The sequence below is a fragment of the Biomphalaria glabrata genome, chromosome 2 (genome assembly GCF_947242115.1).
Source record: "Biomphalaria glabrata chromosome 2, xgBioGlab47.1, whole genome shotgun sequence".
Taxonomy (NCBI): Eukaryota; Metazoa; Mollusca; class Gastropoda; family Planorbidae; genus Biomphalaria; species Biomphalaria glabrata.
The window spans coordinates 61,439,181-61,568,364 of NC_074712.1; the positions used below are offsets into that span (position 1 = coordinate 61,439,181).

General features: G+C 37.9%; 3 protein-coding genes across 6 annotated transcripts; 1 reads left to right on the top strand and 2 right to left on the bottom strand.

Moving 5' to 3' along the window:
* The first annotated feature begins 144 nt into the window (after positions 1 to 144).
* LOC106061771 (glycoprotein-N-acetylgalactosamine 3-beta-galactosyltransferase 1-like) lies at positions 145 to 21,650 on the top strand. The gene is made up of 8 exons (XM_056021794.1): positions 145 to 296; positions 1,589 to 1,706; positions 4,317 to 4,382; positions 4,488 to 4,602; positions 11,818 to 12,065; positions 16,541 to 16,637; positions 17,790 to 17,964; positions 19,616 to 21,650. Exons 2-8 carry the CDS (start codon positions 1,601 to 1,603, stop codon positions 19,712 to 19,714), a joined length of 906 nt encoding a protein of 301 aa, XP_055877769.1. The 5' UTR covers positions 145 to 296; positions 1,589 to 1,600; the 3' UTR covers positions 19,715 to 21,650.
* Positions 21,651 to 28,347: 6,697 nt separating this feature from the next.
* LOC106061862 (FMRFamide receptor-like) lies at positions 28,348 to 115,620 on the bottom strand. 4 transcript variants are annotated; one of them, XM_056021796.1, is made up of 4 exons: positions 115,367 to 115,620; positions 115,019 to 115,218; positions 47,758 to 49,066; positions 28,348 to 34,426 (listed from the first exon to the last, which is right to left on the bottom strand). In XM_056021796.1, the coding sequence occupies exons 3-4, from the start codon at positions 48,057 to 48,059 to the stop codon at positions 33,049 to 33,051; spliced, it is 1,680 nt and encodes a 559-aa protein (XP_055877771.1). In that variant the 5' UTR covers positions 48,060 to 49,066; positions 115,019 to 115,218; positions 115,367 to 115,620; the 3' UTR covers positions 28,348 to 33,048. The 4 variants fall into 4 exon arrangements, with proteins under 4 accessions (XP_055877771.1, XP_055877770.1, XP_055877772.1 ...); XM_056021795.1 differs by adding an exon at positions 73,210 to 73,415 and having other exon boundaries at positions 115,019 to 115,620; XM_056021797.1 differs by lacking the exons at positions 115,019 to 115,218; positions 115,367 to 115,620 and adding an exon at positions 73,210 to 73,471.
* On the bottom strand, positions 70,648 to 73,245 carry LOC129924741 (eukaryotic translation initiation factor 3 subunit A-like). The gene is made up of 2 exons (XM_056021251.1): positions 73,210 to 73,245; positions 70,648 to 72,282 (listed from the first exon to the last, which is right to left on the bottom strand). Exons 1-2 carry the CDS (start codon positions 73,243 to 73,245, stop codon positions 70,648 to 70,650), a joined length of 1,671 nt encoding a protein of 556 aa, XP_055877226.1.
* Positions 115,621 to 129,184: the final 13,564 nt, after the last annotated feature.

Consider the following 129,184-nt stretch of genomic DNA (forward strand, 5'->3'; position numbering starts at 1 on the left):
TCTCTCTCTCTCTTTTTTTGTGATACTGTTTTCTCCTGTACTTCGCATAACTTGCCTGTCACAAGTCGACGTCACCAGCCTTACAAAACTCTGCTCATTAAGACGCTAATCATTTATACCTGGTGTCTCAGGTAAAAGAAAAACAACAACCAACCAGCTCCCTATTTCTATGTAACAGTTCAGGTGTTGGTTACACCCCAAATAAAACGTATGTCTCGTGGACAGCTAATTACAACCATTCAGCATGAAGACTTAAGCGGACACCGCCTAAATCTGCACAGGCTTAAACTTTGCAGGCAAGTAGATATTATAATGGGATTAAATGTAATAATAATAATATATGTGAGCAGGGCCGGCGCGAGGGTTTTGACCGCCTGCGATCTAAAATTAAAAAAAAAGACGCCATTTACATTTTTTCTGGATATAGAATCATTAATTTATAATTCGGAGTCTTTTATTTTTGAATATAGATGCAGTGTGTAAACAATTGAACACTTAATGCTAATCATTTAGTTAGTCTAGTTATACGTTTTCACAGTATAAATGTCTTTAAAAAACACCCCCTTTTATTCTCATTTTAAGTTCTAACAATGAATAAATAAACTATAAAATAATTATATGTAAAACAAGAACATTTAAACACTTTAACACTTTTAACAGTTTGATTTTGAAAATGATTGTTTGTTGTTAGTCACCGACACTGGTGTACTTGGATAAATTTGCTGTGCAATTACTACATTTGACTAATTTGAGAATACATTATCTGTACAAGTCCTGCGCGGTTAGCTTGGTAAAACATAGGAAAATGGCGGGGGTTCCCGGTGTGCTCGGGGCTCGGCCTTCGGCCATTCATTCTAGTCCATGCATCCGGAGTGCTAAATATATCAGAAATAGCAATGTTTTACATAGACACTGACTTGGACCTCTTCCAGACAGAAATGTTTGTTCGTCTTTGCATTTTATTACTTTAATAAGTACAAAATGAAAATCAAATGAACATTACTTTACCAGCTTTGTGTATAACGAAGTCATAAAGTAAATAATTTAAAAAAAATCTGTTTCAATAGCAAGAATAGCCCAATTATTTAATCTATCTTCTTGAATTGTTGACCTCATGTTCACCGGACATTATACCCCAATTCGACATTTTTTTCCCTATTTTTTAAGGAGTTTTTATGCGTTTTTTTTTAGATTTTAATAATTTGCATTTCTATTAGTTCCTGGAAAATATGGGAAGCCGTAGGAATTCTATTATAAGTTATAAGTTATAATTAAGTTATGTGGGCTGTGGAGACCAATAGCTCGTTGCCACGTCGTACAGGCCCTGTACTGTGGCAACACGCTACAGGTTGTGACGTTGCAGGTCAGTGTCCAGGCCTTCTGTGACGACTGGTCTCGGTTGAACACGACCTAGTATATCAAACCAGTTTAATTGGATGCTCCAATATCTCAATGTAGGCCTATAAAGTAAAGAATCGATGGAATTCCTCTTTTCGAATTAGCACTACCGCTTTATTCACCACAATCATTTATATGTGAACCTGCATGTCGACAAGTGACATCGAATCCAATTCATCTTTATGTCTAGATATGAACCAAGATGAGGACATGGCATTGTCACACGATGGCCGCTTCCTGCCTGGCCACCATTGCTGTCGTCACCTGCATCGGCCTCTGGCTGACGTCGTATATTTACGTTAAAGCAGGTCAGCACTGAACTTCTGACACTTTAAGCAATAGATCTTATCTTATCTTATCTTATCTTATCTTATATATTGCTTCAGAAAAGAAGATAATTACGTCCTACGCCATTCATGTGTCAATCTAGTCATGCATGTTCATTAATGACTTAAACTTTTGCAAAGTCGTTAGTTTTCCTGGCTGATTCAGGCTACCCATTCCATTCTCTAATAGCACTAGGGCATTTTTGGCATAATATAACTTTAGTTTGGTGTCTGAATATACTTCATTTTTATTACGAAATGGAAATGTATAGACTGGAGGACATTTTCAAATAAATGCAAGATTTTTTTAAAGAGAAATAAACCAGCAGTACTAAATTAAATTCCAAAAAGTTACAACCCCATTTGAAACAAATAATAATATTAAATTAAAAACAAGAATGTTCAAGCAGCAAGGCCTTCGCCTGCTACAAACTAACTGAAAAGACAAACACATTTCTTATTCCATATGCTAGGACTAATTCGTATACAAACACTCATTCTTCTCTTGTGTTCGTAGAGCATAACATGAGTTTTCTAAGACAGCATGGAAAGCCAATGACTTAGCGGAGGTTAAGTGTCTAATTGGCAGGCATGACTTGGCTGATACATTGTTAGGCGTGGAAAATAAATATCTATATAATTACATTGGAAACATACACTGACACACAGAGACACAAACACACAGACACACATAGACAAACATACAGACGTATACAGAGACACGCACATAGACACATCCATAGGCACACACAGAGACACACACACAGAGAGACACACAGAGACACACATATACACATACTGGGAGACACACAGAGACACACACAGAGACACATACAGAGAGACACACAGAGACACACATATACACATACTGGGAGACACATAGACACACACATAAAGACACACACAGAGACACACAGAGAGACACACACATAAAGACACACAGAGACACACACAGAGACACACACATAAAGACACACAGAGACACACACATAAAGACACACACATAAAGACACACACAGAGACACACATAAAGACACACACATAAAGACACACACAGAGACACACACATAAAGACACACACAGAGACACACACAGAGACTCACACAGAGGCACACACATAAAGACACACACAGACACACATGAAGTAGGAGATGTTCAGATGTAAGAGAGAAAGAAAGTGGACATACGTCTGTGTCTGGTCCAGAGGTAGGATGGGGCGATCTATGTACATCTTGAAAACATATATCTTAAATGTACATTTGTTTAGCATAAATACAAAGGTGGCCCATAAGTAGGTTCACAGTTAAAACACTACACTTTACATGGTTGAAAAGATAGGAAGAATGTTAAAATGTAGATATAAATATCTATATAATCACATTGGAAACATACACTGACACACAGAGACACAAACACACAGACACACATAGACAAACATACAGACGTATACAGAGACACGCACATAGACACATCCATAGGCACACACAGAGACACACACACACAGAGACACACAGAGACACACATATACACATACTGGGAGACACACAGAGACACACACAGAGACACATACAGAGAGACACACAGAGACACACATATACACATACTGGGAGACACATAGACACACACATAAAGACACACACAGAGACACACACAGAGACACACACATAAAGACACACAGAGACACACACAGAGACACACACATAAAGACACACAGAGACACACACAGAGACACACACATAAAGACACACACACATAAAGACACACAGAGACACACATAAAGACACACACATAAAGACACACACAGAGACACACATAAAGACACACACAGAGACACACAGAGACACACACAGAGACTCACACAGAGGCACACACATAAAGACACACACAGACACACATGAAGTAGGAGATGTTCAGATGTAAGAGAGAAAGAAAGTGGACATACGTCTGTGTCTGGTCCAGAGGTAGGATGGGGCGATCTATGTACATCTTGAAAACATATATCTTAAATGTACATTTGTTTAGCATAAATACAAAGGTGGCCCATAAGTAGGTTCACAGTTAAAACACTACACTTTACATGGTTGAAAAGATAGGAAGAATGTTAAAATGTAGAAAGAGAATATTTTCAGCATCTGAGATTTAAATTGTTTATGTTTATGTTTATGTTCACAGGTACATTGAATTTCCCGCTGTTCTAGTGTTGAATTTTCAAATAAATACTCTACCTGATATTTGTTAACCTACTTTGGGGTCACTCTGTATATATGTAAATCTGTTAATCATACATCTAAATTTTTTTGTTAAGTATTAATCTCATGTTTATCTCGTAATCATAAATCTATATGTTTATCTGTTTAGTCATTAGTTAACACGCATGACTAGATTGACCTAGTAACAAGGTAGGACGTAATGATCTTATTTTTTTTGAAGTAACGTCTGTATTTTATAAGAAGAAGAGGAAGCTTTGTCTATACTCTCATCTGTTGAAACATATATCTATATGTACATCTTCTGAAGTCATGCTAAGCATAGATCAATAAACATCTTACTTTGTTTAAAAAATAATAATAACTTTGTCTCTTACTATTTCAGTACACCAGGAAATAGTTACAAATAGTTTCGTGAGGCGACTTTCAACATCTCACACTATTGTTGTAGGTAATGTTAGATAATTTTACTTCACTGCGCTTCATACGTTTCTGTTACATTTACATTTATAAATAAATTTAAAATGATGGATTGAAATCATTTATAATTTAACAGGGCGGTCACCGAAGATTCTGTGCTGGGTCCTAACGGAACAACATAACCTGGGAAATAAAGCTACTGCAGTTCGCGACACCTGGTCACGCAGGTGTGATAAATTCCTGTTTTTCAGGTATGCAGTAAGTGTTTTTATTAGTCGACTAAATTATAATACATATGTTAAGGTACTGTTGATAATAATATACTTTGTTTGCTATCTCAAACAAGAGAAAGAAATAGTACTTGATTGAACTGGTGGTATAGGCTGAATTACTCCCCTTTCGAAGGAAAAGAAATAGTTCTTGACTGAAGTGGAGGTGAAACTGCTCTTACTAACAGGTGAAAGGGTAAAGGCGGATACCTGGCGCCATACAAACCGGGAACTTCGGACAGATGGAGCTCGTCATCCTAGTAAGGCAATTCATCTAGGAGAGGGGTACTCTGACTTCAAACCCCCGCTGCCTTGCATTACTGATGCTTCAGGAAACAACCTCGAGGAGAAATCAGGAGTGAAGCTCCTAAGGCGTTGGGAGTATCAGCTATGAAATTCCCTCCGGCAGCTTCTGCAACTGAGTTGGTGCCAAATGTAATGCGATGCGTTCCTTTGGATCACATTAGCAAGGTCGAGAGAGGGACCATGACGCATGGGCCACCCATGACCCCTTTATCCAAGGCCCAGGAATGCGCCCCGGAGAGGAAACTCTGGTGCTGCTGCAAAGCGGCTAAAACAACACGGGAGCCCTTCTCAAGATTAAACCAAAACCAGTGACTCATCTGGGCGCATCAATTGCCTTTCGAGACAAAAGGAGCCATATTAGACTAGATCAAGATATAGAATTTCAATTTCTAGACTTAATATGTAGATTTTGATGTCTAAACGTCTAGATCAATATTGCAATGCTATAATCTACTATTTTTAAATTTAATGTAACTGTGCTGAGACATGGAAGTAGGCCTAGAAGCAAGATATCTATTATTTTATTCTTTTTTTTTTTTAAATTACAAACCAATGCTGAAAGATTATCTAAAATCGCTCGTCTGACATATTGTACATATCCGGTAGATGTCATGCCGTAATGTGTAATATATATCTTTATCAATAATAGGCTATTAGTTTGTAACCAATTTGTTATCAAGTTAACTGCAATGCCTGGTCGTGTGGTTAGCGTGCTGGACTGATTATCTCGACGGTCCCGGGTTCATACCTTGCTCGCTGCCATCCCCCGTCGTCCAGCGGGAGGTTTGGACAAGGAAGTTAATTATCTTTAATTTTGAAAGAACATCCGAAACATGTAAAGTAGACAAAAAACTAACATTTTTTTACAACGGCAAATAAATCTTTGAAACATTATTACTTTTGACAATCAAAATAAAATCACGTCTTGAATATTCCTTGCGAATAGGCGGATCCGACAGGAAGCCGACTGGGGCCGCCTCTGAGTTTGTGTGATAACACAAACTCTCTTTGTAATCCTGTTTAATATTTTTATGTTGTCAAGTAAAAATAATAATTGTGCAAATTTAAGCTTGATCCGGGATTGGGTGTTGGAGAAATAACGTGTACAAACTTTTGGTCAGACAGACACTCAGGCAGACAGAGGGAACTGATATAAAGTTTGCAAAAGCAAAACAAGTTTTAAACTTTGTTGTAGATATCAGCTTTGAGTAAAAATTGTTTTACAAACAGTTTGTCTGTTTTACAAACAGTTTGTCCTTGTGCGTGAAAATTATGCGAAAATCCTAGAGTTAGCCATATAAAGTGCACATGTTATTTTTTTCATTCTTCTAAACATAGCTAGATCTATATCCCAGGAATAACTTGCTATGACAAATGTATGTTTAGATTAGATACATTTAAAGTCCAGCTAAACTAGTTCTAACTGCTTTACATAGATATTTTTAGATTATTTTTGATAAAGGTATTATTCCTTTGGTCTTCCAAGATAAAAATATTTTTAACAAATCATACAAGAAGTTAGAACTCAGTAGGGCTGCACATTGTAAAATACATAAAGGCCATAACTAGAAAAGACACATACAAAGGACGGTAATGTTTATTTCAAATGAATACCTTTATATGATTCATAGTAAAGTAAACATTCCCCTTACAATCTGGTGACCGGTCATTTCATCCCCGGTCATTTCATCTGATACACACGACTCAGGCCAATCACACAGGTCAACGGGTCAACGGCTGTCGATAGACAAGGGACAGTACTGCTAGTTCACGCAAATATGACCCATGTTGTGGTCATGTGATCGAGAGCCTGCGCGGACTAGCGACAGTGTGTAACAATAGACAGTTGAGTCCAGAACAGCAAGGCTTAAGGACTGTGGTACCTTTGAGCCCTCGAAAATGCAGCTGTACGAGCTAGAGAGACTTGTAATGTTTAGTTAGGCAGTTCTGTTAAGTTCAAGAAAGCATTTGAATTGATGTAGCCAATTGTGTTGAATTGGCTGTCGATGTATTTGTAATTAAGCCGCCACTTTGTTACTTGAAGCTCTTGTTGTCAAGTTCTTGTGTTAGATGTGCAGTGTTTTGTAGTTAAGTAGTGTTTGCAGAAGGCATAGAAGAGAAGATCGTAACAATATATATATATATATATATATATATATATGTAAAAAAAATATGTGTCGGTACTCAGTGATGGATTGACTAACTTTTAACTACTAATGAATTAACAATAAACGTTAAAATACAAGAAAAGTCATAATTTTTTCCCTACAATGAAAAAGGTGCCGATACGCCGTACCGGTGCGTACGATCACAAAAAAGCACTGTATATATATAAATATAAACATAACAAACACACCCACCTACATTTAAACAAACAAACACTTATCATAATCAGAAATATGAACTCAAGATGTTGAAACATTTGTAGGAAGGACTAAACAGATTAAGACAGCAGGACACTTGCAACATGTCGTCGTGACACAGAGTTACTGTAATTCGTTCATTTATGTACGCATACTTGCACCTGTTGCAAAACGTAAGGTTTAGAATACATTAAGAATTCATACTGTACCAGATAATGGAGACACACAGCAGAGAAGCGAAAGATAAAGTATTTCTTATAATTAGGTCATCATGGTTATGTTTTTATTGACAATGGAGCAAAGATAATGTCGTTAATTAGAAACTTAGTTTTAGACGAATTAAAAAAAATAGTTTACATACTCACGATGCCTTTTTGATGGCGGGGTCTGAAAGGGAACTTTATTTTTTTTTTTTTACTCACAATGAAAAACCGAATTATTCAGAACAACCGCCACCAACATTTCAATAAAAAATATTTCCATATCAAAATTTATTGTCAAGTTCTTCATACTGTGGGGCCAATGTAGACAACGAAATTCTAGGTAGTTTAAACAAAATATAGTAACACGGATCTCTAGGATGTAATAGCTAGACAACTGATGTCATAATCAAAAAGATGAGGAATAAAAAAAAAGATTCTTTCATTAGGAGTTACTGTAGTTCTCGGAGCTTCTCCAATCTCCACACATCGTATACGTTTGTCATTTTAAGATCCTCTTTCGTGGTAGAAGATGCGCACAATCTCAGTTCCTTCAATCCGATCTTCGCCTGGAAAAACATTTTTTCTTCAACTCACTACTCGGTTTCGCCTATTGCATTATCACCTTCATCAGTGGACATCAAGTCTCGACATACATGTGTACTTATTACCATAGGACATACAACACAGACACATACAACATACAACACACATATACAACATACAACACACACATACAACATACAATACACTCATACAATATACAACGCACACACATACAACATACATATACAACACACACATATACAACATACCACTGTGACAAGTCAAAAACTCGCTGTCAGAGTCACTCTAAATTATCACAGCATTAATTACTATTTTTCATTATTTATTTATTTTATTTTAATTATTTCCCCATCCTACCCCTAAATTATTCACCCGCCACACCTTTTCCTCTCTACCAGGCTAGACTTAGTCCACCACCTTGGAGAAAATTAGGCCAGTCCTTTCATTTATCTTCCCTTGACCGGGGCAAAGATACGCTCAGACTCTTTGATCTCATCGGCAGGATGTCTGACGCCGCAATTGACTCCCCCCCCCCCTTCTTGGGTGGAAGGTAGGTCACTCTTCCCCCCACGTCTCTCTTTGATCTAAGAGATTACACGGGTCAACATACCGCGTGATACACCAAGGTGCGTCGCTTGTCGGACTTCACCCACGTGTAAGCTAATTCTTAGCCTAGGACATTTCCGGTGTCCGCCCACACTTTTCAGGCATATATATAAAGTAAACCAACTCAAATCACCCTCTCTTTCTCATTCAAGCTGAGCTATCGAGTCTGGACTATATCACTTATTCTTTCTCCTAGAGGAATACCTGGTGCCTCCCTCAGGTGTCTGCCTATTTATCGGATTACTTACCTGCCTATTGCCTATTTGTTTGATATCAAGAATCACCTACTATCTATGTGCTTAGTGCTATTCAGCACTGCATTTGCCTACTGGCCTATCTATGTGTTTAGTGCTAATCAGCGCTGCACTTGCCTAGTTGCTATCAAGAATCACCTATTGCCTAGTTACTGGATCAACGATCCATTTACCTGCAGTTGTGCTTAGTGCTATTCAGCGCTGCATTTGCCTACTGAGATCTACTCAACTCTACCACTTGGCGCTATCGGCATTGCCCGCCTATTCGACAGCCCACCTGTCAAGCTATTAGGCGCGACGTCCCTATAGAGTCAGATCTGTGCGAGACGTCATAGCTACGCCAACCCTCTGCAACTCACTGGACATATCCTGTTACTCACACTGCCCACGGCAGATCAGCTCTGCCCGCAGTAACCTTGTGCCCACGGTATCCGGCCACCCGCCATACTGTGCCCACTACAGATACTAGAACTTGGGACTGAGACTCCACAAGAACTATATCGCCGGCGTCCCTCTACCCGCTAGAGCGCCACCTCCAGCTGCAGAACCTCAAGCCAGGACACAGCCAGCTGCGACATCAACAGGAATACCAGCTAAGTCAGAGGACAAAGTGACATACTCTCTTATTATGTGCAAGAGTGATGATTAAACATAGAATATACTAGAGATAGATGCAAACCCTCCCCCTTTTTATTCTTATATGTATATTTATGTAAATAAATATTCTTCATTTTAACTTTTGTATCTATCTTTCATTGCTTTGTCTCGTTGCGTGTCTGCTCCCGATTCATATGTTGATAAGTGGGGTGTGATAGCATTAAAAATAATCATCCCCTAGACATAAAACGTGCCAAACACATGTCACATCTCCCCACCTGTCACAACCACACACACATACTACATACAACACACACACACACAACAAATACACACACACGTACAACATACAACACACACACACATACAACATACACACATACAACATACACACATACAACATACACACATACAACATACACACATACAACATACACACATACAACACACTCACATACAACACACTCACATACAACACACACACATACAACATGCAATACACACACATACAACATACACACATACAACACACACACATACAACACACTCACATACAACATACACACATACAACACACACACATACAACATACACACATACAACACACTCACATACAACACACTCACATACAACACACTCACATACAACACACACACATACAACATGCAATACATACAACATACACACATACAACACACACACATACAACACACTCACATACAACATACACACATACAACACACACACATACAACACACTCACATACAACATACACACATACAATACACTCACATACAACATACACACATACAACACACACACATACAACATACACACATACAACATACACACATACAACACACACACATACAACACACTCACATACAACACACACACATACAACACACACACATACAACACACTCACATACAACACACACACATACAACACACACACATACAACACACACACATAAAACACACACACATACAACACACACACATACAACACACTCACATACAACACACACACATACAACATACAACACAGACACATACAACATAAAACACACATTATTTCCATAAACTAAAGACATGTACATTTTACAACATATAATTTATAGAAAGATTTAATACAATCATGCTTTTCTATTCATTTCTACAGAAATAATCATACCTACTATAAGATAAGATAATTTTAATGGTCCAAAATTTGGAAATTCCATTGACCTAGACCTATTTTAACTGACAAGACAGTGGATTTTACCTGACCAGGTTTAATCTCTATTGTCAATGTCAGGTGTTCTGCAATAATCCTCTAAAATAGAAATAAAAAGAAAACAAATACAAAAAAATCTAAGGTTAGTTATTAAACGACTGTGGAAGTCATCTAAACTAACGATAAACAAAATTGTTCTATCAACCCCTGGAAACTCTTAAACACATTCGAGGGTTAAACATTCTTAAGAAGATTCTGGCTACTTGTCGAATGTCAGTACTGCTGCAGACCTGCCACATCTACAGAAAATTCCGCAGCAGACACTGTTGAGGGGACTACAATGACCTTTTTTTTTTTTTTCCATTTTACGAAACATGACCCTGGCAGTGCCTGAGAATGAAATTAATCTATTTTTACAAAGACAATAATTAAATACTCGTTCGTTTCTAACATTATAATGAAAATAATAAGTCGTTGTGTACTAGTGCGTTTATTAATTGATACACTTAGTCAGGCAGACCCCGAAATGATCTACATATTTTGATACATTTAGCGTAGACAAAGCTACTGTTACAACTATTTATAACATATTTGTATGTCCAATATTATTTAAGTTTCACGCTATCAGAAGACTGCTTCAGGCGTTAATAGAAAATTAAAATACACTCTCGGCGGACATCGGCTTTGTTTGCTTTAGGGTGGTAAACTATGTAGGTCGCAGATGGGTCTGCGTATTTACGTGAAATACTACAATCATCCTAAATCTTGGGATATCGCCATATAAAGTTAATCATTTAATCAGTTAACAGTTGCCAGCTCTAGATGAGGCAAAATATACAGGTCACAGCTGGGGCTGTCTAGCCACGGTGAATAATTCGTTCCTTATTACTCTCGGACTCGAAGACAAGCCTTATTATTATTATTTAATCAGTTAGTCATGTAATCATTTCACTAATTAATCAGTTAATCATGTAATCATTTAATCGATTAATCAGTTAATCCCTTAATCAATTTATTTAACCACAGTTTGCAAACGTTCACCGAATGCCTTTGAAAAAAAAAAAACGACATTTATTGTCCAAACAGCTCGAAGACAAACACAACTTTCCCGACGATTGGCCTGGACGTCCCTAAAGGTCGAGCTCACCTGACCACCAAAGTCCTCTTGGCTTTCTCTTATTGCTTCAAACTCTACGGGAAGGAATTTGATTGGTTTCTGAAGGCAGACGACGACACGTACGTCATCGTGGAGAACCTTCGTCTGCTGGTCCAGTCACGTGACCCGGAAGAGGCGGTCTACTTTGGTTACAGATTCAAACCGTACACCCCACAAGGTAAATGTGTCATCCATTAATAGTGATATTTGCAATTTAGTAGTTGAGCAATTTATTTATCTATGCTTTAATGGCCTACTTTGTCTCACAATGTGGTGAGTGACCTATATTGATGTTAAAATTTCCAAAGTCATGCTGAAAGAACGAAACTATTCAATTATGTGACATGAATTGGGTATATGAAGATTTTCAGTACAAACAGTCGAAGTACACTTCTACCTTTGCCTATTCATTAGTCTGTTGTACCGTTGGGGCATGGGCGTAGCCAGGGGGGGGTTCTTGGCGTTCAACCCCCCCCCCCCCCGAAATGAAATCCCCCCCCCCCGCAGGGGGGGGGGCGGAATTAAGTGACTGATTTTTGCTTTCATTTTGTTTATTTTAGCTGAGATTTTAATACTAAATCATCACTTACCACAGCACAGCCGAGGCAGTTTTGAGTTACACACTCTCTACCAGGGGGTTTTGAGTTTAAATCCCCCTACCAGGGGGTTTTGAGATTTTAAAAACCCCTATCAGGGGGTTTTGAGATACAAATCCCTCTACCAGGAGGCTTTGAGTTTAAAACCCCCTACAGGGGGTTTTGAATTTTAAACCCCCTACCAGAGGTTTTTGCAGTTAAATCCCCCTCTTCTATAAAACAAAACAAAAAAAAATGCAAACAACAATCCCCAAATTCCAACAGCACAGTTGATGAAGATTTTGATTATTAAAACCCCATCCAAAATTTACGATAACCCCATCTTCAATATAAAAATAGCAAATTACACACTATAAAATCTATGAGCGTAGCCTAAGGGGTTTTGAGTTTAAATCCCCCTCCTCCAGATGGCTTTTTCTTTAAAGTTTAAAACCCCTCCAGATGGTTTTGAGTTTAAAATTCCCCTACAGAGCGTTTAGAGTTGAAAACCTCTCTCTTCAATATTATTTTAAAGCAAACTACAGTCACCAAATTCTATGATCGTAGCTAAATGGGGTTTTGAATTAAAAACAAAACAAAACAAAAAAACCCAGAGATTTTTTAGTTTAAAACCCCTCAACAGATGATTTGACGAAAAAACTTTCTTTTTCGATATAAAATCTAAAGCGAAATACAGGCATGCAATTCCAAGAGCGTAGTTAAGAAAGGTTACACATTTCTACCAGTGGCTTGGGCTCCATTAATTAAGTGTGAATAGTCTTCTGCCGAAATTGAAAATCATTAAATGTGTCTCAACAAAGATGGCTAAGACAGATTTTAGGAGTCAGTCATAGAGATCGGGTCTAAATCAAAGAAATCATATGCCGAACTAGGAGTCGAATCCTTAGTAAGGTTATGACAGAGCGTCGCATGAGGTTTTGCGGGACATGTTTTCCGACAAAATGAATTACGCAAAATAAGAGTTGCGGAAACATCTTGCCGGACGGCGCGAGAGGGTTTAAAGTCAGTAAGAATAGCACATTAGGTTTTTGAAATAAAACTTTTTAATAGCAAGATAATGCACTGTAGATACCTCAGAATATGCATTTTGTTGGCTTTCAATACCAGAAATAGTGCTCGGCGGCGGGGCTTCGCCCCGCGCTGGGGGAGCGTTGTGAACTCCCCCAGACCCCCTTGCTAGCAAGAGCGGGGAGTCTACAATAAACAATAAACGTCTTCCGAAAGGGTCAGAATGTAATAAAGATTAATTAGGTACACACACACACACACACACATATATATATATATATTTTTTTTTTTTCGCGGGGGGGGGGAGGTCGGGGGGGGGGGCCCAAAACCCTCCCCGAAAAAAAATCCTGGCTACGCCCATGCGTTGGGGCATCATGCAAGATTTGTTGACCGTCTATCTCCACTCCTGTTTTTTTATTTTGCCTTAGTAAGAGCCTCTTTCAATGACAGGCCCGTCCATTCTTTTATTTAGTCTTCCCGTCGCTTTCTCCGTCTGCCTCTTCTTCTTTTTCCTGGTACTGTTCCCTGAAGCGAGCCCCGAAGACCATAGATTTTTAGCTTGCGTTTTTTAACGATAGTTAGTAGGTCATCATGGGGTCCAATATCCGCAGTAACCCTGTCTCTAATCTCTTGGTTTGTGATGCGGCCTTTAAATGTCTTTAATTATCGCGTTTAGTAAATGCTAAAAAGGGAACAAGATTTATCAATAAAGGAAAACTTATCTTATCAATGCTTTCCATAATGCTTGCTATTTGTAGTTTGTTAGCTACTTAATGGTACGAAATTTGCATTTGATTAACTTAGAACTACCAGTTCGCACGCTAAATCACAACAGCAAAGATACTGAATATCAATTTTATTTTATAATTATCCAACTTAAATTGTTTTATTATTACTCTCTTAAGCTCTTTCACATTTTATATTTAATTCTCATTGTGAGCAATTAAAAAAAAAAAGTCAATTTTAACAAATTAATAATATAATACATTTATAATAAACGTTAGACTATAAGAAAAGTCATATTTTTTCCCCACATTGAAAATGGTGCCGGTACTCCGTACGGGTGCGTACCGTAAAAAAAAAAAGCACTGTGATTACTTTATCAATCTGTTTATAGTGCTTGCCACTCTAACATCACCGTACAGGCCTCTTAACCGGCAAATTACGTTAGAAACAAAAAGAATAGTACCATTATCTCCCTTGTACTGCATTTCGAAAAAATAGATTGCCAAAATTCTACGTTGTCTGTACAATATCCTTAATGAATGTACTGCTGGTGTATGCCACACTGAAGCCCTGTAGATTGTAGAAAATGAAAAGAGGATACTAAGTGGAGGAGGAGAGGATATAAAGTTGGCTAAGAACGTGGGTCTCTTCACCTCCTCATATCTCTTAGTGACGTCTGTTGGACAGTTGGGACACCAAACTTGTTGATGTCTAAGAGCTGAGCCGAAGGCTCTTCGAGCTCTAAGTTTGAAAAAAAACCCTGTTTGGACGCCAAACAGTAAAAAAAAAAAAACCTGTGTGAACACACAGTTCTGTTTGGGAGAGACCCTAGACAATGCCTATGTAAGGCATTGCTGTTGACCGATGCGTTCGACCCCCGACACGTGGGCTAGAGACACGGCCGAAGGCCGAGAATGCACCGGGGACTTCCGCCATTTTCCTTCAATGTACCAAGCTAACTGTGCGGGATCCGCCATTTGTAACGGTCCCTTTGAGGAACAGCGCATGGATTGGTGACATGTTTGTGGGGACTTTATTACAACCCCGCCCGTGCAATGAGTGGACTCTCGTCTACCCGTGGGCATCCCCACGGGAGTCCTGTGTTGCTACCCATTTAGCCTAGCCACTTCCTCTAGTGGCCGTTTCCACGCGGGCGCCACGATGAGGCAGGGCAACGTGCCCGCGGGGACACCATACTAGAACTATCAACAGTCTTCCTCCATTCCTCTCTGCCCCTCTGCCTTGGATAGAATTACATTCACTGACAGGCCTGCCCATTTTTGTTTTTATGTTGTCTTCCCATCGCTTTGTCTGTCTACTTTTTCTTCTGATACTGTTCCCCGTAGGAAGGTCTTTGCGAGTCCTGGGGCCATAGAGTTTGAGTTTACGTTTTTTGACAGTGGTTAGCAGGTCATCGTGGGGGGTTCCAATAGCTGTATTCATCCTGTTTCTTATCTCTTCATTCGTGATGCGGTATTTACTACGTGATACCTAAGATCTTACTGTAGCATCTTAGTTCCATCGCTAGGATCCTCTTCTCGAGATCTGCAGTCAGCGTCCAAGTTTTGCATGCCTCTATGTGGCCTTGACCAGGGCATCAGTCTGACTTTATGTCGAGGGCTATACCTTTGTCGGTCCAGATTATTTTGAGTTTTGCAAGTGTAAAAAAAAGAAAAAGTTCCCCTTTCAGACCTTGTGGTCTATAGGGCAGATGATGTAAAGGTCATCTGTTTCTGTGGCCTACGGTTAACGAGGGTGTCATGTGGCCGGCACAACGACCAACCGCTTTTACTTTTCCCCAACTAATGTCAAGTACCCATTAGAGCTGGGTGGACTCAAAGGCGCCCGAAGATCCCGAAATTAAAAATCCCAGTCTTCACCAGGATTCGAACCCCGGTCCCCGGTTCGGAAGCCAAGCGCTTTACCCCTCAGCACCGTGTAGATTGTGTGCAATTCTGCCAAGTAATTCAGGTTTGGTTCCTTCCTTCTATTCTATATAATACAGGAATTCTTACTCTTTTAACCCTAATCCTAACTTTCTCTCTTAACTGACGATACCAACGTCTATTGACCAAATTAAATTAATTTTTGGTTTTATAAACTTTAAATTGTGTTGTATAAAAAGAGTATGCATTCTTTTATTATTACTTACCTAATATAACATTTTCTAATTACATACAAAAAGTTGAGGAAGTTTAATCAGGATTGTGAACCACAAATGAGCAAAATTAATAATTCCATCGGAACATGTAAAATAATTACGGAGAGAAAGTGTTAATGCATAAACTGTTACAGCGTGAGACTTGTATTTCTTCTATTTCAGGGTACATGTCAGGTGGCGCTGGGTACTTGTTAAGTCGAGAATCCCTGAAGAGGCTGGTACTAGACGGTTTACTGGGTCATGCATGCGAAACTTTTTGGTGAGTCAGACCCTAAGGCAGCGGTTCTCAACCTTTTAAGCCTTGCGACCCCTTTTACAATCCCTAACTCTGCCACGACCTCCCCCCCCCCCGTACACACACACAGAAACAGAAGATCAGACAAAATACTATCCATTTTTTTCGATGGTCTTTGGCCACCCCTGGCAAATCGTCAATCGACCCCCTAGGGGGTCGCGATCCACAGGTTGAGAACCCCTGCCCTAGGGTATCATCCAGGAATTCGTAAAAGGAGGAAGCATACCATTGCCCTGTGATGTCAAATATACAGCTAGTGGCTCTAACTGGCCGTCGAATTGTTGCCCCATAGAGACATGGAGCCGTCGTGAGCTGGCTTTGCGTTTTACGAACAGAGAAGTCTCAAGTTCGAATCCCAGTAAAGACTGTGGCTTTGATTTTTCTTGAATTTTAAGACCCTCCTGAGTCCCCCCAACTCTAATGGATACCTGACATTTCTTGGGGAAGTATATTCGGTTGGTGGTACTGCTGGTAGCATCCTCGTGAACTGTAGACAATAGAAACAAATAAATTTTACATCATCTGTCTCATTAAACGCAAACTGTTCTTAAAGTTGTTCTTTTTTTTTTACCTCTAGTAAAATATTAATAATATAATTTACATACCATGGAGGAGTTTCAAAAATATTTAGATCCAATAGTTTTTAAACTGTTCGTTAGCATATATACAGTAACCTAATAAAACACTACAAGAAGACATGTCTTGATCCTAGGCTATACTGCACAAGAGTGACAAAACAGTTCACGATAACACAGTACCCACACAAAAGCTGGCCTGGACTTCAAGACATTTTGACACACAAGAACAGACCAGTTCACAACACGAGCATAAATACACAGCACTAAGCAATTTGTTTGGTTCAATGCTATTGTTTGTATTATAAAAATTATGATATGCCGTTGTCTTGTGCTGGAAATATTTATCAAAGAAGAAACATATACATGTAAATAGATTCACTACTCTATTGGTAAACGCAATTTGAATATAAGATCTATGTAGTAGGGAAACAGAACTTATATAAAACAAATTCTCGCAACAAACGTAAACATATTTTTTGTAATAAATGAAATACCGAGACACAACAAAATCTAGTGTATTCCTCTATTTACCTTGTAGGAGCATAGAGGACCTTGACATTGGCAGATGTTTGAGCAGTGTCGGAGTGAAGGCAATGGATTCGTTAGACCTTGATGGCAAAGAAAGGTTTCACCCACTTAGCCTGGACTCTTACTTCGGTAGCCACGATCTTCCCAACTGGGTATACACGTACGCCTATCATCCAATACTGAGGGTAAGCGGTCATTTCGTTTTAGACGTCAACCAATATTTAGAGTGAATGGTCATTAGTTTTAGACTTATCATCCAGTACTGAGGATAAGTGTTCATTTAGCATTATGCTTATCATCCAATACTGAGGAAAAGTGGTCATTTTGCTTAAGGCTTATCACCCAATACTGAACAATAGTTGGTCATTAGTTTTAGGCTTATCATCAAATACTGATAAAAGGTGATAATTTAGTTTTAGGCTAATCATCTAAAGTAGGAAAAAAAAGTTATTAAGTTTAAGGTTTATCGTTTATTATAGTTTATACTGAGGAAAAGTGGTCATTTAGTTTTAGGCTAATCATCCAATACTGAACAACAGTTGGTCATTAGTTTTAGGCTTATCATCCAACACTTGGGAAAAGTGATCATATAGTTTTAGGCTTATCATCGAATATTGAGGAAAAGTGGTCATTTAATTTTAGGCTTATCATCCAATACTGAAAAAAGTGATAATTTAGTTTTAGGCTTATCATCCAAATTAGAAAAAGTGGTCATTAGTTTTAGCCTTATCATCGAATACTGTGGAAAAGTGGTCATTTAGTTTTAGGCTTATCATCGAATACTGAGGAAAAGTGGTCATTTAGTTTTAGGCTTATCATCGAATACTGAGGAAAAGTGGTCATTTAGTTTTAGTCTTATCATCGAATACTGAGAAAAAGTGGTCATTTAGTTTTATGCTTATTATCAAATACTGAGGGAAAGTGGTCATTAGTTTTAGCCTTATCATCGAATACTGAGAAAAAGTGGTCATTTAGTTTTAGGCTTATCATCTAATACTGAGGGGAAAGTGGTCATTTAGTTTTAGGCTTATCATCGAATACTGGGGAAAAGTGGTCATTTAGTTTTAGGCTTATCATCCAATACTGAGGAAAAGTGGTCATTTAGTTTTAGGCTTATCATCCAATACTGAGGAAAAGTGGTCATTTAGCTTTAGGCTTGTCATCCAATACTGAGGGGAAAGTGGTCATTTAGTTTTAGGCTTATCATCGAATACTGAGGGGAAAGTGGTCATTTAGTTTTATGCTTATCATCGAATACTGAGGGGAAAGTGGTCATTTAGTTTTAAACTTACAATTGAACACAGATGGTAGTACATCCTCATTCTACGTCATATATTTCTTTTCATATGCGCCTCTATAGAATTTTGTGTTTCTCGGAGAGAGAGAGGGGGGAAGAGAGTGAGAGAGATGAGGTGGGGAGGAGGAATGAAATAAAGATAGAGGGTTTTAGGAAAACAAAGGCTCAAACAAAATCTTCTGGATATATGTTTCCTTTGATTTCTTATTCAATTATAAGTAAGCTATTTAGAGTAATGTAATTGCTTTGAAAAAAACTTATCCGCTTCATAAAGAAGTAATATAGAACACAGGGAAATCTTTTTTACTTGATGTACTTATGTACTTATCTATAGATAAAAAAATTCGTGGACAATCTTTTAGGGCCTGAACTGTTTTCAATCTACACATTTTGGAGCTACATTTTGAAAACGATTTTCATAGTACGTCATTTTAATCAATCCATTAGATTTGACATTTTGCCAAATGTAATTAAAAATAAAATTAGTTTCAAATCATTTATAACTTGATTATATTTTAATTTTTGAATTTTACTTTCAGCACTATGACTGCTGCAGTAACCTGACCATCTCCTTCCATTATATCAGACCACATCTTATGTACATCCTGGACTACCTTATATACCGACTCAGGCATTGACCAAATAGTCTATAATAAATATAGACCACATTTTATGTACATTCTTGACTACCTTATATACCGATTAAGGCGATGACCACATAGGCCATGCCAAATACAGACCACATCATATGTACGTTCTTGACTACCCTATATACCGATCAAAGCACTGACCACATAGACTATTACAAATACAGACCACATCAAATATACATTCTTGACTACCTTATAAACCGACTAAGGCACTGACCACATAGGCCATACCAAATACAAACCACATCATATGTACATTCTTCACTACCTTATATACCAACTAAGGCACTGACCACATAGACAAAAGTATGTACCAATATATTAAACACATAGTACAGTTTCACATGTTTCCAATGTTCTGGCTATTTCATGGAATATCAAAAGTTTCGAATGTATTGACTTCTTCTTGTTCATCTTCTTCGTGCTCACTTCAGTCGATTCTCCATAGAGTTTTTTTTTTTGCTCTATAGAGGGGTGGGGGGGGGGCAGGTTGGGACCAGAGTCTTGTTCAATTCTCTCGTTAGAGTATACACCCTTAAAGGTCTTGGTTGGCATATTCTGGTGATACTCCCCACAAGGGCAATTGTCACTACTCCCAACTTTAAGCTTCCGAAAGTCTGATTCTGAAGTGTTCGGTTCTGAGGACAAAAATAATGCGTTGTTAATGTTGGAACATCTTGATTAGACGTCGTTTGTCTTGCTTTGTGAGCACTCTGACTCTCGCCTCACCGTGGAACATATCCTCATTGACTGATACCAGCATGTCAGGGAGAAATTGTTTTAGAGCACACACCTTTAAAACACTATTCGACAATGTCGACCTTGGGAAGGTACTGGACTTTGTCCTGGAGTTGGGGCTGTCTACGAAGATTTGATTTTTGAATTGTGAACATATAATATTTATATAAGATTTTTACCAAATTATTAAATTTTTACTACCCTTACTATTTTAACTGTGAATAGACCTTGATTTTAATGATTTAACTGTATAGACTTTAGCCCTCTTGTTATGTAAAGGGAGAATGATCCTTAAAGGATTACGGGCAAAAATTGTGCCGATGTGCCTAAACTCAAAGCCCAAACTCAAACTCGTTTGTCTTGGAATTTGTTTATTCTACTCTAATTTTCTTTATTTCTACTTGGTAGATACTGTTTTTTCAATGCCTTCTATTTCACTTTGTGATGGAATCCATTGAAGAACAGTTTCCTTGCTGTTGATGTCAAGGTTGACGAGCTGTCCTGGGTCGCTTTATCCGAGTTTTTCATGCTCCAAAAGTCTGTCTCGGCATCGGTCATTAAGACAAATTGGCTGTTTATTTGTGTAGTTTACTAGTTTTGTATCTGCTAGTTCAAGTGCTAACCTTTCTAGACTGTAGCTGTCTGATAGATCGCCAGCAATTGACTTTTCAAGTCTTTCTACTTTGGGGATTTCGATTATTATGCCAGCTTATCCGTTTGTATTTGATTCCTGAGAGAGTTCGTCTGTGTAAACTTTGACCTATTGTTGCTGACATCTGTTTGGTTGTAGTCATATTTATACTAACGGCATCATGGAATATCAAACCTATTGTTTTCACTGTAATGACAACATGGCGGAGTATCAAATGTATTGCTCTCAATATAAAGTTGGCAAATCAAAGGTATATTTGCCGACTATACATCAGAGTATTGTTATATAATCCATTATTGATTCCTGATTTTTCTAATGATAATTAGCTATACTCAAATTACATGATTGATCTTGAGATTATTATGAGTTGCAATTTTGTTATTGACTTAATTTATAGAAACATGTATTGTACATACAATGTCATTACTGATTCACTACACAAAATGTCAGCATGTGAACACAGTGGTATCGTCGAAAGAATGTAATTTCGAAATATTAATTTATTTTGAATAAAAATGAATACATTTTATAGAAGAAAAAAGATTTCCTATTTTTGTTATGTTAATTATGTTGAATAATTATCATAGAGACAAACTTGATTCATTGGATATGATATACATCAAACGAAGGCATAGTTGGATGTGTCATATCATATCTTCTGTAACATTGACTTAGGCTGGATGTGTCTAGTCAAGGTACTGAAGAAAGAGAGAGAGAAAGAGAATTACAATAACCATAATAGATTAAGCAATACAAAAGGGATTTTTTTCTATGTTTGTTAGTTAAAATAGTTTTAAAAAGATGAAAATTTCCGGAAAATCATAACTTTTTTTTTTTTGGCGCCCCTTGTGCGTGTCGCCTTTATGAGGGTGGCGCACGGGGCATAGTGCCCCCTTGCCCCTTCCCTCACTACGCTTCTTAGTAACTTTTCTTGTCCTGAAAGCTTGGATAAAATGAAAGTATTATTCACTTTATATGAAGGGACGACACTCGTTAAAATATTTGGCGATTTTCTTATTGATGGCTTAGCTCCCTTAGAATACATTAGTTGAAGAAAAGTCAAATCGGTTGATCGTTGTGCTGGCCACATGACACCCCCATTAACCGTAGGCCACAGAAACAGCTGACCTTTACATCATCTGCCCTATAAATCGCAAGGTCTGAAAGGGAACAATCCCTTTGAAAAAATCAAAATTAGTTCGTCGATCTTATAAAAATCGTGTTAAATATTATGCGGACCATGAATTATTGTTCTTCTGCTTTGTACATTTTGCCCAATCTTACTCTTCCTGCGGGCAATTTAAATTTCCGGCACTCGTGTCGCGGGCCACATGAGAGAAAAGATAAAGAAACGAAATGTGAATTAACCAGAAACTATGAGAACGTAGAAACCTGTGGATCTAGTAGCCATAGTTAAACAATCTTTTATTCGCGTCTTAAATCCAGAATGCCGTTTATATGATGTCCTTCTATTTTTTACAACAGCCATTCTTTCTTAATGGAACAAACTTGTTGGCTTTTGATAAAGTTCCAAGAACAAGAAAAGATCCATTCACTTTTCCTTGTAGATTCAACATTCAGAGTCCCATCTCATAAAAGTATAAATGTTAAATCTTCTTATCTTCTTATCTTATATAATACAGACGTTCCTTCAAAAAAGAAGATGATTACGTCCTACGCGTCATGCATTCAGTCATGCATATTAACCAATGACTTAAATTCTGCCAAGTCACTGGTTTTCCTGGCTGGCTCAGGCAACCCATTCCATGCTCTAATAGTATAGTATGTCATAGTACATATCCATTAGAGAAAAATGAGAGCCCCAACCATTTTATACACGGTTTGGCGTGCCGTCGCAGGACGGATCTGGTCCGCGAGTCGTATTTTGGGTATCACTACATTATATAATCAGTATCAAGACTTATGGAAGGTAAACACAATTTTTCATTATCTTCTTAAGAGTCCGCTGAGTTTTCAGATACATCCGCAGGTGTACAGCATTACACACCTCTGTGAGCTATCAAGAATCTTTTTAAGTAAATAACCTTTTTTTTAAATAAGCCAAAGTGGCATTACAGAATCATTCTTATGACCGTACTCAGAATTTTGAAGTGTAATTTAGAAAAATATAAAATGCCTACCTTTTTTTTTTCTGAAATCGAAAAATCTAATTTTTAAAATCAGTTATGCAAGCAGTTTTTTAAAGCTAATTAGTACGCATTATAAGTTAGACCTAATTTAAAACAAATAGTAATCTTGTAACATTTATTTTCCGGACCTTTATTGAACACATCACACTGCTATATATATTTTTTTTTTGAGGATTCAAATAAGAGGTTTCCTTTAAAAAAAAAAGAAAAAAAAAAGAGATTGAGCCTTTTCAAAACAATTATAAGACATCAGGCCAGGTGAGGCGCGGTGGCTGAGCTGTAAAGCGCTTGGCTTCCGAACCGGGGTCCCGGGTTCGAATCCTGGTGAAGACTGGGATTTTCAACTTTGGAATCTTTGGGCGCCTCCACTCAGCTCTAATGGGTACCTGACATTAGATGGGGAAAAGCAAAGGCGGTTGGTCGTTGTGCTGGCTACATGACACCCTCGTTAACCGTAGGCCACAAAAAACAGATGAACTTTACATCATCTGCCCTATAGACCACAAGGTATGAAAGGGTAACTAGTTAGGCCAGGTTCACATCTAACTTTACATTCACTTTCACCTATCCTTTGATCTGCGAGACCGTTGGGGCACTACACAAGATCTGTTAACCTTCTTTCTCCATTCTTATCTCTCATTTGTCTTTGATATAATTTCATTCGGATGTTCTTTCTGAACATATCAAAGCCTGCCTGGGTGGACCACTTCGGGGGCCGATTTTGAGTTTGTGTTTCCACACAAACTGTCTTTGTAACCTTGTTGTTTTTTTTTGTGTACGTTCATCAGCTTCGATTAACCAAGGCAACTCGATGCTGTTTAGTTTGAATCAAGTTTTGTCTTACTTGGTTCGAAAGATGAAATGGCGAAACACCAAGAAGTAAACACCGGATGTCTGGCCAGGAAGCTGGGATCTTTACGCTACCAATCTTAACTCTTGCTCTGTCTGACGTGGCTAATGTTAAAAGCCAGACTGTTGATGACAGAGTTACATGATACTATTTTATCCTAATATTCTTCTGTTAATTTTTTTTTTTTCATATTTCTTTGAAACACCCACCGTAAAAAAAAAATGACCCTGTTGTTTGTTTTCTGTTCGTTTTTTTGCTTATTTATGTGTTGTTATTAGCGGATAATGAATGCGCTATTGAATGAAAATAAAATAAAAGATAACATTTATATTTTAAATCTGTATTATCTTGGAGGCGGAAGATTATGTATATACACACCAGGCTTCAAGAAATAAGTGCTATGGCTAAGTTTTGTATTTCAGACAGCTGCCTTATGGGGTGGCAATTGGGGCAACCGCCCCAGGCAACAAGTCTTTAGGTGCCCTCGTTAAAAGCGAATCCTTTGAATATTTCGTCCTAGTCAGCCGATCTTAGAAATATTCAGGGCCCTGATATTAGTACGCGCGTAAAGCCCCTAGCGCTGATTAGGTCGCCTCTGGGTCTAATGAATGCGAGTTCTCTTCTGTTTAAAATGCACATACTCATTCTCTCGTAATAATGTAGACTCACTACATTCACAAATGTAATACGATATTACTCACACATATTTGGTAGATAGCGTGAAACACCGGATACGTCCCCGTTGATTTATTTCAAGGCTTAAAATTGTTTAATTTGACCTAAATCTTCACTCCTTTATTATTATGATACATTTATTTATTTATCTAGGCACTTCTATTGGGAAAGTAAAGAGATTTTGTCACGCGAACTGTCAAAAAAAAAAAAACCTACGACGAAAGTCAAGGAACTTTCAGGGTCCGAATAAAAATCGAAACCGTTTGACCAATCTTGATAAAACTTGGCATAAATTTTCCTCAGACCAAGGTAGAGAATATTCACTTGTTATGAATCTCGCTGCTCTATTTTGTGTCTGTTCCAGTTTCTTAATGGTTTCTTGAGTTGAGGGGTCCCAAACGGAGGATGCGTATTCTATTATTGGCCTAACCAAGGTTAAATAACATTTTAGTTTTATGTTCATATTTGATTTATAGAATTTTCTTTTAATAAACCCTTATGCTTTGTTTGACTTTTTTGATAGTTTCATAAATATGGGGATTCCATGACAGTTTTTCATTTATTATAACACCTAGGTATTTTGTGTTAATAGTCTGTGTTACTGGTTTACCATGAATAAGATAAGTGGAATTAATTTATAAAGTGTGATCTTTGAATATCCTTTATCATTTTTGTTCAAAATACTTTGTTACTATCATGTGGCTAGCACAACGACCAACCGCCTTTACTTTTCCCCCACTAATGTTAGCTACCCCTTAGAGATGGATGAACTCAGAGGCGCCCTAAAGATCCCAAAATTAGATAGACTAGTTTTTACCAGGACTCGAACTTGAACAATCCGGTTCTGAAGCCAACCGCTTTACAACTCAGCCACCTGCGCCTCCTAAAAATATAATTAACCTTTTACTACTGGGACAACGTTTTCTTGTGGACTGCATCCTGACAGTAGGTCGAAAATAAAGTTCTAGATCATGGCTTACATCCGGGCCACGATGGAATTCACAGCTCCATCTCAGCCAACACATCACAGTCTGGTCATGCAAACAGTAGTACATTTTTAAGCCACTACCATGTTTAACCCTCTTAGATTGACCAGCCATTGATATCATCTAGGTCATGACACCGGCCACTTCAACAAAATGTCACTCGGTGCAATCCTCTGATTTTTTTTTTTTTATAGAAACCCTTAGACCTCAGAGACGTTATTGGTACTTGGTCCGAACGGACAAAGGTCAGTACTAGACATAATATAGTTCAAGAGTGCTCCAAGTATATTACAGTATCTTTTCCTTTGAGGTATTCGATCAGTTGGGCTAAAGTCTGAAACCCTCTTTAAAAGTCTGGTAATAAAACTGTCAGAGTGCATTTTCTTTCCACTAAGTAAACTCACACGTCCTATTTCAAGGGTTCTCAAGATCTTGAATAAATCTAAAGATCTTGAGTAAATCTACAGATCTTTAATAAATCTAAAGATCTTGAGTAAATCTAAAGATATTGAGTAAATTAAGATCTTGAATAAACTAAAGATATTGAGTAAATAAAGATCTTGAATAAATCTAAAGATCTTGAGTAAATCTAAACATATCAAATAAATTAAAGAACTTGAATAAATGTTAACATCTGAAACACATTAAAACATCTTTAAATAAATTTAAGCATCTTGAATCTATTTAAAAAGATTTTTTTTCAGAGAGTCAATCCTGAGGGAAAATCAGGAGCCAGTGACCCTTGGCAGCTTGCAGTTAAGAAATAATAAAAAATTCATAAGATCAAGCAATTAGTTACAAAGAAGGAACATGAGCATGAATAAGAATAAAAATAGCATACGCCAATTTTTTTGTGGGTGGGGAGACGAGATAGATTGTGGTTGCTGCTAGTTTACAGCTCTGTGGTTGCTGCTAGTTTACAGCTCTGTGGTTGTTGCTAGTTTACAGCTCTGTGGCTGTTGCTAGTTTACAGCTCTGTGGCTGTTGCTAGTTTACAGCTCATAGCTTCTGGTCGTGGTGAGAAACATCGTGGCACGACAACACCGACACGCTCTCAAATCTTTTGGTTTTAAGGTCATTTTACACTTTTATTTATAACTTAAGCCTTCAGATTGATTTACTTCTCATGTAAAGATTATAACCTGCATCTCTCTGACTTTCTCGTCCGTCCCTTGAACTTCGTCGTAGGGGTGCTGTGACATTTCCCGGTCTGCAGTTGTTCTTAGCAGGATACCAAGAGAGAGGCCGGTCCATTCTTTTAGGTTGTCCAGCCAGCTGTTCTTTGGACTACCCTGACAAGCTCTTTATACCTAATGTCTCAAGATAAAAAAAATGCGCTACGTATGTAGAAGTATAATCAGAAATTTCGTAATCACCTTTTCCATAAATAATTTGAGCGTTTTCTACTGATTTGAATACACTCATGTGAATGTATACAAAGAGACAATTTATATTACAAAGCTTAAATCAACTCACTCTGTCTGTCTAGTAAAAGGTATATACACGTTATTTCCCCCAGACTCATTATCGGATCAAGTTGAAACCTTGAAACAATTATTCATTGGCATCAACAAGACATAGATCAATAATTTTAAAAAAGTAACCAAATAGTTTATTCATTGTTTTGTTTGTTACCAACAAGGGAAACTATTCCTTCAGTATTCGCAGACATCGCTAAATTTGTTGGGTTCAGTCCCTTTAAATAATTGTTTAACACTATTTCTCCCTCACGCATTCTCCGATCAAGTTGATACAATGAATACATTTGTCATGATAGAAAAATATTCTCAAGAAGTTAATGATTAATTACTAGAAGGAAGATTTAAAAAAAAGGTTACAAAGGCAGTTTGTGTGGAAATGCAAACTCAATTACGACCCCCGAAGTGGGGACCAAAGAATAGGTGACAGTGAATGTGAAGTTAAATCTAAACGGGACGGACGGACAGACGGACGGACAGCCATTCCACACAAAACTAATAGCGTCTTTTCCCCTTTCGGGGGCCGCTAATAACATCATTATTTCAATTGTCAAAATATAAGACAGTGTGGATGAATGTACTAAAAAAAAGGACAGTTTCACTTGACCAACTGACCAAAGTGAGAACTATTGTGCGAAACCATTTGATGCTATCGAAGGGAAGAGAAACATTTCTAAAGAACATCGTCTCACAAAGAGGCCGAAACGATGAAACAGGCCTCAATTATACTTACAGAGTAGAACATAGAGGAGATAATAGGATGAAGAGAAGGAAAGAGAAAGAGGAAAACAAAAATAGAGAATGAAAGAGAGGGAGAGAAAGAGAGGGAAAGAGATGGAAAAAAAAAGAACGAGAGACAACGAAAAAGAGAAAGAGAGAGAGAGAGAGAGATCAGGAGATGAGAACCTCTGATGTTGATAGGTTGTACATGATCCATACTTTAACTCTTTCTCTCCGTAATTATTCACCACATTCAAGTGGAATCAACATTGGTTTCGTCAGTTAGGAGAGAAAGAGTTAACAAACCTTCTTAAACTAGTTTGCAAGAAGCATAGCAACTAAACATCTTTAAATTACAGAAACAAGTGTTAAAACATTTTGAAAACATTTTATTTATGACATATACATAATTATTTTTTAAAAAATATAAGATAAATACAGCACAATATTTACAGTATAGTATTTTAACATTCAAAAATGTTATTTATTTTATTACATTATCCAACTGAGTAAAAATGACAAAAACATTGAATGAGTCCATAAGTATTAGTTCATTTGTCGTGACGTTAATAAGCAAGGAAATATCCTGGCAGACGTTTCACTTCTGCTCGATGGAGAAAATGAGATCAAAAATTAAGATCAAACAGAAAAAAAAAAATACAAATCACCGAGATTCGATCTCTGGTCTGATACACACAGTCTATTCAATCAATACTGTCTGATCAATCTCTGTAAATCAACAGGCATCATGACTATATGTCGAGTCATCAATACAAAATAGTTTGAGATAAAACCGTGTTTAAATCAAGCTTATACATGTATTTTTTTTGATACAAACTCTAAGAGACAGAGTGAAGAGAAATTATCACAACTAGTGATTGAACTTCTCCTAGGTTCACATTCCAGTGATTCGCTTTAACTCTTTCTCTCCTAATCGACGATACTATCGTTGATTTTGACCTCATTAAATTAAATTAATGATTAATTTTTTTTAATTTGACTTTGATATATATAAGAAGAGCATGCATTCCCCTTTAATTCTATACCAAATACAACATTTTCTGATAAAAAACAACAAAGCTATTGAAGCCCAATCATAACAAGGTAGTGAAATAGTCATGAGCCAAATGAAGAATTCCTTCAAAACGTGGAGAAATAATTACGGAGAGAAAGAGTTAAGAATTCTATAATATCCGAACACAGATTAAGGACCATGCACACATATCTGGACTAGGGTTAGGCACGTAGTCTTGAGTAATCCAATGCAGACAGATCTAATGTAAGACCAGAAACATGTCTATGGAACATGTTTTGAGAGTTTATAGTTTATAACATTCTGGAGCGGACTTCAAGCCAAAATCACACACTGCTTTATGTGGAAAGCGGTCCAAGACTTGATCATAGACTGCTTTATGTGGATTGTGATCCATTCAGACGACATATTCATATCAAATAGAAAATACAGTGAAAACGGGTTTACCCAATTTGTTCAACAGTTTCGTCCTTTCATAGAGATACCATTAGTTACATTTTGTCTATTCTTAGGGCCCAGTCCTGTTGTGGGAGGGACATTAAACATACACTACACTCTCGGCCATAACCTATGGAATTTTCATGTCAAGTTTAATCGAGATTGGTTAAACGGTTTTGATTTGTATTTGGGACATACATACATTCATACATACATGTGTGTGCCGTACTCTTTGCTTTAATATATAATAAAAATAAATATAGATAAAGGTTGTAAACTTATTGTAGTTTGAATTGTGATACCAGAACCAAGGCCCGCGAGTCTAATCCGGCTCGTGGTGCTTGTCAAAAATAAATTAGGTCCCTAGCACAAAAAAAGTTAAGACCAATCTTTTTTCGACCCGGAGGTCCATCATCATCTTTTTTAAATTGTGCCAACGACCACATAACAGCACACCAAAAGTCTAGTCACTTGAGACGTATCCTCTGCAGTATCAGTATGTATTGTGGGTACGATTCTCAATTAGTCAAACAGCACCTCGTCACGGACCGGATGTGACGCGAGGGTCGCAGTTAAGGCATCACTGTTCTGCATCACAAAGTCTTATCACAAGAATATTTTCTAATCTAGTCGACTATTCTTTACAAGGTCATAATCTAAACAATAACAATTAACAATAACAGTATTTAGATCGAGAATCCATAATATATATATATATATATATGTTTAGATCAAGTACCTTACTAAACAAAATAATTTGCTTTCAATAATTGCTTGGTGAGAGAAAAATGGACAAAAAAACTGGTTTTAAAAATTTACATAAATGTTAAGTAACATTGCTGGATGGCGTGTCAGGGGTGGGGAGTTGCACTTATCAACATTGTACATCAACAGTAAGAAATGTCCGTTACACAGAGACGCCTTCACATCATCCTGACTAAATGGGAAGTGATGATTCAACATCGTAAATTGTAGTATCACTACATTTTTCGTGATGACTAGTCCTAACATAGTTTGATTTCCGTTGATTATTTACGAGTTGTCTTCGTTTACATGTTTCTCTTATTATAACGTATTATTTCTTATTACCGTTTATGTTTTAGTTTCTGTTTCAGATAACGACAACGACACAAGCTGTCAGTGAAACAGTAAAAACATCACTCCTTCAAAACATGGGGGAAAAAAGTCTCACTGTGTTTCACTAAAAAAATGTCGCGGTATTTCCCAAAACAATGCCGCGGAGTTTCACTTTTTAAAAAAATGTCACGGTGTTTTACTAAAAAAAAAATTTCAAAATATTTTACTAAAAAAAAATGTCGCGGTATTTCACTAAACAATGTCTCGGCGTTTCACTAAAAAAAATGTTACCGTGTTTCATTTTTTTTTTTAAATGTCGCGGAGATTCACTAAAAAAATGTCGTGGAGATTCACTTTAAAAAATGTCGCAGTGTTTCACTAAAAATATCGCGGTGTTTCATTAAAAAAAAAGGTCGCGGTGTTTCACTTAAAAAAATGTCGCGGAGTTTCACTATGTGCCTGATTGTACATCAAACATGAAGTTATTAACACCAATGCATAAGTAGATCTAGGTCATAGATAATAAAGGGAAATAATTCAAATTATTTTCATTCTCTCCACAAGAGCCTACGTGTTTTTTCAACTAAGTTTTCAATTAACTCTTTGACCGACATGGTGGCTTAGAAAAAGAAAATAAACGACTCCCTTAAAGTGCATCTTATTGAAGTGTATAGTTGAGAGACAAACAGCTTTTCGGCACGCATTGTCGATCTGTGGTTTTCAAAGCGTTCAATAATTTCAAGCGAAATGATGAGTATTAATACAGGTCAATGATACCTGGAGGCGCGGTGGCCGAGCGGTAAAGCGCTTAACTTCCGAAACATGGGTCCCGGGTTCGAATCCTGGTGAAGACAGTGATTTTTAATTGCGCCTCTGAGTCCACTCAGCTCTAATGGGTACCTGACTTCGGTATCCTTAGGTGCCTCTGAGTCCACCCAGCTCTAATGGGTACCTGACTTCGGAATCCTTAGGTGCCTCTGAGTCCACCAGCTCTAATGGGCACCTGATATTAGTTGGGGAAAAGTAAAGGCGGTTGGTCGTTGTGCTGGCCACATTACACCCTCGTAAACCATAGGCCACAGAAACAAATGACCTTTACATCCTCTGCCCTATAGACCACAAGGTCTGAAAAGGGATATTTTACTTAAATGATACCTAGATCTGCTCCTAGAGATTTGCAGAATGATTAGTAAATCAAGATACAAGCAATCGTGATACAAACACTAAAGTTCAAGGTTTGTTTGTTAGACATGTTTCCGTTGTCCTTAACTGAAGATTGTAACGCCCAAGTTGGGTGGTGATGGGCAAGGTTCAAACCCGGGACCATCGAGAGGACAGTCCAGAGCGCATACCAGATGACCAAATGCCTCTGATAAACAATTAGGTGAAGCGACGCTTGTATTGTACATTAAAATTTAAAAAAAAAAATTTCATGTAATGTATTAAACTGTTTGTATAATCGAATTTTCTTGAATATCAATCGGTCAATGATCAATTCGCAATATAATTTCCTAGAGACTAGAGAAGTGCTTTGAGGTAGAATCGAACCAAACATACTCAAAGACAATCATATTGCGGTTTTGATTTGATACATTGTGGTTTTTGTAGAGTCTCTCGAAAAAAAAAAAGCCGCGTTTATAAAATACAAACTATAAATATGCGTTACAAATTTTAGAATCTAAGAGTACCTTGTCGTGAGTATTTGAATTTACCGTTTCAAATTGTAGCTCTTGATAGGACGGTCTGGACAAGTGGTTTGTGGTATTAAAAAAACAAAAACAACTTAGCGAACGCCCAAAAAGTTTGTCTTGGTGCCTTCTGTCCCTTTATAACAAGAGTTTGTATTTATCTTATCTTATGAAATACAGACGTTACTTCAAAAAAAGAAGATGAATGCGTCCTACGCGTGTTTCTAGGTCAATCTTGTCATGCATGTTAATCAATGGCTTAAATTCTGCCAAGTCATTGGTTTTCCTGGCTGACTCACGACAACCCATTCCATGCACTAATAGCACTAAGAAAGAAGGATGATTGGTACAAATTTGTCCTAGCATATGGAATGAGTAATGTGCCTTTTGTGTTTAAAATAAGAAACATTTCTTTCACTAGTTTTATGAATCAATTATGATTAATATTATGACAAAGTAAATCAGTTTATCATCTACCTTTATGTATCAATTTAAATTCGATTTAGGATTGTATTACTTAAAAATGAAATAACATTCTATGATTGCTAATGGTTTCTTTGCAATATTTCTTTCTTGGGTTATCTTATCATTTTTTTACATTCTTATCTTATTGCTTTTCACAGTAAATAGATGACAAATGAATTTACAAATCTAAATAAAAAAGAAATACATTTCCAATGATGAATGATTGAAAAACAAATCGGATAACGATTTTAAATCCTATGGCCAGGAGATTCCTTGTTGTATTTTGCAATGGTGAAATATATTGTCTCATGTGTCTTAAGAGCTTTGACATTAAGTCTCAGGTATATTTTACCATGTCTCAAGCATGTCTTATCAACTTTTACGCATCACTTCACACTCCTCGTCGTGGTTGACCTCCAGGGAGTGGTACAATAATCCTTCGTACGTGTCTGAATGACTCTCGATCTCAGGTTCAAAGTTCACAGTCTTGGTGAAAGTTCTGTTATTATTAATCCCACCGTTTGTCAAAGCAGAAAGGTCTTCTATTGAATTATACTCCTGTTCCACATGATTGGACTCACATTCATTGAAGGTTTGATCATTTTTTAGGCCAATGTCGGAGTTGTCGGTATTTATCGGAATTGACCCCATTAATTCCAAGACCTCGCTTTCAGACTCCGGCATGGGCGCTAACTCTTGTTTACGCTTCAAATAGTTTCCGTTGTGGGTAGTATGCCTTTTATCTCCCTTGATTTGGTTTAGTGGCACAGTTTCCTGCAGGCTGTCGGAGCTCTTGCTGTCTTTCTTGTAGCACTTCAATGAGCTCAGGGAGGAGCAACGCGTGTCTGTATCCATGTTGGACTCATGATCGTTGAGCGTGACCTGCGTAGTCCGAATGCTGGACTGCGTGGAGAAGCGACGCTTCTTGTTAAACACATGCCGGAAGACGCGCAGCAGCACGTGCCGGAACTTACGCCCGAACGCCGTGTAAATAAGGAAGTTCACCGCGGAGTTGAGCGTGAACAGGAGATTGCTGACGGCCAGCCAGCAGAAGAACACGTCCACGCTGATGATGTCGAACTGGGAGATGAGCCCGGGGGTTTGGCAGAAGATGAAGACGATGACGATCAGCACGAGAACGAGGCTGAGGTTGGCCTCGTTCTCCTCGTGAATGTTCGTGCCCACGCGCCTCTTCTGCATGACCATGAGCTCCTTGATGAGGAAGCTGTTGAGGATGACCAGGGCCAGAAACGGGATGACGTAGATCAAAATGGTGTACATGATGGTGCGGTAGATTTTGTAGAACTCCGTGTTGCCAAAGTCTGTGGTGCCCACAATGAGACAACGCCTTTTGGGTTCGTTCGTTGGAGGAGTCTGGATGACAGGGGGCTGAGAAGCGGGAAACTGGGAAGAGGACAACCCCCCAGCTTCCGCGAGAATCGTTGTAGTTTCGGGCAGCGTCGTTCCGGTACAGGGCGTCGCCTCGGAGGCCAGCAAATGGGGGATGTTGTAAATGAGGGAGACAAAGGCGATGACCACAATCACCATGATAGTCTTGCGCCTGCTGATGAGCCTGGAGGCGCGGAAAGGGTGACAGATGGAGATGTATCTCTCCATAGATACGGAGACTGTGACCCAAACGTTACACTGCTGCAGCGTCATCACTAGATAGTAGGCAGGGGTGTGGAGCACTGGATACACTGTATCTTTAAAGTACAAGAGGGCGTCACCTTGGAGATAGTTCGCGCAGCTGTGGACATAGACAGAAAACATTTTTAAAGATAACCTCATAAATTATTCCAAGAAAGTTAATGTAATAACTTGGTAATATTCTGGGCCCTTTACAAAAGATTATAAAAACATATACTTAAACTAATTTTCAGTCTATATATCACTGGCGGATCCAGGGGGGGGGCGGTAGGGGCGATCGCCCCCCCCCCCACTCGGCCGACCCCCCCCCCCCCGAAGGGGGGGGGGGGCGGACGAATTTTAGTATAGAAGTCACACAATTTGTATACGAATTTATTACTTATGTTAATAATATATACTAATTATTTCTATTTCAAACTTTTTTTAGATTATTTCGCCCCCCCCCCTCTAGTATGTTGGCCGATTAGGTGGGGTCGGGAGGGGGCGATAGCATCAATCCGCCCCCCCCCCCCCCAACCATAAACTTTTGAGTGGGGTGGGCGGTCCAATTTATTTGTAGAAATCACAGCTTGCCAAAAGAATCAATTAAATATCTATATGATTAAAACTTGTTATTGATATTTTAACCGATCTTTATATTATGTCGTTCCCCTGTTGTCCGATTGGTGTGTGTGTGGGGGGGGCAAAACCTCTACTGCCCTTCCCACCTAAACCCTTTGAGTGGGGGGGGGCGGTCCTACTTTTATGGAGAAATCATAGTTTGTGAGCAAGATTAGTTGCATTGATATATAAATTTGATATTATGTCGCTCTCCTTCGGGTATCTTGGCCGATACGGTGGGGTAAGGGGGGGGGGGGGGCGATTGCATGTACTGCCCTCCCCGATCTAGCCCTATGAGTGGGGGGGGCGGTCATATTTTTATGGAGGAATCATAGTTTGTGAACAAAAATAGTTGAATTTCTATATAATTGATATGTGAAACCATTCGTATTGTATGTCGCACCACACTCTAATCTCAAATTTTATGATTAGTAAATATGAAAGGAAAAAGGTGGAAGGGGCGATACATGCCATCTCCTTTCCCTCATCGGACGAAGCAATAATTTTTCTTTTTGTATTACAGTTAAGAAATTACAAAATGTAAAAAAAAATCAGCCACTAATATAATTTATATATGCTATAAATTAAATTCTCGTATCGAGTGGCCCCACCCTTATTCTTTAATGCCAAATGCAATCATTAGCAGAAATTATAAAAAGGAGCGAGGATAAATCGTTTTCATTCTACCGCCCCTCCCATTTCCAGACAGAGTTTATAATATGTAATTTCACATGAATTTATCATAATTATTTTAAGAAAGACTTTGCTTTGGAAAAATTAGAATTCTAACAAAAATTTTCAGTATAAGAGTCACGATTGAGATGAGTAGCCTTTTTTCCAACCTCTACTCAATCTAATATTTTTCTAGTTAAATTTGGGACTATAACTCACAATTTATGCTTGAATTTTATTGAATATTATTTATCGAATTTTTTTTTTCGGCGGCGATCCTCAAAGCCTTAATCTAAATATGTGGGGTGTCTGATCTTTTCAAGGAACAAATCGGTTTTATTTGCAATGTATTAAGGGCGTATACATTCAAATTAGAATATTTTTCAATTACAATATTATTCAAAAGCTCCTTTTTTAATAGGGTGAATAATGAGCTTTAGGTAAGGAGAATGCGTTTCTTCAGTGAAGAATGCAAGAAAATGCTTTTAGCTTCGGGGCTTCGCCCCGAAAATCACTGATGAATAGTGAGCTGTAGTTGTCAGGAGCAGGCGTTTCTGCAGTGAAAAATGCAAGAAAACGGATTTTGGCGTCGGGGCTTCGCCCCGAACTCCACTGATTAATAATGAGCTGTAGATGTCAGGAGAATGCGTTTCTTCAGTGAAGAATGCATGAAAACACTTTATGCGTCGGGGCTACGCCCCGAAACTCACTGATGAATAGTGAGCTGTAGTTGTCAGGAGCAGGCGTTTCTGCAGTGAAAAATGTGTGTGTGTGTGTGTGTGTGTGTGTGCAGTACACACGTTTATGTATAGGGTTAGGGTTTACTGGGCGTTAGGGTTAGGGTTTGGAAAAAAATCGCCCCCCCCACTCCAAAGTTCTGGATCCGCTAGTGCTATATATATATATAAAAAGCTTCGGTTGTATTGATGTGACAAATGAGTTTGCGCAATTTTCGTTTCCATGTGCGAAAGTGAGTAACTGTGTGTGGAAAGTACACATCATTGATGTTATAGAATTAAAAGCTATATTTTTGTTTAGTTACCGTATGCTTATTGATTTGTGTGAAACACATCTTTAAAGACGTGAACAATATTTAATCATTGACATATGACACTACGCTAAGCTAGACAAATGTCAACCGAAATTACATTGACATTTTTATTTCAATGCCAAGTTCTTACTGAGATAGTCACATGGCTTAGTATGGTCAGAAAGAAAACAACTGATTACTTCCCTTTTTTAAAAACTATAAACTGGGGGGGGGGGGCGCTTTTCGTTAGGTTTTTTTTTTTTTTATTTCAAGATATTAAATGTAAAAGTAATAGAGACTCAGCTTACACATCCCTTGATCAGCTTTATGAAGCTTTCTTCTTTTCCACTTGGTTAGTTAAATACTTCCGGAAATGATAATTAAGCATAAAACAGACATGAGTGTACAAACGGTTCTCTAAAGGAGCTATTCACTAATAGAAAAAAACAAAATCCCGTCTTATATTGAGTTTCTAAAGAAATACCCGGAAGTGAGAAAAAAGCAGCCTTTTATTGCTGTCTGGAAATCTCTATTCATGACTTCTGGCGTATCAATAGCAATCGATACAGTGAGGGATGAATTGAAATACCGATGCAATGTTTAGATTTCAAGGGACAATGCCGAAGAGAAAACAAAAACTTGTATAAAAGTGCTTACATAAAGAGAAATGATAGAAAGATGGGTGATTGAGATCGTGAGGTAAGGATGTGATGTGAGGATGTGATGTGAGAATGTGATGTGAGAATGTGATGTAAGAATGTGATGTGAGAATGTGATGTGAGGATGTAATGTGAGGATGTGATGTGAGAATGTAATGTGAGGATATGATGTGAGGATGTGATGTGAGAATGTAATGTGAGGATATGATGTGATGTGATGATGTGATGTGAGGATGTGATGTGAGGATGTGATGTGAGGATGTGATCTGAGAATGTGATGTGAGATCGTGAGATAAGGATGTGATGTGAGGATGTGATGTGAGAATGTGATGTGAGAATGCGATGTAAGAATGTGATGTGAGAATGTGATGTGAGAATGCGATGTAAGAATGTGATGTGAGGATGTGATGTGAGGATGTGATGTGAGAATGTGATGTGAGAATGTGATGTGAGAATGTGATGTGAGAATGTGATGTGAGAATGCGATGTAAGAATGTGATGTGATAATGTGATGTGAGAATGTTATGTGAGAATGTGATGTGAGAATGTGATGTGAGGATGTGATGTGAGAATGTAATGTGAGAATGCGATGTAAGAATGTGATGTGAGAATGTGATGTGAGGATGTGATGTGAGAATGTGATGTGAGGATGTGATGTGAGAATGTGATGTGAGAATGTGATGTGAGAATGTGATGTGAGAATGTGATGTAAGAATGTGATTTGAGGATGTGATGTGAGGATATGATGTGAGGATATGATGTGATGTGACGATGTGATGTGAGAATGTGATGTGAGGATATGATGTGAGGATATGATGTAAAGATGTGATGTGAGGATGTGATGTGAGGATATGATGTGATGTGACGATGTGATGTGAGGATGTGATGTGAGGATATGATGTGAGGATGTGATGTGAGAATGTGATGTGAGGATATGATGTGAGGATGTGATGTGAGAATGTGATGTGAGGATATGATGTGATGTGACGATGTGATGTGAGAATGTGATGTGAGGATATAATGTGAGAATGTGATGTGAGAATGTGATGTGAGGATATGATGTGAGGATGTGATGTGAGAATATTTGATGTGAGAATGTGATGTGAGAATGTGATGTGAGGATATGATGTGAGGATGTGATGTGAGGATATGATGTGATGTGACGATGTGATGTGAGGATGTGATGTGAGAAAAGAAATAAGATGTAAAAGAAAAGTAGAGCATTTCTACAAAGAGAAAAAAAAAGCTAATTAAGACCAGAAATAAGCTACACACATAAAAATGAATGAATGAAAGAGAGAGAGAGAGAGTGCGAGAGAGAGAGAGAGAGAGAGAGAGAGAGAGAGAGAGTTAGTGATAGTGAGAGAGAATTAGAAAAAAACAAACACCGAGTTTAGCAATAAACATCAAATTCCTAAGTTAAAAAAGTGAGGAGCGATCGAGCGAGAGAGAGAGAGAGAGAGAGAGAGAAAGAGTCACGGAAATATCGAAAGAGCGAGAGAGAGAGAAACACACGGGTGCTATTAGAACGCACATACGTATTAAAGATGTACTTGAAGAACTACGTCAGTCATTTTATAAACACTAATCTTATGCCTCAATAATTTGTATATCTCTAATGAAGACTGTACTCTATTATTTCAGTGTACTAGATCCATGTACTTTTAGTGAAATGGCTGAAACTTGCCTATATAACAGTAGCGTGGAAAGCGTGATCGAGAGGCTAAGCGCGCTTGAACTTGGCTTGTCTTGGCTACCTAGAAGGGGGCTCGAGGTTCGACACCCGACTCGGGCAGAGTTGTGTTTACTGAGCACCTAAAGGCAGCACGGAAAACTAACTCCTAGATACCCCCTCCCCCCCCCCCCCCCCACTGGTCCACAAAATGAGATTGGACCAAAGCGCTCTGAGCATGCTATAAGCAAGAAGCGCTATATAAAAGCTATAATAATAATAGCGTCATGAAGACTATTCACAACAATGATGCAGTGTGCTGCCTTTAAAAAAACCTATGTACAGCTCAATCAAACATATAATTTGATTTAGTTATTTCTGAGTATTTTCAAGAATACAGATTCTTGGTATCAGTCACTTTACATTTTCAGTAGTGGTCTGTGGAGCTGGTTATGTAGAACACCCATGCGAGATATGTTTCCGACCCAGCGCAGCTGTCAAATTGTTTTGCTGGAGGCCGGTCTGGACAGAAAAGATGGTTTGACTATAGGCATAATGTTAAGTAGGCATTTTGGCCTACCCATTCGAGTTTAGGTGCCTAAAAAAAATTCTCTTAAGTTCAAAATAAAATTTCTCACTGAGATTCAGACTTGAGTCCCCATGTGTTAACTCTTTATCTCCGTAATTATTTACCACATTCTGGTGGAATCAACGCTGGTATCGTCAGTTAGGAGAGAAAGAGTTAAAATGTTATAGTTTGATCACGGGAACAAACGTAGCACACCTTAAAACAGCGGTTCTCAACCTTTTAAGCTCGGCGACCCCTTTTTACAATCCCCCACTCTGCCGCGACCCAAACACACAAACATACGGCGATAGAAGAGTAAACAATAACAACCCATATTTTCGATGGTCTTAGGCGACCCCTGTCAAATGGTCAGTCGGCCCCCAAGGGGGTAGCAAACCACAGATTGATAACCCCTGCCGTAATAGAAGATTTCAGCGACAATTCTGACGATTCTTACAAAATCTAGTACCTAAAATACATTGCTTTAAGGTACTTTTACAAAGCCTACATCAGCGCACTCTGCCTGCCCCTATAGTGAAAAGTTTGTACACGTTATTTCTCCCACACCCAATCTCTAATTAAGCTGAAATTCTGCACAATTATTTCTTTTACATGACAACACACAAATCAAGAAAAAAAATAATTAGCTAATTAACTAAAAAGTAATTAATTATTATTTTTTTGGTATCGTAAACAAGGAAAAGAAATCATAATTGACAGATGTGGTGGTATAAGTTGAATTAGTTCCCTTCAGCCCTAAGTCACTTAATGAGGTTGTGACAGAGCGTCGCATGAGGTTTGCGGGACATGTTCAACGACAAAATGAATTACGCATACCAAGAGTTGCCATCACATGGAGGCCAATACGAGGAAAGCGTATAACTTGGGGCCACACCTTCATGGAGGACCTCAGAACAGTGGACACTAGGTGGGAAGAGGCTTCAGACATTGCCAGTGACAGATCTTTATGTAGACAGCTTGCTGCCCAATGCGCCGAACGGCGCGGGAGGACCTAAGTCTAAGTCTAAGTAAGCAACATTTTTTTTTTCTGCATTTAAAAAAAAAGCGATTATGTAAACATTCACAAAGATACTTCCTTCTTCCCTCCCCCTTTCCCAACTGGTCCAGACATGTAATAGGATCATGGCGCATTGAGAAAGCTAAAAGCTAAACAAAAAAAGAGTTAGTAAAAATAGTTCTAATCGCACAGATAGTTTATGTCTGGAACATATGTGACCGTAATCAAATGTTTAATCCAAACTAATGGATGCAATGACACTTAATATAAGCTTTTGTTCTTTAACGAAAGTAATTGTTTTTGTTTTGTTTTTCTTGTTACAAAGCTTTATTAACTCTGTCTGTCTGTCTGTCTGTCTGTCACAAATTTTAAGACGTTATTTCTTCCATCTTCATTGTCGAAGAAAACAAACCAATTATTTTTTTTTAAATTAACAAATTAGTCAAAAATTTGTTCAATTGATTAATGCTGTCAATAAAGAAAAGGGAAGATAAATCTTGCAATATTGAGAGATTTGGCAGTAATTATGCGGCTACTTGCACTATATACGTTTTTTTTGTTTTATTATTTTTTATATTTCGATTTTTTTAAAATCTGTACAGCCCACGTGACAAATTAAAAGTTTATGTACTTTGACTGAGCGTACAGAGGTAATGTATATCTTTTCTTTCCACTTTTCTATATCACCAGATGACCTAGTGATAATGTACCCCCCCCCCCAAAAAAAAAAGATTATACCTAAACGCACCCTCTCCTTCAGTCCAGAAATAAACCTCAGTTACCTATGTGCAGTCCTTCAGTGACATTTATCCTCACAGCTGCTGGACGGGTTGAACTTAACAAACCTCACAAGAAGACATCTCAATCAAGATTCAATATACTTAAGAGTGGCTTCCGTATGCAGGGGCGTGTACTAGGGAAGTAGAAAGCCTACCTAATCTTCGACTCAATTTGCCTCAATCTTAGCAATCTCGGGTATTATTCTTCATCTATTCTCCTGATTTCAGCCCACCTATTTCTTTCATCAAGGACACGCCGCTGTCTGCTGCATCTCATCGGAACGATTATCTTAAATTTGACACAATAAATGACTGACGATAAGTCTGACACATCAGGCCAGAAGCGGGGCATTCAGAGATAAGCCTGACACATCAGACCAGTCGCGGGACATCGTGTGAGTAAAACTTATCGACCTATCAGATAGCGCTCCCCAATGCCATGTAGACGATAGAAGACCCCGGTAAGACGTCTTTTGTACTTACAGTGTTAGCCTATGAGAAAAAGAAACATCTATGGTGACAAAGTAACAGGAAACAGGTAAAATTTTAAAAAATACTTAAAAAAAAACAACAAAGCTTATATTAACGAGTATCAATTAGGTCGGACTAGTCATGTAATTTGAGGCGCAGTGGCTGAGCGGTAAAGCGCTGGCTTCCGAACCGGGGGTCCCGGGTTCGAATCCTGGTGAAGACAGGAATTTTTAATTTTGGGATATTTGGGCGCCTCTGAGTCCACCCAGCTCCCTAATTAACACTAGTTGGGGAAAAGTAAAGGCGGTTGGTCGTAGTGCTGGCCACATAACATCCTCGCTAACCGTAGGCCATAGAAACAGATGACCTTTATATAATCTGCCCTATAGACCACAAGGGGTCTGAAAGTAACTAGTCATGTAATTAAATCTGTAATAGATCTAGCCTTGTATGAAGGAGACTATTTCAGCTTATACCAACACTTCAGTCAAGTACTATTTCTTTCCCTTATTTGAGATACCAAAAAAATAATTTTTTTAAGTAATTTATTACCATTAGTTACTTAACAAATAGGTTATTGTTTTTTTTAATTGATTCCTGTGTTGTAATCTAAAACAAATAATTGTGCGAAATTTTAACATGATCCGAGATGGGGTGACATTGAAATTATGTGTACAAACATTTGGCCAGACAGACACACAGATAAAATGTTTGTTAAATGTTTTACATGTTTTACATGTTTCGGATGTTCCTTCAGAGTTGAAGATAATTACTTCCTAGTCCAAGCCTCCCGCAAGACGACGGGGGATTGGAGCGGGCAGGATTTGAACCCACGACCATCGATAAATCCGAACAACAGTCCAGCGCCCAAACCACACGACCATCCAGTGAGTTGATGTAAGCTTTGTATAAATTGAACGTGGTTTGGTTTACTAAAATGCTACTCTACGTGCCCGAGAACTTGGTAAATATTCCAGTGTTTATAATTGAGTAGGGTTTAGAAAGTAAACTTATAATAAAGTTGGTAGGTAGTTTTAATAATTCGCCGTGACGTACTGGAGAGTGTGCAATTTTGTGCCAAATTTATTTGATTGAAAAATAATTAAGTTTTAAATTTCACTAGGTCTCACAACGAACAAAACTTTGTGGTCGAAGACCAGATGTTAAGTTGATCTGTTCCAGTACTAAAGTTACCAGCAGGTGAGTCACTAGGGTCGGTATGACCCGACACAGTAAGCTCATTACCACTTTCCCTTCTGTTATCGACTTCCCAGGACTCCTGGAGTAAAGGTTGCAGTCTCTTTATCACGTGTTAAAAAATTTATTGAAAATATCTTCACAGAAACTATTTTAAGTTATATGTTAGTGTTGTAACAACCAATGAAACAATGCAATTGACTGAATTTTTAGCTTATAAACTTGTTTGTTTGTTTTACATATTTCGGATGTTCCTTCAGAGTTGAAGATAGTTTACTTCCTAGTCCAAACCTCCCGCAGGACGACGGGGGATGGGAGAGGGCAGGATTTGAACCCTCGACTATCGATAAATCCGAACGACAGTCCAGCGCGCAAACCTCACGACCAAGCAGCCATCCTTTTCAGTTTAACTTTTCAGTTATGTTTTCGAACGGCCAGATCTGAAAATATTAATATTGTCTCTCGGATTGATGATTTTAAATGGCCATATCTGAACATATTGTCCCTCGGATTGATGATTTTAAATGGCCATATCTGAACATATTGTCCCTCGGATTGATGATTTTAAATGGCCATATCTGAACATATTGTCCCTCGGATTGATGATTTTAAATGGCCATATCTGAACATATTGTCCCTCGGATTGATGATTTTAAATGGCCATATCTGAACATATTGTCCCTCGGATTGATGATTTTAAATGGCCATATCTGAAAATATTGTCTCTCGCATTGATGATTTTAAATGGCCATATCTGAACATATTGTCTCTCTGATTGATGATTTTAAATGGCCATATCTGAACATATTGTCTCTCTGATTGATGATTTTAAATGGCCATATCTGAAAATATTGTCTCTATGATTGATGATTTTAAATGGCCATATCTGAACATATTGTCCCTCGGATTGATGATTTTAAATGGCCATATCTGAACATATTGTCTCTCTGATTGATGATTTTAAATGGCCATATCTGAACATATTGTCCCTCGGATTGATGATTTTAAATGGCCATATCTGAACATATTGTCCCTCGGATTGATGATTTTAAATGGCCATATCTGAACATATTGTCCCTCGGATTGATGATTTTAAATGGCCATATCTGAAAATATTGTCTCTCGCATTGATGATTTTAAATGGCCATATCTGAACATATTGTCTCTCTGATTGATGATTTTAAATGGCCATATCTGAACATAGTGTCTCTCTGATTGATGATTTTAAATGGCCATATCTGAAAATATTGTCTCTCTGATTGATGATTTTAAATGGCCATATCTGAACATATTGTCCCTCGGATTGATGATTTTAAATGGCCATATCTGAACATATTGTCTCTCTGATTGATGATTTTAAATGGCCATATCTGAACATATTGTCCCTCGGATTGATGATTTTAAATGGCCATATCTGAAAATATTGTCTCTCGCATTGATGATTTTAAATGGCCATATCTGAACATATTGTCTCTCTGATTGATGATTTTAAATGGCCATATCTGAACATATTGTCTCTCTGATTGATGATTTTAAATGGCCATATCTGAAAATATTGTCTCTCTGATTGATGATTTTAAATGGCCATATCTGAACATATTGTCCCTCGGATTGATGATTTTAAATGGCCATATCTGAACATATTGTCTCTCTGATTGATGATTTTAAATGGCCATATCTGAACATATTGTACCTCGGATTGATGATTTTAAATGGCCATATCTGAAAATATTGTCTCTCGCATTGATGATTTCAAATGGCCAGATCTGAAAATAATGCCTCTCGGATTGATTATTAGAAATGGCGCATGGTGTGTATTTGCCTATAGGATGATAATGATATAAGCCAATAATACAGAGATTGTAAGAAACAGCTGAATGCTTTGTGAAATGTTTGATTGATATTCTTTGAATATACTTCTACATTAGTAATTATTATTGGTGGCTCGGTGGTTGAGGTAAAACCGCTTTGCTTCCGAACCGGGATCCGGGGTTCCATCCTGGCGAAGACTGGGATTTTTAATTTCGGGATCTTCGGGCGCCTCTGAGTCCACCCAGCTCTAATGGGTACCTGACATTAGTTGGGAAAAAGTAAAGTCGGTAGGTCGTTGTGCTGGCCACATGACATCCTCTTTAACCGTAGGATACAAAAACAGATGACCTTTACACCATCTGCCCTTTAGTCCACGTGGTCTGAAAAGGGGAACTTTACTTTACTTATCAATTATTTAACAAACAAACAAAAAAAAAACGGAAAAAAACCCAACTGTCTCTTGTTCTCTGACAAATAAAGAAGCTTAACCTCAGATTAAGTAATGAATAACTACGTCTTAAGGTTACGCCACATAACTATTTCTATAGGATTCAATTTTAAGCTACATTTGATACTCTCTGTGTACCTGGTGGCAATGCGGAAGTATTAATAAGCGCGGATTTTTTTTTAAAAAAAGGTGAGTAATACTTCTGGAGTACGTTTTAGCACAAGAGAAACACAATTCTAAGCTTTTAACGAAAATAACATATATTTTATAGTTGGCAAGATGGATTTAGAGATTGTGAGTTTTCACACACAAATTTAACCACAGTAATCTTTTCTTGTTTACAGACTAATGTTTCGGATTCGGGTTATGTTCCTTGAGCAATACAATTTAGTATAAGCGAAAAGAAGACAAAGAGATATGAAGAAATTGAGTGGAGATGTAATGTAATGGAGATTGTGAAATACATACAATAAATGTCAAGATTTAATCAAAAACATATGGGATCTGCGGCATATCCAGATAACGAAGAGAGAATCGAATTATACGATGTATCTCTAGACACTGGCGCCCACACAAGTACTTTGATAAAGAATTTAGCGCAAAAGGACCATTGACGAATTTAAGGAATCTGCTTATTTTAATAAAATTTTTGTTTAAATATTTTGGTGAAAGAGAATTTGTTTAATACGATTATTAGATTAGGTATTGGACGACGCGGGCACGCTGCCCTGCCTCATCGTGGCGCCCGCGTGGAAACGGCCATTTGAGGAAGTGGCTAGGCGAAATGGGTAGCAACACAGGACTCCCGTGAGGATGCCCACGGGTAGACGAGAGTCCACTCGTTGCAAGGGCGGGGTTGTAACAAAGTCCCCACAAACCTGTCACCAATCCATGCGCTGTTCCTCAAAGGGACCGTTACATAAATGGCGGGTCCTGCACAGTTAGCTTGGTACATTGAAGGAAAATGGCAGAAGATCCCGGTGTATTCTCGGCCTTCGGCCGTGTATCTAGCCCACGCGTTGGGGGCCAAATGCATAGGTCAACAGCAATGCTTTACATAGGCATTGTCTAGGGTCTCTCCCAAACAGAACTGTGTATTCACACAGGTTTTTTTTTTTACTGTTTGGCGTCCAAGCAGGTTTTTTTTTTCAAACTTAGGGCTCGAAGAGCCTTCGGCTCAGCCCTTAGACATCAACAAGGTATTAGACGAATGAAAGAGATTTTTTTTTGTTTCGGACAAGTCGTTTAGTTTCTTTCCAGCTCGGGCTTCTTAACCTCAACGTGACACCCGGGTTTAAACCGTTGTTAGAGGAGTCGATTGGGCCAGAGACGCAACAAAGGGGTGCAAAAGGACAGAGTTCAATGCACTGATATGGTAGAGAGAAGGAAAATGTGGAAGTGTCCTGTGTTCTCGGCCTTTGACCTCTCCTCCAACCTGATCTTCTTGGGATACGAGCTATGTGTAAATGGGATGGAATAAATGTACAGCTGCAGTTCGCTAGGACACGCCGATGGAGCGAGCTTCCACGGGCCTAGAGTTCCAAAAAGTATTCGACTTAAACACAATTAAATTCTGGCCAGCAATTATTTAATTTGAAATACTACAAAATGTAATCTTTGAAACAAAAACAACATCAATTCTTTTCAGCCCTGATTTTCAATAAAGTAGATGTTTTATGTATATTTTTGTAATATTTATATTTGTATATTTAATCGTGTGATAATTGTTATGATTTATTTATATGATGAGAGAGAGAGAATGAGAAAGCGACAGAGTGAGAGACAGAGAGAGAGAGAGAGAGAGAGAGAGAGAGAGAGAGATCGATAGAAAAAGAAAAAGCAAGACAGAGAGAAACAGTGAGAGAAAGACCGAGAGAGATAGAAATTGAGATAGAGAGAAAGAGAAAGGGTGAGCGAGAGAAAGAGGGAGAGATAGAGAGCACGAGAGAGACATACAGAGCGAAAGAGAGAGAGAGAGAGCGAAAGAGAGAAAAAGAGACAGAGAAAGAGACAGAGAAAATGAGAGAAAAAAATGAGAGAAAGCGAGAAAGAGAGAGAAAGAGAAAGAGAGAGAGAAAGAGAGAGGGAGAGAGAAAGAGGAAGAGAAAGAAAAAGAGAGAGAAAAAGAGCTAGAGAAAGAGAGAGAGGGAGAGAGAAAAAGAAAGAGAGAGAAAAAGAGAGTAAGAAAGAGAGAGAGAGAAAGAGAGAGGGAGAGAGAAAGAGGAAGAGAGAGAGAAAGAGAGAAAGGGAGAGGGAAAAAGAAAGAGAGAGAAAGTGAGAGAGAGGGAGAGAGAAAGAGAGAGAGAGAAAGAGAAAGAGAGAGAGAGAAAGAGAAAGAGAGAAAGAGAGAAAGAGGAAAAGAGAGAGAGAGAGGAGAGATAAAGAGAAAGAGATAGAAAAAGAGATAGAAAAAGAGAGAGAGAGAAAGAGAGAGAAAAAGAGAAAGAGAGAAAGAGAGAGAGGGAGAGAGAAAGAGAAAGAAAGAGTGAAAGAGAGAGAACTGACCTTATTGGTGTAAGGGCGAGCACTGAGCCGATGAGGATGCCAGTGTCCGTGATGACCAGTCCTCTTAGATAAAGTATTGTAGTCGAGTGCATCTCCTTCCTCCATAAGACTATGATGGTCAAGGTGTTCCCAATCAGACCAACAGTGGCCACTAAAGGGAGGAAGATGCCCCAGAAGACGAAGAGAATCAGGTTGGTGGAGGCGCTGTTGTCATCGTTGAGCGACACGTCACCGTAGGACACGTTGACCTTCAGGTTAATCTCCTTAAGTGCCGGCATAGCGGCTTGGAGCGATATTGTCATACCACGAGCTCAACGCTAATTAGGGATAATGATACAAGCAGTCCCTGAGGAAAGTAATCTTCTAGAGTAGAAGTTCCCTCTGGAAACTAATCTACCAGTGTTCAATGTGAAAGTAATCTCCGAGAGTAGCAGTTTCGCTTTTGGCATTAGTCTCCAAGAGTACAAGCTCCCTGTGGAGAGTAGTTTCCTAGAGTAGCAGTACTTTGTGAATGGTAGTCTGCTAGAGTAGCAGTACTTTGTGAATGGTAGTCTGCTAGAGTAGCAGTACTTTGTGAATAGTAGTCTGCTAGAGTAGCAGTACTTTGTGAATGGTAGTCTGCTAGAGTAGCTGTTCTTTGTGACGAGTCGTCTGACAATTAGTACTTGCCTGGGCTGTCTGCAGAAGACCTTAACGCTCTGTTAAATCTCTTGTTTGAAATACAATCATTTTATCGCCATGCTAGTCCAGTATCCTTTCTAAACCAAAATCATACTACAGATATTACATTCCGGTATGAAACCTTATAATCTTATGTAATTATATGCACATCTTATTTTACTACGAACTATATAATTATGATTACTGTCGTCAAATGACTTATGCTATAGACAATGTGTTCACATTTTAGCTTCGTACATCGATTAAATATTTTTCTTCTTGAACTTTAGCTTGTAACTTTAATGATCAAATAACATTTTAAAAAGGCAATGTCTCATATTGCTCTGATGAAATAACATAAACGTCTCTTTTTAAATCTTCCATTACATCACTTTAAAACAATGTCCGTTACAAATCCACACGCGAACATTTCACTCAGATATTCATACTCCCTGACGTCACTCCAATGTAGTCAAGAGAGTTACTGCCCATGAGGCGTTCTCTGCCATACGTCGTTAACATCCGTATCACGGGGCATAAAGAAATAGTCCATCATTACTTTGTGTATACGTTTGACCTTTGACATCGTATTTCATTGTACCTAACCCGCGACCAAAGGCCCTGGTTGTCAGCAGACGAATTGCGTGACCTGAATTCGAAAACAAAAGAGTTGAGTTAGTAAATAGAAATTAAAAAGTGCATGTGGTCATTTGAGGCTGAAACAATATCATGTGGAAATATTCGTTAAAACAAATGAGGGAGTTTTTTGTTTATATAACACATGTGCTGTATATATCTAGGTCAGTGGACAAGAGACAACAGTAAGAAATATGACACGAGCTGTAATCTATGCCAGGAAGATTTTGTCATTTACAAGTGTCAAACATGACAGTACACGATTTTAATATGTGTCGGAGAAGGACCAGACTAAATTTTAATGGATGTAAGATGGACAGATAGACAGACAGACAGACAGACAGGCAGGCACACACACACACATATATACATACACATACATACATACATACATACATACCTACATACATACATACATACATACATACATACATACATACATACATGCATGCATACATACATACATACATACATACATAAAAAAGATAGATAGATAGATAGATAGATAAAAAGGTTTTAAAAAATAAAGAATATGATGAGTTCAAAGCACTGTTTAAGAAGCTGTGGGTGGAGAATTCCCATTTTTTTAATATATGTAATGCCTCTTTAGCCTTCTTGAGGATGAAGAATCGTACTTGTCACATGACACACGCATTTAAAACTATGTGACTTAAAGCAAAGAATATACGACCAAATCACGTGATCCACACCACTCGCAAAGATCTTCCTGCAGGGAACAATACCAGGTCAAAGAAGGAGATGCATACAAAGAAAGCGATCTGAAGACAATATCATGGTAGAGTTAGGACCTGACAATGAAATAGACTGTAATCCTGGTAAACAAAAACAAACGAGACAAAATGGAGATAAATCGTCAACAGATCACGTGTGGTGCCCAAAAGATCTAACAGACTAAGGTTACCATCCATCCATCCATCCATCCCAGTGGCGCTACAGCCCATGGAGGGCTCTGGCCTGCTTCAACACATCCTTCCATTCAGATCTCTCCTGGGCCTTTCGTCTCCACGTCCTAAAGTTACAGTGACTTTAAATCTCTGACCTATTTTTTACACACCAATAGAAAGGTAAACAAAGAACTAATTGACAATCCCATCGCCTGGACCAAAGGATGGGAACGAGGCGAGGTTGTAGCCTGAGGGGGGGGGGTCCGTGTCACACATGGCTTGTCAATCTAAAACGAGATCGATGTGTCGAATATTGTAGTGGTATCACATTTTAACAAAGCTTCAACTCTTACAGTACAATTCAAAAATAGTGGACGCAGTAAAAATGGATAGAAATCCATAATACTAAAATGTATTGATATATATTTATAAACTGGTATCAGCAACACATAGTCAATAACTTCAGTAATGAGATATGTTGAGCGGTTCTCAACCATTTGTATGATGGTGGCTAACTCCTAGCTACCCCACTGTCTTTACGTATCCATAGTTTTCAATCTTTTATCTTCTTTTTGTTTCTAGATAATGGACCTAGAACCACCGGACAACAGTACTTACTAAGTTGGTAGCCAAAAGAAGCCACTGAATAATACATTCAACATCTCCAGTTTGAAGTTATTCAAAAATTTAGCAGGCTGTTAAAGTGTAGATCTGGGATTTCCGGTGGTCTTCTGACCATTGCGTATAAAACGTTACACTAAAAGAACTCCGCAGACGACATGGTCAGGCTCGAGTTACCGTCCCTGCATATCACGTGTCAGCAGAGACAGTTTTAGTCCTGTCGCCCACAGTGATGACGCGTGCAGCAGGATATAGTCGTCGCGTGACATGTATGCTAGAAAGAGAAACAGGTCTTGGACAGTATATTTTAGGGAGAAAGGGAGGGGGTGAGTTTAGTTATGTAAGCTACAAATTACAATTTATGTAATCCATAGTCCGGAAATGAATTATTGATTAGCTTCAGACCAAATAATAGTACGTTAACTGATGCAGGACTTGGACCCACATGACCGGAAGGATTCCGAAGTCATTATTAGTGTACAATCTCAAGTACAGTTAAGAATTCTGTATTATCATTCGAAGAATGTCCGGGGCAAAGATGAGAACGCCTCGTCACTTTTCATCTTCACCCTTCCCTTAGTCTGTTGAACCATTGGGGCACCACATGCCAAACGAATAAAGTCTTTGAAATTGGGATTCTTTTCGAAAGAAGCTGTCTTTAGTTTCTATGGAAGCCCAAAAATTCAATTCCGAGAAGCCTAATAATAATGGTATTGGTAAAAATGGTATTGTTGGTGTGTTTCAATTCAATTCCGAGAAGCCTAATAATAATGGTATTGGTAAAAATGGTATTGTTGGTGTGTTTACTAACTGATAGATCTTGACAGATCAGGATGAATTTGTATTGTTGTTTTTATGTCTTACAATGTGTGCTTATTACATTTTTTTTAGTAAACATGTACAATTTAAAAGACATTAATTATAATGTAATCAAGCATGGAGATTAACATAGAAACATCAAGGTGTCATAACGTTTTACCGTTATAAGTTGTACTAAACATGATATTACTACATTAAGTACAAATGATTTAAAAAAAAAAAAATACATAGCTTATAAAAAGAGAAAATTAAAGTAATGACAAATTATTTAAACCATTAATCATATTAGAATATTAACCTTCAACTTGATAGCAGCTTGAGATCTAATGACCTGTTTTGTATATTAAATACATTTTAATACATCGTTTTGACACTGTGCTTAGTAGCTTAATATGTTGCGCCTCTTGAATTCTTATCAAAAGTGTACATGTTATTCCCCTAGCCACAATTCCTTCCTGAGATGCAAGATGGCACTTGAATCTGTTATAGTCGTTTCAAGGTAAAGCCTTTTACAATACGACTGGGTTCTCTTATAGTCGTTTTTGAGGGGTTTTTTTTGTGTGTTCAAAACAGTTCCTCTGGGAGCTTTTTTTTCTTTCTTTTATTTTCTTTATTTTTTTTTTTCTTTCAGACTTTTTTTTTTATTAGACTTGCAACAACTCATATAATTCATTACTGTACACATGGAGCTCTATTCCCATATTATGTTCCAATATGAAGCAGCGCCAGGTTCGCCATGGATACAAAGCTCAACTTAAGATATAAAATAATGTACAATTAAAAAAAATGTGATTCTTTTTTTTTCCTCCAGCATAGAATAAACTTCTTACACATTAAATCATCTCATCTCAGCCTGTGGTCCCTCCTGGGGCATGGGCCACCAACCAGCTACCTCCAGATATCTCATCTCAGCCTGTGGTCCCTCCTGGGGCATGGGCCACCAACCAGCTACCTCCAGATATCTCATCTCAGCCTGTGGTCCCTCCTGGGGCATGGGCCACCAACCAGCTACCTCCAGATATCTCATCTCAGCCTGTGGTCCCTTCTGGGGCATAGGCCACAAACCAGCTACCTCCAGATATCTCATCTCAGCCTGTGGTCCCTCCTGGGGCATGGGCCACCAACCAGCTACCTCCAGATATCTCATCTCAGCCTGTGGTCCCTCCTGGGGCATGGGCCACCAACCAGCTACCTCCAGATATCTCATCTCAGCCTGTGGTCCCTTCTGGGGCATAGGCCACAAACCAGCTACCTCCAGATATCTCATCTCAGCCTGTGGTCCCTTCTGGGGCATAGGCCACAAACCAGCTACCTCCAGATATCTCATCTCAGCATGTGGTCCCTCCTGGGGCATGGGCCACAAACCATTTACCTCCAGGCATCTCATCTCAGCCTGTGGTCCCTCCTGGGGCATGGGCCACAAACCAGATACCTCCAGGCATCTCATCTCAGCCTGTGGTCCCTCCTGGGGCATGGGCCACAAACCAGCTACCTCCAGGCATCTCATCTCAGCCTGTGGTCCCTCCTGGGGCATGGGCCACCAACCAGCTACCTCCAGATATCTCATCTCAGCCTGTGGTCCCTCCTGGGGCATGGGCCACAAACCAGCTACCTCCAGGCATCTCATCTCAGCCTGTGGTCCCTTCTGGGGCATAGGCCACAAACCAGCTGTCTCCAGGTATCTCGGTTCCGGGCGAGTCTCTCCAAATGTCCTCATGTCATGAACCTTCCAGCTGGACGTCCATACCTCTCCCAGGTCCGTGACTTTTGTTGATCTGTTACTTCTGTAGCTAGTGGTTTTTTCTGCATGGTAGGGTAGCTGGCTCTACGCCTAACCCTCCTCCTTTCTCAGCCTGGCTCGGGACCGTCACATCGCAGAGTGGCACATAAAATGCCTTCAAATCTAATTCTTACCACCGCGTTACAAAATTATCAGAAGAAATGCAAACATGATTTTAAAAAATAAAGTAAAAAAAAAAAATATACAACTAACATTGACCATAACAAACAGTGCAAGAGGAACCAAAGACTTCTATAACAAAAAAGTATGGAGTCCTTAAAGTTTCCAGATTCTATCTGTCTTAAAGGTCTTCTTAAACATCAGGTAATGCTGTCTCCTGGGCAGCACTCAACTCATCCTCATATTTGCGTGCTTGTGTAACATCCATCTGAACTTCAGGTGGGATTAGTGTTTATTATATATTCTTTTTTTGTTTTCTAAAAGGAAACCTCAGCATTTGTGCTATTCAATTTTAGCTTTGTCACCATAGAAATCCATGTGCCTCTTTTGTTGGCGTTTTTTTCCATTAGTATTTTATTAAACAACTACTACAAAGGGAATTTTTGGCGTGGGTTTATGAAAATAATAACTACTTGTTTTAGGTCCGTTTAATTTACATAAAAATATTTTTTAAAAAATGGAACGTTAGTGAATAATGTAGGAAGAATAGAGAAAAATATTTATTAAATTTGTATGTACATACAGCTTTCATCGGTAGTCAAATTACCTTTCACCTATGACGTCACCTGCAAGAATGGTAATACCTCAATAGCAAAGAGACATCAATGAAATAAAGCAATTAAAAAAGCATGGTGTACACTCAGACACATCTTCCATCTCTTAACACAACTATTACGTGGATCCAAAAACAAACAATTAATGTGTTGGCCTCCTTCAGTCGTAGAACGACTCTGGTTCATCTCGCACACTTCCTCGTGTGGCTGTGGAGCCCTAGTATTGGAGAGACACTCCCGTCCACAAATAGCGCAGGTTAAGGAACAATACTCAATGACATTTGGCACACATTTACACCATAGTCACATCAGATCTAGACCTACGGTCGGCTTCACTCCAATAAGGCTAGAACAGAAAGATTTAAAAAAAAAAACCACTAAAAATACTTAATACAATACGTGCTGTAAGTAAGTTATTGAGCGATTGATTTTCTCTAAACAAATTCATGATTGTTAGATTTTAAAACATTTTTTTTTACCCCGCCACCATTTCCGCCCCCTTCTCCTCGAGAAAAGATTCCTGGTTTAAGCGAATGTATAGATCTAGTACACTTTTTAATATTCCAATGATAAGCATTTAGATCTAGACTTAGAAAACAGTGCGCAATTAGTAAAAATATAATAATGTTGTCTTAAAAAGGTCTAGAAATCAACATACATGAAAGAAAGCAGAACCATGAATTAGCATATTATCACGTGTTCGATAAGACTAAGTTCAAGGTTACAAAGATATGAATAACGCAGGAGACGCTACCCAAAAAAAAAACAGTACTCGCTTAGGTATTGTGGTCTTAGTTAAATACCCTTAAAGAACAAAATCACACGTCTACCGAATATTTCTTAGTTTTTCATGAGTAATTCTATTATCGTATCACAATGCGATCTATTTCTCAAGGTGGTCAGTGCATCGGGTTATTTATTCATCAATACTTCAGCAGAGACATGAATCTGTGGACAATGTATCCTCAGCTGGAAGGTCGACCTAGTGCTGTAAGGTCTTCTCTAGAAGTAAACGTTTTCAATGAAGGTCAACGCTTATTAAAATTATCTCGAATGTCTGACCTATTCTCCCATTACATTTCCAAGTTAATCATTATTTAGTATTTACATTAATGACTATGTCAGAGAAACATATCTCCTGGGTGTATTACAGACTAATTCCATTTTTAAACTAGAAATATTTCGTATGGTTCTTCAAGTAGATTGAAAAATACATTTCCAATATTTTCTTATCTACTTTTTTTTATTCACTTTCCAATAGTACTCATGCTCGAGTACCGCAATGAAACAAAATGAAGGAATGAGTTTTTGTATGCATTAGTTTCAGCATATGGAATAGGTAATATGACTTTTGCATAATATTTTACTAAGTTTTTTTGTATTGGTAATGTATGATCAGTATTTTATGTATTATCGCAGCTTTATTTTTTTAATCTTATGTGACCTGTAGAGTCTCTAAGCTATTTTGTTAATGGTGTTATTTTAGTTATATATGGGTATCCATTAATACTGAAGACTTTACGCTATGTATTTCTCTAGCTTCTTTATGTATTCATGACTTGAAATATTCATATTAAAATGCTGCTCATGAGAGGTGGGATACAAAAAAAAGAAGAAGATCAGAATAATTACAATTATTTCTTGGTTATTTTAATAATTTCACTTACAGACTTTGTGATCTATGGGGATATGATCTAAAGCTCTTGTGTTTCTAAAACCGACTGTTAACGAGGGTTTAATGTGACCAGCACAACGAACAAAGGTATTTCTACTGCCTCTATATTCATGTAAGGATTTCTACTGCCTCTATTTTCATGTGAGGATTTCTACTGCCTCTATATTCATGTAAGTATTTCTACTTCCTCTATTTTCATGTAAGTATTTCTACTGCCTCTATTTTCATGTGAGGATTTCTACTGCCTCTATTTTCATGTAAGGATTTCTACTGCCTCTATTTTCATGTGAGGATTTCTACTGCCTCTATATTCATGTAAGGATTTCTACTTCCTCTATATTCATGTAAGGATTCCTACTGCCTCTATATTCATGTAAGGATTTCTACTGCCTCTATATTCATGTAAGGATTTCTACTACCTCTATATTCATGTAAGGATTTCTACAGCCTCTATATTCATGTAAAGATTTCTACTGCCTCTATATTCATGTAAGGATTTCTACTGCCTCTATATTCATGTGAGGATTTCTACTGCCTCTATATTCATGTAAGGATTTCTACTGCCTCTATATTCATGTAAGGATTCCTACTGCCTCTATATTCATGTAAGGATTTCTACTGCCTCTATATTCATGTAAGGATTTCTACTGCCTCTATATTCATGTAAGGATTTCTACTACCTCTATATTCATGTAAGGATTTCTACTGCCTCTATATTCATGTAAGGATTTCTACTGCCTCTATATTCATGTAAGGATTCCTACTGCCTCTATATTCATGTAAGGATTTCTACTGCCTCTATATTCATGTAAGGATTTCTACTGCCTCTATATTCATGTAAGGATTTCTACTACCTCTATATTCATGTAAGGATTTCTACAGCCTCTATATTCATGTAAGGATTTCTACTACCTCTATATTCATGTAAGAATTTCTACTACCTCTATATTCATGTAAGGATTTCTACTACCTCTATATTCATGTAAGGATTTCTACTACCTCTATATTCATGTAAGGATTTCTACTGCCTCTATATTCATGTAAGGAATTCTACTGCCTCTATATTCATGTAAGGATTTCTACTTCCTCTATATTCATGTAAGGATTTCTACTGCCTCTATATTCATGTAAGGATTTCTACTTCCTCTATATTCATGTAAGGATTTCTACTTCCTCTATATTCATGTAAGGATTTCTACTTCCTCTATATTCATGTTACGATTTCTACAGCCTATATATTCATGTAAGGATTCCTACTGCCTCTATATTCATGTAAGGATTTCTACTGCCTCTATATTCATGTAAGGATTTCTACTACCTCTATATTCATGTAAGGATTTCTACAGCCTCTATATTCATGTAAAGATTTCTACTGCCTCTATATTCATGTAAGGATTTCTACTGCCTCTATATTCATGTAAGGATTTCTACTGCCTCTATATTCATGTAAGGATTCCTACTGCCTCTATATTCATGTAAGGATTTCTACTGCCTCTATATTCATGTAAGGATTTCTACTGCCTCTATATTCATGTAAGGATTTCTACTACCTCTATATTCATGTAAGGATTTCTACTGCCTCTATATTCATGTAAGGATTTCTACTGCCTCTATATTCATGTAAGGATTCCTACTGCCTCTATATTCATGTAAGGATTTCTACTGCCTCTATATTCATGTAAGGATTTCTACTGCCTCTATATTCATGTAAGGATTTCTACTACCTCTATATTCATGTAAGGATTTCTACAGCCTCTATATTCATGTAAGGATTTCTACTACCTCTATATTCATGTAAGAATTTCTACTACCTCTATATTCATGTAAGGATTTCTACTACCTCTATATTCATGTAAGGATTTCTACTACCTCTATATTCATGTAAGGATTTCTACTGCCTCTATATTCATGTAAGGAATTCTACTGCCTCTATATTCATGTAAGGATTTCTACTTCCTCTATATTCATGTAAGGATTTCTACTTCCTCTATATTCATGTAAGGATTTCTACTGCCTCTATATTCATGTAAGGATTTCTACTTTCTCTATATTCATGTAAGGATTTCTACTTCCTCTATATTCATGTTACGATTTCTACAGCCTATATATTCATGTATGCTTAAAATTTCGGACTTATTTATTTATAATTAATTAATTATGACAAAATCCTGAAGGCTTCAAATCTCGTGTTTCAGGTGTTTCTGTCCACTTACGTATGGCTACCCTTTTATCATCTTAACTTATAAATTACAGACGCTATAAGAAGAAATAATTACTCCTTACTTTGTATGCATTTGTCCTAGCGTATAGAAAAAGAAATAATCTTTAATCTTTGTTTTTTTTCGGAGTATTTTATTAGATCTTTCATTAAATTATACTTGCTTATTACGGCTCAGTCAATTCAGTTTTATATGTATGATTTAGTGTTTAGTTTTATGTCCTGAAGTGTTTCTACATTTAAGTGATTTTCACTTTTCCTTTCTTTACTCTTGTACGATAAAACTATAAAAAAAAATCAAACAAAGCATTAGGGTTTAATAAAAGACATTTCTATAAATCAACTAAGAACATAAAACTAAAATGTTATTTAACCTTGGTTAGGCCGATAATAGAATATGCATCCTCCGTTTGGGACTCCTCAACACAAGAAAACATTAAGAAACTGGAACAGACACAAAATAGAGCAGTGAGATTCATAACAAACGAATATTCACTCTTAACCAGAGTAAAACCTTTAGTAAATTCACTAAATTTAGAAAGCCTTCAGGACAGAAGACTCGTAAGTAAAGTAGCAACTATACATAAAACACTGAACCATAATCTTCAAATACAAAAACAAAATTTAATAAAATACTCAGAAAGACACACAAATTAAAGGCACATTCCTCGTTCCATATGCTAAGACAAATTTGTACAAATACTCCTTCTTCCCTAGTGCTATTAGAGCATGGAATGGGTTGCCTGAGTTAGCCAGAAAAACCAGTGACTTGGCAGAATTTAAGTCATTGGTTATATATATGCATGACTAAATGCATGACGCGTAGGACGTAATCATCTTCTTTTTTGAAGTAACGTCTGTATTCTATAAGATAAGATAAGAAAATATGTCCATCAGTTTTAACAAGTAACTTATAAATGTTTCTATACCATAACACACTAAATTCAGTCTCGGTAACATCTCTGATAAATAGATCCATAGTCAGATAAACAAAACCGTTAGACTAATCCACAATTATCTTTCAGTTTCTTTTAAATACCAAGATCTGGTTTTATATGTATATGGACATTCCGTTTAAAAAAAAAACAAACAAGGGAGATAATGAACGCACGAGTTGCTGCCCCTGATGAACGTGACAAACAAGCGTCTCCATCATTTCGGCGCACACACATTTCCATTTTTATTGTCTCTGGACAGAACTGTTTTCCGAATAGCTAGATGCAAGTCAGACCAATAAAACAAAGGCATACACAAACAAAGCATTTATGAAGGGTCAACGATAAATGCAGGATGTTTATGCTCGGACCTTCAATTGTATTTGAAATTGCCTGTTTTTTACAAAGCGTATATCAACTCTGTCTAATAAAAAGTTTGTACGCCTTATTTCTCCCATATTCGTCGAAGAGTAAGGGTAAGCTTCATATAACTATTAATTGACAGAGACAAGACATGAATCAATGAAATAAAAGTATCCAATTAGTGGTAATTATTTTTATTCTTTCAATCTCTATTCTATCTCTCGCTTATTCAACTCACTCCGTCTGTCTATCAGTTCAAAATATTTTACACGTTTTATTCTCACATTTTCCATTCTAGGGGGAAACTAATACTTGAGTATTCACATATACGGCTAAATGTGTTGGGTTTAGTCCTCTTTAATAATTGATGACGTTATTTCTCCCTCACGCATTCTCTGATCAAGTTGATACTTTCAAAAATGATTTATTGTACCTAACAAGACACGAATCAATATACAAAAATACTCAATTATTCAGTTGATCATTGACAATTAATTATTTTGTTTGATATCAAATAAGGATAATGAATTATATATAATTGATAGATATAGTTTTAAGGACGGAGTTTTTCCCCTTTAGATACGTTTTTTTTTTTTTTTTATAAAATGTTTTTTTTTTACATTCTTTTTTTTTTTCTTTCAATATCGCATTCTTCAACTCAGTCCGTCTGTCTGTCCGTCCGTCTGTCTGGTCAAAGTCTTTACACGTTTTATCTCCCACTTTCAGTTCTAGGATCAAAATGCAACTTTGCACAATTATTTATTGTCGATGACAATATATGAATCAATAAAAAAATAAAAATTGGTAAATCAATAAGTGTAATTACTTAATTAACTTTGTTTTAAATAGGTATTGTACTTAATTATACTAAATTTATACAGGGGCCCGGCGCGAAACACAGACGTTGACTTGAACGGCGGCGGGCTACCCTTGAAAGTGCTTTAAAATTAAACTTGTTTCTCAAATCTCATTCCCAGATTTTGATTTCTTTGTTTTCTTTAAGCCCTACCTCCTTCACAAAAACTTTACAATTTTTTGTACACGCCCTTTGTACATTAAAAGACGCGCTATAAAATGCCAAGCCCAGCCCTGACATATCGAAAACAAATAGCTAACACAAAACTCACGTGCACGAACCGGTAGCAGCAGACTTGTGTGTACAAGAGCAACACTTTAAGCAGAATATCAAACCCGCATTGGCTATTAGCCTATTACATATAAATGGTTTGCTAACGAGAAGTCGAGGTCAGTGTATTTTCAACCGTGTCAATAACAGCCGCGTTAGTGTTGTGATGAGAGCTGATATGCACATCTGAATATGTCGAGATGATGACTGTAATGCACTTATGAATATGCATCAATAATAATTATATCGTAGATATTTATAAACCTCAAGTACTAAAGACCTACTCGTCTTTAGGTCATAACCTATTTAGCCAATTAAAACAAATTATATCCAGTGAGTTCAGCTTCCTATTTAATCACATTATTTGTGAGTTTTACATGTCACAGGTGTTTCTTTAACTCCTTCTCTCCTAATTGACAATTTTTATAACCTTGACTTTGTGTTATATAAAAAGAGCAATGCATTCTATAAAATAAAACATTTTCTGATACCAAAAGAAATGTTATTGGAGGCTAATCACAACAGGGGAGTGAAATGTTATTGAGCTAAAGGAGGAAGCTCATTGGAAAGTGGAAAATAATTGCGCGGAGAAGGAGTTAAAGTTAAAGAGCATCACATCCTAGCCTTAAGCTCCCCTCAGGTTGGAAAAGTTGGCAAAGGCAGGGTTCAAAGCGCGTGACATCGAGACGACAGTCCAGAGACCAGGCAGCTGGTATTGTTGAAACATCAAAAGTACTAAACAAGAGGCTCTTATCCTAAGTTGCATATAATTTAGTATATCATCATTTTACACATTCAACAGTATATTTAAGGAGAGTTGAATTAACTCATTGTTACGTAACTGAAGTTCGAATCCCGAACAAGGTCAATGATTTTTAGGAAACTTATATCAGCTTAAATGTGTGTCAGTCTGTCTGTCCGTCTGTCTGTCTGGTAAATCTTTATGTACGCGTTATCTCCCACACCCAATCTCGGGTCAAGTTAAATTTTTTCACAATTATTTCTTGTAACTGACAAATCAAAATATTTTTAGCGACTCCCGAAAGGGGAATAAACGCTATTAGTTTTGTGTGGTCTGTCTGTCCTTCCGTCCTGTTTAGATCTAAAAAATAGAGAAAAAAATGAAAATCGGACATAATGATATTTTAGATCATTCAAAGTTCTAATGTATTGTTTTATATTTAACTAGTTTGCTGATATAATCAGTACGAGTATTGGCTGCAAAATGTAATACATTGTCTACGACAGAACCGAGGTACTTAAAAGTTAGCACTATTTTAAAGCTCTGTCGAAGTACAGGAACGTTGCCCTTTTCCCCCCATCACTGCGAAAATCTATTTTGATTTTCTTGTTGTTTTCATTTACATATTTAATATAATGTTTAAAAAAATAAAATTTCGCTGAAATAATCATTTACGTCTGAACTCTCTAAGAGCAGAGCAAAAAGAGCAGGGCTAGAAGAGCAGGGCTAGAAGAGCAGGGCTAGAAGAGCAGGGCTAGAAGAGCCGAATCATCTGACATTTTTAGACGACGCTTTCTGGCATTGCCGCCTCTGTTTCAATTTAACCAAAGATTTCAACACTGATTCAGATGGAGATGGAGCTTAGGTATACATTTTTTTTGTACTGTACAGTATCTCTCTACGTAACTTTACGTATGACGTCAGGGTCAAGGGATGTAATCCATATAATCCACTGTCTGACCACTAGGTGGCCGCTGGCCGAGCACTGACTGAGCAGGATTGGGACAATCCCATCTCCAGGGTGGACAGCGCCCCTTGACAGATGAGAAAACTAAGACGCTATACCCCCATGACCGGGTAAATAGTTTAGGGATCAGACATTTCAATAATGGACTTTGCCGGACAACTGACCTGACAATGGTTATTTAAAATTCACACATCCTAGCTGCATATGATGAATTTAAAACAATCTTTCTTTCTATCTATCTATCTATCAATCTATCTATCTATCTATCTATCTATCTATCTATCTATCTATCTATCTATCTATCTATCTATCTATCTATCTATCTATCTATCTATCTATCTATCTATCTATCTATCTAAACGTTTTAACTAATCAGGTTAACCTGTTTTCACATCCATGTTTAACATAGCAGGTCGCGGGTCATATCCGGCTAGTAGTACTTATATTAATAAAATAGGCTATGAGGCAATGAGCAAAACCTGTCGGACATTACATCACAGTGATTGTTTTTCACAGTGCCTGTGTCGTCAGCCAATGTGACTGATGGGGGAAAAAAATAATGCTTTTGCCTTGAGGTAATTTCTTTTACATTAATTGCTTTCAATTGACGACAACATTGATCACGTAATGCCATTTTTTATTCTAAATTCAGAGTCAAAGGTTAACAAGGCTAATAAAAAGCACTTTGAATTCAACTGTGAGCTCATTAAGAGTTTTTTCGTTATTTCATACAAAATGTCATAAGTTTGAACGCTTGCTTCTAAAAATGTTGACAACTGTTCGATAAACGCAAATAGTTTGGTTTGTTTGAAATCTCGGATAATTTATAATGAATCATTAGCCATAGGCGGTTCAGTATTTATCGCAGCCTTATAGGATATTAATTAAACATTTAAAGCGACCATGCTTTACATTTCCGGGTACATATGGTACATATTCATAAACATGCCCACCAAAAAAATTGCATGAATAACGGACAAAGTTATAAATGCACCATAAACCGGAAGTATGTCCTCAAAAAATACCTAAACGTTTCCTTCTCATGAGACATTCCCTCCCCAGCCCGACTTCCTTTCAAAACAAAATAATTCCTTCTGGCAGAGTTTTCCTTTTAGCTGCAAGGGGAGTAAATTCATGACAAGCGTCCAAAATATAATGTCTTGATTTGTCTGCCCTTGCTCCGGGAAAAAAATACACTTCTAAAAAAAGTGACTCTTCGTGATGAGTTTTTTAATTATTTTTTTTTTTTAATAGAAGAAAATAAAAAGAAAGAAGGACTTAGTAATGCAAACAGAGAGAGAAAAGAGAGAGATAGATAGACAGAGAGAGAGTGAAAGAAGAGAAAGAGAGAGAAAGAATGACAGAGAGAAATAACGAGAGAGAGAGACAAGAAAGAAGGAAGAGATAGAGAGAGAGAGAGAAGAGAGAAGGAAGAGAGAGAGAGAAGAGAGAGAAGAGAAAGAGAGAGAGAGAGAGAAAAGAGAGAAGAGAGAGAGAGAGAAGAGAGAGAAGAGAGAGAGAAAGAGAGAGAAAGAATGACAGAGAGAAATAACGAGCGAGAGAGAGACAAAAGAGAAGGAAGAGATAGAGAGAGAGAGAGAGAGAGAGAAGAGAGAGAAGAGAAAGAGAGAGAGAAAAGAGAGAAGAGAGAGAGAGAGAGAGAGAAGAGAAAGAGAGAAGTGAGAGAGAGAGAGAGAAGAGAGAAGAGAGAGAGAGAAGAGAAAGAGAGAGAGAAAAGAGAGAAGAGAGAGAGAGAGAAGAGAAAGAGAGAGAGAGAGAAGTGAGAGAGAGAGAAGAGAGAAGAGAGAGAGAGAAGAGAGAAAGAGAGAGAGAAAAAGAACGAGAGAGAATGAAATTCTATCCAAAGCAAAACAAAGAGTGGAATGGAGAAAGACGTTAACAGATCTCTCATGGTGCCCCCAATGGTCTAACAGATTAAGAGATAAGAGAAGGCAACCGTGTCTAAAAACAAAAGCCATTTATGTTATGGAATCTCAATCTATTTTGCATACAGTCTATAACAAAATATCTAAATGAGAAGATGTGTGAACATTAAGCATCATAGAATATGAATGACATGGTATCTTGATCAAATTAATAAAGGGACAAGTAAGGATAAAGATAGTTTTATTCCTGTATTATTACATATCTCTTGTGTGACTAAAGAGACCAATCCTTGATACACAGCTGCGGTCACAGGTTTGGCATATGTGATCATCGGGCGCTGTTGCATTTTCATCCTTCTTTCTACTACTGCTGTGTATGACATCTGCAATCCTAGACCCTTCCTTTATGCTCGCTCTCCATGTGGATCTATCCAGTGCTACCACTTCCCAGCTGCTAGTGTCGAGTTTGAAGAGCTTCATGTCGCGTTCGCATACATCCGTATACCTTAAAAGTGGACAACCCAGCGGCTCCCCTGCCTTCTGTTAGATCACCATACAGAATGTTTTGTGGAAGTCGACCTGCTGGCATTCTGTGAACGTGACCAAGCCAGCTAAAGTCTCAAGGTGTCTGCTGCTGATAACACATCAGAGGTCCCGGCACCCTACTCTACGTAGCACTTTCAAATTGGTTATTTTTGTTTGATGTAATGAAAGCCAAAAGTACAACCTCACGAACAGAACTCATCTCGAGACAGGCTTTCAACTTTAGCCCCTAGATAAGAAGCCAAGCGGTTTTACTATGCAGCCAGATATCCAATATTGATTATCAAAACCACATTTGCATACAATTTTAATTAAAAGTGTATACAGGCTGACAAAGTTGACAACATGATATAGTTATCTTCTTCTTATCTTATATAATACAGACGTTACTTCAAAAAAGAAGATGATTACGTCCTACGCGTCATGCATTTAGTCATGCATATTAACCAATGACTTAAATTCTGCCAAGTCACTGGTTTTCCTGGCTAGCTCAGGCAACCCATTCCATGCTCTAATAGCACTAGGGAAGAAGGAGTATTTGTACAAATTTGTCCTAGCATATGGGACGAGGAATGTGCCTTTATCTTTGTGTCTTTCAGAGTATTTTATTAAATTTTGTTTTTGTATTTGAAGATTATGGTTCAGTGTTTTATGTATTATTGCTACTTTACTTTTGAGCCTTCTGTCCTGAAGGCTTTCTAAATTTAGTGATTTTACTAAAGGTGTTACTCTAGTCAAATGTGAATATTCGTTTGTTATGAATCGCACTGCTCTATTTTGTGTCTGTTCTAGTTTCTTAATGTTTTCTTGAGTTGAGGGGTCCCAAACAGAGGATGCATATTCTATTATTGGCCTAACCAAGGTTAAATAACATTTTAGTTTTATGTTCTTATTTGATTTATAGAAATTTCTTTTAATAAATCCTAATGCTTTGTTTGATTTTTTTGTAGTTTCATCAATATGTGGATTCCATGACAGTTTTTCATTTATTATAACACCTAGGTATTTTGCGTTTTTAGTCTGTGTTACTGGTTTGCCATGAATAAGATAAGTGGAATTAATTTGTTTTAGTTTTTTTGTTACTCTTAACAACTGACATTTTTCTGGGTGGAAAGACATGCTCCAATTTGATTCCCATTTCTGTAATTCATCTAATTCTCTTTGTAAAATATCTGTGTCTTGTGTTGTTTTTATTGTTCTATATATTATGCAATCGTCTGCAAATAATCTGACTTTTGTTCCTGAAGTAATGCAATTTGGTAAATCATTTATGTAAATTAAAAATAGTAGTGGACCCAAGACTGTTCCTTGAGGTACACCTGAGTTTACTGTTATCGGTGTTGATTTAGAGCCATTTATTATTACAGTTTGTTCTCTCCCTATCAGAAAGTCTTTAATCCACTGATGCAGTGGACCATTAATGCCGAAATATTTTAATTTTTTAAGCAAACTATGGTGGTGAACTTTGTCAAAAGCCTTAGAAAAATCTAGTAAGATAGCATCTATTTGCTCACTATTATCTAAACCTTTTGAAAAATCATCAATTAGTCCTATTAGTTGTGTTTCACATGATCTATATTTCCTAAAGCCATGTTGGTATGGTGTGAGGACATTATGTTTGTCTAAGTGGTTTATGATGTTGCTACATATTATGTGTTCTAGGATTTTACATGTGATGCTGGTAAGTAATACTGGTCTGTAGTTTCCTGGGTCAGATTTTTCTCCTTTTTTAAATAGGGGGGTGACATTAGCTTCTTTCCAGTCCTTTGGTACTCTGCCCTGGTTAAGTGAAGCCTGAAAGAGTATTTTGAACACTGGGGCTAGCTCATTACTTAGTTCTTTGAGTAATCTAGCTGGAATACCATCAGGTCCAGAAGCTTTATTTGGTTTGGTGTTGGCTAATAGTTTTTGAATTCCATTTTCTTGTACTACTATATCTTCTATGTTGTCTACTTGGTTCAAATTCAGTAATATGTCTTTGTCTCCTGGGGCTGAGAATGCTGATGCAAAGTATTTGTTTAGAATGTTTGCTTTAGTTTCATTATCATTATGTATTATGTTATGTTCATCTTTTAATGGCGCTACGCCTGTTGTTTCCATTTTCTTAGACTTAATGTATGACCATAGGTTTTTGTTGTTGTCTTTAGATATTACATTGTTTATGTATTCACTCTGCAGCTGTCTGCTTACTTTTTGGGTTAAGTGTTTAATTTTTATATACTTTTTGTAAACTCTTTCTGCATTAGTTTCTTTAAATTTTCTATCATTTGACTATCATTACACACCGTCCGTTGATTTGTTATTGTTTTTTTTTTCTTATTATGTCATGTAAACTCTCACATAATACTTTGAGCGTAACCCCACCATTAATTTTTTTTTTTTTTTGCACTTCATAAAACTGCCCGCATTTCAACCACCCCCTAAAGGTCAAGATACAAAAAAAAGAAAAAAAAAAACTAAAAAAAAAAGTATTTGAAAACTCAGTTAATTAAAGCCAGTTGTAGATCTAGTAACTGGACTCTTAGACTAGTTCTTTCCCCCCACTCCCCCACTGTTATGGAGTGTGTGTGTTTGTGTGTTTCTATGGTGGGAAGAGTTTAGCGATTGGTTGTGAATGACGCAAGATAGGTGGCAATGTCGTCACTTGGTCTTAGTTAGGGGAGACGACTCCAGAACGTGAGACTGAAAGGTTGTGTTATTGAACTGAGTTGGACTTTGTTAAGAAATATTATTACTAAAGTCTAGCATATTTATTTTACCTCATGTCAACTAGATTTCGTCTATATTATAATTAAAGTTATATTTAGCATTGTTCACAAGGGAAGTTACTCAAGTTATTTTAAGTTTTATTAGTCATGATTTAATACGCCTACAGTTGTTTTTTTTTTTTGTCTACCAGCAGTTTGGTGCTTCAAGTCAACGACCGTCAACACCACCACCCCACCGCACACACACACACACACACACACTTATTTCTCTCCGTCATTCGGGTCTCATTATCTCCCCCTTCCATTCCCACCTTGTACCTCCACTTCCATACCCACAATGCCACATCAATCTTCTACCTTCTTACCATCATTATCATTGTCTGCCCTTTCGCATCCCATCTTTTCTACCTGTCATAACCTCCATCTGCCCCCCCCCCTTTCAGGGTCCTTTAAATACCCTCCGCACCTTCCCCGCCCCGTCTTCCAACCCAAATATTCAATCCTCCTCCTGACATTCAACATTAGCCATCCAGCGTTGTCAAGAAAGAAGCTATAAATAAAAGAAAGAGCAGAAATAAAAAAAAAGGACACAAAAAACAATGACGTCATTTACTTCGCTTCGCTTGCCATTGCCGCCGTCATAAAGAGGCTTCCCAATAAGTGACATGTCAATTGTTTTTTTGGTCATATTACGGAGACTAAATAATGCCGTATGATGTGATGGCTGGCTCGACTGTCTAAGGCAGTCACCCACAAACAGATCAATACACTGGATCGATGATTGACACCTGGATCTCCGACCAAGTAATTAAGTTTCTCATGAATCATAGATCTAGATGAGTGAAAGACCAAGAACCAAAGGGTCACGTGATGACGTAAGAATACATTAACGAAAAAAAAAAGCTCCTTGCTTATTTTAAAAAATCAAGCAGCTACATTTTAGATCGATTTTCTTCGCTTATCTTATCTTATATAATACAGACGTTACTTCAAAACAGAAGATGATTACGTCCTATGCGTCACGCATCTAGTCATGCATGTTAACCAATGACTCTAAATTCTGCCAAGTCAGTGGTTTTCCTGGCTAGCTCAGGCAACTTATTCCATGCTCTAATAGCGCTAGGGATGAAGGAGCATTTGTACAAATTTGTCCTAGCATAAGTGTCTTTATCTTAGTGTTTTTCTGAATATTTTATTACATTGTATTTTTTGTATTTGAAGATTATGGTTCAGTGTTTTATGTATAATTGCTACTTTACTTTACTTCTATCCAAAGGCTTTATTAATTTAGTGATTTTACAAAGGGTGTTACTCTAGTCAAATGTGGATATTCGTTTGTTATGAATCTCACTGCTCTATTTTTGTGTCTGTCCCAGTTTCTAACACTTGTTATTTATCTAATAATAATAATAATAATAATAATAATGATGGGAACCTGGGCTTGGAGATTAAGCGTCTATGGAAATTGTCCAAAATAACAATATACCCATTGTTATATCAACCGAGGGGATAATAACAACTGACCTCACAGACACCTTCAAGGCCCTTAACATTCCTAGGAACATCTTCGTTGCCTGTCAGAGGGCGGTACTGCTGCAGACCTGCCACATCACCAGAAAATTCCTCAGTGGAAACTGTTAAAGGGACTACGATGAATTTTGTTTCTCTTTAGCGAAACTCGACCCTGGCAGCGCCAGAGAATGACTACTCGTTCATTTCTAACATAATAATTTTATTTATAAAGCGCTGTTAACAAACATAATGTATGCTCAAGGTGCTGTGATAAAAACTACAAACATACACGAGAGCTAAAATGACAAACTAATCTAAAAAAGTTTTACATTGCACTATAGTCCTTGCACAGAAAAAGCCCGCAGACCGTAGATTTTGAGGGAGAAACGTGGCACCACTAGAAGCGTTGAGTTCATTGAGCGCAGGGCTCAGTGACGGACACAGGGAGTGATCATTTTTAAGTTATGCAATTTAATTTACAACAAGTGAAATGAACCACAAACAATGAGATTCATAACTCCGCCTATCCTAATTAACGATACCATTGTTGATTTGACCCCATTAAATAAAATTGATTTTTGGTTTGGTCTTATAAACGTGTATTTGCGTAATATAAAAGCATGCATTCTCTTATATTTCTATACCAGAAAGTTATGTTTTTTTATTACAAACAAAAATACTATTAAAGTTTAATCATAACAAGGTAGAATGTACAAATGTGAAAAACTAACAATTCTGTCAGAACATGGAAAATAATTGCGGAGAGAAAGAGTTATGTACCTTTGTAAATCAAAAATTGTTATCATGAATAAAGACTTTAAAGAGGGTAATGAAGAACCACCTGTGATCTATTTTAACGATCTCATTTTCACCTTATAAAATATCTTTAAAAAATAAATTTCAAACGTGGAAAAAAAACTAAAATACAGTATTACCATGAGATTCATTACGCCACCGTCAGGCTAGGAAAGTTTAAAAAAAAAAAAAGTGCCTTTGCATTATGGGAAAACATTCATAGCATTTCTGTTTATCTTTGTCATTAAGTGTGAACGAATTTGAAAAGCAAAAAAAAAGCTTTAATACAGTTTTTTGTTGACACAATATCAGCCAGAGGGGAAATGTAATTAAACTTTTAACTAGAGCGATGTTTGAAATAACGCAGGAAGTGCCATAGGGAAATAAATAAAGGCAATATGTTTATTTTGAAACACAAAAAATGCGAAATGAAAAGCAAGGAATCAAACTGAATGTATAATTCACAGCGCTGAAATGCGAATGTTAATTAACGTGATAATTAATGATTTTAACAAAAAAAAAGGTGCAACAATGACGCAATAATTAGGTACGAAGTTCACCATGACCTTTGAGTGAGAGAGACGAACGATTGTAATGCTGACTCTTTGTTATGAATATAATTAAAGAAACATGCCATGAATGTCAGAGAGAAAGAGAGAGAGAGGATAAAAGAGAAACAAAAACAGAAGGAAGGAGAGAAGTAGATAAACGAAAAGAAAGAATTTACAAAGGGAGTGAAATTATGTGGAAAAAAAAATATGATACATAGATTGAAAGAGAGAGAGAGAGAGAGAGAGAGAGAGACTATATAAAAAAAGAGAAAGCAGCACAGGTAAATATAGATCAGACAAGGGAAAGACAAATCAATACATTGTGGATATCATCGAATAGAGTTTTAGATCTTCGCTGGAGTTGTCATCACAGTGTTGAACATGGAGATGGGTCTTGGAGTGTACTTGTCAGATATTGGTCATTAGATGGTAGACCTTGAACATGTTAGAAATGCCCTCGTCTGGAGACTTGAGACGCTTGATTCCTATCGGAAATTCTACAAACGCTCTAATCACTTCAACCTTTTAATGTGCCAAATTGATAAGCTGGTGTGAATATATTGAGGACACATAGATTCTATATTCGCAAGACTTCTGCTTGGTCTTTGTCTTGTTTATATCCTGACATGTCTGGGTCTTTGTCTTGTTTTTGTCTGATCGAAGTCTTGTTTCTGGCTTGAGTCTCTGCCTCTGTCTTGTTTCTGGCTTGAGTCTCTACCTCTGTCTTGTTTCTGGCTTGAGTCTCTGCCTCTGTCTTGTTTCTGGCTTGAGTCTCTGCCTGTCTTGTTTCTGGCTTGAGTCTCTGCCTCTGTCTTGTTTCTGGCTTGAGTCTATGCCTCTGTCTTGTTTCTGGCTTGAGTCTTTGCCTCTGTCTTGTTTCTGGCTTGAGTCTTTGCCTCTGACTTGTTTCTGGCTTGAGTCTCTGCCTCTGTCTTGTTTCTGGCTTGAGTCTCTGCCTCTGACTTGTTTCTGGCTTGAGTCTTTGCCTCTGTCTTGTTTCTGGCTTGAGTCTTTGCCTCTGTCTTGTTTCTGGCTTGAGTCTCTGCCTCTGTCTTGTTTCTGGCTTGAGTCTCTGCCTCTGTCTTGTTTCTGGCTTGAGTCTTTGCCACTGACTTGTTTCTGGCTTGAGTCTTTGCCTCTGTCTTGTTTCTGGCTTGAGTCTTTGCCTCTGACTTGTTTCTGGCTTGAGTCTCTGCCTCTGTATTGTTTCTGGCTTGAGTCTCTGCCTCTGTCTTGTTTCTGGCTTGAGTCTCTGCCTCTGACTTGTTTCTGGCTTGAGTCTCTGCCTCTGTCTTGTTTCTGGCTTGAGTCTTTGCCTCTGTCTTGTTTCTGGCTTGAGTCTTTGCCTCTGTCTTGTTTCTGGCTTGAGTCTCTGCCTCTGTCTTGTTTCTGGCTTGAGTCTCTGCCTCTGTCTTGTTTCTGGCTTGAGTCTCTGCCTCTGTCTTGTTTCTGGCTTGAGTCTTTGCCTCTGTCTTGTTTCTGGCTTGAGTCTTTACCTCTGTCTTGTTTCTGGCTTGACTCTCTGCCTCTGTCTTGTTTCTGGCTTGAGTCTCTGCCTCTGTCTTGTTTCTGGCTTGAGTCTTTGCCTCTGTCTTGTTTCTGGCTTGAGTCTTTGCCTCTGTCTTGTTTCTGGCTTGAGTCTCTGCCTCTGTCTTGTTTCTGGCTTGAGTCTTTGCCTCTGTCTTGTTTCTGGCTTGAGTCTCTGCCTCTGTCTTGTTTCTGGCTTGAGTCTCTGCCTCTGTCTTGTTTCTGTCTTGAGTCTCTGCCTCTGTCTTGTTTCTGGCTTGTGTCTCTGCCTCTGTCTTGTTTCTGGCTTGAGTCTCTGCCTCTGACTTCTTTCTGGCTTGAGTCTTTGCCTCTGTCTTGTTTCTGGCTTGAGTCTTTGCCTCTGTCTTGTTTCTGGCTTGAGTCTCTGCCTCTGTCTTGTTTCTGGCTTGAGTCTCTGCCTCTGTCCTTTTTCTGGCTTGAGTCTTTGCCTCTGTCTAGTTTCTGGCTTGAGTCTCTGCCTCTGTCTTGTTTCTGGCTTGAGTCTCTGCCTCTGTCTTGTTTCTGGCTTGAGTCTCTGCCTCTGTCTTGTTTCTGGCTTGAGTCTTTGCCTCTGTCTTGTTTCTGGCTTGAGTCTTTACCTCTGTCTTGTTTCTGGCTTGAGTCTCTGCCTCTGTCTTGTTTCTGTCTTGAGTCTCTGCCTCTGTCTTGTTTCTGTCTTGAGTCTCTGCCTCTGTCTTGTTTCTGTCTTGAGTCTCTGCCTCTGTCTTGTTTCTGGCTTGAGTCTCTGCCTCTGTATTGTTTCTGGCTTGAGTCTTTGCCTCTGTCTTGTTTCTGGCTTGAGTCTCTGCCTCTGTCTTGTTTCTGGCTTCAGTCTCTGCCTCTGTCTTGTTTCTGTCTTGAGTCTCTGCCTCTGTCTTGTTTCTGTCTTGAGTCTCTGCCTCTGTCTTGTTTCTGGCTTAAGTCTCTGCCTCTGTCTTGTTTCTGTCTTGAGTCTCTGCCTCTGTCTTGTTTCTGGCTTGAGTCTCTGCCTCTGTCTTGTTTCTGGCTTGAGTCTCTGCCTCTGTCTTGTTTCTGGCTTGAGTCTCTGCCTCTGTCTTGTTTCTGTCTTTTCTCTGCTTTTCTGTGTCCTACATCTCTTTGAGTCACTGACTCTATCGTGTCTTTTTCTCTGTCTCTGTCTCAGTCTTGTCTCTATTTTGAGTCTAGTTTCTACCTTTGTCTTTTCTCTGGCTTGACTGCCTTTTCTCTGTTTTGATTTTTTAAAATCTGTCTTTTCTCTTTCTTGTATCTGTCTTTTCTCTGTCTTTTCTAGGTCTTGTATCTGTCTTTTCTAGGTCTTGTATCTGTCTTTTCTCTGTCTTTTCTAGGTCTTGTATCTGTCTTTTCTCTGTCTTTTCTAGGTCTTGTATCTGTCTTTTCTCTGTCTTGAGCCTTGCTTCTTTCTCTATATTGTCTAACAAAAATTTCACATTATTTATCTTTTTACACACGCGCACGCACGCACAGATCTATAAACGCGAGTGAAACATTGAAACTAGCTTTGGTTACCTCTCGCTCTAAAAAATAAATAAATTATTTAAAAAAAAAACAAGCAAATCTATTTTTAGAACAGCCGGCGCTTAGATCCACGCCTCCATTACCGGCTTGTAATTAGAGCTGAAAGAGGGGGGGCGTGAGAAGAGAGGAAGGGAGGCAGAGGGAAAAAGAGAGAGAGGGAGAGAGAGTCAGAGTAATAGAAACAGAGAGAGGCGGTAAGAGAACATTCGCATGCTGCTCAGGAGAGCTCACCTTGATTGATTCACACCTGGGGTCAAAGAGCAACATGTACAGATGTTATCAAGGATATCATCGCACTTATCATCATGTCATTCGCTGTAATGTCTTCATCGTTCCTTGTATATCAGATGACTTCATGTTGTAATACATGCCATTAACATTCTGAGAAGGCTTCAAGCTTGACCAAGTATATCAGTCATTCGACGGTAAGGCGATACCTAATGGCAGTTTGTGAAGATATTTTTTTACAAAACTTTATCAACTCACTCTGTCTGTCTGTCTGGTAAAATAATAAAAATGTGCACACGTTATTTCTCCCACACAAATCTCGGATAAAGTTGAAACTAAGCACAATTATTCAGACAAGACACGAATCAATAAAAAAAAGTAACCAATTAAAAAATTAATTACTGGTAATTATTTTTTTATTTTTTTGTGTAATAGCAAACAAGGGAAAATTATACTTTACTATTCAAAGATATGGCTAAATTTGTTGGGTTTAGTCCCATTAAATAATTGTTAACGCATTTTCTCCCTCGCGCATTCTCCGATCAAGTTGATACTTTCAACTTAATAAAACTATTTATTTTACGTAACAAAAGATGAATCAATAAACAAAAATACTCAATTAGTAAATTATTTATTGGTAATTAATTATTGTGTTTTGATATCGAGTAAGGGAGATAATTTGTACATTATTGGTAGATATATTTTTTAGAGCGGAGTCGTTCCCCTTTAGATAGGCTTTGTTTATTTAAAAAAGTATTTATTTATTTTGCGTGTCCAAAGACCTACTTTTCTTTTGTTTTCTACACATATAGATCTAACTCGTTGAATAAAATCAAACTCTCTGATGTATGCTTCAGATGTAACTGTTACATCTATGGTATGAATGTATATTTTATATGCTTATAATGAATTGTAAATAAATAAATATACGGCACACTTTCTTAGGGATAGTAAATAGTATTATTATTATTAATTAATGATTATTTTCTGGCACTGCCAGGGTCGAGCATCGCTGTACATGATCTGTCATAGTAATGTAGTGACGTCGCCTGCGCTGGCTCGGACATGCATCCCAAAAATCATTCTCTACGGGCAACTCGAGTCTGGCTCAAGAAGAACTTATCGCCCCCACCTCCGTTACGTGGATGTGATAGAACGGGATTTAAAATCAGAAAACATTGACACTGACCATTGTGAAGACATAGCCTTAGACCGCACTAGTTGGAGAGAGACGGTGACCAAGAAAGCTATGGACAGCGAGAAAACATGGGCCTCAGCTCTTGAAGAAAAGCGTGTACCACACGGAAAAAGGCCAGCTCCTCTACCACCAAAGCGAAATCCACCTTGACATGCAGTATATGTGGACGGGAGTGTCTCTCCAAAATAGGGCTCCACAGCCACATGAAAAAGTGTTCGAGATTAGCCATAGTCGTTCTACGACTGAAGGAGACCAATGAAGGTAGTGACGCACGCACACACACACACTGTTCAATATAAAGATTGTAAAAATGTTTTACATGTTTCGGATGTTCCTTCAGAGTTGAAGATAGTTTACTTCCTAGTCCAAACCTCCCGCAGGACGACGGGGGATGGGAGCGGGCAGGGTTTGAACCTGGGACCATCGATAAATCTGAACGACAGTCCAGCGTGCAAACCGCACGACCAGGCAGCCATCTTGTGAAGATCAAATTTAATAATCGAAGATAATTTGTTTAAAAAAAAAATGATTACAGTCAAACTAGAGTGTTCTCAGTGTATTCAATAAGCAAGTGGTTTTTTTTTTTTTAAAGATATGCATCAAGCGTCACATCTCTAGGGAAATTGTTAGAGCCGTTTTCAAAATCAGTGTTCAGTTTTTTTTCCCACCCAGTTTCCATGAATTCGCAAGCTGAATAGAGGACATGTAATAATAAGAAACACCATAATGCACTACACAGCCTGTGTAAACTCTAACTATACTTGTCAGCAAGAAAACCAACACCTGGTATAGACATCTACCTGGCATGTATTGATCTCGCTCTCTTGTGTAAAGGAGTTGTGTTGGTATTTCGTCTAACAAAGGCAATAAGAGAATCAAATTAACTTTTCTGACCATTGATTAGGAGAAAGATCTCATTCTCTTATTAATTAGTTGTTAGTATATCCAATTACTCGGCAAACCAAAGGATTCAACCCAACGGACTTGTTTAAATATGTAATAATAAGGCTTGACTTCGAATAGGCAAATTTAGGAGGGGTGCATCACTTCAAATGATTACGCAGTCCTAGCTGTGACCTACATATTTTGCCACTTACAGCGCAGACATACCGTGGTCGTTTTAAGTTTTCTTTCCGCCTTCCCTGGAAGTAAATTTCTTTGTCCAGCGACCTTTCTAAGAAATCTCTAGCTGCTTGCTTCCAGATGCTCTTTTCTATGTCAGTTAAAGCAAGTTGGCGATTGAGCTTGTCTTAAAGAAAGTTTTTGGGGTACACCTATGTTAAGCCGACTATCTTTCAGCTTTAAAGAGTGCCTATAGTTAAATACATTGACCTGGGATCTTTACCTTTATAAGTACAGCTGTCTTTAAAACTATGATGTAGAAATCAAGAAGTATATTCAGTATATGCATCAGACAGATAGAAGATAGAGAGATGATAATTCTATATGCTTATCATTGGGAGTGTAACAATACAAGGATCAAGATGCTAAGATAGAAGCCGTTACTTATCCCATCGTCTGTTGGCCGTTGGGGCACCACACAAGATCTGTTGACTTCTTTCTCCATGCCTCTGTCTTTTGCCTTGGATAGTATCTCTTTTAATGAAAGGTCCGTCCATTCTTTTATGTTGTCTTCCCATCGCTTTCTCTGTCAGTCTCTGTCTTTTTTTTCCTGGTACTGTTCCCTGAAGGCAGGTCTTTACGAGCCCCAAAGACCTTGTCATTTGGACATAGTTTTAGCTCCCGTTTATTGACAGTGTTTAGAGATATTAGAGAGAGCTAAACTATAAAGCTAGTTTCGATTCGTCTGAATTGGGTCAACGATCCCATAATCCTCAGTCACGTGATGCGGACCGTCACGTGATTCCGTTTCTAGTTAGGAAACTATTCTCAAAGGGGACAAAGATCCTTAATGTCCTGACCTCTTTCTGTGTACCTTGTATTACATCAGACCAAGGAGAATGGCGTTGCGAATGATTCGTGAACGCAGTGTTCTGTTTAAATAGAAGTCGTAAGAATTTTTTGTTTGTGTTTTTGTTTTGTTTCTTTTTGTTTTAAAGTTCCCAAGACATATTTCACGGTTGGTTTTTGTAATTATTCACACTCTCTCGAGTAGGTCAGGGTTTGAATTCTGTCTTGTTAAAGTTAAAAAAAATATAAGTATACTAAAAAAAGTTTGTTTTTTAAAGAAAATTCCTTCTTTACTCTAGGTAAGAGCGACTAATTTACTCTTAATAAGTGGCGAATGAAAGATTTTTTTAAAAAATTGGAACATTTAATATTTACAGAAGCGCACGCACGCACAGAAGCCCATCTCTCACCCACCGAAAAACAAAATCCTGGTAAAGCGCATGTATAAAGTTACTCAGAGTATATAAAGTTATAGTTTGGTGATGCAGATCAAACCATGGCAACATTTAAAAAAAAGATGTCTAGATTGGAATACTGGATCTAGACATATGGTATAGAATATTCTAGTTTGGGGATAAGCCTGTAGTGCTAGACTAACATAACTGTTCGCAAACTATTCCTGAACGCCTGCTCACTCTATCGCACTGTGTAATGAAGATATGCGGGAATACCCGCTGTGTTCAAGATAAAGATATCTAGACCCCCAGGCTAAAGTTCAAACCCTGCCCGCTCCCATAACCCCGTCGTCCTGCGGGAGGTTTGGACTAGGAAGTAAACTATCTTCAACTCTGAAGGAACATCCGAAACATGTAAAACATTTTACAAACATTTTAGCGAATTAGCTAATAAAGATATCTAGACCCCCAGACCAAATTTAATTTTAAAATTAGTACACTTCAAAAAAATTATAACGGTCAAACCAGAGTTTTGCCTGTGTACCGAATTAGGTAATAATTCTTTTCTCAACGAATTTCTAGGGATATCGTTAGAGCCGTTTTCGATAACCGTGTCTACCTAACTTTTTTTTCTTTTTTTTTTGACCGGATGTAGAAAATTAGAAGAGGACATTGTAATAAAAAAAAGATCCAACAAAATGTATTTGTGTGTCTTGCAGTCACTCTGAACCAGACACTTACACTCTTATTAAATATTTTAAGCTTGTCCTGTCATTTTGAAACTCGATCATTCCCAATGAGATAAGCTCGCCTTGTTATTGTAAAAAAATGTAGGAAAAAAACAGTACTTGACACCACTTCCGGTTGTCTTCGTGTCAATATTTTCGAATCAATACACTTTTCTCGTTCATCGACACAGATAAAGATAGCCCCTTCGCATCAAAAAAAAAAATAACCCAGATAAACCTAGCCGCATCATATTAACAGACCTGTCCTTCAAAATCCCAAGTGTTTACGTTCGATGGTCAACTGGAAGTTCATTGGTTAGTCCATTACGTGCCCCTGAATACAGTTTCACATTATCTCTGATCAAAACAAGCTATTATCTGTTGTCAGAATGGTGTTCTCTATGTCGCAGGCAGTTTGACCTCCCAAGGCCGGAGAAGTTAGCAATAGTTTTACTGGAGTTTTGTTGTTGCTGTTGAAAGGCTTTAGTTGAGCGATAATTTCATGCTTTGGGGTGCTCTCTTCGCTAAGGTCCAATCTCCTTTGTTGAGCGATAATTTCATGCTTTAGTGTGCTCACTTCGCTAAGGTCCAATCTCTTTTGTTGAGCGATAATTTCATGCTTTAGTGTGCTCACTTCGCTGAGGTCCAATCTCCTTTGTTGAGCGATAATTTCATGCTTTAGTGTGCTCACTTCGCTGAGGTCCAATCTCCTTTGTTGAGCGATAATTTCATGCTTTAGTGTGCTCACGTCGCTAAGGTCCAATCTCTTTTGTGAGCTCAACTGAGGTATATAGGAGAAGCTTTACTAAGACGAAGACTGGTTCATTGATCTTTGTGGAAAAACGAACTCTAGTCTTATATACAAACAATACAACAGTAACATTCCCATAAACAGACACAACATAAAGTGTTCATTGTTGGGTCACCGCAAACAGACATGGGGGGGGGGGGGGGGGCGGGGGGCGGGCGGTAAAGCGCTTGGCTTTCGAACCGGATGTCCAGGATTCGAATCCCGGTGAAGATAGGGATGTTTTATTTGGGGATCTATAGGCGCCTCTGTGTCCACTCAGCTCTAATGGGTAACTGACATTAGTTGGAGAAAAGTAAAGGCGGTTGGTCGTTGTGCTGGCCACATGACACCCTCGTCAACCGTAGGCAACAGAAATAGATGACCTTTACATCATCTGCCCTATAGACCACAAGGTCGGAAAGGGGGAACTTTATTATTTTTTTATTTTTTTTTACAAACAGACATCTGGGTCCTTTTTACGTTTCCTGGTCTAAGAGAATCGCTCATTCTGTCATTAAGGAAATCTTATTACAATTTTAACAAAACATTTCTCACCCTCGAGATTCGAACACGTGGTCGTGTTGTAAGAGCTCAGGACGTCTCCATGGTTTGAGTTTGAACTATGGCCGCTAATATCCCACACCGTCTTGTAGAAGGTTAGGACTAGGGATGTATTAATTTCCAATGCTTTAGGTACCATCCGAAACATGTAAATCAAAACAAACCAACGTGTTGCATCGTTATATATACCAATTAGCCACACATTCCCTATTTTGTAATCTAATATATAAAGCAGATTGTAAGGCGTATGTATGTATGTATATTTGTCCCGCATAGAAATCAAAACCAGTGGACCAATCTTGATAAAATTTGGCATATATTTTACTTGGAACATTGCGGAGACCGTAGTGTATGTTTGATAAACCTCGAACAACCGGGGGGAAGGGGGCCCAGAAAGCTTTAATCTCCTTTAAAGAAATTAATTTTTGAACAAATCGGGTATACCCATTTTCACAGTATTTCTATTGTATATGTGAATGTATCTGCTTATCGGGTAAACCCAATTTCAAAATCTACTTTTATTTTCGTAACGAAAGAGACACAAAATGAAAGTAGCATTAACTAAGTTTGACATAGCTCTAGATCTAAATCTAATCCACGAGATTGGTAATTCCCAAACTAAGTAGACTGTAATGTTTAACTGAGACAGTCTAGGTTTCATCTAGATAAACACAATTTAAAAAATATATATATAACATACATCGAGCTTCTCTCGTGAAATCAAGATGACCAGCAATTACGTGACAGTTCGGACGAAAAGTGTTAAACCCGGATAGCAACAAACATGTGCGGCGCTGTTGTCACGTCCGTGACATTGTCACGATTGCGCCAACTCAAATTACACTTTTTTTTTCCACTGCCCTGGCTTATCAAAGTTGCATCTCTCAGGCTGGACAAAACACATGGGTCAGATTTGGCTTTAATGTCCGTTATATACATTTTTCAGTATCGAATACCGTGTGCTTGAAGTCAGTTTACGATATAAAAATACTATGTTATTGATTCACTTTTCGGTACGAAAAAAATAATGTGTCTTAAGTCCGTTTTTTTTTTTGTTATTATTATTTTTTATATCGGGATCTTTTTACCAAGTTTAAATCAACTCACTCTGTCTGCGATTCTGGTAAATAGTTTGTACAAGTTATTTCTCCCACACCCAAAATCGGATTAAGCTGAGATTTCGCACAATTATTTCTTTAACCCGACAACACAAAAATCAATAAAAAAAATTACCAATTAGATAATTAACTATTGGTAAGTAATTATATTTTTTTAAAATCTTGAACAAGGGAAAGAAATCGTACTAGACAGATGTGGTGGTATGAGTTGAATTAGTCCCCTTGATGACTCGAGCCCTGAGTGTACATTTGTTTATGAATTTAAAAACAACAATCAAATAGACATTCACCTAGATACCCCCCTTCTTCCCTTCCCCTTTTACAACTGGTCCAGACAAGTGATAGGATCATGGCGTATTCAGAAAGCTAAAAGCTAATCAAAAACAATTGATAAAAAACCCAAAAGAAAAATCTTACTCTGGAATAAATGGAACCTTCCATAACTACACCAAGCTGCACTAAACTTTCAACAAACATTCTTATTAGAAAAAGACATTAACCAACCAGTCGATGACCTCTGGAATTTCATTAAAAACCATCTTAAAAGCATAATAGAAAATCATATACCAACTAAATACACATCAAACAAAATAAATAAATGCTGGTTGAATAATAGACTAAAGAAGCTTTGTAAACAGAAGGAAAACCTCTATAGAAAATTTAAAGAAACTAATGCAGAAAGAGTTTACAAAAAGTATATAAAAATTAAACACTTAACCCAAAAAGTAAGCAGACAGCTGCAGAGTGAATACATAAACAATGTAATATCTAAAGATAACAACAAAAACCTATGGTCATACATTAAGTCTAAGAAAATGGAAACAACAGGCGTAGCGCCATTAAAAGATGAACATAACATAATACATAATGATAATGAAACTAAAGCAAACATTCTAAACAAATACTTTGCATCAGCATTCTCAGCCCCAGGAGACAAAGACATATTACTGAATTTGAACCAAGTAGACAACATAGAAGATATAGTAGTACAAGAAAATGGAATTCAAAAACTATTAGCCAACACCAAACCAAATAAAGCTTCTGGACCTGATGGTATTCCAGCTAGATTACTCAAAGAACTAAGTAATGAGCTAGCCCCAGTGTTCAAAATACTCTTTCAGGCTTCACTTAACCAGGGCAGAGTACCAAAGGACTGGAAAGAAGCTAATGTCACCCCCCTATTTAAAAAAGGAGAAAAATCTGACCCAGGGAACTACAGACCAGTATCACTTACCAGCATCACATGTAAAATCCTAGAACACATAATATGTAGCAACATCATAAACCACTTAGACAAACATAATGTCCTCACACCATACCAACATGGCTTTAGGAAATATAGATCATGTGAAACACAACTAATAGGACTAATTGATGATTTTTCAAAAGGTTTAGATAATAGTGAACAAATAGATGCTATCTTACTAGATTTTTCTAAGGCTTTTGACAAAGTTCACCACCATAGTTTGCTTAAAAAATTAAAATATTTCGGCATTAATGGTCCACTGCATCAGTGGATTAAAGACTTTCTGATAGGGAGAGAACAAACTGTAATAATAAATGGCTCTAAATCAACACCGATAACAGTAAACTCAGGTGTACCTCAAGGTACAGTCTTGGGTCCACTACTATTTTTAATTTACATAAATGATTTACCAAATTGCATTAGTTCAGGAACAAAAGTCAGATTATTTGCAGACGATTGCATAATATATAGAACAATAAAAACAACACAAGACACAGATATTTTACAAAGAGAATTAGATGAATTACAGAAATGGGAATCAAATTGGAGCATGTCTTTCCACCCAGAAAAATGTCAGTTGTTAAGAGTAACAAAAAAACTAAAACAAATTAATTCCACTTATCTTATTCATGGCAAACCAGTATCACAGACTAAAAACGCAAAATACCTAGGTGTTATAATAAATGAAAAACTATCATGGAATCCACATATTGATGAAACTACAAAAAAATCAAACAAAGCATTAGGATTTATTAAAAGAAATTTCTATAAATCAAATAAGAACATAAAACTAAAATGTTACTTAACCTTGGTTAGGCCAATAATAGAATATGCATCCTCCGTTTGGGACCCCTCAACTCAAGAAAACATTAAGAAACTGGAACAGACACAAAACAGAGCAGTGAGATTCATAACAAACGAATATTCACATTTGACTAGAGTAACACCTTTAGTAAAATCACTAAATTTAGAAAGCCTTCAGGACAGAAGGCTCAAAAGTAAAGTAGCAATCATACATAAAACACTGAACCATAATCTTCAAATACAAAAACAAAATTTAATAAAATACTCTGAAAGACACAAAGATAAAGGCACATTCCTCGTCCCATATGCTAGGACAAATTTGTACAAATACTCCTTCTTCCCTAGTGCTATTAGAGCATGGAATGGGTTGCCTGAGCTAGCCAGGAAAACCAGTGACTTGGCAGAATTTAAGTCATTGGTTAATATGCATGACTAAATGCATGACGCGTAGGACGTAATCATCTTCTTTTTTGAAGTAACGTCTGTATTATATAAGATAAAAATATTTCTATTGCACAGATATTATAATCTAGGATCTATGGGGCTATCAATACATAACTAATAAAAACTAATTGATACAATTACATATAATATATACATTTCTTTTTTTTTTTTATTTCGAAATTCGGAGTTGTACAGACCACTAGCGGATCCAGAACTTTGGAGGGTTTGGCCTAGGTCACAATGCCCTGTTAGCCTATACCCAATGACAGTGGTATAACCTAACTCACGTGTTGGCCTACTAGTTAATTATTCCAGTAGTTCAAGAAACACATATGCAGGCCTTACGAACACTAGGATTCCGATCCAACAATCTTGGAAAAACACCGTGCATGTAACATTCAGGTAGCTTGGCGACCTAGAAGGGGGCTCGAGGTTCGACACCCGACTAGGGCAGAGTTGTGCTCTCTGAGCGCCCAATGGCAGCACGGAAAACCAACTCCTAGATACCCTCTCCCCCCCAACTGGTCCACAAATAAGATTGGACCACTATATCTCATTATAACAATAATCATGTAGATCCCGTTACATTTTAATTTAGTCTATAAGGTAACTATTATATACTGTTTATAGTTCCTGTACACACTTGACCTTTCCACTTTCTAAAGTGCTTCCTGTGCTACGACTGTATGTTTACGTTTCAATGTGTGATAAATGTTTTCCATTATTTGTTTCTCTTTAAACCTGTCTTGAACCCTTTTGTTCTCTATACAATTAGCTCTGTTATTAACTCCCCTTTCCTAGGACTATTTACACCGCCAACTGGTCATAAACCTGACAGTTTGAAGTACCTCTTCTAGACACATGAATGATAGACTCCATGGGCATTCACTGTCCCTGATTTTATTGTGCTAAAAATAACTGACTTCTAAATGTCATGCGTCTGATTTTACATCAAATTATTTTTACCTTACATAAGAAATATGTAAATAAATATATACGCTTGAGACGTCCTTATTAATTATTGAGGATAAGAAATGATAATTTTCCACCAACCTTATAATCTATACGGACTGACAATGTGACAGAGAATGATTATAATTCTGTCATTACTCTGCGCCAGTGGCGTACCTAGGGTGGGGGAGGAGGGGGGGGAAATTTGAAAATCCCCCCGGGCCCCCACTTGAAAAGGGCCCCCACATGAGAGTTTTTTTTACATTAAATATTACGCAGAATGCAGGGGCCCCATAGAGGTCAAGCCCCCCACACCCACGGGTCCCTAAATGATGGTTAAATTCCTTGCTACGCCCCTGCTCTGCACTATAACTTAATTGATTCCAGATACTTGTGTAGAGCGTTGAGGTGACCTGTAAGCTGGGACCATCCATGACAAACTGATTGGCAGGACTAATGAGTTTTGGATGACATGGTTTGTAAGATCCTCTAGTTGTTGATATTTGAGTAGGTAATGTGCTAGAAACATGTTGACCCAGGATCTATATCAGGGGTTCTCAACCTGTGGGTCGCGACCCCCTTGGGGGGTCGATTGACGATTTACCTGGGGCCGCCAAAGACCATCGAAAAAATGGATTGTATTTTGTCTGTTCTTCTATTGCTGTGTGTGTGTGCGGGGGGGGGGGGTCGCGGCAGAGTTGGGGATTGTAAAAAAGGGGTCGCCGAGCCGAGAACCGCTGATCTATAAGAAAGCCTTGAGTTTAGGAATAAAGTTGCTGTGAGCTGCTTAACAATTAGTTTGAGACATGGAATCTCTTCATTGAGTCGCTGATAAGGGAGAAACTAAAGGAATAAAAAAACATAACATTTTTGATTCCTCAATTTCACATTTACAATCGCCTCTCGGTATCTTTTCTCTACAATATCGTTTTTTTTCCCCAATAGATTCTCGCTCGCTCTCTCTCTTTCTCTCCAGGGCCAGACTTAGCGTAGGTAAACTAGGCTGCCGCATAAGGCCACCTGTTGGTTGGGGTATCGCAAGGACTCAACCAAAAAAATAAATATTCCGAAACTTGGAACAAATTCTTTAAAAAGCAGAACTCAGTGAATCGTCTGCTAGCCTCGCTATGAGTCTCTACTAGGATTCATGATGTCTTGCGGAATGCTGTGGTAATCGCGCTGAATAAATTTATTTTATTTGTTGATTTAGAGTTTAGATCTAGATGCAGGAAGATGCAATGCTTTATTTAATTTTCTGTCTTTGTTCTTCTATTTTATTTGGAGATACCTAATTCACTTCGCCTAGGGGTCTCCAATTCACGATAAGATTAGCCCCTCTCTCTCTCTCTCTCTCTCTCTCACGTTACAAGACAAAGACGGTCGAACTATTAGCCTTGATCGTGTGACATAGCTTCCTACGATCACACGAAAAGAAAATAAGCATTTCTTTTTTTTTTTTACAAATATACATTGATAAAAATGCAAAACACCAAACACCATAACTAAGCACTAGTGTTACTGAATTTATAGTATTCAGGTTGTGCAACGAAAATACAGTGCACAACATAACAGTATATTAGTTTCAATTCTGACACAAACTGACTTGTGTTTGTTAAGAGCCCACAAATAGTACGGACACTGCCTTTGAGATACTCCCCCCCCCTCTCCTAACGCTGTACACAAACTTTAAAAATGTGAACGATGAGAATGGAATTATGCACAGCCAACCAGGTATAACCTTTTGTAATCAAATATAACCTTTTGTAATCAAATATAACCTTTTGTAATCAAATATAGCCTTTTGTAATCAAATATAATCTTTATAATCAAATATAACCTTTTGTGATCAAATATAACCTTTTGTAATCAAATATAACCTTTATAATCAAATATAAACTTTTGTAATCAAATATAACCTTCTGTAATCAAATATAACCTGTCTAACCAAATATAACCTATGTAATCAAATATAACCTTCTGTAATCAAATATAACCTATCTAACCAAATATAACCTGTCTAACCAAATATAACCTGTCTAACCAAATATAATCTTTATAATCAAATATAACCTATCAAACCCTAATATAACCTATCTAACCTAATATAATCTATTTGTTCTTAGTTTTCTACAGCCATCAGCTATTGACCACTTTTATAAAAAAATGAAGGCAGGGGAAAAAAAAGCGTTTACTACAAGCAGTCTGGGAGACGAACCTCACGCCAACAACTGAGATTCTGAAATTTTATTGGCTATGGTGAAAAAAAAAAACGGTGATTTAAAAAACAACAACACGTTCTTACGTCGTGTTACTGCCCAGATACGTCTGCCCAGATACGTCTGCCCAGATACGTCTCGTAAATGATGATAAAGAAGATAAAAAAATAATTCCTAACGACAACTCTTGTCATGATCTATTCACTTTATCGGGCAGATCTTTTAGAAACGTTTTCAGACTTACAACTCAAACGCTGAGATGGCAAGAGGAAATGGATATATAGTTTATATAGTGTATATAGTGTATATAGTGTATATAGTGTATATAGTGTATATATTTATATATGGAGGCGTGGTAGATGAGAGATAGAGCGCTTGGCTTCCTAACCGGGGTCCCGGGTTCGAATCCTGGTGAAGACGTTGGCACCGTCAGCTTCTTGATAGAATAAGTCTACCAATTAGGCCAGCAGTCATTGTGTATAAAAAAAATTATTCATTGGTAACTTTATTAGAGCTCTTTAAGAGCTAGTCTTGATCTAGAGTTTAATCCAGAATATACATTCAGAATACACATTCAGTATACACATTCAGAATACACATTCGGAATACACATTCAGAAGATCTGGAGATATGATTCGAAATGCTTGCAAGTGACATGGTTGACCATGGTTGACCACTGAGATTTTGTAAATGACGCGAAGTGTGAGGACCATGTTCTCTTTATGTACTGTTTGTCTTATGTCCTGTTTCCTGTATGTGTCACATAAGATACCTTCACCTTCACCTATCACTTAGTCTGTTGGACCATTGGGGCACCACACAAGATTTGACAACCATCGTTCTCCATTCCTCTCTGCCTTTTGCCTTGGATGGAATCTCTGTCACTAGCAGGCCCGTCCATTATTTTTTGTTGTCTTCCCACCGCTTTCTCTGTCTACCTCTTCATTTTTTTCTGGTACTGTTCCCTGAAGGAAGGTCTTTGCAAGCCCAGAAGACCTTGTAATATGGCCATAGTGTCTTAGTTTCCGTGTTTTTACAATAGTAAGTAGGTCATCGTGGGGTCCATATAAAGGTATATAGGTATAGCATGACTCCATTTCAATTCCTTTAAACTCATTTTACCGGAAAGGGCCTAACATCGTATTTCTTGAGCCCAGGTCTACCCGTACTTAGCTATTCCGCTGACCACATTTACACACATACAGGGATGTGCATTAACATACGCATACATATAAACATATACATAGTCGCATATACACATAGCTATAGTCGCATATATACACACACTCGTAACAAAAACATAAATATGTGTTATCTCATATACCGTGCAGGAAAAAGATGACAAGAGTGACATATCTGTGCACTGCTCGTGAAGGCACATAATTTCTGTATGACATATCAGACTCCACTGTCGAGCTTGATTCGTTAGACAGAGAGGAAAGAATATTTGTATACAGTTTTATGTACTCTTCGTTAGTGGTACCTCTATTCTAAAATGGTTGTGGAAGTTGGACACTGAACGCTGAGTCTGAAAGAACAAGCCTTTGAGAGTTGGCTAAATAGTGTCCTTTATTTATGACAAAGCTTATATCAAGTCACTCTGTCTGTCTGTCTGTCTTGTGGACACTGAACGCTGAGTCTGAAAGAAGAATCCAAGCCTTTGAGAGATGGCTAAATAGTCTCCTTTATTTATGACAAAGCTTATATCAAGTCACTCTGTCTGTCTGTCTGTCTTGTGGACACTGAACGCTGAGTCTGAAAGAAGAATCCAAGCCTTTGAGAGATGGCTAAATAGTGTCCTTTATTTATTACAAAGCTTATATCAACTCACTCTGTCTGTCTGTCTGTCTTGTGGACACTGAACGCTGAGTCTGAAAGAAGAATCCAAGCCTTTGAGAGATGGCTAAATAGTCTCCTTTATTTATGACAAAGCTTATATCAAGTCACTCTGTCTGTCTGTCTGTCTGTCTGTCTTGTGGACACTGAACGCTGAGTCTGAAAGAAGAATCCAAGCCTTTGAGAGATGGCTAAATAGTCTCCTTTATTTATGACAAAGCTTATATCAAGTCACTCTGTCTGTCTGTCTGTCTGTCTTGTGGACACTGAACGCTGAGTCTGAAAGAAGAATCCAAGCCTTTGAGAGATGGCTAAATAGTCTCCTTTATTTATGACAAAGCTTATATCAAGTCACTCTGTCTGTCTGTCTGTCTTGTGGACACTGAACGCTGAGTCTGAAAGAAGAATCCAAGCCTTTGAGAGATGGCTAAATAGTCTCCTTTATTTATGACAAAGCGTATATCAACTCACTCTGTCTGTCTGTCTGTCTTGTCTGTCAAAACGTGTGTACACGTTATTTCTTGCACGCCCTTTCTCAGATCAAATTGAAACATTGCATAATTATTAATTGGCGTAGACAGGACATGATTTAATACTAAACATTAACCAATTAGTCAAATTAATTACTAGTTATTACAATTATTTTGTAATATATGGCTAAGATATGGCTAAATTAGTAGGGTTTATTCCCCTAACATAATTGTTAACACACGCATTCTCCGATCCAGTTGATACTTTAAACCAAGGGTTCTCAACCTGTGGATCGCGACCCCTTTGGGGATCGATTGACGATTTGCCAGGGGTCGAGGAAGACCATCGAAAAAATGAATTGTTATTATCTATTCTTCTGTTGCTGTATGTATGTATGTGCGGGGGAGGGGGGTCGTGGCAGAGAGAGGGGGGGTGTAAAAAGGGGTCGCCGAGCCTAAAAGGTTGAGAACCACTGCTTTAAACAATTATTCATTGTTCCTAACAAAACATGAATGAATAACAAAATTTATCATATATTTAATTTATTATTGGTAAATAATTATTTACTTTGTTATTGAATAAGGAACATAACTTCTACATTATTGATAGATATGGTTGTAATGGAGGAGCTGTTCCTCTTAGATAAGCACAATGTTTTTTTTAATGAAAAGGATTTTTTTTTTGCATTTCGATTGATTCATTATTGGACTACGAACCTTATAATTAGAACTTGAAGATTGGTTAATGTACTCATCCACTGTTATTAGTTCAAAGGAAAGAATTTAATATGTCTATTCTACCAAGCCGAATGTTTTCAAGTCAAAAGATTTAAAGATGCAGTATTTTTAGGACAACAAAGACCCAACTTTGACATATATATATATATTGCCAAATGAAACTATTAAGGAACAGTTGCATGCTGGTGGTCGATTTCTATTCTCTTCTTTCTCGGTCATTTTAAACGTATATAAGCTTGGTGATAATTCAAACACTCTCCTAGACAATGAGAACATAGAGTAGTAAAAGTAGTTGCTCCCCCTTTCAGAACTTGCGGTCTATAGGGCAGATGATGTAAAGGTCATCTGTTGTTGTGGAAAGAGTGAAAAAGAGCAAAGAGGAGGGACTAGGGAGGAAATAGAAAGGGAGGGTGGGGAGTACACCAATGGAGAGAGAGAGAGGGAGTGAAGGTAAGAAAGAAAATGAGGAGAAAAAAGATGTCACTCGTGAGGTTGGATTTGCTTCGATTCTTACAACTTATGTGGTTTGTCTTCTAGTTGAATAGCAGGACGACGGTTAGCGACGGTGTCATGTGGCCAGCACAACGACCTATCGCCTTTACTTTTCCCCAACTAATGTCAGGTACCCATTATCGCTGCGTGGACTCACTGGCGCCTAAGGATACCGAAATTACAAAATCCCAATCTTCATCAGGATTCGAACCTTGGATCTCCCGCTAAGAAGCAAAGCGCTTTATCGCTTAGCCACCGCGCCTCCATAATAATAAAATCACTAAAAAAAAATTCATCCGGTTCGAAATAAACAATGTAAAATTCCCAGAGTTCAAAATGTAGGTACACAATCAAAGGTGGCGATCAAAGAACGCAACGCACCACCGGAGTTGATGTGACACTGACTGTAAACACGTAATCTCGCTCAACCATCGCCCCAAAGTTGAGATGTGTTTTTAAAATTACTTTCATCTGTTCATTTTTTTTTTAAATTGAGACTTAGTCTTTACCTTTAAAAATTAAAATATTGCTCGGTAGGAGTGTTGTTTTATTTCTGATGTCACAAGTGATACTCCAAAAATAGATAGTGCGTTTATATAGAAGTTGATGTGTGAGAATTTATTGGTGAAAGGATGCATGCATATTAGTAAAAAGAAAATGCCTAATGCCTTTACGAACACGTGACCTGAACTTCTGAACTATGGGTTTTTGAAAAAAAACAAACTACAATGCAAAAGACAGTGTGAAATCAAAAGGAAGTAGATCTCGGAAGCAGAAAGAAGCAACAAAAAGAAATGTATGAACAGCCACACTAGTTCAGTAGACTATCGGGGGAAGGAGAGAAGGGAAGAAGGTCAGGGAGAGTGAGATGGAAAGAGGGAAAAAGCGCAAAGAGGAGGAAATAGGGAGGGAGGGGAGTACACAGATGGAGAGAAAGAGGGAGTGAAATCAAGAGAGTGAATGATTCGCTGGTTAGATTAGCCTCGATTCTTGCTATTAATATGGTTCGTCTTCTAGTTAAACAGCAGGACAAATGTTATTGTGTTACTTTCCGGCAAAAAGACTCAGCCTTTGAACCCCCTTGTTATGCTAACACCAACGTGGACCAATCAACACGCTGCACGCCACGCGATGCACTCCCGTGAGTTGTCTGTAATGTCTGCTGAACCGTGGGTCCAGATCAACCGAGGACCAGCAAAGTACATCTCTTAAGCTTGGCTCTCCTAAAGAAAAGTCTCTTTGTATCTCTTTCATCGTTCTGGCATGCAACGGACTTTTCTCAACTAAGTCACACAACAACAACAACAACAACAAAAACTAACAAATCTTGCATATTGATTATAGACCTTACACTTTAAAACGTAATGTGGAGACGATTTAGTTTTGGACTAGACAAACACACAAGACAATGACAAGATTAGTGCTGGAGCAGGAGAATGATGTTCTCTTGAAGAAGTAAAAAGATAACAATCGGCATATAGGGAGAGGGGAGGATAGTGTAAGAGAGAGAGAGAGAGGAAGAGAGAGAGAGAGGGGAGGAGAGAGAGAGAGAGAGAGGGGGAGGAGAGAGAGAGGGGAGGAGAGAGAGAGGGGAGGAGAGAGAGAGAGAGGGGAGGAGAGAGAGAGGGGAGGAGAGAGAGAGGGGAGGAGAGAGAAGAGAGGGGAAGAGAGAGAGAGGGGAGGAGTGAGAGAGAGGGTGAGGAGAGAGAAAGAGGGGGGAGGAGAGAGAGAGAGGGGGGAGGAGAGAGAGAGGGGGGAGGAGAGAGAGAGGGGGGAGGAGAGAGAGAGGGGGGGAGGAGAGAGAGAGAGGAGGAGGAAAGAGAGAGGGGAGGAGAGAGAGGGGGGAGGAGAGAGAGAGGGGGGAGGAGAGAGAGAGAGGAGGAGGAAAGAGAGAGGGGAGGAGAGAGAGAGGGGGGGAGGAGAGAGAGGAGAGAGAGAGAGAGAGAGAGAGGGGAGGAGAGAGAGAGGGGGGAGGAGAGAGAGAGAGGAGGAGGAAAGAGAGAGGGGAGGAGAGAGAGAGGGGGAGGAGAGAGAGGAGAGAGAGAGAGAGAGAGAGAGAGGGGAGGAAAGAGAGAGAGAGAGGGGGGAGGAGAGAGAGAGGGGGGGGAGGAGAGAGAGAGAGAGAGGGGAGGAGAGAGAGAGGGGAGGAGAGAGAGAGAGAGGGGAGGAGAGAGAGAGAGAGAGAGGGGGGGGAGGAGAGAGAGAGAGAGGGTGAGGAGAGAGAAAGAGGGGGGAGGAGAGAGAGAGAGGGGGGGAGAGAGAGAGAGGGGAGGAGAGAGAGAGAGAGGGGGGAGGAAAGAGAGAGAGAGAGGGGGGAGGAGAGATAGAGGGGGGGAGGAGAGAGAGAGAGGGGAGGAGAGAGAGAGAGGGGAGGAGAGAGAGAGGGGGGAGGAAAGAGAGAAAGAGAGAGAGGGGGGGGGGAGGAGAGAGAGAGAGGGGGAGGAGAGAGAGAGAGAGGGGAGGAGAGAGAGAGAGATACTGGACAAGACCAATCCATCCCCAATCTCCGAAATTCAGAACTACACGACAACGTTGTTAATAACTCAGTCTGACATTATGTTCAACATTTTGTACACTTCTCTGTTAATGTTTTATTATACTTTATTACTGGACTAAGATTATTTTAGTCATTAAAGTTTAAATTAGGTGGCCGTTGAAAATCTACTACGTATGCATTGCAAGTATTACGTAGACAATGGAGATGTATTAACTCTTTCTCTCAGTGTTTTTTTTTTTTTTTTTTTTTTCACGTTTCGAAGAAATTCTTCAATTGACTCATTACTATTTCACTACCTTGTTATGGTTAAGCTTCACTAGCTTTGTTGTTTGTTATCAGAGAAATGTTTGTATTTGATATAGAATTAAAGGGAAATGCTTGCTTGTTTTATATACACAAAATCACGTTTATAAAAATAACATTAATTTAATTTAATGAGGTTAAATCAACTATGGTATCGTCAGTTACTTTGTTGAATAATTAATAATATTAATATTAGCAAATACTACTTGTAATTTAGACGATATAAATATGGTATGGTAAATTTAAATATCTTTCATAACTGTACTGCATGTACAGAAAAAAATATAAAAATACTACATATAAACTTATGTTATATTTAATTAAATCCCAATTCTATCAATGTACCATTTCCAGTGTTATCCGATGCCCCATCTCTAAATCTCTCTCTCTCTCTCTCTCTCTCTATCTCTCTCTCTCTCATACTCACCACGATAACTCAGTCATTATCTTTTATCTGCCATTCTGAACAAATGACCTATTTCTCAACTTCCAACAGGATTTTTTTTTTATAGAGCTAGACTTTTCCTTCACTAGATTGAGCTAACGATTTTAACCAGCATTCAAATCAACATCAACTCAAAATGATACATTTTTTACCCTCCATCTTATCATTCAATTACGTGCCGGGTTTAGCCCAGCTGTGTCCTTTGAGTCTAATAGATCGGTCAATCTAAGTTTCTTCAATCGCAGGGCCTCCAGATACATGCTTCACTTTTCCCTCCTCTATCATATAAGTTAGACACACACTCCTGTCAAACTTCATTTCTTGCCCTCCAAGTATAAAATCATTCAAACTTGATAGGAACATAAAAAAAAATATTTTTTAAAAATTATGCATATTCTTAAAATCTAGTTTAGAAAAATCTTATATGAAAACAAAAACGCAAAATTATAAATACTCTGTTGTGCATAGTCTAAAGAGATTACGATGTACTGGTGTTAATTTAACCTGAATGATGACCATACAGACTGGACCTTTAGATCCATTATATTATGATTTTTGCCACCACCAAGTAAAAAGCCTGCAATGGATCTCTCCCAGGCATATCTATATTTTGATATGAGTGAGGGTCATCCCTATTTAAAGTTAGAGAAAAGCTGGCTTTGATGTTGCTATCGAGTGTGTTGCGTGTTTCTATGGTGACGCTGTGAAGAGGTTAGAGATTAACTGTGAATGACGCAAGATAAGCGGCTTTCTTGTCAGCTGTCTTGGTAAGGACAGACGACTCCAGAATGCCAGAGCGAAAAAACGTGTTTTTGTAGTAAGTCAGATTTAGTTCAAAACAACATTTTATATTATTACTAAAGACCACTATATTATTGCATTTCATCTCAAGTTGATTTTGTCTATATCGTAATAAAGTTTTACGAGTTACGACATAACACACCAACAGAGATTTAGCAGTCTACCAGCAGTTTGGTACTACAAGTCAACGACCTTCGATAACAGATGTTCAGCTCATTCCTTCAGACAACACAGAAGTACGTACTTACTTTCAACTTAGACTAAACGAAATAAAACCAACAGCAAAACATTTTCTAATGTCAATATTTTGTTTTTAATTCAAGGGAGGAAAAGTATTACATCAAACCAGCAAATAGCTCCAGGCGATGGTGGTAGCAATTGAGATCAAGAAATTAGTAAATAGTGTCAGACGATTTGAGAGAAACAGATCAATGAAGCAACGTATCGATCAAACACAAAGCAATTAAAAGTAAATGTAGGTTGGGGTTTGTCTTATTTACTAAAACTTACACGCAAGAGACATTTGTACTTTTCATAGCATAATAATAAGGTTTGTCTTCGTATCCGAAGATTAATGAGGAATGCAGTATTTCCCGTGGCTTCGCAGCCCCAGCTGTGACCTACAAACTTTGCCACATCCAGGGCAAGCATAACCATTGTCCGCCGGTGGTCGATTAAGATTTTCTTTTCTCTGTCTGCGTCTGTCCTCAGCAGCGGATTTTCTTTTAGTCACAAATATGTATCCGCGAGCTTTGTGATTGACCTCCAGCTGTCTCGTTCTGAAGCCGCATGCAACCAGGTGCTCTCTTCTATGTCAGCTAGGGCAAGAAGGCGCCTAAGTTGGTCTTTAAAGAGTTACCGTGGGGATCCTTTGTTACGTAGACCACCATTTAGATCACCAAGAAAGACTGCATTTGGCATACGTTGGTCCCCCATATGGGATGCGTTGCCCTGCCCAGCGTAACTGTCAGACCATAATGCTATAATTAAAGATTTCGCTACTGTTGTGACACGGTTACTGTGTGTGGTCAACCGTGACACACGGTCAAGTGTTGGGTATCGGAGAGTTAGGGGACTTGCAGGAAGTGACTAGTGTGTTGAAAATATGCAGAAGGAAGTCATCTAGTGGAGTTGGCTATCTGTAGATAATGTTCACCTTGTAAATAGGTTATGTTTGAATGCCTCACAATAAAAGGATGTTTATACTTAAAAGGAATTGTTTCCTCACAATAAAAGGATGTTTATACTTAAAAGGAATTGTTTCCTCACAATAAAAGGATGTTTATACTTAAAAGGAATTGTTTCCTCACAGCTACGCAGTTTGACCAATCGGCTCCTTCAGCGTCTAGTACCAAAGTCTTTCCCTTACTTGGGTAGAGCTGCAAGGCTGCAATTGTTTGATTTCAGTAATTTTCTTCTTCTAGATGTGTAGCCAGACAAGGCTAACAACTCTACTTCCCGAAGCTGACTGGTTTAGATTCCAGTTACTCGCCCTTGCCCCTTCTCCAGTTAGTAATAGCACCTCCGACGGACCCAATCTCTGATCCACGCGTGAAGGCCAGGTATTGGACTGGTTGTCATAGGCTACAATGAGACGCATGCCATTGGAATCATTTTTTTGGGTAGTGGAATGCTTTTGTCCATTACATTTCCTGGAAAGAGAATCTAACAGAACCAAGGAAAGAAAACACTCTCAGTAAACTAAATGTATTATGATATCAGTCGAATGGGGTGATGACAAATAATCTCGCAGACAAAAGTCTTAAAGGAAAGACTTTTTAAAATTAGTTTTAATGTTAGTGCCATGCTCAGTGCTTTAGGGTCGAATCTCTTTTGTGGACAAGTGGCGCTAGTCGTTCAGCGAACACAATTCTGCTCGTCGGGATTCGAACTCAAGCCCCCCTGGATAGGTGGCCAAGCTTTAGCCAAGAGTAGGCTTCCCACTAACCATTCTTGGTTCTCTGATTGATTCCTAACAGTACCAGAAAATGACCAATAGGTCTTCAGTGATAATTAGAAGAATTATTTGCATTTTTATATCTGACTTTGTCGACTTGAGGCCAGCTCAATGACCATCCGCCTTTACTTTCCCCAACTAAAGTCAGGTACCCATAAGAGTTACGTGGACTTTGAAGAGCCCTTTAAAAGTCCCGAAATTCAAATTGAGACTTCACTGAGATTCAGACCCATGTCCCCATGTTTGTAAGCCAAGCGCTTAACCACTCGGCCAGCTCTCAGCTTAGAGAAACCAAATTGGAATGTAAAGATGTATCTCTACTAGCATCTCAAACATTTTTTTTTCCTCACACTTTCTTTTGATTTCTACTAAACCTTTTTGTTTGTTTTTGTTTGCGTATTTTTACAAAGTCTGTTCTTTGTTTTTTTTTTTTGGTTTTTAATGTATTGAATGTTTTAAATTTATTGAAATGTATTGGATGTTTTGTTAAAAATATGGGATGTTCCTTCAGAGAGGATGATCTTTACATTCTAGCCAAAATCTTCATCATTTCTGCGGGTGCTGGAGATGGACAGGACTCGAACCTCGAACTATCGAGACCACTGTCCAGAGCGCATAGTACACAGGACTTAAAAAAAAATGATATTCTAATGAAAATGCCGCTACAAACGAAACAATTTTTATTTTATAATTGTTGTTTTTTAAAAAGTGAGTGACCTAATTATCGAGTGACACCTTTCCACTCTTGGACAAACAAACAGAAAGTCAATGAAAACTGAAGAACCAACGGAAAATGAAACAAAAGCTCAGGATCAATACTGTTTCTCTCCCTTCATTGACGTCACAGCGCGTCATTTATTTAAAGCCGGCGTCACATTTTTAGCAGATGTTTTTTTTTTTAATTAGCAGACGACTATTTCTTTGTTTTACTTTTATACTTTGTCGTCACGCAGGGTCAACATTAGCAGAGTGAGGGCCTGGTGCGTGCATTTACGCGGGGTCATTCTGTTGTTAGATACCAATTAAATTAATCCATTTGACCCTAAAACACAGAATCATGGTCTGGCCACTCCTTGGCCCAAGTCCTGTATCATGCTAAGTGTCACAGATGCCATTATAGATTTATTTGTATATTTCACATTTAAAAGCTTGTGTGTAAATAGAAATATAAACCCTTGACTGAGCCTCAGGAATTACCCCACAAATCTAGATCCTTGACAGCGCCTCAGGTTTTACCCGAGACGTAATTATGATGTTGCAAATCTATTGGTTGATTTGAAAATAAATAAAGACATTATTTTTTAAAAGAGTTAGCGCCAGAGAATTGACGAGAGAGAAAGAACGCCAGTCGATGAAAGAATTTCCTAGTAGACAGTCACGTTTTCTAAGAGCTCTGATTTAAAGCATTTGTAATATTATTCGTGCTTGTTGATCTGTAACTTGTACATAAGCTGTACTTACGTTTTATATTTAAATAAAGTTCCAGAGTTGTGTTTTAACAAAGAATCTTTTATTGTGAATCCTAGATCGTCATTTATTCAACTATAGTAATTCAAGTGAAATCCCCGGCACCACAACACACATTGTGACACTAAGGAACAGAATCGAAAATGTAACCCAGTTATATGGTGGTTAATGTCAACTAGATCTAACTGGAGAGGAACATATTTCCAGGTGTAAGAGGGGAATACGCAAGCTGGTATTATATCAGCGATAAACTACTTTTGAAATAAATAAAACATGCATTTTAATACCATAATTGTAAATAGTATAATACAACAAAAACATTCTGTCTCGGAAGACAGTGGATGCGCCCAGATGAGTCACTGGCTTTGGTTTCGTCTTGAGACGTTGCAGAATCTGGTTTGACTGATCAGGACAATTCTGGAGAGGCAGAATTCGCCACAGTTTGTGCATGTATATAAGTATTTTACATATAAAATATAAAAACGCATTATATTTTTATAAATGTTTAAATATTGATCCATACATGGCCGGCCTTAGTGGATTGGAGGTAGGTCCAAGGCGAAGAGAATAGGGAGGCCCTAAGCGAAGGGAATAAAGTGGCCCAAAATGAAAAAGAAAAAGCAAAGATTAAGACCGTAAAATACGCAATGAATTATACAACGCCCTGTATACTCTTATACCTATATCAACAAATGAATATGATTCATAGAGCCCCGATAGCAGGAATGTACTTCGTGGACGAGTCATGATCACCAGACTAGAAATAAAGTTTCAACATTTCACCAAAAGAAGAAGCAAAGGTCTTCTAACATATGTAGTCTAACAAGTAGATTTAAACATTCGTCAATAAACTTTGAATGATACTATTGACTTATAATTGAGTCTTGTACATATAATAGAAGTCAGTTCTAGATTTATCGCAATTACAATTTTTATTTTTTAAAAATGCTGTACGAGGCTCACAATGGGAGGCACTAGTTTGCCTATGCCTAAGGCCGGCCCTGATCCAAAGACAGTGTTGAAAAAAAGTTAAAAAAAAATGACTACAACTATTCACATTAGACCATTTTATTTCTGCGAACTTCGAAATGATTCTAGTTATATCGGGATTAAAGCACAGTGTAAGTTTATTTTTATCTCCCTTTGTTTTTTTTTTTGTTTTTTTTGTGGACTATTTTTAGCAATTTCATACGCTTTCAGTGTTTGAAACAAAACGTTTGCTATTGGTTGGTCACCTTGTTATGCACCAGGATGTGACCAAAAAAAAATAATTATTTATTTTTTATCAATTTTTATTGGTCACAGCGAGATGGTATCCATAATTTCTCAGTTCGTTACAACGCAATAGTAAATTAAGACCAAGTTACGGTCTATAATTTCATAGCTTTGAAAACATTCACCTCGTGACAGATGGTGAGTGGCTGTTTTTATGCATTTCCACAATTCGTTTCTTTGTCTATTAATATGTATGAGTTAGCAATAAAAATTAATTTTCTTCCAACTCACGTTTTGTGGGATATACAGCCATTTAGTCATAATGACTTCTTATTTGGCTTGACTACATATTCAGGCCTGGTGCTATTATTAATGAGTAGACTTTAAAGTCACATTTTGTGTTTGTTTTATTAGCTTTTGCAGTTTCCTCGCAATAGTACATCAGGTCTTCGCTCATTCATTCATTATACTAATGCTTCACCTTCACCTATCACTTAGTCTGACGTATCATTGGGGTACCACAAAGGATTTGTTTACCGTCTTTCTCCATTCCTCTCTGTCTTCTGCATTGAATAGAGCCTCTTTTAATGGCAGGCCCGTCCATATTCTTTTATGCTGTCTTCCCAACGCTTTCTCTGTCTGCCTCTTCTTCTTATCCCTGGTACTGTTCTCTGTAGGGAAGTCTTTGCGAGCTCCTAGGACCTTGTAATATGGCCATAGAGTTTAAGTTAGCGATTTTTTTTACAGTAGTTAGCAGGTGGTCGTGGTGTCCAATCGCTGTACAACGGTTTTCTGAGTTCAAATCCAACAATGGTGCCTACACTTTAAAATGCAAACCACACGCTCAGGTTAAAAAAAAAAAAGAAGTATTTTTTTTTAAGAATGAAAAGTCCATTGGGAACATTTACAGACCATGTCTTATGTTTCATAGCCAAAACTAACAAAGATATTGTGTGGTCATAATAACGACTCAACACCTTTGTAAAATGTTTTGTAAAATGTTTTACATCTTTCGGATGTTCCTTCAGAGTTGAAGATAGTATACTTCCTAGTCCAAACCTCCCGCAGGACGACGGGGGATGGGAGCGGGCAGGGTTTGAACCTGGGACCATCGATAAATCTGAACGACAGTCTAGCGTGCAAACCGCACGACCAGGCAGCCATCCTGCTAAGGCAAAGTAGCTGGGTAGAAAATTGATCACATCAGAAAATTAAAGTAAATTGACATTGGAAATATTGATGACACTGTCACCAACATGTGACACGAAGAGCCTATTGTAAGTGTAAGCCTGTCATCAGGCTGACACATCTGTAAAGACTTGGCCCTAAATATTGTAGCCTTGCTGTCAGGTCGTCTCCAACATTTCGTGTAAGCATGCCTTCGACAACAGGGATAGTGCGTGAACTTAACACACCTGAGTCCCCAAGGCCATTCATGTATCTTTATATACCATCTTAACGGTTTGATCAGAAGCTGGAAAAAGACTTTATAATGTCTGCTAACTGAAGACATCGTGTCAAAATTCTGCACAGGTGAGACAGGTGTTGGTCCGTCAGTTCTCGCGAGTGTACGTGTGTGTGTGTGCATTCGTGTGTGTTGATGTGTGTGTGTGGTGAGTTGATTTGTTGACGCCCCCAGCTACAGCTTGTAAGTAACGTCACTCTGCTTCCTGGACATGTCACGTGACAAGCTGTCAGCGGTGTCCCTGGTGTTTGCAGACGACGGGGGGACAAGAGCAACAAATGAGTGCGCGGGGACAACCAGGTGGACCGATGATATTGCATTATTTGTAAAAACAAAATCAAAACCGTAAACAATGTCGTGAACCGTATGTTTTTAAATATGGCTGATGTTGATGTTAAATGATATTATTGTTGTTGTACCAGAAGTCACCCAATAAAACCTTCTCAGCCCCAAGGATCACAGTAAACGGAAAGCCCCTTAACGTGGTAGACCACTTCACATATCTAGGTAGTATAGTGCCAAATGACGCCTCACTTTCTATATGGCTCTGAGACATGGACTCTATATAAAAAACTACTAAGACTTCTTGAGCGCTTTCACCAAAGATGCTTGCTCTCCATCATGGACATACGGTGGCAAGACCGCACTACAAACAGCGATGTCCCTGTGAACGCCGGTATGGATAGTATAGAGGGACTTCTTATGGTCCGACAACTACGCTGGGCAGGGCACGTATCCCGTATGGGAGACGAACGTATGCCAAAGGCAGTCTTTTTTGGTGTGCTAAAAGGTGGTCGACGTAACAGAGGCGCCCCACGGAAAGGCTTCAAAGACCAGCTTAGGCATCAACTTTCCTTGGCTGACATAAAAGAGAGAACCTGGCTGCATGTGGCGTCGGAACGAGACAGCTGGAGGTCACTCACGAATGCCGCGGAATATACATTTGAGACCAAAAGAAAATCTGCTGCCGAGGACAAAAGCAGACGACGAAAAGAAAATCTAAATCGACCACCTGCGGACAATGGTTATGCTTGCTCTGGATGTGGCAAAATATGCAGGTCACAGCTGGGGCTGCGCAGCAACGGGAAATACTGTATTTCTCATTAATCTTCGGACTCGAAGACAAGCCTTATTATTATTATTGGTGTTGTACATTGACGAAATTAGCCCCATGAAAGGGGAGCTAAATGCTACTGATTGAAAAAGGGAAACCAAAGACGTTTCAAGAAGAGATGTTTCAAGAGATGTTTCAAGAGATGTTTCAAGAGATGTTTCAAGAGATGTTTCACAGGTACATTTTACCACGGAATGAAATGTAGGCCTATAGAAGAATAGGTCGCATAATGTCTTCCTGGTGGTGTTTTACACGCTCTGAACTGTCGTCTCAATTGTCCCTGGTTCGAATCCTGCTCCCCACAATTCCCCGCCTCTCTGCGGATGTAAAGTATAATAAAAGTAAAGTGTTCCTTTGGTTCCCTTTTTTGACCTTGCGTTCTATGGGACAGATGATGTTACTGTCATTTGTTTCTATGGCCAGCGGTTAACGAGGGTGTCATGTGGCCAACACAACGACTAATCGCCTTTACTTTCCCCAACTAAAGTCAGGGACCCATTAGATCCCGAAATTAAAAAATCCCAGTCTTCACCGAGGACCCTAGGTTTGGAACCCGAGCGCTTAGCCACTAGTCCCCCCATGCCAGGATGTAATAATATTCAATTCTGAAGAAGTATCCCAAACCTGTAACGCAAACAAGACATTTTTTAGTACACTTTTGGGGACTACAAACCTCATAATAACTCTCGGCATCTTTAAGACAGCCCCAGTGATGGTTCCACTAATAGATTTGTATGAAAATGTTGTTTTTCAACTTTCTAATAGTTGTAGCTGTCAACTTTAAAGAAACAGAAATTTTATTTCTGGTGTTTTAGTAATCAATAAGTCTTAGGTTTTGGCTATGATATGTAACAACTTTACGGTGACGTTACTGTAAGATACACACACTGAACAAGTAAAATGTAACAGGAAAAGCATTTTTTTAAAATAACCTGCAGGTGTGTTCAAGGTAGCATTATCACCTGTGGTGTATATTTTATTTTTATGTGCAACACACTGCGGCTTATTACATGCATATACCGTGTGTTGGAGTAGTGTGATGTGCGAACATGTGTAGAAGCTTCCATTTCTAATCTTTATTCTCATTTTGTGTTTTAAAGTCGGTATTTGTACTTATGAATAAAAAGAGACGAACATTAAACATCAATGTTTCGGACACCTGGTACAATACTTTAAATAAACCATAGAATCTCCAGCAGAATACATATAGCGAAGATTGGATGTTGCACATTATGCAATGTTATCTTTAGTACTTAGTACCCTGAAGAGAATAAATAAATTATGGCTTTTATATAGCGCTACTTTCATACTTATAGCATGCTCAGAGCGCTTTGGTCCAATCTCAGTTGTGGACCGGTTGGGGGGGGGGGAGGGGTATCTAGGAGAAGGTTTTTCTGTGCTACCTTCAGGCGCTCAGTAAACACAACTCTGCTCGAGCCCCCTTCATAGGTAACCAAGACAAGCCAAGTATAAGCGCACTTAGCCTCTCAACCACGCTTCCCTTCCCTGGGAGGCATCCACTGACAACACTCTAAGGCCGTCAAAAACGATGTAAAAGGCTATTGCTTAAAGAACGTTGGCTAACAAAATTCTGAAGCTAAAGAGTTAAAATACTTCCACTTAGCTTACACTGCAGAACAAAATAGTTTATAACGAAACCAATACATGTTCTTATATAAATTACCAAGCTGCAACGTAATTCAGAACAACGCCGCACTGAATAGTCTTAATAAAAACAAGACGAGATTCTGCTACTACGCTCTTGCGTGAAAGCGAGAATCGACTACAAGGTGGCCACACTTTGTCATCAGTGTATCTACAATAAAGAAATGCCCTTGCACCTTAGCGAACTGATCACTCCATATGTCCCTCAGAGAGCCCTGGGCTCATCGGACTCAACGTGTTGACACGTTTCTCCCTCAAAAGCTACGGTCTGCGGGCTTTTTCAGTACACGGACCAAAGGTTTGGAACTCACTCCCCATTGATCTCAGACATACTACACTACTTTCAAGAAGAACATTAAGACCTATCTTTCTTAAAACGTTTTTGGGATTAGCTTTGTCATTTTAGCTCTCGTAGCTTGTAATGTTATCACAGCGCCTTGAGCCTACATTTGGTTTGTTTACAGCGCTCTATAAAATAAATTATTAGTATCATTATCATTAAAGGTTAACACACGAACTAGTTTGCTATACAAAGCTATTTTTTTTTAAAAGGCATTTTAAAATATTAATCCATATGACTACAGCTTTCAAGTAGATACCCATGACTACATTATATAGTATGTCTAAACCAGTGATTCCCAAAGTGGTCCATATAGACCCCCAGGGGTCTACGAAGACCTCCAAGGGGTCCACGAAAGTAAAAAAATAAATTGGGGGTCTATGAGATGTCCACGGGGGTCTACGGTAATAGATTTCAGTTAAGCAGGTCGTAACTGAATTTTCATATTCCATTAATGTAATTATTTCATACACTAATATATGATTTGTACCCGAGTTAATCCTTTCAATATTTATCCTGCTATTGAAACGAAACATTCTTGTATTCAATTTCAATACTTATTTAAATAGCTTAATTTTGTCTACATGTAACTAATATTTAAAAAAAAAAAGAAATGTAGACTGTACAGCGTTAATTATTTAAAATTGGGATTCATTCCTTCCTTGTCAAACAACAGTTGCCTAAATGACTTTTATAACGATATGAAACCAGTTACGCTGGAGGATCATCTGAGACAATGCCACCCTGACAAAATTAAGATTTGAACAACTTTCGAACACTCAAAGTTCAGAATAGACTCACAAAATCTCTGTTCGACATCATATAGAGAAGATTTTGTTTTGTGAGCGTCTTACAAGATTTCTTTACTTATAGCAAAATACGGAAAAAAAAAAACAAAGGTCGATAATTGTTACCTTTTTACAAAAACCTACATCTGTTACTATTAAAAGAATTTCTTTAAGCGACAATACAGTTTAAGGTCGCTTCGGTGGCATGAGTTATAAAATTAAAACCTTCTTATGTAAATCTTTGCAAAAGATATAAATACAGTTTGGTCAGACAAGGTGTAGTGCTGTGTGCTACAAACTGTCTAAGGTCACCATCTTATCTCATCTCATCTCATCTATGCCTGTGGTCCTTTCTGGGCATAGGCCATCAACCAGCTTTTTCCAGGCATCTCGATTCTGGGCGAGACTCTCCAACTGTCCCCACGTCTTGCCCATCTGCTTGGCATCTGCTTCCAAATCGCGGTGCTATTGTAAAGCTCAAGCAGCCTTCCATTAGCTGAAGAACACCTGGGGATCTAGGGAAAAAGGCACCACCACCAAGATTAGGCTATGTAACACCATTGTTAAGCCGATACTACTTTATGGAGAAGAGACCTGGAGAACCACCATCACCACCATGAAAAAAAAATCCAGGTATTCATCAATAGCTGCCTGAGGAAGATTCTTATAATCCGCTGGCCAGACAAGATCTCGAATGAGGAACAGTGGCAAAGAACAAAGCAGCAGCCCATTGAAGTAGATATCCTTCAGAGACGCTGGAAATGGATAGGTCACACCCTTCGCCAGCCTGCATCCAGCATAACATGGCAAGCCCTAGCCTGGAAACCACAAGGAAAGAAGAAGAGGGGACGGCCCAGGGATACATGGCGGTAATGGTGCCGTCTCCTTATATTTCCTTAAGGTTGACCCACGAGACCTGGTTTAGGCTCCAGTTACTCGCCTTTGCCCCTCTCCTGTTAATAAAAACAGTTCCGCAGATTTAATATTTGAGCCACACGTGAGAGATCAAGAAATACACGAGAAACTGCTCTTTGCGAAACCTTTTACAATGATACTTTTACTTAAAGCATATTAATTAATTAATTAATTAATATTTAATGTTAGAAAGACTAATTAATAGAAAAACAGATTTGTGTATAAAACATTATATCCGTAGTTGTGTAGTTTTAAATTACTATTTCACTCTTCAACGCACTACAGTTAGAAATTTGTTTAAAAATAATGTTGATGAATTTGCAAAAATTTGCAAGTTGAGTAGGGGGTCTACCGAAAACCAGAAAACATGGCAGGGGGTCTACGAGACAAAAAAGTTTGGGAACCACTGGTCTAAACTAAGCTTTCCAATAGAATATAGATCTATTCTCTACTTCTACAAAGCTTTTATGAATTCTGTCTGTCTGTGAAAATTTTGTACGCGTTATTTTTCAAACCCTCTTTCTCGAATCAAGTTTAAACTTTGCAAAATGTTCATTGGTGAGGACTTTATATGAATCAATACAAAAAAAAAATTAGTCGATTAATTACTGGAAATTAATTATTTTGTTTGATACTAACAAGGGAAACTAATCTTTCAGTATTCACATATATGGCTAAATATGTCGGGTTTTGTCCCCTTTAATAGTTGCCGTCTAGCACACACATTCTGGAAATCAAGTTGTTACTGAAACCTTATACAATTATTTATTGTACCTAACAAAACACGAATCAATAAAAAAAAAATGAACCAATTAGTCTATTAATTATTGATAGTTCAATGTTTTGCATGCCATCAAAAAAAGGGAAATAACATTTACATTCCTGCATGATGTAGTTGTAAGTGTGGAGTTTTTCCTCTTTAATATGCTTTGTCTTTTTTTTTTTAAGGATTTGTTTTTTATAGAACATCTTTTCTACCTCCTGGTAACTGCATCAACAAAGAAATAAACCCCTAATGTTTATTACATAACATTAAACACCAGTCTCCTTGCCAGAGACACAGCAGAGAAAAGGGCAGACCTCTAAGATAGCATTAGGTTGTTATGTAGCGTTAAGTTTACAGAGGCGATGGTTGCGTTGTACTGTGAAAAGACAAAAAAAATATACAAAAAAAAGTGGGAGGGGGTTTGAACCAGGTCCAGACTGGTAAACAGTGTAACAAAAAATAATACGCAGTATAAACTTCACGTGGAAGATTGTTGTAGGAAACATGGTATCTTTTCATTTTGTTTTTTAAAGTTGTTTTTCATCAATAATATAGTAAAATATGCCTTGTATTTAAATTAAAAATAAGTTACTAAAGGAAGGAATGCTGGCTATTTTAAGACATCAATTAAAGTGTAAGAATTTTTGTAATGTAAACTATATTGAAGCCAGAAATACATTTGCACTATAGTTGTAATATAATGTTTTATTTATGATACAGCTGAACAGTTGGTTTTGGTCTTCGGATTTATTTTGGTCTCAGTTTAAAAATTATTTTTTTTAATGAAGCAGCTAATTGGTAGGCACTACATTTTATTTAATTAATGCGCGTTTTATAAACTAAAGCAGTAAAAGTGTGAGTCAAATTATATAGGAAATTTTAACCCTTTCAATTATTTTGTTAGCCCTCTCTATTAAAAGTACATGAATACAATGTAATATTGATGAAGTCTCTCTGTACCTCATTCAATCACAATCTCTCTTTTTTCTCTTTTAATCTTTATCTCTCTCTCTCTCTCTCTCTCTCACTCTCTCTCAATGTCTTTCTCCGTCGCAGTCATTTTCCCATCTCTCTGACACTCTCTCTATCTCTTACTCTCTCTGTTTTTCTTACATTAAGTCCGCCTCACTCTCTCTTATCTTATATATAACAGACGTTACTTCAAAAAAAGAAGATAATTACGTCGTACCCATTTCATGTGTCAATCTAGTCATGCATGTTATTCATTGACTTAAGCTCTGCTAAGTCTTAGGTTCTCCCTGGCTGATTCAGGCAACCCATACCATCCTCTAAAGACACTAGGAAAGAAGAAGCACTTGTACGAATTTGTTCTAGCCTATGGCATAAGAAATGTGCCACTATCTTTGTGTCTGAGTATTTTATTAGCTTTTGTTTTTTTACTTCTCTCTCTCTCTCTCTTTCTCTCTTTCTCTCTTTCGCTGACGTCCTTTCAATATCTTCATCTTTCGATGTTTCACTTTGTCTTTGACTCTCTCTTTTTTTTTGACTCTCTCTTTTTGTGACTCTCTCTTTTTGTGACTCTCTCTTTTTGTGACTCTCTTTTTTTGTGACTTTCTCTTTTTGTGACTCTCTCTTTTTGTGACTGTCTCTTTTTGTGACTCTCTCTTTTTGTGACTCTCTTTTTTTGTGACTCTTTTTTGTGACTTTCTCTTTTTGTGACTCTCTCTTTTTGTGACTCTCTCTTTTTGTGACTCTCTCCCTTTCTCTTCATGTCTCTTTTGCTCTGTCTTTATGTCTCTGCCTCCATCTCTTTCTGTAAGCCTTTTTCTATTTTCCTTTTTATCTCTCTCTCTCTCATCCACTCCGACTATTTCTCTCTTTCTCAGTATTATACAAAAAAAGGACAATCCACTATGCCGCCCACACATAAACATTCCAATAGTTCCACATAAAGGACACGTCAACTAACAAAATGTCGAAATATGAAACTTATAAAAAAACGCTCCTACATACTTTCGCAAGCTCACAAACCGTCTCCATAACAAGAGATAACACAAAAATATATTAATTGTATCAGGGTCAGTGCAAAACATTTAAACCCTTTGACAGTTTTGTTTTAATGTATAGTTCTGAACTTTTCGCTTTTGATTACTGAGGCATGGCGAAGAGGGGAATAACATAAGGGCGGAGGGGTGATTCGGCAGATGAGTGGAGGTAAAGAGCGCTTACATGCGGGCGCCTTGTCAAAGGGTTCATCCAGATATTTCACATGATGAAAGATCGTGAAATGTGATGTTTTTTTTTGGTAAAAGTATTCGATTCATCTTGTACTGACCACAACGCCTAGTACATAAAAACAAACTCGTAAAGTCATTTTTTTTTAAAATCAACATCACTTATTATTCTCAAAGAAAATCCTCTAGAAAAGGTGCCTGGACTATCTTCTCTCTTGCCAAATCACTAACTCTGACCATTAGATTCCCCCCCCCCCGCCACGCACACCACACAGATACATGTGGAGCTTGGTGCCAAAGTGGTAAAGCGCTTGCTTCTAAACAGAGCGATCTCGTGTTTGAATCTTGGTGAAAACTGGGACTTTAGGACGCCCATGAGTTCAACCAACTCTTATGGGGGTACCTGACATATGTAGGGGGAAAGTAAAGCAAGCTCCCCCTTTGTTAGCCGTCGACCATAGAAACAGATGACTTAGTTCTAATAGAGTACATTACTCTAGAACAGTAAAGTACGCTTTTTCAGTCGGGGCTATCTATATTAACGCTGACCCATTTCATCACGTGACCTGTACACAAAGACATAAACTTCAAGGTACACTCGCTCACCCCTGTACAGAAACAGCCTTCACTGGGGTACGTTACGTTCTATTTACAAGCAAGGCGCCACCATCTCCTCGTACACAGAGGATAACCCCCCCCCCCCCCCCGCGCCCTGGCTGTTTACTCGCAAAAGAAATTTCAAGCTACAAAAATTATTTCCGTCAAAACACCGTGAATCACGCGGGGCCGAGCATACCCCGCCAATTGAAGCACAGTTAAATGATTGCTTAGACGCCCTCGCCGCCCGCTCCCCTTCTCGATCCACATCTTCAGCAATGTTGATAACACTACACCTCTAGAGACTAAAAAATCCAGACTTCAAAGGCGTCTAGCTGCTTCTTCTCAATCTTGTCATTAAACCAATTAGCAGGACTGCGAGATCAAATCCACGTGAAGAGTTGAACGTATTTACCACGTGACACAATTTGAAGCTTAATCTCATCGCCCTAGTAGCTCTACAGAGAGGAACAATAAAAGATAGTACGAATCAGTGATAAGAAGAGACCTGGGGAAGAGAGTACAGTTTTTTTTCCTAACATAACGCCTATTGCGGTAGGGTGCGCTGTTTACGGTATTCGCCTAATGCAGTAGGATTTATTATTGCAGTGTACGCCTATTGCGGTTCGATTGCGCTGCGATATTTACGTTAGACGCCTATTGCGGTACGATTGCAATTCGTTATTTACGTTAGACGCCTATTGCGGTACGATTGCAATTCGTTATTTACGATTAAAGCCTAATGTCTAATTCAGAGTGAGCATGATCACAAGCGTTGACACCTTTATTTTTAAAGTAAAAACCGGATGTGTGTTGCTATAAAAAAAATGTGTACAAAATTTATACGATCGTCCTATACCGAAATATAGACTATCTACTTACCCTGGACATTTAATATTTTTGTAAGCTTGCTTTTATCGTAAAGGTATTAAAAGTATATATTTTTTAAACTAGAAATATTTGGTCTATTTTTTAAAGTTGTTCATATTTTTAATTATACTAATTTATTTTACTCGTTTTTATAGAGTATTCTTTGTTTAGGATTTTGAAAGAATCTTTCCAAACCAGACACAGATACCGTCAGGTCAAATGAGACTTCCAGAATTCGTCATTATCTTATTAGCGATACTAAAGGATCTAATCAACAAGAGCTCAAGAGCTGAACGTATTTACGCCATGACCTAATTAGCAGTTTAATATCTTCGACATATTATCCTAGCACACTGGATGACTAAAAGATTGCATGAAGCAGTGATGAGGATACAAGGCGACGAGGAAGCACTGTTACAATCTTTTCGAGGGCGCAATAAAAAAAAATTACTAGTAAAATGTTATGGTCATTGTCCAGCACTTGCAAGGACATTCGTTTTTTCAACTGCCTGTGATCCATCACTCTAAGACAGGTGTTATGTCTGCACAACGAGACAGACTTCGTTTGACATAGGAAAACAAAGTCTTAAAAGTTTGCGGCGACAGGTGGCTTATAAATTAGATTTCTAGCTCCAGACTCAGACGACTTGGTTCGATCTCAACCAACGTTGCCACTATTTACAAGAAGTTTGTAGAAATTCAATTTGATAGCTTCAGTTCATCGCTTAGTAAACATCCAATCCCGGTGGCGCTACATCCCATGCAGGACCCCGGCCTGCTTTACCACATCTCTCCATTCTGATCTATCCTGGGCTTTACGTCTCCATGCCTGGACTTTTAGCTGTTGTAGACCTGCCTCTACGTCATCACGCCACAGTACAAAATGTGTAAAAGAAATCTGATGTTGAACAGTTATGAAAACAGAGATAAACAAAATCACTTAGAGTCAAAGATCCTGTTATTATCTTTCATTTCAAAACAAGAATTTAGAGATGAGTTTTGCCTTATTTAGAAGCAACGTAAAATGAATTTGTTCTAGAGAGGCTTAAGTAATCTGAGCATTAAAAATAAAAATAAACTTAATAGAATCCTAAATGCTGCTGGCAAATTCATTGGCAAAAAACAAACCCCATTTGGGCAGTTGTTTGAGACAAACATCTATAAAAAAGCTAACAAGATCCTCGAAATAAAGAATCACCCTTTGTGTCAGGATTTTGTGATTTTACCATCAAAAAAGAGAGACAAGACACCGATAGCAAAGACAAACAGACACAAACACTCTTTTGTGCCCCTGGCAATCAAATCATTAAATAAAAACAATCTGGTATAAACTTTGTCACGTGTAAATTATGAGTGAGTCTGGTGTGAATGTACACTTTGGTTTCTTATAGTTATAATGTTTTTTGTTTGGTGTAATGCACAAATTGTAAGACAAATTTCCTTACGGATAATAAAGATTATTATTATTATTATTATTATTATTATTATTATTATTATTATTATTATTATTATTATTATTATTATTATTATTATTATTACTTAAGTAGAAAATTCAAAACATAAAATTTCAGTGTCCATTTAAAAACGATGTTTACCTATGGTCAAAACAAAACAAAAAAAATGATTTTTTAAAAAATTGCAACGTACGTTTTCCACACATTCTGGTTCGAAATTACCCACGATGTTTATCCAGCTTTTCTGATGTCGGCTATCTCTATATACTAAGTCAATATGTCTTATGTCGTTCTTCTTAGTGTTAATTTATAGGTGGGAGGATTCACGCGAGTAGTCCTATACATTTGAATATATACGAACTGCTCAGTGGTTCCCAGATCTGGAAGCTCTTCATTGAGTTTTTTTTTATTTTTTATTTTGTAGAGGGTTTTGATATTCCGTTCCTTTGGTCACATCAGCTGGAGAGGGGGGAATTGCTGTGAGGACAGCATCGTCCCGACCAAAACCAATGCCCAGGCTTTCGTCTCGCTTACCTCAAAGCAGTGAATATTGATACTGACCATTAGGAAGACATAGCTCTAGACCGCTCTACGTGGAGAGAGATGGTGACCAAGACAACTAAAAAGCATTGGCCTCAGTTCTGGAAGAACAGTGTGCCTAAGAAAAAAATGGCTGGCTCCTCTGCCACCAAAGTGAAAGCAACCTTAACTTGCGATATATTTGGGCTTGAGTGTCTCTTCAAAAATAGGGCTCCACAGCCACATGAAAAAGTGTTCGAGATGAACCATAGTCGTTCTACGACTGAAGGAGACCAACGACAGGGGGTCTTGGGTCCGGTGTCTTGATCTGGCCTCTTGATAGAGAATGCAGCTTTGAAGGACATGGTCTCAGTGATGCGATGGGGTGAGATACGAGAAGGGAGGTAAAAAAAATTGTAAAGTTCCCCTTTCAGACCTTGTGGTCTATAAGGCAGATGATGTAAAGGTCATCTGTTTTTGTGGCCCACGGTTAACGAAAGTGTCTTTGAACCTTGGGACCCCCAGATCAGAAGCCAATCAAGTTAACTTATTGAAAATGAGAATAAATTGATTGCACTAAAAGTGGCTGAAGGAAGAAAACAGAGGTGAATGAAAGTGGTGAATGAAAGTGGTGAATGAAAGTGGCGAATGAAAGTGGCGAATGAAAGTGGTGAATGAATGAAAGCACTAGAAGATGGGAGTGTGTGAGGGAATAAATGAGAGATGGTTGTGACACGGTTACTGTGTGTGGTCAACCGTGACACACGGTCAAGTGTTGGGTATCGGAGAGTTAGGGGACTTGCAGGAAGTGACGAGTGTGTTGTAAATATGCAGAAGGAAGTCATCTAGTGGAGTTGGTTATCTGTAGATAATGTTAGCTTTGTAAATATGTTATGTTTGAATGCTGCACAATAATAGGCAGTTTATACTTAAAAGGACTTGTTTCATCACACAGGTGAATGACTAAGCGTACTGCGACTTTGCAGTAACTGAAGCTGCCTGGCCTTGCGGAATGCGCGCCAGACTACCGTTCGATCTTCTCGATAGTCCCTGGTTCATACCCTGGCCGCTGCCATCCCCGGTCGTCCTGCGGGAGGCTTGGACTGGTAAGTCAATTACCTATGAAGGTACATCCGAAACTTGTCAAATATTTCAAACATTTTACACCGAATGAGGCACTCGAATTAATGAAGGCAGCTTTCGGATTTTATTGGAAACGTGTTTTGGCTTTATTTTATAACAGAACGTTCTAAATAAAACTATAATTGTCTAATGGGAAGCGTGGTCGAGAGGCCAAGTGCGCTTCAACATGGCTTGGCTACATAGAAAGGGGGCTAGAGGTTCGACACCCGACTCGGGCAGAGTTTACTGAGCAGTACGGAAAACCAACTCCTAGATACTCCCCTCCCCCACAACTGAGATTGGACCAAAAGCGCTCTGAGCACGCTATAAGCATGAAAGCAGCGCTATATAAAAGATAAGTTATCAAAAGCATCCAGACTCGTGCCCCTGTACAGCCATGATTACGTTATACAAATTAGCTACAGCTAGATTTACTAACTACTAGCAGAAGTGACTGTAGTTTCTAATCTCGGTTCTCCGTCGAGCTGATATTGAATTTCTCCTTAATAGAGTTAACCAGATACCTCGGTCAATACAAGGTCAAAAGACGTCAAATAGTAGGACAATACTTTGTACAGGAGGAAGAGAAGAAAATAAAGTCCTATTTTGTAACAAAGGTTACCATGACATGATGATACAAGTTGGTTAAAAAGTCGCAAAAATAGTCGGTTATAATAAGTATCACATTCCGCAGACGAAGCGACTTTTTTTTTTGTACCAGATCATTCGCACAGACGTACGTGTGGAACTTAAAGACAGACATACTTCTCAGATTTCGTTTTTTTTTTTTTTTTTTTTTTCTTTTTAAATGCCTCTCACTAAGTCAAGTAAAAAGTTATCTCTAATGTAGAATCCATCCAACTCTGATGGGTGCCTGACTTAAGTAGGGGGAAAGTGAAGTTGGTCGTGTGCTGGCTAAATGACACCCTGCTCGTTGACCGTTGGCCTTAGAAACAGATGACCTTAACATCATCTGCCCCATGGCTCGCCAAGTCTAAAAGTCAAAACTTTAAGAACGCGCTTAGATCAGCAAACTCTCAATGTTATTCAGTGGCGTAGTTAGGGTATATGATGCCCAGTGCGGCAGCTCCTCGTGATGCCCAACTCTCCCAAAAGATAAAACCCGAAATACAACAGCAAAAATACGTATGTTGTTTGTTTTCAAACTAGTGGTCATTTATTGTTAAAATTTTGCTTATTCGCAACTACAAATGAATCTTACGTGATTAGTTGCTGGCAATTATCAATAATTTATCGAAATACATTTTTTTTTCATCAGCCATATTACTGAGTCACTAAGATTTCAAAGCCAATCGCTATTGATTTTTGATCATGATCTTGCTCACACCTGGTGATTGTTTCTTGAACTATCCCGTCCAAGAAAGGATTAATCTTCAGCTTTTCCACCCTTTTCGCTTGGCATCCTTCTCTTGTGGCTAAGACGTCTTTGGAGTTCTGTACTGCTTCACTGAGAAAGTTCGTCCTTAATTTGATGCCATTCATCCCCTTGATGCCCCGAGCGGCCCGCACCACCCACACATTGCTAGTTACGCCTCTGATGTTATTATATGCCCGGGAATGAAACAAAAGTCACAAATTTTGGGGTTTTAAGCAACAGGTTTCTTTTCAACAGCCACTAATGTATGAGCCTCAGTCATATATAGACTTTTCAACAGCCTCTAATGTATGAGCCTCAGTCATATATAGACTTTTCAACAGCCTCTAATGTATGAGTCTCAGTCATATATAGACTTTTCAACAGCCTCTAATGTATGAGCCTCAGTCATATATAGACTTTTCAACAACCTCTAATGTATGAGACTCAGTCATATATAGACTTTTCAACAGCCTCTAATGTATGAGCTTCAGTCATATATAGACTTTTCAACAGCCTCTAATGTATGAGCCTCAGTCATATATAGACTTGACATCCTCGTGAGATTATATACATATATTTTAACCATTTGATTTCAAGTGTTGAATTGATGGATAACATTCAATAATTGCAATAACAGTAAACAGCACATAAATGCCGGATATATTTAGCATTTAGCCCGATTCCCTAGATTGGAGAACGCGACCACAAATAGGCGGACATAACCTTCTTTTGTGGGACGTCTCGTGATCTTACTTTCCCATGCACAAAAGCCCCTTTGAGTCTCAGTATTTAGCGTCCTTATTCATCAATCACGCAAGAGAAACGATCACTGATTATTCTGGAACGGTATTAAATCTGCTTTGTATGTTGCATGGTTTATTGACAGGGCGGAAGAGGTCAAGACAGAAATAAAACGGAACAGATTACGTTGGGGGGCAGGCCACCTCGAAAGAATGCCAGAGAACAGAGGAGCAAAGATTGTTCACCGGCAAAAACCAAAAGGCAGGCGCCCCAAAGGGCAGACCACGAGTTCGGCGGCTTGATGACGTAGAGGCATATCTACAACAGCTAAAAGTCCAGGCATGGAGACGTAAAGCCCAGGATAGATCAGAATGGAGAGATGTGCTAAAGCCAGGGTCCTGCATGGGATGTAGCTTCACTTTGATGGATCGTGAGGTCAAGTCAGGTTGTAAAACTTTTTCTAACATCATTTCTAAATCTGTAGATCTAGATCAGAGGCGTAGCAACCGTGGCGCTTAGGAGTTCAATGTGACCAGGCCTACGACAACACGTAAACTAGGCTGCCGCCGAGGGGCCTCCAATTAGTGGGGGTCTTGCACAGGATTAAAGAAAATTTGCGAAACTTTGATAAGATCTCAAATAAATAAAGTACCATGACTTTGTGTTAATCGTTACCAATTTCTACTTTTAATCTACTACGGAAATTTAGTTATTTGTAGATTAAGATATAGACACAGGTTAGGTTTTCAATAAATTGTTTAATTTTATTTTTTCACAGTTTTTTTCTCATCATTCCATATAGGGCCTCCAATTTCACTTCCAAGGCCGGCCATCGTATTCTTGAATCCGGCCCGTGGGTACCTCGGTACACCACTAGATCTAGACTTTTGTGTCAGAACCTGTGGGTCGCGACCCCCATAGGAATCGATTGACGATCTAAAAGGGGTCGCCTAAGACCATGGAAAATATGGATTGCTTTTGTCTATTCTTTTATTGCTCTGTAGATGGGAGTCGCCGCAGAGTGGGGATTGTAAATAGGGATCGCCGAGCTTAAAAGGTTGAGAACCGCTGTGTTTGAACATAATGTAGATGTAGATCTAGTTTACACAGCAGAGTTTCTTATCTTAACAGAAGGAGGATTATGAATTATAATAGAATCTAGGATATTTTAGTCAAATTATCTTCACCACATTATCTCTTAGTGTTTTTTTTTTTTTTTTTTTTAATAAATGGGGCACCACAGATAATGCTTTAGTCATACTATCCAATTAAAACAAATAAAAAAGCAAGAACAACTTACCATGAGCATCATTTCACTGTTACACACTGACATATCCAGATTAGGAATTTCCAGGTTTCATAGATTGAAATCTTGTCTAATTATGAAAGTATCGTGTCTGTGAGGTCACTCATGCCAACACCAATACGCCGTAGAAACAATGATGGAATTAACTGGATTCTCCATTCATGAGCCGGCAACACGCAGAAGGTAAACGCGAACTGAAATAGAAAACAAAATAAAATGTCCGCTTTCAAAAAGAATAAATTGTTTTAGCCATCGGGTAAAACAAGGGAGAATACGCACGAAGGGACACAACTTATTGGATAATGCTATTGTAGGAAACGAGATATAAAAAAGGGGGAGAACCTGTCATGCCGACTGCATTGTGCGGAGTTACGGGACTTGACTCCACGGTTGTCGGCTCAGTTGGTAATTGGTTTGTTTTTTAATACCTGATGGAGAAAAAAATGTGGATGTGGGGAAAAGTTGTGAATCGAGTGTGTGTAGGTAGATGTGAGAGGCGTGTGAGTGTGTGGTCTTGTGTCGTCCGTAATTAAAGGAGGGAGGGCTGCGGACTTGGAGGAGTTACTTTTCTGTGTGCGGCTGACCTAGGTCGGAATAGGTTATGGCGCTGGGGCTAACACTCCCGCGCGAACCCGGTCAAAGCTAGTGCGAACTGTGTCGTCTGGTCGTGCGACTTCTCAGACCCGCCATCTGCTGCTCTAAAGGCTCATCCATTTATGACGTCCGATTAATCTGTCTTTTTTGAACAAAACTTTTTAATAAACAATGGAAACTTATCTTCTTTTTTTCCAAAATTGGCATACAAAACAACAACAAAATTGATAATGTGACTAAAATAAAGTTAAGTGTCCCTTTTAGACTTCGCAATCTATGTTATAGGTCATCTGTTTCTATGGCCGACGGTTAACGAGGGTGTCATCTGGCCAGCACAATGACCAACCGCCTTAACTATTCCCAGCTAAAGTCATGTGCCCGATATAGTTGAGTGGACCCAGTAGCGCCCTAAACAAAATCCTGTTAAGGCACAGGCTTCACGAGATTCGAACCGTCGCCTTACCACTCAGCCACCGCGAGATCAATTGCATGCTATCATATTTCACTGTGCCATAACAGAATGATGTGACTGAAACTGAAATATTATATAAAGTTCATATTGCAGTACAAGGTGTATGCAAGACCCGTTATTCGACTACCAAATTTGGTGTCAGCTTGTGCTGGCTGATAGAATGAGAAACACCTACAAGCTAATGGCTTCCCAGCTGGGGGCCTCTTATAAACTCCTGATGAACATAAATCGACACTAGGCATAGAAATGTTTTATCTGCATTGGATCTGGCAAAATATGTAGGTCATGCTAGGTCTATATATAACCACGTCAAATGGTTGCGGATGGTAGATAAAAGATTTCCAATTGTTAAGATAAGAATCCGTAGTGCAGACCAAACGACCAGGAAGACTTGTTATTTTTCAAAGCATGACGCAAAACATAAGTTCTGAATTAATTGTTTCTTGTGCAACACGTGTGTGTGGAGGACTGTCCTTTTTACAAAGCTTACACAAACTCACTTTGTCAGTCTGTCTGTCTGTCTGTCTGTCTGTCTGTCTGTCTGTTATGTAAAACGTTTGACTACGTTATTTCTCCCACACTAATTCTTGGATCAAGTTGAAACTTTGCACAAATATTTATTGGTATAGATATGATATGAATCAATTTAAAAAAACAAAACAACTTAAAAAACTAACCAATTAGTCAATTAACTACTGGTAATTAAATAATTTGTTTAATTCTGACAAGGGAAAATAATCATTCAGTATTCACAGATATGGCTGAATATGTAGGGTTTGGTCCGCTTATAAAACTGTCCACACCTATTCTCGGATGAATTTGAAATTTAAAAAATTATTTATTGTACCTAGTTTAAACATGAATTAATCTTAAACAATACGTCAGTAGCTGAGACAGCCGGCGCCAAATGCGCTGGCGCTAAAACGGCTGCGGCAAAATATCGCATATCGGAAAAGAAATGCTGGAGGAGCTAAACGACTGCATTTGACGTCCACCTGTTTTCGACTATCAGACATAACGTCGAATATTATAATATACTAGCTTATTCCGTACGTGGTCCGAGAACAGGGCATAGCGTCGAAGCGAGGTTTGATCTAGGTACCACTCAGACACTAGTTGCCAGTGCATACCATTTTGACCGAAGCGAATCAACGTGAAGCTGATACTAGTATCACGTGTAACACTGCTGCAGCATAATTAGGTCAAAGTAGGGTCAGCGCTTGAACACAAATAGTGGGAGAGAGTATGATATACTAATTGCAGATAAATGGATGCGTCAAAGAAAAATAACATTGCGTCAATGAAGGACTATGTCTCAAAAAAAAAAAATGCCTAATTGCCTTGTTTACATGGACAACGACATCTGGTTAGGTTTGGTTCATTACACATGTGGCTCTGACCTTTCATTGCGACTTTATTTATAAAATAAAGTCATAATCTGTAAAAACAAAATGGAAAATTTTAATAGACTACTAACCGAATACGACCCACGACCTGCGGGCTGGGTTTACCCGATTTATAAAAGAGTGTCACTCTTTAATATAAACAAATTTAGGTATTTTATTTTATTTTTAGCCCCCTCAACAAATTCTCCATTGGGGGGGGGCATTGAACATACACTACGGTCTTCGCCCCAATCTATGGAACATTAATACCAAGTTTTACCTAGATTGGTCAAACGGTTTTGATTGCGATACGGGACATATATACATACATAAGCCTTACATTCTGCTTTATATATTAGATATAAAACTACGAAGGGAATTAACTCGCAGATGGTTTCTTCACACACTCTTTGAGGACCTTAGTAGTACCAAGTCTTGTCTTCGAGTCCGAAAATAAATGAGCAGAGCACTATTTTATGTGGCTACGCAGCCCCAGCTATGACCTACATATTTTCCCACCAGAATCGCAAACTTATCCGCCGGTGGTCAATTAAAATTTTGTTTCGCCGTCTACGTCTGTCCTCGGCAGTAGACTTTCTTTTAGTCTCAAATGTGTATCCCGCGGGATTTTGTTTTCTGAAGCCGTCTGCGGTATAGTTGCTCTCTTGCATGTCAGTTAAAGCAATTAGGCGCCTAAGCTGGTCTTTTAAAGCGTTTTTGAGAGTGGTCCTTAATGTGTTTAATTAAACATTAATACAAAAAATATAGCACCCGACTCCTCGGTCGATTTAGATGAATCTCACATTTACAGAGCAGACATAACAATACATACAGAAAACAAGCAAAAAATAGAAATGTTTTTTTTTTATATTTCCATTTATCTTCCCATTTTCTACATAAAATATAATTAAATACTTGGTTCTCTCCGCAGCCATGTTTTATTCTGAAGTAAGGATAAGATCAGCCTAGGTGACCTGGGCTATGATAATTCAACTAAGAATGCTATAAAAAAACAACCTTTCTACATGCTATGCAATAGCTATAAGAAATTATCATCATGTGGACAAAATAAGAAATGCCATTTTAGCCACTATTCGCCACTGGATTTCTTCTACCAAACCACATCACCCAACCGGAGTTTCTTCATGGTGTTATTTTAACTTTGCTGTCCCACTAGACAAAGTTCCTGTAAAAGTATTTAATGTGTTAGCATTTCTTGAAATATGATTTACTTGCTAATCTCTTGGAACATTTCTATCGGCAGTTGTCATATCAAAACCTTTACAGTGGCGCTTCTTGGGAGCCACCCAGAATGCAAATGAGATGATTCACCCAAAAGTAACTAAAGCAAAACAAAATGTATCTAATTTAAAAGAATAAACTTTTCAGTCCTTGGATCTGTTGGAAATTTGGCTTTGGATTTTTGTATGACTTAAAAAATGATTGCATGTTTCCATTACTATTCATAGTCATCAGCTTTCAAAAAATGGGACCTAAAAAAAAACCTGTCAAACTCAGTATAAAAGAGAAATAAAGCTATTTAACACAGATGTCACTTAAGGAGAGCAGCTTAAGCTTGCAGGGAAATAAAATTAATTGAAAAAATTGGCCCTACCTATGGAGAATACTGTTTAAATCATTTTAAAAAGACTTGTTTCTTTTTAGGTGTTTTTCTCGATAATCACATTTTTGCTTCGGTCACCTTCTTCAATTTGTATCTACTTTTTTATTTATTGATGGATTCTTATGACATTTGGAATATATGTTAACAACATAATGTAGTTCCATTATATAGAGCCAGTTTTTAGATTTTTGTCTTCATTTTTTTAATTTTCAACATTTTGTCTCCAAAATTGTCATTTTTTATAGAAAAAAACATATCATAAGTTCGAATAAAAATATTTAAAAAGTAAAAAGATTTATTCAATTTCTAAGTCTATATCTTTCTAGATACATTGTTTAAGTATTAAATTCAAGTTATTTCATTCATTTTCAACAAATACTGTAGGAGTAGATACGGCTTAAAGTTACCTTAAAAAATCCAATATGGCGGCGTTTCCATGGCAACCAAAAAATTTTAAAAGATTTTTTTTACATTTTTTACATTAGATTAACTCCATATATATGTATACCAAATATGAATGCATTTGGTTAAAAAATAAAAAAAAAATAGCCTCAGGTGGTCCTCCTCCCCTTAATGAGAAAACATTAAGAAACTGGAACAGACACAAAACAGAGCAGTGAGATTCATAACAAACGAATATTCACATTTGACTAGAGTAACACCTTTAGTAAAATCACTAAATTTAGAAAGCCTTCAGGACAGAAGGCTCAAAAGTAAAGTAGCAATCATACATAAAACACCGAACCATAATCTTCAAATACAAAAACAAAATTTAATAAAATACTCTCAAAGACACAAAGATAAAGGCACATTCCTCGTCCCATATGCTAGGACAAATTTGTACAAATACTCCTTCTTCCCTAGTGCTATTAGAGCATGGAATGGGTTGCCTGAGCTAGCCAGGAAAACCAGTGACTTGGCAGAATTTAAGTCATTGGTTAATATGCATGACTAAATGCATGACGCGTAGGACGTAATCATCTTCTTTTTTGAAGTAACGTCTGTATTATATAAGATAAGATTAGATATAGTCTGGTCCGGATTCAAGGGCGGGAAGGTGGGGGTTACATCTACAGGCTACGGATCTTTATTAAAGCTTTCAAAAAAGTTTTGGTGCTACCATAAAAATATTATCCCCGGGTCTTTACATACGTATATCCGGCCCTGTTTACCGCTAATTGAATGCAAAATGTATTTTGATTGTTTTTATTGATTCATGCTTTGTCTTCGACTATGACTAGCTGTGCAAATAACATCTTGATCCGAGATTTGGCAAGTAGGGAAAAATGTGTAAAAGAATCCAGACAGACAGAAAGACAGACAAAACTTCTTTGTAAAATAGTTTGTGTCATAAGCGTTGAGCTTGTCAGTATCACTCCCATGCAATACTATTTGTCAAGAGAATTCACACAGGTGTGTACTGTTGAAGTTTACATATGGCATATTTACAGGGGAGAATCAAAACATAGCCTCTACCCCATCCACCATAACTAGGTCATATAGTCTTGATGCTTGTGATTTTCTAAGAAAGCAAGAACTGAACGCAGTAGAAGCAAAATATAAAACACATTGTAAAAAAAAATAAATAAAAAATTGTATTGAATAAATGAAGAGTTCCTTTCAATCGCTGACCATATGTCACAATATGTCTCAATATGTCTCATAATGACTCATTATGTCTCAATATGACTCAATGTCTCAATATGTCTCAACATGTCTAAATATGTCTGAATATGTCTAAATATGTCTGAATATGTCTGAATATGTCTGAATATGTCTCATTATGTCTCAATATGTCTCAATATGTCTCAATATGACTCAAGACTCAATATGACTCAATATGTCTCAATATGTCTCAATATGTCTCAATATGTCTCAATATGTCTCAACATGTCTCAATATGTCTCAATATGTCTCAATATATCTCAACATGTCTCAATATGTCTCAACATGTCTCAATATGTCTCAATATGTCTCAATATTGCACATTTCCCCCCCCCCCCCCGTTATCTGTATTTAATAAAACTAATTAAATACCTCCTGACTAACTAATTGCCTTTTTTTTTATGATTTATGTGTTGTGTGGATAATGGACCTTCATTCACCAATCGTAAACAAACAACATTTTGCCACGTGGTTCTCTATCTCTTCTATACAAATTACGCAATCCATAAAGGCTGTCACGTGATACGTAATTTTCATTGTTTTATCAATATTATCACGTGGCTAAATGTTGTTTGTCTACGATTGGTGAATGAGGTCCATTGAGCGAAATTTCAACTTAATCGGAGAGTAGGGAAGTGGTCGAACAAATGTAAAAGTATCCACTGAGACACATTGATTTTAGTTTGTACAAACCTTCCAACTTTCTTTGTGACAAGAGGGACAATAAGGATGGCTACCTTTATTTTTTTTATTAAAGTTAGCCCCCTTTATTACTTGATTTAAGTCCCTGTCAATTGTTTACGATGGCCTTTCTCTCTTAAGCCTTTCAACTGACCAGTGTATTTTGAATTAAATCTATATACTGTTTCACTCATACTTGTGTTGTACTATTGTTGTGTTACTCAAGAGGAGTGTGCCACTGTTGTGGGAAGAGTATTTCGATAATGTGACAAGAGGGACAATAAGGGTGGCTACCTTTATTGTCCCTCTTGTCACAGTCTTGCATTCGTATTCTCTGAGACTGTCTCAGCGCTGCTCGTTGACAGGGAAACATTAGGTCATGTCGTCTGTACGTTATAGTCTGCACGAGATGCGAAATAAAACTATGCCGGTTCCAACTGGGTTTGTCTAGTTATGTGAACCACTGCACTCATCCTTATTCTTCGGAATCAAAGACCACGCCATTATAGTCTATCAATAAATTCCTTTGTGCATTCTAACTGAATTTTCTATGGAATATTCGTGTTTTAATTTAAAAAAAAAAGAGTCTAGGTAATTACAACACATTTCAAATTAGGGTCAATAAAGCAGTCTGAGTCTTTAGGTTATGTCTCTGCCCGGGCAGCGCTATCGTACGTTGAACTTGAAGACTTGTCACGTGACCATGACTAAAACATCCAGGTTTTGTGCGAGCTCTTCATCTAGGAAATCCTACAAGTGCTAGGAAGTCGACTAGACTTAGACTCACTGAATTTAACCTTCTCACGGAACCTTTAGTTTTAACTGTTTGTTTTTTACTTTGAGATTCTTTGTCCACAATTTGAGAACCTTTAGTTATAACATTTCGAGAAGGGAAAATTCCCTTTTTTTTTAAGATTCTTTTAATCAACAGTTTTAAGAACATTTTTTTTTTGTGAACATTTTGAAATCCTTCTGTTCAGATATAAAATTCCTCCTGTTGGTGCAGACACAAGCTAATGATTTTGTTTCTTTGTTTTGTGTGTTTAAAGAAAATCCAACCTAAACAGCGTTTATCTTTTTTCAAAGTTCTGTTGCTGTCAGATCAACACTTGTTGAAAACCAACTCATTACACCCAACCTTCCTCTATAATCCATCCATTTCCAGCTTCTGGTCTACAATTTAGCTGTGAATAACATCTTCGAAAATCTGTTCCCGAGGAATGTAATTGAGAAAATGGCTGTACTTCTGTTGACGTAGAGTGTCAGAAGTGTAATAACACGTTAGTTATAGTACTCAGGTCTCTACATCTTAATTACGTTGGCCTGGAATAGACTAAAAACTTACCAACAGAAGAAATGAAAAAAACATTCTTAAATTGACTTGGAGATCAAAAGTCAAGTTCCACAATTTTAGAATGTGCCGTAAACCATAGCGTAATTCAACAAGGGAAACAACTTGCCATGTATTGGTAATCAACGGGTATATATAAGGTGAAAAATATATAAAAATACTTTAAAAAAAAACAACAAAGCTTATATTAAGAGTAATTGTATTAATTAGTTCGGATCTGTCATGCAATTAAATGTGTAATAAATATAGACTAACAATAATAAATCTGTGCGATTAGAAATATTTTTTTACCATGAAGTTTGAGGTTTGCGGGGCATGTTCTCCGACAAAATGAACTACGCATACCAAAAGTTGCGATGACATGGAGGCCAATACTAGGAAAGCGCAAACAGAGACGTCCTCATATGAATTTGCGCCACAATATATTTATAGCTTTTATATAGCGCTACTTTCATGCTTATAGCATGCTCAGAGCGCTTTGGTCAAATCTCATTTGCGGACCAGTGGGGGGGGGGGGGGGGGAAGGGGGTATCTAGGAGATGGTTTTCCGTGCTGCCTTTAGGCGCTCAGTAAACAACTCTGCCCGAGTCGGGTGTCGAACCTCGAGCCCCCTTCGAGGTAGCCAACCCAAGCCAAGTTCAAGCGCACTTAGCCTCTCGATCCCACCACCCAATTTCACACAAAACCTCAGAGCAGTGGATTGCAGGTGGTAAGAGGCATCAGACATTGCCAGTCACAGATCTTTGTTGAGACAGCTTGACGCCCAATGTGCGGAACAGCGTCGGGAAGATCTAAATCTAAGTCTAAGTAAGTCTGTAAAGTAACCAGGCAAAGTAAAAAAAAAAAAAAGCCAAGTAAAATGTTTGTTTAAAAATACATAGCTTATCCATATGTATTCTGTCCACCGGAAATACCAACGAATTGGCTATTTATAGATTCACCTCTATTGCGAACATCTCTCTTACGCCAAGACGGTAAAGCAACAGGGGGGATAATATGATATATAAATAGCAAACACAAGTGTGAACATTTTATTGTTGATCGCCCCACATGAGAACGAGACGAGTAATGATTAGCATGAGAATGACAATAGGAACTAATACATTAAGTGGCGAAAGCGTTCATCTCTAGCCCCCTTCTCGTTCCCAGGAGTGACCAGACACTGGTCATATGTAAAGTGGTCAAGATTTATTAGGGCAGACGGCTAACGATGTTGACCTTTTGAATAGCCCCCGCTGTGCACGAACGAGCGAGATCTCACCCTCACGATGGCCATGCGCCAAATGGAGTCAGAACGCTACCAACTACGGAACAGTGAAAATAGATACGTGGTCACGTGACGAGCGTGACGTTTCAGGAGGGATGTCACAGTGAGGACCGCATGTCAAAAATAAAGTGAACTTGTCAGTTTAAACTGAAATAAAACATCGTATATTATAAATACACGTTTATATGCTGTGATGATTTAAAATATTGTGGTTAAAATTTGTAAGGAATGTTTATGTTGAACAAGCAAAAAATAAAAATACTTTAAACAAAAAAACAAAGCTTATCTTTGGAAAAGAGCTCCAAAGTTACAAACCATATCTCTCAATAATGTAGAAGTTATTTCCCTTTTAGTTATTCAACAAATAATTAATTAATAACCAATAATAAATAGACAAATTAAATTTAAAAAAATGGATTCATGTTTTGTTATGTACTATAATTATTTTTTTTTTAAGGTTTCAACTTGATCCGAAAACGGGTGTCAGAGACATAACGGTGTCCTAATATCAAAGAGAACAAAACCCTACAAAGTATTAATTACCACAAATTAATTGATTAATAGGTATTTTTTTATTGAATAATATAATATCTGTATCAATGAATAAAAAAGTTTCAACTTAATCCGTGAATGGATATGGGAGAAATAAAATCTTCAAAAATTTTATCAGACAGACTTGAGTTGATATAAGCTTTGTAAAAATAGTGTAGTTATTATGCATGACCTAAAAGTAATACTAAAACATTTACAAAATTTAAAAACGGATGGCTGTATAGTTGTGTGTTTGCGCTCTGGACTGCCGTTTAATGGCTTAGATGGTCCCGGGTTTGAACCCTGCCTGCCGCCATCCACGGAGCAGCGGACAGAGCACTGAGTCGACAGTCCAGAGGGCACACCAGTGGACCAGGCAGCCATTCAGTAGGCAGGATGAGACCAAGCAACATGTCTCCCTTGTCTTGGGGTCTTGTGATTTCAGTTTCTGTTAACCCGGAAAAGGTTTGGGTGACTCGTCTGTTTCATCCCAATATATTGCTGTAAAGCCAATGTCACGGAGACCTTCTTGTTCCATCGTGTGAATGTTAATTGGCTCCCCCACCCCACCCCGAAGAAGACAGCTACATGCCAGGGCAATAATGCTAGGGAGGAGGGAGGTGAGCAGGAGAAAACTTCGAGTTCACCAAGTGGACAGTGGACAGTAAAGGAAACAAAAAAACGTCCCCTGGCGGACATGTACACATCGCCAAACATGAGATTGGATAAACACCCTCTCTCTCTCCCCCCCCCCCCCAAGCACTTGAAGTGTCCTCATCGAAAATTTCAGACACTAGAAAAAGTTTGGAGGCGCAGGGTGTCGGGTCTGGGTGGCGCCTGAACAAGGATACACTGACTGACACTGCACTTTTGCATTGAGTTTACGCAAAGACTTAAATATTTGTAATAGATATGTAGGTCTAAACAAAAAAGGTAGGAGCGGTGGCTGAGTGGTCAAACGCTTGACTTTCGAACCGGAGGGTTTCGGTTTGAGTCCAAGTAAAGACTTGGATGTTAAGTTTTTAGGGCACCTTTCAGTCCTTCCAGCTCTAATGGGTACCGGACATTAGTTTGGGAAAAGTAAAAGCGGTTTGTCGTTGTGCTGGCCACTTTAAACCCTATATGTCCTACATACCGCAAGGTCTGAAAGGGGGAACTTTTTTTTAGTTCTACAAAACATATTCAATACCTTTACCTTTTAGTAAGATAAAAATATATATTTATGTACATTATGTATGCTTTTTTCTTTCTCAATTTAATATGTAAATATTTCAAAAAGATTTTGTTTACAATTTTCCAGAATTTCAAAATATTTAATTTAAGATTCAATCTGGGCACTTGTTTTTCTTAATTGGGCTGAGTGATATGTACTTTGAATTCTCGTTGCGAGGTCCTGAGTTTGAATGCTATCCGCCCTTATATTAGTGAATCTGTCAGAAGGTTAGGACTTAGGCTAAAAACTCGCACAGCTAAAAGAGCTAGACAAGACGAAAATAATCAAAAATGTCGACAAAAAGATAAACTAAGACAGACGATATAAAACATAGACAAACTAAGACAGACGATATAAAACATAGACAAACTAAGACAGACGATATAAAACATAGACAAACTAAGACAGACGATATAAAACATAGACAAACTAAGACAGACGATATAAAACATAGACAAACTAAGACAGACGATATAAAACATAGACAAACTAAGACAGACGATATAAAACATAGACAAACTAAGACAGACGATATAAAACATAGACAAACTAAGACAGACGATATAAAACATAGACAAACTAAGACAGACGATATAAAACATAGACAAACTAAGACAGACGATATAAAACATAGACAAACTAAGACAGACGATATAAAACATAGACAAACTAAGACAGACGATATAAAACATAGACAAACTAAGACAGACGATATAAAACATAGACAAACTAAGACAGACGATATAAAACATAGACAAACTAAGACAGACGATATAAAACATAGACAAACTAAGACAGACGATATAAAACATAGACAAACTAAGACAGACGATATAAAACATAGACAAACTAAGACAGACGATATAAAACATAGACAAACTAAGACAGACAATATAAAACATAGACAAACTAAGACAGACGATATAAAACATAGACGAACTAAAGACAGACAATATAAAACATAGACAAACTAAGACAGACAATATAAAACATAGACAAACTAAGACAGACAATATAAAACATAGACAAACTAAGACAGACAATATAAAACATAGACAAACTAAGACAGACGATATAAAACATAGACGAACTAAAGACAGAAAATATAAAACATAGACAAACTAAGACAGACAATATAAAACATAGACAAACTAAGACAGACGATATAAAACATAGACAAACTAAGACAGACGATATAAAACATAGACGAACTAAAGACAGAAAATATAAAACATAGTCAAACTAAAGACAGACAATATAAAACATAGACAAACTAAGACAGACAATATAAAACATAGACAAACTAAGACAGACAATATAAAACATATACAAACTAAGACAGACGATATAAAACATAGACGAACTAAAGACAGAAAATATAAAACATAGTCAAACTAAAGACAGACAATATAAAACATAGACAAACTAAGACAGACAATATAAAACATAGACAAACTAAGACAGACAATATAAAACATAGACAAACTAAGACAGACAATATAAAACATAGACAAACTAAGACAGACAATATAAAACATAGACAAACTAAGACAGACAATATAAAACATAGACAAACTAAGACAGACAATATAAAACATAGACAAACTAAGACAGACAATATAAAACATAGACAAACTAAGACAGACAATATAAAACATAGACAAACTAAGACAGACAATATAAAACATAGACAAACTAAGACAGACAATATAAAACATAGTCAAACTAAGACAGACAATATAAAACATAGACAAACTAAGACAGACAATATAAAACATAGATAAACTAAGACAGACAATATAAATATAAATGATTCATATTGCCTGGTGGAAACGGATGCGCCCAGACAGATTTAGGCACGTTAGAATACAAGAACACTTAATTGTTATGTTCACATTTAGGTTTAGGAGTTGTTGTTTTTTCTGTATGTACTGAGTATGTTGACGTATGTTTTAACGTGTTAGGTTTAGTGCAGAAAAGGTCTCATCTTTTGAAAACATAAATTGTGTCTGTCCTGTACGCTGGTGGGAAAAATTTTTTTTAAAAATCAACAAACCAAAAATGTTTATAAAGAGTCACGATTTTTCCCCCTTCAAGACGTGTCACTGGAATTAGGTCAAAATCTCAATACCGTACTCTTGGAGAAGCTGGAGGTTTCTAGGTCAGGTCATCTCGTCAATCTCACTTAACATCCCATGATTCTGTCATCTCTCCCTGGTTCCAGACCGACGACGAAGAACAAAAAACTATGTCAAACCTGGGCTCAGACTTTAAGAGAGCAGAGGAGAGAGACTTCCAAGGTCTCCGTGACCCCCGGGCCGCAGACTAATACATCAGGCCGCTCTAAATACAAACCGCAGCGGACCAGAAACCAGAGATAGGGTCAGAATGTATGAGGGATATTGGCTATTGAGCGGGAAAGTAGCCAGCGAGTTGAAGACATGCTCTTTGACCTTAACTCTGTCTTTTTTTCTTTCCTTAAATAAACCACAATTTTAGATGAGCTATTTATATTTCAAGGTCAAGGACATAATAACGCTTTAAAAGTTCTTCTAATTATGTGTATTTAAGTCATGTGACTAACTAAAAAGTATTATTTTATACATCTAATTTTTTTTCTTTATTTGAGTTTCTTTCCTATACCCATTTTGAAATCTTCTTTTGTACATTGCTATTAATTATTTGTTTTATTATTTACAATATAAAATACTTGGCCCTGATGACTGAAGGCGAAAAAAAAAATAAAAACTGACCACCGTTAGATTACGGTTATGTCCGCGTTGATTATGGCAAAGTATGTAGGTCACAGCAAGGACTGCAAAGCGATGTGAACTATTGCACTTTTCAATCGTCCTTTATCTTCTGTTTTTCCATTTATTACCTCGCTTTATTAGGACAAATGTATCCCGACATTCATTGTATCCCGACAGCCGACCTTTATGGTCAACACGTGACAGACTAAAGAAAAACTAGTTGTCCCCACCTCCGTTATGTGCGTGAAAAAATCAAACAGGACCTCAGGGCAGAGGACATTGATGTTGACTTCTAGGTGGAAGGACGTGGCCATAGGGCGCACTATGTGGAGATAGCGCCCCAAAAAGTTATGGACAGCGACAAAGCCTCAAATCTGAAGGAGAGCGTGCCAAACGAAAAATGGCTGACTCCTTTCAATGACGCGTATGCCAGTAGCGTAGCTGGGGGGGGGGTGGAGGGTTTCAATTTCGAATGTTTCCCCGGGCCCCCACTTGAATGGGTCCCTAAATGAATGCCCTAATTTTTTTTTTTTTTTTTAATATTAAATATTACGCCACTACCGTGTAATCTTGCTATTCACGCGGAGTCCAAAATTCTTGATCTAGATCAGCGGTTCTTAACCT

Excerpts from the sequence above, each read along its gene's own strand:
- LOC106061771 (XM_056021794.1), top strand. The coding sequence starts at position 1,601 with ATGAGGACATGGCATTGTCACACGATGGCCGCTTCCTGCCTGGCCACC. Across the intron at positions 4,383-4,487 it reads ATCTCACACTATTGTTGTAG|GGCGGTCACCGAAGATTCTG; the intron begins GTAATGTTAGAT and ends ATAATTTAACAG. Across the intron at positions 16,638-17,789 it reads CATGCATGCGAAACTTTTTG|GAGCATAGAGGACCTTGACA; the intron begins GTGAGTCAGACC and ends TTTACCTTGTAG.
- LOC106061862 (XM_056021796.1), bottom strand. The coding sequence starts at position 48,059 with ATGACAATATCGCTCCAAGCCGCTATGCCGGCACTTAAGGAGATTAAC. Across the intron at positions 34,427-47,757 it reads CTCGCCCTTACACCAATAAG|CTGCGCGAACTATCTCCAAG; the intron begins GTCAGTTCTCTC and ends CTATGTCCACAG.
- LOC129924741 (XM_056021251.1), bottom strand. The coding sequence starts at position 73,245 with ATGTTGCTCTTTGACCCCAGGTGTGAATCAATCAAG. Across the intron at positions 72,283-73,209 it reads CCAGGTGTGAATCAATCAAG|AAACAAGACAGAGGCAGAGA; the intron begins GTGAGCTCTCCT and ends GACTGAAGCCAG.